General features: G+C 43.8%; 1 protein-coding gene across 2 annotated transcripts; it reads right to left on the reverse strand.

Moving 5' to 3' along the window:
• Positions 1 to 4,266: 4,266 nt before the first annotated feature.
• Positions 4,267 to 81,345, reverse strand: SPAST (spastin). Of its 2 annotated transcripts, XM_077486130.1 has the most exons (17): positions 80,871 to 81,345; positions 69,721 to 69,804; positions 62,574 to 62,657; positions 45,497 to 45,592; positions 41,064 to 41,236; positions 40,818 to 40,951; positions 40,568 to 40,661; positions 26,330 to 26,404; positions 26,175 to 26,246; positions 23,525 to 23,600; positions 18,947 to 19,038; positions 17,145 to 17,224; positions 15,647 to 15,689; positions 13,932 to 14,011; positions 13,722 to 13,792; positions 13,050 to 13,090; positions 4,267 to 6,188 (listed from the first exon to the last, which is right to left on the reverse strand). In XM_077486130.1, the coding sequence occupies exons 1-17, from the start codon at positions 81,256 to 81,258 to the stop codon at positions 6,066 to 6,068; spliced, it is 1,806 nt and encodes a 601-aa protein (XP_077342256.1). In that variant the 5' UTR covers positions 81,259 to 81,345; the 3' UTR covers positions 4,267 to 6,065. The 2 variants fall into 2 exon arrangements, with proteins under 2 accessions (XP_077342256.1, XP_077342257.1); XM_077486131.1 differs by lacking the exon at positions 45,497 to 45,592.
• Between the last annotated feature and the right edge of the window lie 62,834 nt (positions 81,346 to 144,179).

A 144,179-nucleotide genomic window follows, 5' to 3' on the forward strand; every position in this document is an offset into this window, starting at 1 on the left:
TATTGTGCGGCTCTCTGGCTTCCTTCCACTTTAAAGATTAGGGATCCCTCGTTCCTCCGTGAGTAGCAATAAGCCCCGTTTATATGGAGTAGAGAAGAGGCACAACCATAGTGTGATACCGTTTTTAAAGAATTTTATTGCAGAAAATAGTTAAAAAATTACTCACAAACAACTGGTTTAAAAGTGCGGTGTGTACAGCTTTTAAAATTCCCGCTGTTGCAATCTCCGTCTGAGCTCGAGGTGTACGCTGCCTGGCCACGCCCTACGCGTTTCGTCACACGGACGTCATCTGGAGCGTAGGGCGTGGCCAGGCAGCGTACACCTCGAGCTCAGACGGAGATTGCAACAGCGGGAATTTTAAAAGCTGTACACACCGCACTTTTAAACCAGTTGTTTGTGAGTAATTTTTTAACTATTTTCTGCAATAAAATTCTTTAAAAACGGTATCACACTATGGTTGTGCCTCTTCTCTACTCCATATAAACGGGGCTTATTGCTACTCACGGAGGAACGAGGGATCCCTAATCTTTAAAGTGGAAGGAAGCCAGAGAGCCGCACAATAGCTAATATTGTGAATGTTGATCCACCCCGGATGGGGTCCTCCTTCTGGTGAGAGCATAATAATTTTAACACCCTTTTAAGCCACCGAATGTGAAGAACACAGTTGGAAAACATCACCCCCCTCCTTTTCTGCACCTGCGGTTTTTTCCGCCACCCAATAGAGACTTGCTCCATCACGTCCAATGTTTAAAATTTGCCTGCATTGTTTGCACATTTCCTTGCACTAATTTTGCACGTTTTTTTTTTTTTTTTTTTTTGGATTTTTTAATTTTATTTAATTTTTCTGTGTTTTATCATTTTAGCACATTTATGCTTCATGTAGATGGTATTTTAATTTTTAATTTTTAATTTTCATTAATTTTATACTAATTTATGTAAAGCATCACTATCAGACCAGTTTATGCTACCACCGTGATATTTCATATATGTTTATTTATTATAGTTTGGCACCACAGTATACGTAATATACTTTAATATTCTTTTTTCACGACTAATCCACCAGCTATCACAATTAGTCTTCACCTATAGGTCTGTAAGAATTTATTTGCACGCGCACTTTAATAACTGCATATTGCCATTTAGATTAATACTTTAATAACTGCATATTGCTATTTAGATTAATAAGTTATATGGTTTGCTACATTGTAACCTGTTGCCATTGGCGTGCACTTTGAGTTTATTGTATTTTTATTTAATTTTCATTTAATTTTAAAATTTTGGGTTTTGAACCAGCACGCTGGAAAATATATATTATATACACTTTGGCCCAAAATTAGTCAGCACTTTAAGAATTATATATTGCCACACATGTGAAAATTGACCTATACAATACAATACATTTTTATACACCAACACACTACTAGTCCCCACATATAGGTATAAGCGCCATATCTATTACCCCCCTTTGTCTTTGCATCGTTCCACCCGTGGGTGGAAATCAATAGAGGCTGCTCTTACCTTTTAACTTTTCTTTTCTTTTCCTTTCTACATTCACTCTTAAGGATCCATAGCGCAACCCACCCCCCAGTTATACATGTAAAAATATTAATTGGTGTATAAGGCGCTGTGACAAAGACTTTGATCAAACTGCCGACACAGCTTCTAGACAAAAGCTTGAAAACAAAAAGGGAAAATTTTATGTGTAGCGCTATATCAAAGTGTCAAATAGAATATACGTGTCAACATATATATATATATATATATATATATCTGAGAACATCTAAATAAATAGGTATCCAATGGTGCTACATAAACAGAAAAAAGTGAAATCAAACATTTGAGTGAACAAAAATAAATGTACATGAAAAATGAATATGCAAGGAAATTAAATGTAATCATTCGCAACTTCTTAATCAAAAAGTGCAAGTACTAAATAAGTCCCAAAATATAAAATCCAGTGCCAAATTGCAAGAAGAACTTCCAAGTTGTATTCTTCATGCATATATCACCACCACCACCGTAAAACTGGGGGAGGCTTACTGGAAGACTTGGACTTAGCTAGGCATATGCCCCCCAAGTCATGTAGGCTTATAGCTGGAATTCAACCCAATAGGCATAAATAATCCACAAATTCAGCTCACACCACAGCATCAATTTGGCAAGAATTCGTTGTTATCCAATAGGAGATGGGGTCACGGTATCATGTATAAAACCATAAAGATAGGAATCCAACATAGTGTAATATTGTCCAAAAATGTATTTTAATAAATAAATTTGCAGATTATTTATGCCTATTGGGTTGAATTCCAGCTATAAGCCTACATGACTTGGGGGGCATATGCCTAGCTAAGTTCAAGTCTTCCGGTAAGCCTCCCCCAGTTTCACGGTGGTGGTGGTGGTGGTGATGATATATGGATGAAGAATACACCTTGAAAGTTTTTCTTGCAATTTGGCACTGGATTTTATATTTTGGGACTTATTTAGTCCTGTGCAGTATTTGCCAACATAAATACAAAATGTACAATAATGAGATATATTCATATAATTCTTATTATAATAGTCCAAAATATATATCCGGTGCTCGAGTGTAATCAAGTAATTGGTTAATAGTGTCAGGATAAAGATTAAACTTATTTAATCTTCACAGAGCCTCAAAAAACATGCTTTATGCAAGTTCACCTCTGTGCTCTCCCATTAGAAATGCGCTCACCTCACGAGAGGACTTACGTTTGGTCAAAATAGGCTTTTTAGTCACCCTGGACAAACAGATCTTTAGCCTGACACTATTAATCAATCACTTGATTACACTCAAGCACAGGATATATATTTGGACTATTATAAGAAGAATTATATGAATACGACATTTGCTGCTTGCTTATAGATTACATAATTTTCACCCTAGTTGCTCGCAAGACATTCTATAATTTATTAATCACTTACTTACCTGCAGTATAGTAAGGGCTGAATTGGTGAAATACAGGACATTCTGTCTAATCATATTTACTTGGTTATTAATTCTACAGGGAAGTTTTATCATTTCTGTGTCATTTAAAAAGTACAACACTGCCATTAGCGGGTGTTTCAATTAGTTTTCTTGATTTTATGTAACAATTGTTTGTGTCTACCAATATATATAACCATTTTGTATGAATACAAATCTGGTGAATACATCTCTTATTTTTAGTCTGTGTTCATATTGATTGATCCTGCATCTTAAAAATATAAAATCGATTAAAAATGACTAATTTATAAATACCGTGCAGGAAAATTATCCTCATATGAGGATGCAATTTGAGAGCCATTTCAAAGTCCTCCCAGGCCTATTTTAACTGGCTATCCAGTACCTCACTTCTCTGATGAAGGGTCATGATAATATAGTGGAGGCACATTAACTACCCAGATTACAACTTCAGTTCCCTCTTTGTACCAGTTTTTGGACAACCTTAGACTACTGCAGTGACCACCTCAGAGAATCCATTACTGCTTGCATCTCTTTTTGCTGGCTACCTTGGGTTTTGTTGGTGATATATTAAAAGTTACTTGATTTAGATTATAAGTATATTTTAATTATTTTTTTGCATAAGTGTTTTACATGCACTATCCAGTACACTCAACTTAGCAATTGCCTGAGAGGAGCCAACAGAGAAGGCTGTTCAATGTTCCACAGGACCAGATTGTTGATGGTTTGCCTCAATTTCCATTTTGTCACCAACATCTCACACTCCTTACCCAAAGGGTTTGAGGCGTCTGCTCCCTCTGGACCTCTGTTGGGGCGACTGGGGCTCTCTGGTGGGGACACACCACCGATCCTCTTCTGGCATTGGCAGATTTAGGTTCTTTTAATTGATGTACGGTTACATGTTTTTTCAATCACCTCATATGAAATCTAAAACACAAATATCTCCCCCAGTATACCCCTGAAGAAAGATTGACCTAAAATGTGTCGGGTTGGAGTGGAGACAATGATTTCATGTGTATAACTTGAACCGTGCAAGTTTTTTAGAATATGCATTTATATCCACAGAACAGAATTTTAATATATACAAATAAATGTTTTTTTACAACAAATTTAATTTATGGTCAAGTTGCCTTTAAAGTCACACCCACATATGAGTGTATTTGTTTGTTCTATGCAGTACACTCCGTTTTCTGTTCCAATATCATAGATGTAAACGAACTTTGTTAACACTCCTTTCAATCCACAGTTTCTCTACAAAGCTAAAAACACATCAACACAAAAAAATCCAAAAATTTAAACAAGCTGGATTTCTGTATAAAACACAAAACTTTAATTTCATTTTAGAACAATGTTCAGTGTATCAATTTCAAGAAGCAAAGAAACATAACAGGCTCTTCCACACTGCTCTATTCAAATTTCCAAACCCTTGAGATAATGCTACTATATTTCACACATTAATGTAAACCATAAAGAAAATTGTATCCTTCCAAAGGAAAATAAAAAAGTAATTGTATTTACTCTAGTCAGGATTTAAAGATGAAAGATATCTTAAAAACGTGTTCCCAAAAAATGTTTTTTTTTGGTTTTTTTAAACTACAAAAAGGGCAATATCAGGAAATCTGAGCCAACAGACCTCCATGACCAGAACATCAAGGTCATGGCCAAGTAATTTTTTTCTATACATTTGTTTTTCATTGCATCTCTGCAGTGATTGGGAACAAAGTAGTGTTTTTCCGTTCAGCCTTATAAAACTTATAACAGAGAAAGCAGTCAGCTTCATGGCCAACAGAAATCCCCATTTATAGCACCTAAATAAGCTTTCACATGAGTTAGAATTTCTGGGTGCCCTTATAGGAATCAAATGCATAGAAAAAAAAATGTTTTTTTTACACTTTTATAATGCAAAAGTTGCTTCTATTCCACTTGGAATCCAGACCACCTGTTTAGTAAACAAAAAAAAAAAAAAGTACAAAATCATTTTTGCCTTGTTAAATAAGGGGAAAGGCACTATGTAACCATACTATATTCCTGAACCACAAATAAAAGGATATTAAAACACAGAAGGGAAAGGGTGTAGACAAGCGTTTTGTTTCCCCAGTTCTTGTATTGCCACCTGGAAGCGTGTTCTGCATTTCCATAATCCCATATCTCCCAAGTAAGGGCAAATATTTATCCTTCATTATGATGTAACACAACAAAGCAGCAGAATATCAAGTATGATTTCTAAAACTTTTTTTCAACCATTTATATTTCAAAAATGGTAGAACAATTTCAACAATCTTACACAGTCGTGTTTTTTTTTTTTTTTAAGTTATTTTGAAAAAAAACTCAATTAGCAAAATTGTCAAAATATTGGAGAATAAATCATGCATTTTTCAAGATGCTAGAATTAAACAGAGACATAATCTGACAAACCGCATCCTGCTAGACAGTCACATGTGAGGAGAGCTACAGGGCTGAAGAACATAGAACAAAACAAGTTAGCTGCTTCACACTGTATTCATGTGCTTTTGTTCACTTTCGTTTTCTGTGCCACCAGAAGGATTTCTTTGGCACATTACATAAAATGACCACCACTCTGGCAAAGCAAATATTTTCTTTAGCCTTCTTATTGCAGAATGAATACACACATTTACAAACAGTCACAGTTGGTAAATACCAAGGAAGTATTAGGTTATTAAAAAGATGGGCAGGCACAAAAAAAAAAAAAAAAAAAAACCTGGAACGTGTACTCAAGGCACAGATCTTCCTACACCCAGTATTCCTTTTGAGCTCACGATCTTATGAACACAGCATAAAAGGAAAGTTGCCACTACCCCATCTAGTAAAGTCAGTGCTGATCTGGTAAGGACAATCTTTCAGCAGATTTGGATGACAGAGCCCCATATAAGTAAAACCGAAACATCCTGTTAATACGCCTTTTAAAAGAATTATCGTTTTCACCTCCCTATTAGGTTTCTAAAGATTTAGTGCACACAGGTGAGCGTCATTTTTTAGATTTCTTTTAAGTTCCAGTTTTTTAAAATGAAATCTCTCCAAAGGCTTCCAGGATCACATTTGCCATTTAGCAACTGGTTTGAGGACCCTTTGACAAGAGTTTTGTCTTTCAAACTGTGGTATCGCCAAATTCTGTATTCCATCGAATGTATGATTCCAGGGTATTAGAACTAACACTGCACTTAATTTTCTTTAATGAGTTCAGGAAGTCCGAATATTTGATATTACGCATCTGAAATAGAAAATAAAATACACTGTAATTCCCTTTCACAATATATTTACAGGACAATCACTTGAAGACATGTACATGTACAGTCAGCCAATTTTCATTTGCGATTTAGGCGAATCTCAAAACGGATGACAATCAGGGAGCAGAACATTTGTGTTCATGTGCAAAAATGGGAATTCTGACTTACCTGTAAAGTTCCTTATTTTGACACAAGACTAGTTATCATAGACTCTGTTATATGCTGCTACCTTCAGGAGACTGGACACTACAACCCCTGAAGCAAACCCAAATAACCCCACCCACTCTGTGTAGCTAGTTTTTTTTTTTTTTTTGCAAGCAAGCAATAGGAGTTGATCAGGTAGAAGAAGGAAGGGACTTCTGATCTGTACTGTATAACAAAATAAGCAGTTTTAAATAGAAATGAAAGGCAAGAAAAAAAAAAATGAAAAAACTGTAAATACTTTTTTTTTTTTATATATACAAGAGATTTGAAATAGGAAAGCAGGGGGACTGGCAGGATCACCAGGGAGTTCACACAAAATAAGCAGTGCAAAGAGAACAGAGTACTTTTAGTACAGGTATATGCTACAACAGGCACATATCAGGAATATTAAATATTGGATGCGGTTTTTGGCTTTCCTCAGGTTTCCTTTTCGCCTGGTGAGAACATTTCCCCCATTGAGGGTAAAGGACTAGGCCACCTTGGATGAAAAGGATGCTTTTGGTCTCAGCTACCTTCTCCAAAACATGAGATGGCACTTTACAAGAGAGCTGCTAACCCTGAAAACACAACTAACAGATGTGACTGTAATCAAGAAGGCAACATTAGCAGTGAGGTCTTTCAAAAGATGTTGAATTGATGGATTAGGTAGAAACCTTGAAACCTTTTCCTTTAGAATACACAGGGCCAGACACTGGTCAACTCCTGATGGAGGAAATGTTAAAATACAAGTGTTACAGTATTTCCTGGGGTTAAGCCGTTTGCCCTTTCACCATGCAAAGAACGCCTTCCATGTGCAAGGTAAATCTTGTTGAAGCTGGATTCAGAGGCAGAATAACTAAATCAGATACCTCCATCTTTTACGACTTGGGTTTTAACAGTCATACCATTAAAGAATGAGACGCAACTGTCTTAGCCCTTGTACACATGGTCGGAGAATCCGTCGGAATGTGTCCTATCGGACCGTGTTGTCGGATAATCCGACTGTGTGTGGTATGCATCGGACTGATTCCGTCAGGAATATCCGTCGGACCCAATTTTCCAACATGTTGGAAATATTTCCCGACCAACTGGGCCGATCAGACATACTCCGATCATGTCTAGAGACTTTTGATCGGACCAAGTGCCACGCATGCTCAGATCAAATTCCTACATCAAAGCTATTGGCTACTAGCCTGAATGTAGTCCCATCCTAACGAAATTACGTCATCACGTTCTGAAAGATCGGATTTTTCGCCAACTTTGTCCGACCGTGTGTATGCAACAGTTTCGGACAAGATCCGACGAACAAAATCCGATGGGCAAAATCCGACGGATTTGGTTGTGGAAATCTCCAACCGTGTGTACAGGGGCTTAGAGACAATTGCTCATTTTGGACACTTCTCTGGTTTTAGAGTTAACTGGAGCAAGTCAGTTATATTTCCTTTTGACCCCCAATATACCAGAGCTGCCTCCATCAATTACTCTACAGGTGGTTGCTAAATTTAGATACTTGGGGGTGGAGGTGCAGCAACCTGTAATATCTACCTGCTGATACAAAGACTTAGGCCGCGTACACACGGGCGGACTGTTCGTCCAACTTTGTCCGCTGAACAGTGTTTCAGCGGACAGTCCGCTCGTGTGTGGGCTTCAGCGGACAGTTTCAGCGGACAGTCTGACGAACAAAGTTTTTCGGAATTTCCGTAAGACTGTCCACTGAAACTTGGTTTGAGCGAACAGTCCGCTCGTGTGTAGGCTTGTTCGGCAAACTAAGTCTCGCGCATGCTCAGAAAGGATTTACACGGCGAAGGTTGCATTGCAGTGTATCGGACGCCGAATTTCTCGTTCCGTCGTACGTGGCGTTCATGTCATCGCGCAAGTTTTCAGCGGACTGTTCGTTCGTCGTGTGTGGTCAAGTCCGCTCATGCTAATTTTGAGCGGACTGTTTGTCAAACTGTTTGACGAACAAAGTTGGGCGAACAGTCCGCCCGTGTGTACGCGGCCTTAAGCATACTCTAGTTGCCAGGACCAAATTTCCCCTGAATCTACTGGGGAGAATTAAAATACTCAAGATCATATACCTTCCTCGATTTTAATATCTATTCTGGCAGGCCCCAGTTTATCTCTCCAAGAAACTTTTTTCGGATGTTGATGCCCTTCTCTCATCCTTTTTGTGGAGTTCGGGCCCCCCCGATAGAATTTCTTTGAATACAAAGTTACCATTTGGCAGCCCAACTAACACATATACATGTGTGGTATTTCCTGGATTTACTAAATGCTGTGGTTACAACCCAAGCTGCATTAATGGGATCTTATGAGGCTCTAATTAATTTATTATATAGGAATGGCCCATACTGTGTGGGCAGCAATCCTGAAATTCTCAAAATATTTCATATCTGTAACAAAAGCCTGAATGGAACAGCCCTAAGTAAATCCCCTACTGCCCCTTTGTGGTATAACCAGAGTTTGGGAGAACTGTATAAACTATCTGCAGTACAATGCGGGATGAAGTTTGACCTTAAATATGCTCATCAATTATTCTTCAAAAGAGTTTAAACCTTTTTCCGTTTTTTTCAGGCTGAATAGGGGGTCCCGTCTAAGTATTTGTTCCCTTATATGCAACTTAGACATGAGGTGGCAGTGCAGTTTGGCTTAAGGGCAGTTCATCTATGTCCCTCAAGATTGGAGAAGGAGCTAATAAATGGAGATCATGCAAAACTAATCTCTAGATACTATTCTCTCCTTTTGTTTGATTCTTCCCCATGGATGGATAAAATTAGGTTGCAATGGAGGTCTGACGTACAGAATCTGGAGGATGAGGTCTGAGAAGAGGTGGTGGGGTTCCAATTTACTGGGGTTATTGTTGCAGGCGATAAAATAATCCAATTAAAATACTTACATAGGATCTATTACACGCCTCAAACAATTTAAGATAGGGAAAACTCAATCTCCTGACTGTCAGAGATGTCATGCTGCCATCTGAGATTTTTCACATGGTCTGTGATGGCCTAAAAGGTGCGTAACTTTTGGAGTGAATTATGTACATTTATTGAGGGGAAAGCTGGCTCTTCAACATCTGTACTCCTGCCCGCTTTTTACTGGGTAATCTAGAGGAGAAGCTTAGAATATCCCAAAAAAGTCTACTCCGACTCCTTTTTATATGCTTAAAAATCTATTGTATTGCAGTGAAAGAACCCAGGCCCTCTTCATTTGGGGGCCTGGATTGAGTTGGTCAATAAAGCCCTGCCAATGTACAAATTGACTTGCCTTGTAAGTAGTTGACCTAAGAAATTTGATAAGCTGTGGTCAAGTTGGTTGAATACTGTAACCGATATGTGAATACTGTAACCAACAATGGCATTATTTTTACACAAGCCTTGGGACTGATTAACCGCTTGCCGACCAGGCCATGCAGTTGTACTGCGGAAACATGGCTTGGCTGCACGAATCGCCGTTATGTCGCTTCTCTTTGTGGCTGCTAGGGGCACTTTCCCTGAACCGTTGCGAGTGCCCGGCGGTCGCTATGACCTCCGGGCTCCCGCGATCGCTTGTGACATGGCAAGAACCAGGATCTCTGTGTGTAAACAGAGATCCCGGTTCTCTGAGGGGAGAAGAGACAGATCGTGTGTTCATACAAAGTATGAACACCGATCTATCTCTTCCCCTAGCAAGGCCCCTAGCAACAGCAATGCTTATTGCAAACCGCAGAGATTATCAAATACCACCAAAAGAAAGCTCTATTTGTGGGGGGAAAAAAAAAGGACGTCAATTTTGTTTGGGTAAAGCGTCGCACGACCGCGCAATTGTCAGTTAAAGCAACGTAGTGCCGAAGCGCAAAAAATAGCCCGGTCATTCAGCAGCCAAATTTTCCGGGGCCGAAGCAGTTAAGGAACTCTAATAAGTGGTAATTTTAATGGGCTTTGTTAATTCTTTGTATATACTCCACTCCTTTTGGAGGCTCCCTCACTTGTGTAAACTGATCATTTATGTATCTGAGTAATAAAGTCAAGTCATCAATTGGTTAATGTTTGCTTTCTGGTCTTATTCAATCTATGTGCACTACTGAGGATCCCTGGGTGAACTTTAGGAGTGTACCAATGTATCATATCATTCTATATGTACATTAATACGACATGTTGTGCACAGTTTTCCTTTTCAAAACATTAACACTGACAGATTACATTACATTTTAAGGGCCTCTTGCAGTATAGGATAACCAGGACATTGAATCACTCCTCCAAAGTTATACTAAAATAAAGGCGCCAACACTATACTTATATTGTCCCTTTCCCGCTGCTTGTACACATTCATGCTGCATCACTAAAGTGGCTCTTCTTACGTGAGGCTGCATATATGTGTACCAGTATATGGCCTAATCTGGGTTACAGAAGTGCAGAACTAAGTGCACTCCTGTGACCTGTTATTTCATAATAGATTCATTCTTTTGATTATTTATGGTTATGGTTTATGATATGTTTGCACTGCACACTTGATGTTGCAGTCTTCTTTGATGTACCTCATGTACATTCATGCAATATTATAAAATTGAAGTTTATGCTTCAAATTGTTTTTTGGAAACAATACACTTTCTTGAATTTTAATGCACAAAAACAAAATACCCAATTTTTGATGAAATATAAGAGAAGATGTTACATTGAGTAAATACCTAACCGGTCATGTTTTAAAATTGCGTACGGCCGCGGAGTGCCAACAAACTACAGTTACCATTTTAGGATGACACAAGAGGTCTGGCGCTAGAATTATTGCTCTTATGCCCTGTACACACGATAGGATTTTCTGATGGAAAATGTGTGATAGGACCTAGTTGTCCGAAATTCCGACCGTGTGTAGGCTCCATTACACATTTTCCATAGGAATTTCCATCACACAAAATTTGAGATCCGGTTCTCAAATTTTCCGACAACAAATCTGTTGTTGGAAATTCCAATCGTGTGTACACAATTCCGACGCACAAAGTGCCACGCATGCTCGTAATCAAGTAGAAGAGCAGCACTGGCTATTGAACTTAATTTTTTTCAGCTCGTCATATGTTCTCGACGTTCGGAATTTCCAACCAACTTTGCGTGAAGTGTGTATGCAAGACAAGCTTGAGCCAACATCCGTCAGAAAAAAATCCCATGGATTTTGTTGTCGGAAAATCCTATTGTGTGTACAGGGCATTACAGTGACGTTTGCTGTGATAACTCACATGTGTAGTGTGATCGCAGTTTACACATGCATGCAGGACTTGTGTGTTTGCATTTGCGCATGAGCACAGAGATGCTTTGAAAATATATTTTTTTAATAACTTTTTCAGTTAACCACTTAAGTCAAGTACATGTACTTTATTGTGTTTAAGTGGTTATATCGGGGCCACGGCTGCAGCTGTCAGCCATAACCCCAGTATTAAAAATTCCAGTTGCCGATTCCCTTTCTGCTAAAAGTGTTTCAAGCAGCCGATTAGCCGTTGGATTCATTTTAGAGACATCGGGAGGGGTCCGCGTCCGCCTCCCCCTCCTATGCGTCTCACTGGGGAGCCCAGGATCTGATCTGGTGGTTGCGGCCCATTGCCGTAGAGGTGATTGAGGAAAGTCCTCAATCATTTTTATGCTATGAGACTGGAAGCGACATGCATTTGTGGAGAATGTAAACAAGGCTATTTTTTTTTTCCAATGAACACATACATAGGACACACATGGTCGCAACAGGTGTTCGTCCCACACATGAGGTAGCTTTGCAAACGTTATAGTGAGAGCAATAATTCTAGACCTCCTTTGCAACTCTAAACTGGTAACCAAAAAATGTTAATAGCGTCGCCTATGGAGATTTTTAAGTATCAGTTTGTCGCCATTCCATAATTTTAAAGAGCGACATGTTCGGTAACTATTTACTTGTAACATCATCTTTTAGAATTTTTCCAAAAAATTGGATTCTATATATTGTGACATAAACATTTGTGATGACCCCCATTGTACTCCCTAGGGCCTCTGCTAAAAAAATAAAAAAAATAAAATAAAGCTAATATTAAAAAACAAAAACAAATATATATATATATATATATATATATATATATATATATATACACATACACACACACACACGTATATAATTAATTATTTTTGGGGGTTCTAAGCTGTTTTCTAGCAAAAAGTACTGATTTATAAATGTAAACAAAAAAATAAAAAAAAGTGTAAGAATAGGCCTAGTCTTCAAGGGATTACATTTATTTTTTTCTTTACACTAATTCTAAATTCTTTTTTGGATCAACTTTATTGCTATCACAAGGGGTGAACAACATTCCTTGCAATAGCATGGGACAGGTCCTCCTTATGGAGAGATCTGGGGTGTATTAGACCCCACATATCTCCTTGGGCCTCCAAAGCATCTGATCAAACCAAGATTTAACATTTAACCAGCGTTAAAGTGGTGTGTCCCATCCCTCGAATAACAAGAGAACTTGCTCCATTGAAAAACAGACTTACTAGCTCCATCACCAGATGAATATAGAAGAAAGCAAGCCTAAAAAAGAAAATTAATTCAGCCATCACATCTAAGCTGCAAATAATAAATAATCCTTCCTCAATGTCAAGCTTTTTGGCTTAGTTTTGCCCTTAACCATCACACAAAAATAAACATTTTACTAGTTATTTAACAAAAGCACTCACCTCACTGGCTGACATATTTTTCACTTGTTCTGGTTTCAGTTCTGTAACAGAATACAAAAAAAACAAAACACATTTACACGCAGTTTGACTATACGTCATCACATTCCATACCCAAGACATTGCACCTCCATTAATGCACGCTATTAAAGTGACGTTCCAACCAAAAGTGGAACTTCCACTAATCTGCTCCCCCCGTACCCCCCCCGATGCCACATTTGGCACCTTTCAGGGGAGGGGGATTTTGAAAGGTGCCCTTCCCTACTTTTGGGAGACGGCATCGTCCCTTGGAAGTTCGGACCCCCTTTTTCTCCCGCTGCTGCGCCAGTTAGAAAGCGCAGCTCGCTTCGCGCATGCATCAGCAGTGAAAGGCTTCGCTGCCGGTTTCCCCTATGATGAATGGCAGCAGCAGCACCTGACAGACAATCCGAAAATCGGCTAAAGTGCGGACATCTCTTGTGCCACCAAAAAGTCTTTAGAAAAACTAAGTGGGACTCATCCCCATGTCACACAATGCTAGAACAATGTATGTATATCAACATTTCCAGAATATTCATATACCAATTTTACTTTTAATAAAAAAAAAAAAGCAGAATTACAGCCAAAAACCAAACACATATGTACAATATCCTATCATGTTAGCCTTGTAAGAGCCAGAACTGCTTAAGTACATACCTCTTATAGGCCCAAGTGCAGCATCTTTAGCCAGTGCAGTTATATCACTGCCAGAGTATCCTTCAGTCTGCCTAATAACAGAATTACACATTAAATAAAATAAAGACACCCATATATATTTCATTTTTTTTGTCTTTGCACTTTATTCAATACATTGGCATTTAATCAAAGATCTATCTGTACAGATATAATACATGTCACTGCACCTACCTGGCCAACTGAGCCAATTCTTTTTGTGTCAGTGGGTTCCCTTGCTTGCTTAAAAGGTTTTTTAAAAGCAGAAGCCTTGTCTGTTTAAGAAAGACATTTCAGATAAATTTAAATATTCATATTTTTCACACATTACTTTGTAAAGCAAAAACAGACACTGAAAGCGGATTACCAGACATGCCATACCAAACACAGTGCATGGGTAATATTTTCCTTTCAGCTTGTATACACAATATTTAAAATGCATCTCTCTCTCTCTCTCTCTCTCTCTCTCTCTCTCTCTCTCTCTGCATTTCTAATGTCAATATTCCTGGTACACACACATTTTTACAAGGCAAGTAGCTCAGTACAGAGGGGCACTCAAGCAAACACACTTCACACATGCCGGTACAGTGTGAAACTGCAGCCCAAAAATGTAATCAGTTCTCTGCACAAACTACCTAAAAGGGATTTATCTTTTTCACAGTCATTGGCTACAATGGTCAGACCGCGATTGCCTTTAAAAAAGAGGAAGAAGAAAAAAAAAGCTTAAATGTGGAATTCCACCCAAAAATATTACTTCTACTGGCGGAATTTTTTTTTTGGGGGGGGGGGGGGGAGGGTGAGCGGGAGCCCAGTTTTGACAAGCAACCCGTTCCCATTTCCTCCCCTGCCGTCAGAAGGAAGTTCACCTCTCCCACCTCCCTTCCTCTTCTGGAACATGTTACAGGTCCCAGAAGATTGCCCTGGCCAGTCTAAGAGTTGAGCACCCACAGTTAGAATGCCGGCGCGTAGGTGGAGAGGAGCGAGGCTTTGTGCGCCCGTATCGCTGGACTGTGGGGCAGGCGATTGTCTGTTTATTAAAAGTCAGCAGCTACACTTTTTGTAGCTGCTGACTTTTAAATGGGTGGACCTCCGCTTTAAGAGAGGAGCTCCAGACTCCCGCCAAAAAATTAAGTCAGCAGCTACAAATACAGTAGCTACTGACTTAATATAAGGACACTTACCAGTCCAGGGATCCAGCAATGTACTCACCCGAGTTGAATGCAAACAAGCAAAACTTCTCCTTTTGGGCGAAGTTCCACTTTAACACAACATTGCAGGCAGTGGAGCTGGAAGCATTTTGATACAATGGTGCAACTTTCAAAGCATACATTGCATACTACTGTTCTCTATCGCGTAGCAACTAAAACGTTTTCCAAACCTTTTCAGATGTTCAGTTTACCTGGATCTAAAATCAGTATGGTATAGGAATGACCCAAGAAGCCAAAATAATTTCTGTGCAAGATGTTACACAATACAACTTGAAGTACAAATAAGGCAACATTTTTGAATGGCCTTTGATACAATTCAAATATGAATAACTGCTTTTACGGTTATAACCAGTGCTTTTTTCCTGTTTGGGACACATTTCTTAAAACAAAAATTACCGATTGTATTACTGCCCCATGCCTGCTGACATTATAGGAGAATACATTTATATCTTTACACATAGACCCTCAAGTGTTAAAGGGTGTAGGGTGCATTGAATACGTTTAACATATATGTAGATCTACCTGATGAGTGTGTAAATGCATTCAGCCATTATGATGATTTTTTTTTTTCTTTTTTTACACTGAACCATCAGCTACTTCCTAATCATATCATGTCAACCTCTACATTTTATTATCGCTTTTAAAAAAATAAAAATAAAATTGACATTTTTAACTTTTCACAAAAAAAGAAAAAAAACATACCTCATCATTTGGCAATGAGACATAAACCCTTTTTGTGAATCGTCTGTGAAAAAAAAAAAAATGTAGACATTAGGAAAAGGAAAACAGACGGTAAGACATCAGGGTGAGCTTGATCAAGTCTTGCAATCAAATGGTAACAGTGTTTCAGCAGACAGCGTTTAAAAACAGCTCTACTGGTCAAGATTTGGACCATTAACATCTGAGATTTCTGCTTCCTGCTCTTTATGATCCAAATCATAGCAATGCAAAAAAAAAAAATTACAAAAAAATACTACTTGAGGCAATTTGTATCTTTTTCCTAGAAAAGAGCATTCCTAGGATACCTTCCACTGTTCAAATGGATATGCTGAGAGCACAGGTGTGAAAAGATTCAACAGAAATTATTTTAGGGAACACACAACTGCATTATCACAAACGCAATGCATTTCTGCATTTACAATAGGGGGCAATTGAGTTGACTTAAAGCGACCTGAAATCCTTTGTATAAAACAACTTTGCCAAATGTTTAGGTTTCTCTAATAAAAATCTAATTTCTTTGTCAATTTAGGCAAATATGTATCCCAATAAGCATATATTGATTGGTTTGCACAAAAGTTAGTGTGTCTACAAACTATTGGATATTTTTATTTATTTGATTTTTTTTTTTTACTAGTAATGGCGGCAATCAGCGACTTATAGCGGAACTGCGATATTGTGGCGGACAAATCTGAGACCTGACACTTTTATGGGGACCAGTGACATTACAATATCAGTGCTAAAAATATGCACCGTCGCTGTACTAATGTCAATGGCAGCGATGAGGTCATCAGGGTGATTAAAGGGTTAAATGTGTGCCTAGGGAGTGTTTACTAACTGCGGGGAAGGTGCTTTTACTACTTGAACACATGGATCAGTGTTCCTGCTTCACAGGAACACAGGATCCATGTCTTCTGTACTCACGGAATGATCAGTGGGACCTGTCGGACATTGGGTCAGCGGGAACCGCTGATCAGCTCCCGCTGTGAATAATCCCATACCCATGATTCTACACAGATCGGCTGCCCTGTAGCAGTAAATCTGCTATGGCACGGAGTTTAAGAGGTTAAAGTCCTGTTATCTTTGCACTGCTTCCTTTGTGTGAAATACCTGGTGATCCTGCTGCCACCCCCTGCTTTCCTATTTCAAACTACCACACCAGGCATGACAAAACATCCATCTCAGTGTGGTTAGTTTTCTGACTGTGCTGTCCTCAAAATGGTTAGATGTCTGCTGAAACGCCACCCTGCACAGTCAGTCATTCACTGGGAAGATCAGTGTACTACTGTCTCTTCACCCCCACCTTTCTAAGCCCCCTATGCAGCTGAGAACAGCGATTATGTGATCAATAAATAAAAAAAATATGTTTTATATATCTATACACAAACATTTTGCGTTTCATTTCCATTTTAAACTGAGTGGGTTATTTTAACAGATAAGGGTTCACATATACTTTCAGGGAAAACATTTAATGTTCACTTACCTGAGAACTGCTTCATCCAGCTCTTGAGGTCTATTAGTAGCCCCCATGACAAGGACTCGATCATCCCCTCCAGACTGTACCTAAAGTTTTAAATGAATAAAAAAAGGGATACAAGTGAAGAACTGTATACTGATTTGTCCAGGCAGCAGTAGCCCCTTTAGGCTGAGATTCCTGTACAAGACTGCTACAATCAGTGCTGCAGTGTTAGGCTCCATACACACTGGACAACTAAAAGAAATGGCAATTCACTTGGCAGAAAAAAAAGAAAAAGCTAAATTTATGTACACAGTTTAGGTGATTTTAAGAGAGATTAGTGTTTTTTCTGCCAAAAAAGCTTCAATCAGAAATGCCTCTAAATGCGGAGCTCAAAATGTGCCTCGTAATGTGTATGGACACATAGGATAACATTGATCTGCTTCTACAGGTAAAACACAAAACTCCTGTAGAAGCAGCGATTTTTGGACCAGTAGTGAATGGAAACAGTTGTAATGGAGTGGCGAGAGAGCAGTCTGAGCTGGAGCAAGACAGAGGCAAATCTGCCATAAATGTACAAATACACCAATAAGCCATTTTAGGACCACTGACAGGTTAAGTGAATAACATTAACATTAATTATCTTGCTAAAACGGCATCTGAAAAAGTCTGTGGGATGTATTGGGCTGTAAATGAACATGTCCCTGAAGTTGATGTGTTGAAAACAGAAGAAAATGGGCATACATATGATGTTACTTATTGGGCTGCATAGCCACAGACCCGTTAGGGCAGTGTTTCTCAACTCCAGTCCTCAAGGCGCCCCAACAGGCCATGTTTTCCAGATTTCCCTTAGATTAAATCTCTGTAGTAATTACTAAGGTAGTGAAACTGATCAAATCACCTGTGCAAAATAATGGAAAGCCTGAAAACATGACCCGTTGGGGTGCCTTGAGGACTGGAGTTGAGAAACACTGGGTTAGGGTGCCCATGTTGTTCCGGGTCCACAGCCAAAAGCGCCTACAGTAGATATGTAAGCACCAGAACTGGACCACAAAGTAAGAAATGGTCTGATGAACCAGGTTTTGTTTTACATCATGTGGATGGCCAGGTGCATGTGCATTGCTTACTTGGGAAACAGATGGCAGAGTGCAGTAAGGGAAGAAGGCAAGCTGGCAGAAACAGTGTGATGCTTTGGGTAATGTTTTGCTGGAAACCTTGGGTTCTGCCATTCATGTGGATGTTACTTGACATGTATCACCTACCTTAACATTGTTGCTGCCCAAGTACACCCCTTTATGGAAACAGCATTCCCTCATGGCAGTGGCCTCTTTCTACAGGATAGTGTGCCACACTGCAAAAATGGTTCAAGAATGGTTTGAAGAAAACAAACTTGAGGTGTTGGATTGTCCTCCAGATCTCATTCCAATCAAGCATCTGTGGAATGTGCTGGAAAAACAAGTCCGATCCATGGAGGGCCAACCTTACAACCTACAGAACTTAAAAGGAGCTGCTACTGAAAGTTTGGTGCCAGATACCACAGCATACCTTCAGTGGTCTAGTGGTGCCCATGCCTTAATGGGTCAGGGCTGTTTTTTCTGGAAAAATGGGGACCTACTCAATATTAGGTGGGTAGTCAAGCGTATGGCTGATCAGTGCATGCTATGCATACTCGTACATTATAGCAAGTAATGCTGCCTTTCCCTGCACTATAGTTGTACTACAACTTGGCCCTGATATTTATACCATTATCCTTTTTTTAAGAGCATAAATAGGCTTTTAAAGTTAATAATCGATCTTCTACCATTTAGGGATAAGGAAATAATATTTACCCCATCAAACTCAATCAAAAATTCAGTTTTTAATCGTCTGCTAGCATCATGTTCTCCTTCTCTTCTTTCACATAAAAGGCTATCAACCTCATCTGCATGGGGAAACAGAATTCAAGAAATAGAATTAGAAGAACAGGACTTACTAGATGTTAAAGTTTGAGTATTTTGCAAAAGTGATTTTCTTTTTCAATTGAAAGCACATCCTCCAGTACACTACCAAGAGGAGGCCAAAGTAACATCTTTCAGTAAAGTTTCACTCTCCCACCAGAGCCTATAGACATTCCCAGGAAATTATGCTCCAGAATTTTAGGGAGTACTGGCAGCATAGTAAGAGAAACATTACTAATAAAATTTAACAAATGAATCAGTATATAACCAAAATACAAAATGTACTTTCTTCTGTTAATCATATATTCCACACTGCTCCGCTGTACATACTGGGCTGTACAGTGGTCAACACCAGGAGTAAACAGCCAGCAAAAAAAATTGGCTCTATGACCTTTTTGCAGTAGTGTGCAAGAATAGACAGCATAAGTACAGATCTTTTTCAGGGACATGGCTGTCACAGTGCTGGCAATGCCGCAAAGAACACTTATGGATGCCCACGGAGGGTCCCAAGACGTGCACAAGTATGCGCCGTGCATCAGCACACATTGGCGAATGCCGGTTCGCATCAGCACGCATTGGCGCATACCGGTGCACTTCAGCGCGAATACTGGTGTGCATCGGCACACACGCAAAACTGTGCGTGCGCAAGGGCGCACAACTGGCATGACTATTTAAGCCGGCCTGTAACCACAGGACATTGCTGGATTATCTCCTCAGCTCCCTTGTGTACCTTGACCTTCCTTCCTGATCTGAGATACCCATTGTGACCCGGCTTGCCTTGGCCTTGCTTCCTGATCTCCCATCTTGACCTTTGGCTTGTACCTGGACCCTGCCTGTGTTTGACCTTAGCTCGCCCCTGTGTATTCTCTGGACTGATCTATCTGTGTATTACCCTTGGCCTGGCTCCTGGTTTCTCCCTTCATCTGAACACAGCAAGTTCTGCTCCACCTGCTCCGGCCATCCCTCAGTGGCCGAGCTCATCGAACTGCAAGCAAGCACCCGGCCAACCGTGCTTCTTTGGGCACTGCGCTTCCTGTTCCCAACTTCAGGAACGCGCTGCACTTAGCCGCAAGGGGAGCCCTCTTAGCACCTGACAATCTTGGCATACTTACCTGGCAAAACAATCCCTTCCAGCACAGCGTTTCAACACAGGTGCTTCCATCTTTACTCGGTCTACGTCCGGGTTCAGGGTCTTCAGCCACCTGGTTTGGCTGGCCAAGCTGAAATTACCTAACTCTTATGAATGGGAATTACTGTATTCCAGCACAGATTTGTGCCAGGACAGTATAATGAGCTGTGCTGCTCCGTGTACACGCAGAAAAAAAAAAAAAAAAAAACCCATTGAAAGGCATGGGAAAGCCTTTATGAAAGAAAATACATTACACACTCTTCTATCTAAAAAAAAAAAAAAAATCAGCCCATCTGTCAGCATCCCTTTTAAGACTTACTTCTACTTTAAAGAACAGATTCACGTCAGTTGGTTACAGATCCAGTACACAAACCACAGAATTCACTTTTTTTTTTTTTTTTAAGGCGTTCTCTGTGTTTTGACAAAGGAGAAAGAATCCTCGTAAACCCGTTACCACCCCCTTTCCAGCACCACCCACTACCCTTCATGAGGCAGGCATCTCAGTGCAGAATGGCGAACACCGGCGTGATCTTTGACAGCTGTTAAACTTAGGCTGTGTGAGCTGGTGGGGAAAGGCCTACATCATGCTGATACACAATGACAGATTCACGATACACAAGCCCAGACACTGTTGATACATGCTGAAAGCCCTGCAGTGCCTATCCAGGTCCTATGCTGAATGCCATGTATTTAAGATGCAAGTGTGCTTTTTTTTGTTATGTTGAATAAATTGTTACAGTTTTACTGATGACGATCCCACGCTGCTATTTGTGTTTCGTTTACAAACATTCTGGTGTACAAGGAGTTGAAACAAGCTTACGGCTGCTACTGCCGCAAGCTTGGCATTGATTTTTTCTTTTTAGAGTTGACCCTTGACTAAGGGAAAAATAATCTGGGCAGCTTTAGAGTCACCCAATCCTTCTATGGGGCTCCAAAAGGTGCTGCCCCCCTCCATCGGCACCCATGGCGGTTCCTGGGCTCTTCTGTTTATTAGAGGGGCAGGGACTGTGGTAAACTGAGCAGATTTTGAGGTTCACTCGTGCTCTCAAAATCTGCTCAGCAGGTTATTGCATCACTTTCGGGTTCACAGTGGTCATTCCCTAGCTACTGTAGCCGAAGATGCAGCCAATCATGCACAATCTGTTTCCTAATTATCAACAATGGAAGGCAGCCATCTGTCCCTGCTACACACCAATGCAAAACACACAGCATAAGGTGTGCAGGTGTATGGAAGCATAAATTGTGCTACATGTGGGGTATTGCCACAACGTCAGAGTAAGAGCAATAATTCCAGGACCATAATTCATGGTCAGCTCTAAACTGATAATTTGTAAATGCTTTTAAAGCATCACTTAGGGAGAATTTGAAGTATAACTTTTTGCAATTTCACAGGTGCACAATCTTAAAGCGGAGGGTTCCAGTTTCCACTTCTTCCTGCGGCACCGTGGTGCTGGGAGGAAGTTCCTCTTCCCCCTCCCTCTCTGCAATCATCTGGAACACGTCACAGGTCCCAGATGTTTGCCTGGCCAGTCACAGCATGCCTCACGCATGCGCAGTGCATGCATGACTGTGAAGCCACAGCCGGGCACCCACAGTGACAATGCCAGCACCGCAAAGAGGAAGGGGAGACGAGTGGGGCTTCGGTCCCCCCGCATCACTGGGCCCTGGGACAGGCAAGTGTCTGATTATTAAAAGTCAGCAGCTGCAGTATTTGTAGCTGCAGACTTTTTTTTTTTCGGTGGAACTCCGCTTTATTTCTTGGCATGTTTTGACTCAATGTTGCGCCTTATTTTATATTTGATCAAAAAACTGTGCATAATATGGTGTTTGTTCGCACTGAAAATTTAGTTTTAGTGTATTATCCTAAAAATATGCATTTGATAAACAGTTTCTGAAAATATATAATTGTTTGAGGGTTTAAAGGTAATTTCCAGCAAAAATTAATTTAGGTAACTCAGGTAAGTATTTTTTTTTGGGGGGGGGGGGGGGGGGCGGACTGCTGCACATAGAATGCATGAAGGTAAAAAACCTTGTGCCTTTACAACCACTTTAAGCCTAGTACACACGGGCCAATTGTCAGCCAGTACTGGGCGGTTCGATAGCAACCGGCCGACATTAGACTCATGTGGCTCATGACCATGGCTAGAGGGCGCTGAAAGAAAATTATAAGAGCAGAACTCTGACCCTTAATGGTGCCAAAGACAAGTCGCTGCTCCATGCCCTGGAATTCAAAGCCAAAATTCTAAATCCAGAGAAGGAATGCGGGTGCAAACCCACAGCCTTACGCCAGAAAACGTAGGCCTTCAATGTATGATGAAAAATCCTCCTAGAGGTGGATTTATATGTTTTCAAGCTAGAGATGGTGAAGCAGAGTAGAAGATCTGTTCTTGAGACAGGAGCTCTTCCCACAGTGGTAACCTACAACCAGCCTTACCTCATCTGAGGCCAATCCGGACCAGAATTACTGGGATCCCTTCAGCCTCTATCCAGCATATTAGGGAGAGGGAGCAACTTGAGAGAAGCAAAGGGGTAAATGAGCCAGTAATGGATTCCACGGCGTCACCAGCGCATCCGCTAGAGGGCCCCTCGTTCTTGCCACGAACATCTTCCAGCTGAGACAGAAGGCCAGAAGATCCACATCTGATGTGCCCACCACAGACAAGTCCAACTGTCCAAATGCAGAGTCCAATTTCTGTCCAGAGTCTGACAACTGAGGCAGTCTGCCTGCCAGTTGTCTATGTCCTGAATGTAAATGGCAGAGATCCAAGCTCCTTGTTCCGCCCTGGTGATTCACATAGGGTACATGGTGGCATAGTCCGAATTGATCCAGACCAGGTGCCATTGAAGCGTCCTCCGAACACACAGAAAAAAAAAAAAGGAAAAAAAAAAAAACTGGGCCTGCCATGGATGCACCGAACTCTAGCTTGGAAGCCACCCGAGAGACAAATGACTCTAGGACCACCAAAGTCCAAGGGAATAGAGGACCCTGCCACCTCACTGAGGGGAGTCTAAGGAAGGAATGTGTTCCTGACTGAGTCTCCATAGGAAAAGCCAACCCCAGACTAGTCGCCGCTGGGAAAAAAAATTTAAAAATTAAAAAAAATCGCATGCAAGGTGTGGCCACTTGGCTTCCATCCAAAGTGGCTTGGCTGAAGAGAAGTTCTTTGACTTTATATTTCTGTGGGTTTCCATTTCCCTTTTAATCCTAATTAAAACATTGATGCTGCATTTAGCCGGTGCCCCCTTGTGTTCCTTTTTGTCATTAATTCACTTTGTGGTTAAAACCCATATGCTGAAATTACAAAGCAGTTGACGTTAAATCAAAAACTTTAATTACTTACCAATAAAAATAATAGATGGCTGGAGTTCCCTTGCCACCGAAAAAAGTGCCCGCACTAATTTTTCCCCTTCTCCTACCTGGAAAAAAATAAATATATAAATAATAATAATAATATAAAAAAATAAAAATAAATAAAAGGCCAACTAGCTGGCACGAATAAGTATTAATTTAACGAAAACCACACTTAACAGGAAGTTGCATCCTTGGCAACTGCAGTATTTACATGCATTTTTAAAATTTGTACAGGATTTTTAAAACCTTTATTTGTATTAATTGTAATAAAAATAAATAAATAAAATAAAAAGTAGGTCATACAGGCTATCAGATTTTTTTTTTCAAATTATTAAATATTACACATACTACACACATTTGATTACAATATGTAAAAAGCACAAAAAATGTTTTCTTGGTGTTGACCTTAAAGCAGAGCTCCATCCAAAAGTGGAACTTCTGCTAATTGGAAACCTCCTCCCTCCGGTGCCACAATTGTCACCTTTCGGGGGGGGGGGGGGGCAGGCATTCGTGCAGATACCTGTATAAACAGGTATTTGCACCCACTTTTGGGCATAGATAGCCGCAGAATCTGCGGGTATTTATCCCACTTCCTGTCCCTTCCCCGCTGTCTGCTGAGAAATACACAGGTCCCAAAGATGGCAGGGACCGTCCGTATTGTGCAGCGCGACTCACGCGTGCGCAGTAGGGAACCGGGAAGTGAAGCCGCATACCGAAAATGGCAACGGCAGCACCCGAGAGCCGAGCGACAGATCGGCTTCGGGTGCCAACATCACGGGCGCACTGGACATATTTCAACTCACCTCACCCTTTCCTGAGACTGATAAGCCATGGCCAACAGCTCATTTCCATAAAAATGAATAGCTTACGAGTCGCACCAAATCCTCTGACCGTTATCTTCGGGCTACAGCTCTCTTATCTAACCTTGGGTTCGTGTAAATCAAGGGTGCCCAACCAGTGGCCCGGGGGCCACATGTGGCCCGCGGAGCCCTCTGATGTGGCCCGCGACCTTCTGCTCTGGGATAGAATAGTATTTAAAGAATACTGTTAGTAAAGGTCAGTTTATTACTAAAATCACAGTGTATAAATGGGCATATCTGTTCTGCAGTGGTTACTGGGCTGCTTTCAAACTGATTCGCAGGTGCAGAGCAGTTTACCTGCAGGTTACCTGCACTGAGCCATAGGCTTCTATTATTACCAAAGGTACACTGCATTGCACACATGGTGGGGGTAAACCCCAGCCAATCAGTGTGAAAACAGCCTTGGACCCTTTTCACGTGGTCAGTCCGACAGTCCGACCAATTGGACCATCTAAGTAGTGGCAGACATAAACTGACTTGTGTTCTACCTTCAATACGATCCGCTAAAAAGTATTGTGGGTTGCGTCCGTGTCCGCTCTGCAAATGCAGAGCAGACACGGACATGCCATCCACCCGCCCCACTCATCGTGGCCCGCGACCGATTACCAAGTCGCTTAACTGGCCCTCGCTCTTCAAAATGTTGGGCAACCCTGGTGTAAACGGAGGAGTAGCTATGGTTAACATTAGTGAATTACACCAAATCATCATTATAGGCCAGAAGGTTCGAGTCTCTTTGGATGTCATACAGCAAATGCAGTGAGGTTCTGAACTCTTCAATATCCCCTTCCATGACTAGGTTAGAGCCCACACTCTCCATCTCCCTGTCACCTTATCCCCTTTCCCCATTTTCACAATTTGTAACTAAAATGTATGTGTATCCATTTGTCTATTCAAATGTATTCATTCAAATATACCCAACCCTTATTTTAAGAACTAGCGGTCATTCATAGAATCAAGACACCCCATTTGCATCCACTGCATATGTACGGCCGGGTGGGCGCTCTCTCCTGTGTGGACGTTCAGGAACGTCCCTCAGAAGGAGGCGGATTGCTCATATGCGTTCCCGCGCAGCAGCGTGATCCTGATGCGCTTGTGTCACCCGGACACTGCACATCTCTGATCGATAGGAGGGCTTTGTGATTGGCCCCCCTGATCACATGAGGGCTGTGTCCAATCACAGCTGTCATGTGATGTAAACAGAGAGCTAGTTGCTAGGCGATCGGCTCTCCTCTCCTCACATAGACGTTGTCGGTGAGGAGAGGAGAGCGGATCGCTGCAGCCGGCTGGTGATCAGTGAGTATGAGCTGTTTTTTACAGCTTTTTACATACTGATCCCCAGTGTAAAACACACATATAAAACATGTACACAATGTAAAAACACACATGTCCCCACATAGTAAAAAAATCTATCCCCCACAGATTTAACAGTAAAATCACATGTCCCAATGTTTATCTGGACACATATGCCCGTGATCACCTGCACACATCTGTACATGATCATCTACGTACATATGATCACACAAATTATATACTTAATGGGATTTTTTTTTTCTTTACAAAGACATGTAGCAGAATACATTTTGGCTTAAATTTATGACAAAATTTGATTTTATTGGATTTTTTAAAATAAAAAGAAAATATTGTATTTTTTTTCCAAAATTTCTGCTATTTCTTCACTTACATCGCAAAAAATAAAAAAGCGGAGTCATGAATAAATACCACCAAAAGAAAGCTCTATTTGTTTGACCAAAATTAGACAAATTTCATTTGGATACTTGCATATTTTGAAGTGAGACTTGCTGCACTTATATTAAAAAATGTTGCATTTGATTCAGCGGCCACTGCTTTTGCCTGAAATTAAAATATAGAAGAAACATTAAAGGAAATGTGAGTTTTTCTCCTGGATTAACTTTACAGTAGAAATAATTTCTCACCAGCATAGTCTTTCCATTTCCAGGAGGGCCGAATAGCAATAACCCTCGAGCGGGAGTTCTGAGGCCAGTGAAAAGCTAGAAGCAAAAATAGGACAAACATTTTTTTCAAAAAGAAAGTTACTTTTAATTAAAACATTACCCAACAGTAATAAACAATTGTTTAACATTGAAACCCTTCTTTGCACAAGAAGATAACCTTTTATGAAAAAAATCTAAAGTGTCCAGTCACGTGTTTAAATTAGCAATTTTCTCACGTTTTAAATGGTCTCATCACACGGTTAAAAAACAGTTCCTCATTTAACAAAAAAAGTTATACAAAACAAACATGACAGGAGAGAAATAGCCAAAGCTGACCCAATTGTGAAATGGCTAATTGATTGTTATGCTGGTATTGTACTAATAGTTTCAGTCACTTACCTAGAAAAAAAAAATAGGACAACCATGACAGACGCATATTGGTGCAGAGTAAAAAGAATCCCGGGTTTTAAATATATTAATAGTAAAAAATCTAAGTCAGATGACATGGGCCTCTTAAAAGATGATCAAGTAATGTTCAAGCTGGGGTCATGGCCTGACTACATGCGGTGAGACCTGTCTGAGCTGAGCTCCGCCGGAGGTATCCTTTCTGATTGATCCTGATCCCGTTTACTTGATATACCTGCCCGGTAAACTGTGGAGACATGTCCCCACCACGCAGAACAGCTGACACTGCAGCTAAACAAGAGAAATTCAATCATCAGGACCGACAGTCTCAGGCCAAAGATGGCGTCTCCCTGTTGTCCTCCCCTGCCTTCTGTCCTGCTGACAAGACCAAGTAGTATACAAGCTCTTGGGAGGGGATGATACGTGACTATGTATAAGATTTTAGTAATGAAAACCGTATCATTAAGAGTAATCAGCATGGATTCATGAAGACTCGTTCTTGCCAAACCAATCTATTAACCTTCTATGAGGTGAGCTGCAATCTAGACAAAGGAAGGCCCGTAGATGTGGTGCATCTGGATTTTGTTAAAGCATTTGACATAGTTCCCCCATAAACATTTGCTGTACAAAGTAAGGTACGTTGGAATGGACCATAGGGTGAGTACATGGATTGAAAACTGGCTACAAGGTTGCCTTTAGAGGGTGGTGATAAATCGGGAATACTCGGAATGGTCAGGGGTGGGTAGCGGGGTCCCCCAGGGTTCTTAGCTGGGACCAATCCTGTTTAATTTGATCATAAACAACCTGGAGAATGGGGTAAACAGTTCAATCTCGGTATTTGCGGACGACACTAAGCTAAGCAGGGCAATAACTTCTCCGTAGGATGTGGAAACCTTGCAAGAAGATCTGAACAAATTAATGGGGTGGGCAACTACATGGCAAATGAGGTTTAACCACTTAAGGACCGCCTCACGCCAATATACGTCGGCAGAATGGCACGGCTGGGCACAAGCACGTACAGGTTTAAGTGGCCAACCATGGGTCGCTCCGTGGCCGCGGGGCCCACGGACCCGATCGCCGCTGGTGTCCCACTATCGGGTCACAGAGCTGAAGAACGGGGAGAGGCAAGTGTAAACAAACCTCTCCCCGTGCTTCCTAGCGAGCCTGTCACTGATCGTCTGTTGCCTGTCATAGGGAAAGACGAACAGTGACGTCACACGCCTCATCAAATCCGACCTACAGCATCATAGCCTTACATGATGAAAGGGGGGGGGGAGGCGAAAAGATTGGTGAGGAGATAGAAAGGGATAGAGATATATATTTTACACACACACACACACACACACACACACACACGTATGTACATACGTACACACACCTCTGTGAATCTTTTAAGTTTGCCTAGAAACCGTAATGAACACATGCTTGAGCTTATCACATGTACATTGTTGCATATGGTTCAATAAAATTGTATCTGAATAGACGAGACTGAAGATGACAAAGTCCCCTACATTAATAGAGTGTCCACAATTCCTCTCCAGCACAACAGGTTGACATCCATTATGGTGATCTTCCAGAACATGGGAAAAAAGGAACTGCCTAATTGCAGAGCCTGGCCCTCTATCCAGGGACCCAACTGGATTTTTAATTAGCAATAAGGGTCTGCACACCACTATTATCTACACCATTCAGCAACCAAAAATAGGTTCTATAAATCTCTCCACAGTGTATCAATCTGTACAACAAATTTTAAAATATATAGAGTAAGGCTCGGTTCACACAGAGGCAACACGACTTTTGGAGGCAACTTGGACGCGACTTGGACGTGACTTACAACACTACTTTAAGTCGCCCCAGGCCAGGCGACTTACCGTGGCCAATCAGAGAATGAGCTCTCGGGGGGGGGGGACTCCTTTTGAGAGCTGATAATTCTCTGAGAGTCGCCTCCGTATAGACGGAGATCCGACTTGGAGGCGACCTCCATTGAAATCAATGGGTACCAGTCGCCTACAAGTCAGATTGAAGTAGTACAGGAACCTTTTCTGAAGTCGGAGCGACTTCAGTAGCGTGCATTAAGACAGCTCTCATTCACTTACATTGATTTCTACATGTTGTGCGACCTGAGGTGACTTGAAGTCGGATCTGAGTCGCCCCTGTGTGAACCGGCACTAAGCACTCCACAAAAATTCTTTAGCAATAAAAGTTGTTTTAGACATATAGATACAATTGGTACAAATGTTCAAGTATGTCATATTACATCAACCATAATACAGTATAGGTATTCACACTACGGTTGAATCTCACCAACAAAAATACATGCATGTATATATTAACAGTGAGCAATACTTAGCACATATAGCAGCTGATGTTCATATATACATACACACATACATACAGGAGTTCAGTACCCAGAATAGAGTAATGCAAAAGATAGCAGAGTCAGACCCTAGTAAAGAAAGAAGACGAGGTTAAAAAAAAAAAAAGAAAAAAAAAAAAAAAAAAAAAACGAAAAGGAAAATGTAACCTCCTACCTAATATAGTAGTGAAGCAAATGTCCCTTTTATATAATGACTGCTACTAACAGCTACTTCCCCAGACAGCCATATACGACATCACTTCTGGTTCCTCCCTGCTCCCCAGATTTGCCAATCACAGCATGGCTGGATCATGTGCCAACACGCTTCTGACAGTGCAAGACTACATGTAATATGGTACAAATAATGCTTAGCAAGAACTCTGATGGGGAAGTTTAGGGCCAAAACTAAACCCAGGACTGGTGCAAAGATTTTTGACACCCCAGGCAAAACCTAATTTTTCCGCCCCTGAATCCGTCCCCTTTGCCCGAGCATCATAGTGACAGGAGTCGGCGCTAGAGGAAGAATGTGGCTGCAGTAGAGAGCACTGATCATGGAGGTGCTCAGGGGATGTTTGCTTTCGTTCCATCAGGACATGTCCTCCAGTGCTGCACCTCTATAATGACACTACATGGCGGCTGCCTGCATAGCATGCAGCAAAGGCACCCCCTGCATCCCCCTAGATGTGCACGCTTTATCCTAACATCGCCCACTAGAGGTTATAACATTTATTACAGAGGTATTTATAATACAGCAATGAAAACTTACATAGCATGGAGAGTAGAGAAACCAGCGGCCGGGCGCCCTAGGCAGCAGTGCACCCTAGGCGGTCGCCTAGTTTGCCTAGTGGTGGCACCGGCCCTGACTAAACCACTGCTACCTAGATGTAATACAATAAGGGGGAAAAAAAAAAAAGAGAGAGAAGAGGTCTGTAACAGAGCAACAGGATGGGCAATGAAATCTTCCTAAGGGTGGATCTGCAGGGGAACAACTGCACATGAGAATTCACAACAGCAGTTGTATGTTACTAGGAGAGACTAACATTTTTCACATTTCGGTTTTAAATCCAAACTGTGTTTACACAGGCATTTCATGGATTGCTTTGCCTAATAAAGTCAACGTCCTTGGCATCATACTAATTCTGCCATATACTGCCACGTAGCGCCTAGAGGCGATTCAGTTCGCATTGTGCGCTATACAAGTATTTCGTTCGTTCGTTCGTACATTCCTAAGACCTTGAGAAGGAAACCAGCCTACCCAAGTACTGCTTACAAGAATTGTAATGCGATACCATCAAAAAAGCTTAAAAGCGCCAAATGAACAGAACAGCAATTTGGAAAAATGCTGGGTGTATCTATTTGTGTATTGTACTTCAGTAGTTATCAAGTTGGAACTATTGATCATTATTGGGCATTAATTTGGAACCACTGATCAATAATAGGATAGGAGCTGCCTATAGATAAAATTTTAAAGACAATAATACAATATCTGACCAATAGCAGTTGCCTGTCATACACCTACTAAATCACTAGATTACAGCAATGGTACCAATTTGCATTATTGTGTAAACCAGATAACTCTTTGCCCCAAGCCATAGATTGTAAAAATAAAAGCTCCCCTATGTGCCCGACTCGAAAAATTAAAAAAGTATTAGCAAGCATAGGTTACCACAGACACACTGAGGCCTTTATACATGTATATGTATCTGGAGAAACTAGGAATATTAGTGACACCAATGGAAAAATGTACAAATGCCACAAGTTTCCCAACAAGAAAAAAAGAAAAGAAAGAAGAAAGAGTTCCTGGAACACAGCATACGAAAGAAAACATTTACTTTTATACAGTGCTGTTTCAGTTCATTTAGCCACACCTCTATGCCCTGCACATGGGAATACTGCTGCATTCGGCAGCAAATCTATGGGCTTCATCTTCAGCCCTTTGTTGGGTCTACCTTGTGGGAAAAGTTTTTTTGATAACTCTGAGCCGATCAAGGCTACCAGATATTTGAAGCAAGGTTTGTCATCACACGACAACAGAGACCGCTACATATTGGTAGCAACTTCCTCTCCCTCTATAGACCGGAATAGGAAGGGTGGACCCTGGGGAAGCGGCAGTGACCAGACGTTTGCTTGGAACAAAGTTGTGTATACCAGCAACAGTCTTCCCATGCAATTTTTCTACTATTGAGGAATCATCTTAGAAATATTAATCTGCCATCTAATTATCGCTCTTCACCCCTGATGAAAGTTCTGTGACATCAGCAACTAGAAACGCGTCGGGTTTGGGTTTATATGTAAAGAGGATGTTTAACACACATTGGTTGGCTTATTTTTTATATAACCATGTATATACACTTTTGTAGATACACCATAGGGACATTGTTAGCGTAATGTTCCCTTTTGTTTAAGTTTGTTTTTGTCCTATATTTGTTAAATAAAGTAATTTTCATGTTTTGAATTTCTGTGTGGTGTTGGTGGTCATTTATAGTCCCATTTATAGAGGGGATATTTTTGTCTAACATTTAGGCACAGTCAGTATGCTACAGCTACTCGTAAAAGTTGAGTCTCCAGAGAAGAGGTCAGGTAAAAACTTCCTCAGCTTTGGACCGATAAATCCATAAGGAATCCTTAAGCCCCGTACACACGAGCGGACTTTTCAACATCCAAAGTCCGTCAGACCGAGTCCGTCAGACTATCCGATCGTGTGTGGGCTGCAACGGACTTTAGCTTCGCAAAAGTCTGACGGACTTTAGAAATGAAGCATGCTTCAAATTTTCCCGACGGAACTCCGCCGGACCCGGTCCCCTTCGAAAAATTCGCTCGTGTGTGTGCTACTCCGACGGACTAAAACCGACGCTAGGGCAGCTATTGGCTACTGTCTATGAACTTCCTACGTCGAATCCAGTCGTACGTCATCACGTTCGACTCCGTCGGAGTTTGGTGTGATGGTGTGTGGTCAAGTCCGTTCGGTCGAAAAGTCCGCCAGAACTCCGTCGGAACTCCGTCGGAACTCCTTTGGAGGTCTGTCAGACTTAATCCCTCTCGTGTGTACGGGGCATTAGACATACTGGCTTGATGTTAATAAAGGAGTCCTGGTGTGAACTGTAATATAAACAGCAGTCATTGCCACCTGTCGGCCTAATGCAGAGAGAACACCAGTATAAACTGGGAACCTGTGCTCCTTATTTAACTGACCTGAATTAGCTGTAGAGGACTGTAGAAATTCCAAAAATTCTGGGCTGTTGCAGAGAAAATGCCAGTAAGAAAGTGGGAAAAAAACTACACTTGCTTGACTGTAGAAACTTCCAGGATTTTATGTATCTGGCATGAATCTACCACTAACTATTGACAGCAGAAAGATCTTTCAGAAAAAAATCCCCAAATTAACAGAAAGTTATTTCAAGGGTTCCTCTGTGTGGAGGTTGAGAAAGGCTGCTCTATAGCATTCCCCTTCCTTTCCTCAGCATCTAAAGACAAGGTTAGGTAGGGAGGGTGGAGAAACTGGGTACACATGGACCAAAAAGTTGGTTCAGCAGAACTGGCTTTCAGCCCTTGTGTGCAGAGACTGTTCTACAGAGGTCAGTCTCTCGCTGTCTAATAAGCATGCTGGAAAACCGGCATCCAATCAGCCATTGGCCAATCAGTGTGTTCTGGTGGGGCGACAGTCCCCATCAGAACACAAATGCACAGGTGGGGAGATTGCTGCACTAACATCGCTTGTGTTAGTATGGTAATCTTTTTTTTTGTTTAGCCCACTGGATTGAAGGAAAAACCCTTAGTGTATACCCAGCTTAATACTAAGAGCAATTGGATCATCCCAGAAAACGATAAGACTATGATGAGCAAAGAGGGATTTGCCCTTTCTGGAGTAGTCAAGTTTTCTAGCAAGTTCAAAGGCACATTGCAAGTGAATAAATAAAATTGTGTGAAAAAGGAAAAAATAAATTAAGTAAGCACTAAAAGGGAAACTGCAGGCAAAAAAAAGAGTTACACCGGACAGCCCATGAGACCCAAGGCGCCTCCTACCAGGACAGGAAACACGTTAACCCCCACCAGATAAAAGGGCGGCCCTCAAGGCCCCATGTCAGTATTCTCAAGAATTGTCACTTTTTTATTATCAATTTTATTATTGTTAATGATATTTGTGTTTTTCTTTGATTCATTGGGGGTTCTTCACGGATTTCTTTATTTTTATATATTTTTTTATGCGCAGCCTGTTTCTCTTCATTATATATGGTTGTTTGTGAATATCTCACAATTTTGAGCTGCAGCTATTTATGTATCTTATTGTATTCACATATAGTCACTAGGGAGCGCTGTATTTCTTTTCTGTTATAATACACATAACTTCAAGAAAAAAAAAAAAAAAAAAAGTTTGGGAATCCAGCTGTCCTGAAAGACTCAAAAAAAAGGAGTTACTGGTAATGCCGCGTACACGCGTAGCGGACTATCCGACGGACTTAGTCTGGCGGACTTCCCGCCAGACTGTCCGTCGGACTTTCCGAACGGGCTACTTGCCCACACACGGCACTTTTTCAGCGGACTAATACGGCGTACTAAGTCCGCCGCACTATCCGCCGTACTTTTGAAATGAACGGACTCGCCCACACACGGAGGAAAGTCCGCTCATTTCGGGCGCGTCTCCAGGTAGACGGGGCCCGCGAAGGAGACGTCGCTGGCCCCGCCACCTGGTATGGACTTCAAGGGGAACCCCAATGCCGAAAAAAATCGGCGTGGGGGTCCCCCCAGGTCCACATCAGACCCTTGTCCGAGCACGCTACCCGGCCGGCCAGGAAAGGGGGGGACGAGCGAGCCCCCCCCCAGACCGCGTGCCCTCAACATGGGGGGTGCCTTGGGGAAGGGGGGGCCGCGCGGCCCCCCACCCCAAAGCACCTTGTCCCCATGTTGATGAGGACAAGGGCATCTTCCCGACAACCCTGTCGCCGCCGCCACCTTCTGTTCTTCTCTTCAGATGTTGCCTCGTCAGATCTTCCGCTCACAATGGCTCTGACTGGGCACGAGGCAACTTATATAGGGACATCACCGGATGATGTCCCCGCCTATTATGATGTCACAGTCTCAGCAGCCGTGCGTCGTGTCGGAGCCATTGTGAGCGGAGGATCCGACGAGGCAACATCTGAAGATAAGAACAGAAGAAGAACAGAAGGCGGCGGCGACGACAGAAGACTGGGTCACCGCCTGTAAAAGAGCTAGAAGAAGGCGCGGTGGCCCGGCAGAAGAACCGAAGAGGGGGGACAAGAACTCCGAAGTCGGAAGAAGAGGCCGCGGCGAGGAAGAAAGCCGGGCTCCTCCGCTAGCAAAAGAGCTAGAAGAAGATAGCGGAGGAGTCTGGCGAGAAGACCCCCCGAAGACGGAAGACCCCCGGAGCTGTGCAATAAAATATTTTATCTTGTGTGTTGTGTTTTTTTTTGTACTTTATTTTACAGGTGAATGGGTAGGGGTACATTGTACCCCATACTCATTCACATAGGGTGGGGGGCCGGTATCCGGGGGTCCCCTTATTAAAGGGGGCTCCCGGATTCCGATAAGCCCCCCGCCCGCAGACCCCAACAACCAACGGCCAGGGTTGTCGGGAAGAGGCCCTTGTCCTCATCAACATGGGGACAAGGTGCTTTGGGGTGGGGGGGCCCCCTTCCCCAAGGCACCCCCCATGTTGAGGGCACCCCTTTAAGTCCATACCAGGTGGCGGGGCCAGCGACGTCATCCTTCGCGGGCCCCGTCTACCTGGAGACCCGTTAGAAATGAGCGGACTTTTCTCTGGGCGGGAAAAGTACGGCGGACTGGCATACACACGGCCGGATTGTCTGTCGAAAATGCAAGTCCGGCGGGAAGATTGGAGTGCAAAACTACTTTCTAAGTCCGCCGTACTTTCGGGTCAAAAAAGTATGCCGGAGGCTACACACGGGGGGATTGTCCGGCAGACTTCAGTTTGCCGGACTTTTCCACCCGATTGTTTGATCGTGTGTACGCGGCATAAGTCTAACTCAGCTTTTCTCTAAGCGTCTTCCAGGACAGCCCATGAGACGATGAGCCAGAATTTACCAGTCTAGGGAGGGACAACTGCCTGAAGGACCTTATGACCAAATACCTGCTCCTGAGCAGATAGGAGATCCAAGCGATAATGTTTAATAAAGGTCGAAAAACTGGACCATGTGGCAGCCCTGCAAATTTGTTCCGGTGAGGCTCCAGCCCTCTCAACCCAAGATGCAGACAAGGCTCTTGTTGAGTGTGCAGTGACAAAAGGCGGAAGAACTTCCCTAATTTTGTACGTTTCAGAAATGGCTTGCTTTATGCATCTAGCCAAGGTGGCTTTAGATGCACTCTTTCCCTTGAGTGCTCCTGAAAAGAGGACAAAAAGTATCTGTTAAGGTCTTGAGAATTCTTCTCACGTCTAAAAAAAAAAAAAAAAAAAAATTTATTTTTTGGTCACCCATTGGCAAACTACAAAAGGTTGGCAGTACAATGTCCTGGGATCTGTGGAATGTATTAGCCACTTTAGGCAGAAATCCTGGATCAGTTTTCAAAACAACCCGATCCTCAAAAATTGTTAGGAAAGGCTCCCTCACCGATAGGGCCTGTAACTCACGTACCCTACGAGCTAAGGTAATTGCCACAAGAAAAATATAATTTTTTAAAAAGGTAAGTAACTTAAAGTGGGATTCCACTGTCTTGATCCTTTTTTTTTTTTTTTTAGCATACCGGCAATCCTTATTAAAATGAAATCTAACACTTACTTTTTCCTTTTGCACATCCAGCAGCATGTTGTTTTGTTATTCAAAACGATTTTATAAAACCGTCTGACGGTTGTCATTTTGCCTGTGGGCATGTGAAGCCCACAGGCATCCTCTTCCGGGAGAGTGCGCTGATAAAAGACCAGCATGCACCGCCCGTTCGATTAAATCTCGCGCATGCGCAGTAAGCGCTATATCGAGCGCCGTCTTCTGCTCTGGTTGCCATGACAACGGTTGTTGTCGACGGAAGTCCCGCGCCAAATTACACATGCAATCGCGTCACTTCCGGTCTCGAAATAACGCGATTGTAGCCCTCGGTGATGCCCAAGGCATCCTGGGAAATGGTGTCATACTTCTCCCAGGAGCCTCAGCGAGCCGGGCTGCCGAGGGAAGTGACGTTCTTAGCCCGGGCAATGGAAGAGGCAGATTTCGTGGGACCACCTAGCAACCGCAAGAAATAGGTAAGTAAAATTTTTTTTATTATCCAATTAATTTTAAGAAGACCATTTGATGCACATACGAGTTAGGTTATATTTTTGGTGGCAACACCACTTTAACTGAAATATCCTCTAGGGGCTCAAAAAGGAATTCTACCAGAGTTTGAAGTACCAGGGACAGGTCCCAGGCTGGACAACTTCTAACGACTACTAGTCTGGACCTGGAAATTTGAAGAATCTAGCTATAGTGGGATTTTCCAAGAGAGAATATTGAAGAAAAAAAACAAAAAACAATTGCTGCCGCCTGTACCTATAAAAAGGTACTAACTGAGACCTTTGTGGACCCCCTCTTAAAAAAATCCAAAATTGAAGGAACATCATGAGTTAATCTTTGATTTTCAGATAACCATAAGTTAAACGTCTTCCAAAACCTTGGAATATATGGATCTAGTGACTGGGGTCTTGACTACTTTGTCAGAGAACTCCTGGGCGCTTAGTATCTTTTCTTCAGATACCAGGCCATCAAGCTTATGGAAACCACCTTTGGGTGCGACACTGGACCCGGAAGACTCAGTGGAGGCTCTGAGACCAGTCTGTAACAGGGAAAACCATGGCCTCTTGGGCCAGAAAGGGGCTATTAGGATAAGATCTGTTTCTTCTAGAAGAAACTTCCGGAGGACTTCTGGAATTAGCCTGATGGGCGGGAAGGCATAACAGAGGCCAGAGCATCGAGCCCCAATGATCGGTCCGCTGGGTTAAGAGAAAAGAACTTCTGTCTTGCGATTGTTCTGATCTGCGAACAGGTCCGCTTTGGGGCATCGCCATCTGTCGGTGAGGCCCGCAAAGATTTTGGGATGAAGGGACCATACCCAGTAGCGGCTGAGATAATCTGCCGGACAGTTTTGTGCCCCCTTCAGGTGCACTGCTGTAATTGCAGCTAGATTCCCTTATGCCCATGATAAAATCTCCTGGGCGATAGATTGAAGTATCTGACGCCTCTTATCTCCCAGTTTGTTGAGGTATGCAACCGTAGCTATATTGTTGGATAGAATCTGGAGATTGTGACCCCTGATTTCCATCTTAAATGCCTGCAAGGTTCTCTGAACTGCTAGAAGCTCTCTCTGATTTGATGAAGCTCTTGCTTCCAGTGCTTCCTGCAGACCTGGGCCAAAAAGATGATCAGCTGTTAAAGCAAGACCACATAGGCGCAACTATGAAGCAGCTTCGCCTGACCAGGTTTTAAGCCATAGGCTTCTTCTGGCCGGATTCACCAAGGCCAAGGTCCTAGCTGTCATTCTTACTGACTCTGCGGAAGAATCAGCCAAAAACCCCACTGCACGAAAGAAGAGGGAAAGATTTCTGAAAATGCTCTCTAGAGGTACCTGTCAACATATGTGTTTGTATTTGTGTCAACAATACTTCTAAATTTCTGGCTACACAAGTGGAGGCCAGAGCTGGTTTAACATTCCCAATGGCTGAGTCCCAGGCTCTGTGAAGGATATCTCCTCTTTTATCCATTGGATCACTAAGTGTGCCCATATGTCAAAACGCTAGGTCTGAGTTTTTTTAAACTTTTGGAAGAGGTGCGCTAACTTAGGATTTTTGTTCCATGGCTGCACTATGTCCTCTTCAAATGGAAACCTTTTTAGGTTACCGGAAAAGAAAGGTTTTCTCTCTGGACTTTCCCCACTCCAGCTTGATAGTATCAAGAAGGGAACTATGTATGAGAAATACTCTAGCCTTTTTCTTATGCAAACCTTTGTACATAAGGTCATGTTTAGACAATTGTACCTTTTCCTCTTCTACATCAAGTGTCGTATAGATAGCCTTTAATAAGTCATCTACATCTTCCAATGATAACTTATACCTTGAGCCCCTTGCAGATTCTCTATCCCTGGGCGCTGTATCTGACCCCTATTCTTCTGGATAAGAATGGGCAGATCCAACTTCAGCCTCAGAGTCTTCACTCTCCGCACACTGCTGTGGAGCGCTAGGACCGGCTGAGGTCCTAACTGGAGATGGACCCTCTGAGGGGACTTGAATCTTGCCAGTTTTAAATGAACTAAACGTAGACGCAAGATCAACTCTAAGGCCGCGTACACACGGGCGGACTGTTCGCCCAACTTAGTCCGCTGAACAGTGTTTCAGCGGACAGTCCGCTCGTGTGTGGGCTTCAGCGGACAGTTTCAGAGGACAGTCTGACGAACAAAGTTTTTCGGAATTTCCGTAAGACAGTCCGCTGAAACTTGGTTTCAGCGGACAGTCCGCTCGTGTGTAGGCTTGTTCGACAAACTAAGTTTCGCGCATGCTCAGAAAGGATTTACACGGCGAAGGTTGCATTGCAGTGTATTGGACGTCGTATTTCTCGTCCCGTCGTACGTGCCGTTCACGTCATCGCGCACGCTTTCAGCGGACTGTTCGTTCATCGTGTGTGGTCAAGTCCGTTCATGCAAATTTTGAGCGGACTGTTTGTCGGATTGTTTGACAAACTTAGTTGGGCGAACAGTCCGCCCGTGTGTACGCGGCCTAACAGAAGTCAGCATTTTTTGACAGGAAATAACTGGGTCATCCTTAACTAGGCTGTCCATACAGGTACAGCAAACTGCTTTGCTCCATGAGGAGCTCAATTTGTTTTCCGCAAACTGCACATTTCCTTTTTGGTGGCTGCGCTTGGGCCTTGTCCTGAGTCTTGGCCTGCAAGAGAACAAAATTACCCCAATAAATTTTACATACACACCATAATACCCCGTGCAGGAGAAAAGTAAAATGTGCCCCCTTCACCTAGTTTCTACTGGTTACAAGGGGGGAGAACACTCACAGGATGTGCAAGCAAGTAAAATACACTTCAGGCTTACCTGTGAGGTGCTGGGGTTAGGGCCTGCTTCCGCTGCTTGTGCGGATATCGCAGGAGTTTATCCAGCCCCTTTAGTGGTCCGCAGCCTCTGCTGGGTTTCACCGTTTTTAAAATCACCAGCCTCCCAGCGTCTCTGTTCGCACCGTTCAGAGATCGGAACTAGTGTCTCTGGCACCCGTTGATGACGTCCCACGCCCCGGAAGCGACTCCGTTGGGTACTTCCTGTGGGCCACCTTGGAAAGCAAACGGGCAGCTTCCTCTCTTCCACTGCACACTCCATGCGGCTTGCGGGCAGGATCTCAGACGCACACCGCAGTGCTGGCATTCCCCAATGCACTGAGAAGCAGGGACAGCAGCCACAAACCTACTCCCCAGTGGATGTGCTATTCTGGGACCTAAGAAGGTAGAAATACCACCCCATTGCCATAGGACTATGCTCATGAGACTTAGGGGAACCAGTTCCAGGAAACATGATAAACCCCCCCCCCCCCCCCCCCCGTAGGAAACACTAATATTGACATGGGGCCTGGAGGACCGGCCTTTTATCTGGCGTTTCCTGTCCTGGTAGGAGGAGCCTTAGGTCTCATGGGTTGTCCTGGAAGATGCTTAGAGAAAAGCGTTTCACTCTTGTTACAATCCTCATGCCCACAGTCCTCTACCAGTACATAGCAGGTACCGGTTGATCCTGCTAGCTCCCTGTTCGGCCAACAGTACTTTGTACAGGCACCGAAAAGCAGAATACATTCATGTTGTTGGCACCCAAAAGGCTTCCCCATCTCACTGACATTACATATTAAGGGGCATACTGGATGCTTTCTCAGCTGCGCATGCTTAGGATTTTTGCAGAAAGCTTTAACTGTGCCTATTTTAAAACAGCTTGTTCCCTACTCCCTGCCTTGCTTTCCTCATCAAAAATGTATGTTGACTGCTTCACTCTTGCCCTTACATCAACCCCTAGGAAGGTCTCTGCCCATCACAGGAAGGGGCATGTGACTGCAGCTAAAGCTAAAAAAAAAAAAAAAAAAAGGATTTTTGATTTACTAGTAAATTCCATTTCTTGGAGTATAGTACACCAAGGCTCCTTAGCCTTCTAACTGGGTTATATGCAGTTTACCCTCAGGTGATTATGCACTGGCCAAAAATCTGCTGGGACATCCCCCATATAATCCTTCCAACCCCTAGCGAGCCTCAGTTTTGTAGCAAGCAATAGGGAGGACCTAAGAACAGAGAGGAAAGGGTCCCGTGTCCTCTACTGTACTCAGGGAAACGGATTTTGAAAGTAACATAAATCAAATCAATGGAAGCAAATGGGAGTACCTCAATTTCAGGCAGGTACTATTTCATGAAAATACATGTTTAACATTAGAACACAAATACAACCAATGCAGATTTGTAGCATTGTTATTATAGAGAACGTACCTCTGGGCGAATAGAAGGGAGTATCACTATTTCTTGCAATGCTTGTTTTGCCAATTCTTGTCCAGCTACATCAGCAAACTTAACCGATGGGCCACTGTTAAAAGGAAAAAAAAAAAAAAAAAAAAAAAAAAAAAAACACACCACATACCAAAATGTTAGGATGCTGCGGTTTATTTTTTTAAAAAATATTTTAAAACCACCACCACCACCACACTGCAGACATGTAAAGCATGCAAGGCAGCAGACATACCTGTCTACAATTTCATTCAAAATAACATTTGCAAGATTGCTATCTACATTTTTTAAATTCTTCATATCTTTTTTCCTGAGTCCAGTAGTAGGTGTTGTTGGCTTATTTGGTCTAGTGTTTTTTACACCTGCTCCCTTTAAAAAAAAAAAAAAAAACACACAACATTAACGATTACAATTAGTATGCACACATAAGGCAGAAAAAAAAATGAAATGCATATCAAAATTGGAAAATGTAAGAGTATACCCTGCTAGCTGTATGAGAGACTGGCCTGTGCGAAGAGGACGAACTGGAAGCGTTGGGTATTCTAGGTGAATGGGAGACTACTGGAGATACAGCTTTGGGTGTGGCTTTTGCACGAGGAAGATAATTACTTGCAATGGAGACTGCATCTTTCTTTTTTGGAACTGCACCCCTTTCTAAAATGAAAAAAATAAAAATAAATGTAAGGAACGATGTTAAGTAGTGGAAATACACAACAGTACACAACAAAACACATCAAATTCAAAACCCATGTCTTATATCTCTGTACATTTGTGGTCCGGTTAATTTGTGTATTTTTTACAGTTTTAGGATTTACATGTTTCATCATTGCTGTAAGACTGAATCGTTATTTCTTGCTGTAATGTTATGTTAGCTTAGATGTTTAGCATTTGTGCATGGCTCATTACTCCAAATAAAGAAAAATTTAGGTTTTTAAATTCAAATGCAGCAATAAATGCTAAAATAAGATGAAGCACAAGTAATGTTGTCAAAAATAAGTTTTCAGTTAAAGGCCTCTTATGCTTACAACAGTGCAATATAAGCATAAGAATGTATTATTGATAATCTCACAAAAGCATTATCACCAAAATGTCTAGGTTCACTTAGGCAAAAGAATAATGGGTTCAACAGTCACATTTACACATTTGTTGGCATCCCTAACTGCTGGGACCATACTGGGAAATGTGAATAACCCTTTGCTAGGAATTTCCAGGTGATACTTGCCTGTGCAATAACATGACTTAGCAGGACCCGTGTATCAAAAGCCATAGGCAAATCCAACTGCTTGTAAAATACAATGGCTCACCTAAAGTGTACAGAATAGTTGCAATAATTCTTCCAAGCTAACAATCGAATCAGAAGTAGCTGCGGCTCACAAACTAGCATAATGACGTTATCTACTTGCAGAACATTATCTGCCATTACAACCAGAAATCAAGGTAACTGATCAAATCATTTTATGTTTTTTCCAGCCTGGAAAAGAAGTCCAAAAAAAGTACATACTTTGGAGGGTTAAAAAAAATTCAAATAAAAAAAAAAAAAACTAGCAATTTTTCCAATTTGTATACGGATTACCTCATTAGCTACAACCAATGTTACAAGTAGTAGAAGGCCAACCGGTGTTGCAAATAGAAGTCATAAGGCTATCAGTTTAATAAGATATGATTAAAATAGCATAACAAAACCATCTTTAAAGTGAAACACTTTCAGTGCAGAAATATACTAGCTATAATATACATTTAGAAAAGTGATGGAATACAAACACACGTCATATGCAAACAATGTTACTCTGCTTTAACAAACAGTCTACCCCTTACAGTTCTTTCCCAAAGTGGCTTGGGATGTCACATCGTATTTTTCTTTTTCATCTACTGAAAGCCACAGAAATTCAGGATATTCAAAAGCAGTAACTGAGGAGTGGGCGATAACCACAGCCAGGCTCAAGATAAGATTGGGAACGGTCCACCTGTGGAACCAACACCTAAATCCGAACCAGAAGAGGGGGAAGTCTCCCCATTAAGAGAGGGGAAACTGCCAACAACTAAGGAAATGGCATAGTGGATCAAGCAGATGCTCAAGAAGAGGCTGTAAAACCAAAAAAAAAAATTAAAATAAAGCAAAACAGGTGAAACTATTGAACTGCCTGATAAAGAACACACAGAACAATATGATGTCCAAAAGGGAACTCTGAGCAAAAAAAAATTGGCTCAGAAAAGAAGAGCAGCCAGTTTACATGTCAAGTATGTGTCACCAAAGTATAAAACCAAAAGTATAAACCATCCTCTAAAACAGCCTCTCTCAAACTTTTCAACACAGAGGAACCCTTGAAATAGTTCTCTGGTCTCGGGGGAACCCCTACTAAAAATTAGAAACCTACAATTCATGATACAATAGTTTGATGGTCAGTGGGAAAAATGGTCCTTACACTTCTGGTCATTGGGAATAATTACCTCCTTACAGATAGCTAAAAAGATCAATGGTGTCAGCGGGAACTTATCTGAGAGGCAGAAATTGCCCAACACTGAAGAAACCTCTAGCAACCTTTGGGGGAACCCTGGTTGAGAATCACTGCTCTAAAACTTGCAAAGAAAAATAGGTGCACAATTTATATATAATTCACAACCCCAAAATTAAAAATTATAACCGTGTTCCATCAAGCCAGGCATTCTCATCCATGTACGTCTTTGAGGCTGGTGACTTCAATGGTTGTTAAGGGCATCAGCAGTGCTTGCGCCGCTAAGTCATTAACAACCAGTGATGTCACCGGCCTTATTCACTTAGCATGGCTGTAAATCCCAGGGCATAGAAGTCAATTGGGCCAATGACTGAAATGGTAGTTTCTTTTAACCACTGAAGTCATTGGTGTCCTTAAAAAGTGGAGCTTTACCAAAAAAGAGGAAGTTCTGCTTTAAGGCCTCCTCCCCTGCTTCTGTTTATGAAATGGCACTTTTGGGGGGAGTGGGTACCTAATTTTACCAGGTACCCACTGGCAATTCTCTGGGAAGTGCCACGCCCCCCTCCCCGCAGTCTTCTGTGACACGTGCACAGTGAGCACCCACAGTTAAGATGCCACCACTGGGGACAGAAGACTGGAAGTGAGCACAGTGCTGGATCATGGGACAGGTGAGTGGCTGTTTATTAAAAGTTTGCAACTACAGCTTTTGTAGCTGCTGACTTAATTTTTACACAGGAGGCTGGAGCTCCTCTAAGTAAAGAGGCAGGATCCCAGTGATGTCACTGACCATATATGGTCAATTATATCACCAGAAGACCTCTGCTCCCTTGCTACAGCTTTCATCTGCCAGACTTTACATTTGACAGGACACAAGCGAAGGAAAAGGACGAGAATTATTAAATAGAGAAGAAACTGTTTTGGAGATATTTGGACATACATATAAAAGTGCAAGTAAAACCAAAAGGTCTCCTACAAGGTGGTTTTCTTCTTAGGTCACAACTTCTACCAAAAGAAAAAAAAAATAAAAAAATTACAGAGCCAATAAAAAGATTATTAACCTTTAGATTGACAACGACAGACAATTATTCTCAAATTTTCATGAATACAATAGGTTGCCTGTACGTACATTTTACTGTACAGTCGATTACTTCCATCATGGCCTCATGAGGCTTATTTTGTACAAGTTATTTTAATAAAAATGGACACAAACTTAAATAAAGGTTCAGAATGTTACAGAGAAGCCAAAATGCTTCATGTTAGATTGGGGATATTCTAAAGTAAACATACCAAATCTAAAATGATTTTAAAATCTGTGTCCACACAAAAAAAACAAAAAACAGGCTTTCATGTTATCCAACTTTTGGTCATAGTTGAACGAAGATAGTACGTGGCTCAAGCTATTAGAAGAAACATGTTCAAGTTTCTTTACAAAATATTGGATGAGCATTTTCCATCCAGTTATAGAACCCAACGTTCCAATGTCTAATAATATTAGACATAGGCCACCTAACTTGTTCTATTCTGATTATGTCACAAGTATCTACTTTAGGGTGGCCATTCCTGTTGTAGGGAATGCCCAGCTGAATAAGACCAAAAAAAAAAAACACACACAAGAAAGTGTAAATTTGTATCCATCTTTACATGCAGGTGAAGCTGTCCACCAAATGTGACAGTTACAGGGGCTGGGACATGCTGGTGGATGCTTAGAACAGTCAATCTTTTCATCATATGATTTCAACATTTACTCAATACTGAAAAGAAATTCTGCTGTGATATCTGTTTAAAGTTGAATTTTGTCAGACAAATGAGTCCTGCTAGATCATTTTGTGCATATCGCGCTGTGTGCCCTGAATGGTCGGTCAATCTTCTGGGACCTGTGACGTGTCCCAGAAGATTGCAGGGAGGGAGGGGAGCGGAAGTGGGAGCAGGGTACCTGTCAAAACCAGGTACTCATCATCCTCCCCCCCCCCAAAAAAAAAAAATTACATGTCAGGGGGTCAGCTTAAAACGGAACACCACTTTAATGTGGAATGTATGTTCATTGCTAAAGAACATTTTTTTTTATCAAGTTCAGCTTTACATATTAGCTGGGAGTCCAGCTTTTATTTGTTGCTTTTTTAAAGTTCTAAAAAAATATACACTATCCACATTGACAACACTGCAGTGATTTCACTGTAGAACAAAGAGCATTGTTAGGCTGTTGCAGGAAGTAGAAAGTCAACAGATCTACTGGCAGGATCAAGAGGTAATTGAAACATGTTACCTGTGGGCTCAGGAAAAAAAATTAAAAGTGATGCGTTAAGGCTACTGACAGATTGCAGCATATGACAGTTTTGCTTTTCACCATAGTTCTACACCAAATCTATATGAAAACTGATACCATTCTCTGATTTAAAAACAAGGAAGTGGTTGCTTAAAAACAAGTGCAAGCAAAATAATACATCAGTGAATCTAAACCCACCTGGCTTCAGAAGTCCATTGCGTAAAGGCAGGTTAGTATTTTCACTACATACTTCCATTTGCTTGTTCTGACCTTGTATATCTGCTTGCAGCTTTGCTACGCAAACAGAGGAAATGGAGGAAATAAAATGAACAAAAATAAAAATGATGGGAAAAAAAAAAAAAAAAAAAAGACAGACAATAAACGGCTGCAACACAGATTTCATCTTGAAAGAACACATGTTAACTGAAAGGAATAACTTCAGTTTTGTAAAAATAAAAAAAACAAAATAAAAACAAATCTGCAATTACCACACAAGCTACCTAATAAATTATTATTAATCATCCCTTTCCATTAACAATACTTTGTTTGTAGATAGGAGATCCTGCAATTATGTCTCTGCTCTTGCAACTAGCACACTGCTTTTCCCATAAGTCTGCACAGAGTTTGAGGCCATGTTACAGTAGTTCCTGCAATGCCCATTAGGGTACAGTATATCCAACAGCATGTTTAGGGAATTTAAAGGAAAAGTCCAGGAGATACAATTAAAAAAAGGACAGTGGGAGGTCCAAATCATCACTTTAACCCTTTAAGGTTATTCTTTTACCTCTGGTGTGAGGATACACAATATGTGTTACACAACAGGAGCTTACTTCTGTACATTCAGCCTAATATTGTGTATGCATGTGAATGTTGGGAACTTTAAAGGATAAGTGCACCTTTCTGAACATGTTCAGCATCTTCCTTTTCTTCCTCCGATACATGATAGCGGGTTGGGGGATCTTCTCCCTACACCCGCTGCGACAATTCAAAAACCACATGGCCAGGTCATTCATTCACATAGTTCTGTGAATCAATGAACTACAACTACCGTCAGTCTTTGCAGCTGACCGCTTGTAGCATTGAGCTTCCTGTCATTCTGTGACTACCTGACCATATCGGAGGTATGGGCAGACCGCTACACAAATAGTCTGCAGGGCCATTGCATTACATCCACCATCTGTTTATATTGGGTGCAATCAGGGCTCAAGTCCTGCAGGAACGCATGGGAATGGAGGTCCTGTACTTTTTCCACAACAGGAACTCAGTTCCCGTTAGCAGTCCTGCATATGCCTGAGTAACTGGTTGCTAGGCTGAGCAGTGCCTCCGAGAGAGAGCAGCCAGCCACAGACACCAAACCAGACAGAGCCACACTTACTGCTGTTAAGGATCCAGCCTGTGCCCACTGCCCAGTCAGTGCCAGACAGTTCCGGGGCTGCCGCTGACTACTCCTGCAGCCGCTGTAGCACATTGCCAGAAGTGCAGTCCAACTCTGAGCTGCCAGACTTCTCCAGTTCAACTTCTCCTCTCCTGAGCCTCCGAGTTCTCCCGCCCACGAGGTCCGCCGCCCACCAGAGTCATTGACAAACTTCCAGGTTAGTGTGTTACACACACTTTGTTAGTTACAGTGAGCATGCTCCCCCTCTGTTCTGCTGCTGTGCCCCCCACTCCCCCTCCATTCTGCTGCCGTCTTCCCCACTCCCCCTCAGTTCTGCTGCCGTCTTCCCCACTCCCCCTCAGTTCTGCTGCGCTGTCCCCCACTCCCCCTCCAGTTTTCCTTAGTGTCCCCCTCCGTTCTTATTTTGTTTTTGTAAACTGGCACTTTACAATAAATGTTGAACTGTATTTTCTGTGAAATTACGCATATATATCTGTGTGTGCGTATCTTTTTTTTTTGGTGGGGGAGTGGATCTTGGGTGGGAGTTCCCACACTTTTTCCCCCCAGAAAAAAGTGCAATTAGTTATTTTAAAGGTGAACTTATCCTTATCCTTCCAGCTTGCCATACATGGATCTAATTTGGCCGGCTCAGCAGGGACCAACTGAATTATAAAGCATGTATGGGCACTGTGGTTGTACAGAAGTCAATCTACCAAATGACTTCTGTACAACTGCCCTGTCAGATTTTCCCTGCTCGATCAGTGCTACAGGCTATGCTGATTAGTGTATTCTGATGGGGAGAAGTCTCTTTGCTGTCAGAACACAGTAGCTTAGTGGAAGGATTCCTGATTCCCCCTCGAATGTGTAGATGGGCGAATAAGGTCATAAGCGCTGCCCAAACTGTTGGCGAAAAAAAAAAAAAAGGGAGGAGGAAGAGGTCAGTTTTTTCATTCAACCCATGGTTGTACAAAAAAAGCTGACTAATGTATTGGCTGCCTAAAACCTCGTACACACGATCCGGTTGTTGGCAGGTAATTGTGTGATGAAATCCGACCTTTTGTACGCGCCTTCAGACAATTGTTGTCCAACTTTTGACCAACAAATGTTGGATGGCAGGCTAGTAAATTTTTGACGGACAAAGGTCTGTTGTCAGATTTTCGTATCGTCAGAACATAAGTCCGTCACACAAAAGTCCAAAGTACACGCATGCTCGGAAACAAAGCTCACCAAGCACGATGTTAGCAGAAGGTGCCCAACGGGTGGCGCTCAAGAGATGAAATTCCACATAGTACGTCACTATGTTCGTGTTTGTTGGCTGACATTTGTGTGCCGTTAGTATGCAAGACAAGATCCAGGCACATGCCCTTTGTGAAAAAAAAAAAAAAGTCTGACTGTAATGGAAATTTGTAAGTTCTGTATATAATTGTATTATATTTTATATGTATTACACAATGCCCTCACTGTACACACGGCACTAATGTTTTCAGTACATGTTTTGCATTCTTTTGAGTCCTGATTAGAATTAGCCTGCCTATGTAACGCCCCTTGTTACCATAAACGTACAATTGTAATACCTACATAATCATGTGTATAAAAACTTTCAAATGCGTCATAATAAAACAGAACAGTTATTTGGAAAGATGCTGAGCGTAACTTGTGTCTGTTCCCTACTGCAGTAGTTATTAATTTAGAACCACTAATCAATAGAAGGATAGGAGTTGCCTGTGTTGGCCAACAATCTGATCGTGTGTGCTAGGCTTTAGGTTGGCTCCATAGTAATGTGTGTGAAACCCCACTAATCCTCTTGTTACCAAATTCTGCACTGGAATTCTAAAGTTTATAACCAGGATGCACTCAGAGCTGAGCACTTCCAAAAATCTATATAGTGGAGAGCCATGAACAATTTCACTTGTTACCCACTGTCTTCCATTCTGAAACTCTGACAAAAGGAGCCAGGTAAACCTGTAGATTGTGAGTCCAAAAACCAGGCTTTTTTGCCAAGTGGCCAACAAAAACAGCCTGGTGTAGCACCTGGCAAAAACACGCTCAGTAAAATACTAAAAAAAGTGTTATGTGGTAATCACTAGGGGTGCACCGAATGTTTTTTTTGGTGCCAAAACCGATACCGAAAATGAAAAATACACTAGGCCGAAAACCGAAACATATTTAAAAAAAAATATTTTTATACAGGAGATGGTCAGAGACAGGGGACGTGGTACAGGAGATGGTCAGAGACAGAGGACGTGGTACAGAAGGTGTCCCCCATTGCAGGCCAGCGTCCCCCATTGCAGGCCAGCGTCCCCCATTGCAGGCCAGCGTCCCCCATTGCAGGCCAGCATGCCTGTGTCCCATTGCAGCCAGTGTGCCCGTGTCCCATTTTGCAGCCAGCCTGTGCAGGGAAGAGAGGAGAGCCGCCTCCGCTGCCTGTTTGATCACAGTGGCAGGAACATCACAGCTTTCATTTCAATAGCTGTGTGTTCCCGGCCGCGCCATCACACACAGCCCCTCCCCCTTGTCCGGGCACTTTGATAGACCGATCACCCGTCCAATCCTGCGGGTGATCTGTCTATCAAAGTGCCCGGACAAGGGGGGGGTGTCTGTGTGTGACGGCTGGGCCGGGAACACACAGCTATTGAAATGAAAGCTGTGATGTTCCCGGCGCTGTGATCAAACAGGCGGCGGAGGCGGCTCTCCTGCACTATACACCCCCCACCCAGGCCACGCCCCATTTTCGGCTCCATTATCGGCCGTTTTTCTCTTTCGGCAAATTGCCGAAAAGTGCATTTTCGGCCGATATGTTTTGGCGGACGAAATTTCGGTGCATCCCTAGAATCACCTCCATGCAGCGCTCCAGAAACTGTACCAGAAGCACAGCAGTACTATTAGCCCAAATGCTAGTCCATTGGCCCACTACCTCCTATGCCCATTTTTTTACTGAAATTAGCAGCTGAAATGGAATCCAATGGAGCTGCAATTTACAGCGACTAATTCTATTTATAAAAATCACAGAGACAGGAACAGGGACAGGCATCTCTCTCTCAAAAAAAAAAAAAAAAAAAAAAAAAAAAAGAAGAAGGAAAAAAGGAAGAAGGACACCACAGAAGTGCATGCAATTATGAAATTACACTTACTTTAAAAACGAGCTTTCGTTTTTTGGAGTTTTTTTTGTTTGTTTATCAGCGCAAGGGATGGTATTTATTTTTCATGTGAAAAAAATCCAGAGTGCCAAATATGACCACCCATGCATTCTTAAAAGGTGTACTATAGCTTCCAGTAATGAAAAGCAATCAACGAATGGAGGAGGCAAACCTTTCATTCACCCCATCCATCGTCCTATGAATAGAGGAGGGGGGAGGAAGGTTGGGGCACGGCCGGCATTCTTGACGGCTGCACGTGACAGGTCCAGTGCTCGTATTAATCCCCACATCACCAGAAGGTTACGGCTGCAGTGGTATAGGGATTCAGGGACTACATATTCCAACTAGGACAGCCAGCGCAAGTGACAATACTCATTAAATGTATGTGCAGTCCCTGTGTGGTAAAACACACAACACACACACACACACACACACACACACACACAGAACAATTTTTACCTTCACTTAAGCTTTAAAAAGGGAGAAATATGGAGAAAGCTCTTTAGGCCACACTGCTCATGTGGGTCATGGGGGTGCACTTATTATTATTATTATTATTATTAATGCACTCCTGTGACCCAGATTTAGTCTAGCTAAGCTGATATCACAGAACCAGTCCAGGCTAAACAGGAATCCTGACTTAAATGTTGGGATCTGCCCAGATGCCTGACCAACAGCCACGAGAGCCTGCGCCAGCCGCTCTCTCCCCCGGCGCAGCTCAACGCTACAGTGACTGCGCGAGGGGCAGAGCAGAGAGCCCATGACTGTCATTGCTCTCTGCTCACAGAAGACTGATCAGAGCGATCAGCAGCCTTTGATAGCTTATTACTTGGTGTACAGATTGGATTTGTACAGTTAGTATGTTTGTTTGTTTTTTGTTTTAATACCTGCACTTCTCTTTTAAAGGTGTCCTTTCAATATTATATTTCCTGGAGCTTCCTTTAAGGGACTATTAAAAAAAAACATGGCATTAATCATGATTTAAGTAAAAAGACAGACAAACTTAGCATGCAGTACTATTGTTTAAAAACCGCGATGGGAAAAGTAGAATGCACTGAATCTGCAATAAGGTTACCAAAGTCCTTGCAGTGTATTTTTGAGAGGTTTTGGCTTTTTCAAGCAACAAAACTGGAATTTCACTTAATGAATCAGCAGTAAACTATGCTTTTCCTTTACAGAGATGGACAAGAATAAAACATTTCTATTCTTCTATATCAAAAACTAAAATATGCAGATAAAGAAAAACTGCCCATTGTAGTTCATAGCTGTCAAATATAAAGCTGGCTATACACTAGATTTTCAAATGAAAGTTTATGCGAATATTCGTACGAACAAACAATCATACAAAAATTTGTACATTCAACGACTGGACATTTGAAAGTACTTCGACATTTTATTTGCTTTGAACATTCACATACACAGATAGAATTTTGTTAGAGAACAGTTTTCCATCTTGCACCTTCAAAATGTTCTCATCACTGTAGTAAAAAAAAAAAAAAATAATAAAAAAAAATAAAAACATTTATTTGACCCCATATGGATTAGAAAAGTCAAACAAATGCTCTTAAAATTAAAAATTTTCAAAACAAAAATATTCTACTACTGTATAGCCAACCTTAGAGTTAACAACCATTGTTTTTACAACAGCAGATTTGCTATTGATTCAACAAGAATGAGACAGTCATCAATGCAGAGACAATGTTTAAAACTTATGACGGGCATGATACCTTGTGAATTACAATAAAGGGTCTGAGGCAAAAACCTAATCAAATCTTGTGTTCATATTATGTCCGAGTGCACTAGGTGGCTTGTTGTAGTTCTTTCCTGGAAGTGTACATTCACAATGATGAACATCTTGGAGGAGGCCAGCGCCCCCCGCTGCTCGCCTGGGCTTTCCCATCCCACCGGGAGGCCTGAGCAACCAGCCATAAATAACCAGAATAAATCAGCACACAATATCGTCTTGAGAGGTGGCCAAAATATCGGTAAAAAATAAAATAAAAATGTATTTATATATATATATATATATATATATATATATATATATATATATATATATATATATATATATATATATATATATATATATATATATATATATATATATATATATAAAAAAAAAAAAAAAAAAATCGGTCGAGCTCTACTTTTTCTCAAACAAACAATTTTCCATCTAGCTCCTGTGGATGAAGAAAAGGTGGTTTGCCAATGAAAACTGGACTATGTGTTAAAAGAAACACTAAGTGCACAAGAGAATTCTGTGAGGTCACAGCCGACTTTTTTTGTTTGATTTCCAGTATATATTTATTTAGTGCAAGTGTTTGAGCGCTGCCCGAATTTATATTTATTTGTATGTGGGTGATACACATATTGGTGTCAGCTGCTTTTCACCTTATTAAAAGGTGGCCTACATTTATTATTATACATCCAGCTCCTTCGATTTTTTCAATCAAAATTTGTAGAGTTGGGTGGTGCCAACAAGGCCACCCACAGCTCAAATTTCAGTAAATTCTTGCTGAATCGGCCAAAATCCATGCACTGTGAGTAGGCACTGCTGTCTCGGAGGCTGAGAGGAAAAGTATTAGAAGGCAAAGTAAAGGAATCAATGATTGCGGGCAGCAAAGCACGATGCGACAATTAAACAAGCGAACAGCAGAGAAGTTGCAAAGCATGCAGGGAGGAGTCCAGCAAGTTGCAAAAAGAGATGGCCAGAAGACAGGAAGAACTACAGCATGAAAAGGAGATTTTGCAAATAAAGCTTTTATTGGATTGTCAAAAAGAACTATTGTTTGTGTTATTACAATGATGATATTTATGAAAATGTATGCTGGGACCATAGATTTAATTTAGGAAGAGACTGCAGGACCTGGATACACCTCATGAGAGTTCACTTCTTAACACAGCAAATTTAAAGAGGAAAAAAAAAAAAAAAAAAAAAAAAAAGCATGCATGCTTTTTCCAGGCCTGTGAATCACGAAGGTTGGAAAGCCAAAATCAGGATTTCCATAACGCTGTAGTGATGGGGGTGAAGAAAGAACCCATAGCACATGGTGGGGGAACACGGGCATCCAACACACCCAGAAGTATGTCAAAAGATTGTGCCAGTGGTTTTGCTCTGCAGATAAGTAGTCTTTTTTTGCAAGGTTAATTTTTTTTAAATAGGCAAGTAGCCTATTTTTTTTGCAAGTAAAAATACTGCCAGACATTATGAAAAATCTCCAAAGACAACAACTGCTGAAATTTTAGCGAAGCAAAAAACACACAAACACACACGGACAGTGTAGGCACTGCACTTGGATACTGGACGAATGTATAATAATATTTACATACATAATACAAGAAGTACATAAAAAAAAAAATCCTACATATGGTAGCTCAAGAACAGCATTGTTCAGCAACAGCAAAGTACCCAAAACACCAAGATGTTCCCTCAAACAAAGCAGTATTTCTATGTGGGTGACCTGTATAGCGAAAGATGGTTCATGCTATGTGATAGCAACAGGCTGATTTAACAATAACAACAAAAATAAATAAAAAATAGGTCCATCTACTTTCTAGTTTCAATTACTCAGCAATACAGATTACAAAAAACATAGTTTTGCCTCAATGTGGAAGTAATGCTATAAGTCGCTGATCGCCGCCATTACTGGTATAAATAAATAAAAAGAAATTGGTATATATCCCAGTTTGTAGATGCTATAACTTTTGCACAAGTCAATCAATATATGTTTATTGGGAATTTTATTTTACTAAATATATGTAGTAGAATACATATTGGCCTACATTTATGAATTTTTTTTAATTTGTTTGGGGGGAGAAATGTTTTATAGCAGAAAGTAAAATAATCATTTTTTGAAAAAAATAAAAAAAAAATAAAAACACTGACTGCCTCTTTGTTTATAGCGCAAAAAAAAGAAAGAACGACAAAAAAAACAAAAAAAAAAACAAAGGTAATCACATACCACTAAAAGAAAACTCCATTTGGTACAGTGTTGCATGATCGCATAATGGCAGTTAATACAACGAAATGCCATAATCGCAAAAAAATGGCCTGCTCATGAGGGGGGGGGGGGGGGGGGTTTAAGTCTTCCGGAGGTCAAGTGGTTAAAGTATAACTAAAACGTAAAACATTTTTAGATTTGTCTAGAGAGGGATAGGGCACATTTCTTTATTGATTTCTGTTCTACTATTAGGAAGAGATTCATCTTATTACTTCTGTTTATCGTTTGAGTGGAAGTGAAAGGAAATTCCAGATTTTGGGTTGTCACTTGAACAAGAGCAGAGGGGAAATCCTACAACAGCACACCAGTTATGGTGACAACTGTCACTTCCCATTTTGGCTTTGGGATGGAAAGTGAAGGAAAATCTCCCCAATGGGAGGATAGGGATTATAACCACCCTTACGCTATCAAAAATAAATAAATAAAATAAAAGCTTTTTATGTGAATATTTCCCCAAAAAAATACCAGTAGTCTTAGAGCTTCTTTCACCAGTAGCAAATAAATTAATCTCTGAAGTATTAGCAGCATGCTTTATGGTATAAGGTGTTACAAAGGCTACATGCAGCAAAAGAATGGAAATCTGTCATTGGAAATATATGTATGAAAACATCACACTGCCTAATTTAGTGCATGTCCTTAAAAAGGTAACAAATGCAAGAAACCAGTCAGTGACTGAAAGAGTAGATGCAAATTCCTCTCAAAATTGTGCTGCCTGTGTTGTACACATGAGCAATAGCAATTTATACCAAATAGAGTATATCCGTTAGCTCCCAGTTGCTTTACTGATGTCCTTGTGGTTAGTTTGGCTAGTGATTAACTGTGTTTTAGACTGCAGAGTGGTTTCATACATTTAGTTAATTCACAAAGTTTTACAAAAGCTTAAAAGGCAAAGTTAAATTTAGACTATTTATGGTGCAACAGGTTCTAGAAACCCCCCTCTTCCCCTAAAGAGGCCTCCTGATGACGAAACGCATAGAAGCGGGAACTTCTGGTTACGTCCTATTCGACTGTTGGAACGCACGCTGGCACTAGGGACCACAGAGCAGCGGGAGCCATCTTTTTGGTGTATCGGCAGACAATTCCCGATGCCAGGACCAAGCACCTTTTTTGTAGGTGTATACACATTTTAACTTGATTTTAATAATACTAATAAAGAGTTACTCTACGTTGTTCCTTCTGGGTTTCTCTCCTTCTCTGAGTTTCTCACCGAGATGTGTATCCCTCGCATTTGGCTGGAGACATAACAGTAATCTAAAACCTGACTGACCCACCTGAATATATACTCAGGGGGGTCCATAACAGCAGGTGAGTGCATACCCTGGTGGGGGCCCCAGGTGGATGCACGGAGTACTCTTCTTGAAGATATTTTTATAAGCATAGTCACCAAAAGCACAGTCACTATTGTGTCCCTGAATATTGTTGGCCTTTTATTATATCATATGGACTTAACTATTTAAGGCACTTTATATTGTATCTTTTAATGTACTTTTTTTGCACATATTTTGCACACAGAAAGGGCAAGCACAGTAGAAAATTATAGAAGGCTCACACTTCCAAATGTTGAATATCAGGAAGGAAAGGTACCAGATGAATAGTGAGGTTGCCTGGCCAGACAACCCATTTCACATGCGATATTAAAGAAAGGGAATAACTTCACAGAGTATTAGCTTAAGGAACAGACAAAAGTCTCTGACACTGGTAACAACTCAAGTACCAATCCTGAAATCAACCTTACTGAAAAGGTCTCATGCACAGGTGATTTTTCAGGTCATTTTTTCTGCATTCCTCTGAACACAGCTTTATTTTAATCTGAATATGTGCATTGTGGTGTTTAGAGTTATATTTTAGAATGGCGATCTGGGGGATTAAAAATGTCCCAAACCTGCATTTGGAGAATCAAATTACTAGCATAATTTACACTTAACACATGCATAAAATGCACAAGTGCAAGTAAATTCATTCTAAATGCTAGAATAAATGAATATTCTAGCCAACAGAATAGGTTTCTACCCATACACTTCTAAAAACACCTTAAACATGCATAATCCTCTGCCAAAACAGCCTTTTTGTTAATGCTGGACCTTTCTGCCCACTTAAGGCTGAAGGACCCAGCATATATAGGAGTGATTAATGCAACCATTTTCATGCAGCCCAAGGGAGGTGCGTGAAAGTACATCCTCCGCAAGGGTAGGCAGCCCAATGCATGTGAATACCATCAAGCAAGAGAATGGGCAAAATACATCCTCAATAGATGTCTCTTCGCCTCGGATGGAGGAATTCTGCATGACCTGTCTAACTTTGAAAACATAACATGGTTCTAAGCATCACCGTGGTCTAGAGAAGAATCCAAAGCAGCGAAGAAGGGACAGGTACCTCAGCAACAGCATTGACCGAGGAAGGGATCTGCAGAAACTCACTCAAAAAGTTGTTGATGTGTGTACTTCAACCCCACAGGATACCCGCAACACAATTTAATTGAAGGCAGACTGCTGACAATCCAGAGGATCACAGGATCCTCCAGCGATGGTTTCTCCCTGCAGAAAATGAAGAAACTCTGTAAATGAGATGCAGGGTGTGTAAAACTCTCTACAGAAGGGACAACTGGTTGAAGAGAGCTAGATGGGAATGACATCTCTGAGGGAGACTATGGTCAACAGCAGAACTCACAACATTGTCTGACATGGGAACCAGATCACTTGGCCCATCACAGAGAGAACTCCCAAAACTTACCAGAGATGCAGGTCCTGAAACATCTAAGTGATGTCGAAAGAGTCCAAATCCAAGGGCCTGAATCATTGTGAGATTCCTCAAAGAGACAGGAGCCAACTGTTCTGGGGAACCAGAATGAAGCTTCAGCTAGTTATGGGGACACCCCTGCATCTGCAACAGGAGGAGTCCCCTCTGAAAGGGGAGAGACCACTCCACAGTGTGTAGATTTCTTTAGCCAGGACTTGAGATTGGCAACCTAGCCATTAGCAACTAATAGCTACCAACAGTAGACATTACTATGCCCTACTGGGTTAAAAATTGTGGCTGTCAGGAACTTCAGAAGAGTTCTGAATAAGAAGGTCTAGAAGGTTTACCCTCTTCAAAGGAAGGTCATCGAAGTGTTCCACAATGGGAATGCCAGGAAAAGGCACTAGGGTAACATACAGCCCACAGTTTTGAGTAGCAGATGCCCATGAAGGACACACTAGGGGCTCAGGTCCTTGTTATGAAAGCAAGCAGTAGGAACAAGGCACTCTTTAAATAAAGCTTTGTGAAATGAGCCTATGACATGCTGCTTTGGGTTTGTGTCAATGGCATGTGACTGAACAATTCACAGATCATTCAGAATTCAATGACAGGTAGATCTGACCTGCAGATGACCTCCTGACTTGCTCTTCAAGCTAGTTTTCTATTCCCAGAGAAGTGAACAAAAGCACGCTGGCACCCTAAAGGAGCTTTTCATTTTAAACCAAATGTGAGCTCTGGAATCAAATACTTATGTGGGGTAACTCACTCCTATCTCAAGCAGTATAGTATAAAGTATGAATGTGCTTTGTTGAAAATAGAGGGAAGGAGAACCCCAAGGGCTGGACTTTAGAGGCAAATTGGACCACATTGTTTATAAATAAAATTTGAACTTTATTCAAACACAGAAATATATAAGATAGCACTTAGAAACATACCATTAAAATACAAGTATGCACATATATACAAGATATAGCTAACAAAAGCTTAATATTTCAGATGGTTTACGTGATATCAAGTGAGCGAGTCCATATGCATCAACACGTTTCACTGATTCTGGCGTGGGTCTTGGCAAACTGACTGAAGCCCATCTTGCCAACCGTAGTACATCCTGACCAAACGGGGTTCATAGTAGGGAGGGAGGCCAAAGGACAACTCCAACAGGGCAATTCTGCTGCTTCATTGTTAAACTCCCAACATGCCAGTCCACCATGCCTTTTTCCATCTACTGATGACGAAAAGGGGTTTGATAGGGTGGACTGGGCATACCTAGAAGCTGTACTGGCTAGGCTGGGTCTCAGCTACAAAATTCTTAAATGGATAAGGGCCTTATATAGCCACCTGGGAGTTCGAGTCAAGGTGAGTGGACTTGCAGCTGTAATTGCTGTGAAAGGGGGTTCTACAAAGTATTGACTCAAGGGGGTGCCATACAAATGTACCCCACACTTTTCACATATTTGTGAAAACATTTGAAAACCATTTATCATTTTCCTTCCACTTCACAATTATATGCCACTGTGTTCGTCAATCACATAAAATCCCAATAAAATACAGTTAAGTTTTTGGTTGTACGATGATAAAATGTGGAAAATTTACAGGGGTATGAATACTTTTTAAAGGCACTGTATACACGCTGTGATTTTAGTAATAAACTTATCTTTAATAACAGTCTTCCATTCAGGAATCACTGGCTGTTGCTGTCCCACGCATTGTGCATTTGGTATCACTTCGCTTGTGACAGCGGCCGACGCTATACAGGAAACATTGGCTTCTGCAGCTCTGCAACCGCTTGCTTTCTCTACCTGCTGGCTTCATTCACAACACTGATGCTCTGGGATGGCAGGTCGGCAACCCGTAATCTGAGATTGCCAACTCCTCATCCCAAAGCAGGAGGTCACGGGCCACATCAGAGGGCTCTGCGGGCCACATGTGGCCCCTGGGCCACTGGTTGGGCACCCCTGATGTACACACTAAATTATGGGTCCCCTTAGAGAAATTCCTGGCTGAACGCAATCTCACTCCCCTTGGCTCTCCAGAGAACATCGGGGTCTTTCAGATTCTGTGTCCCTTGTCACCACCCATGCTCTGAAAATATGGGACGTGCTCCATGCACAGGGGCTATTGTCTCCTCCTGGTTCAATTCCTGGGGAACATCTCTCCTAGTTTTGTACATGGGCAAGGGTTGGAGAGGTGCGTTGTGGTAGATTCATACAAGAACAGGGTCTGGTATCCCTGGACTGGCTCCATGACCAATTTGGTTTCTTCCTGCTGGATGATTAACGCTACAGGCAATTGTGTCATTTTGTCCTCAGGTTATCGGACCCCCATCCTCCCTCACTTCATTTGAGAAGCTATGCATGCCAGCTGCCTGCATTCCACACTCAGTCTTGTATGAGATGCTGCAATTGGCAGTCTAGGGGTAAGCCAATCTGCATACAGGAGTGGGAGAGGGACTTGCAGCACACGTTCACAGACACTCAGTTGGACCACCTGTATCGCCTTATCCATGCGAGTTTTATAGACACAAAGATGCAAGAAAATTGCTTCAAACTATTGACCCGTTGGTATAGAGCAGTGACGGCGAACCTTGGCACCCCAGATGTTTTGGAACTACATTTCCCATGATGCTCTGGCACTCTGCAGTGTAGTTGAGCATCATGGGAAATGTAGTTCCAAAACATCTGGGGTGCCAAGGTTCGCCATCACTGGTATAGAGTAACTGCTGACCAGGCCAGGATTTTTCCAACAGTCTCTGATGCCTGCTGGAGGGGCTGTGGACCGAAGGGCACTTACCTACATATTTGGTGAGAGTGCCCAAAGCTCTGGCCGTATTAGCAGGATATCCGGGCTCAGATCAAAGTGATCTTGGATATTGAGATGCCCGACTCTCCCTTGGAGTTCCTGCTCCACATGCCATCTATTCCTCTCAGCCATTAGCGCAAGTCGGTCCTACCTCATCGCCTGAATGCAGCCAGGCGTTTGATCCCTGTTCACTGGAAAACAGCCCATGTTCCTGGGCGAGCTGATTGGATCCTCTTGGTAAATAACATAATGGCTGCAGAGGAGTGGATGGCAACATGTAGGGACCGATATGAAAAGTTCTATGGGATTTGGGCCACCTGGAAACATTACACTGCCAGTGTATTACAGTCCCCACAGCCATCTATCTCAAGTCCCCATACACCCTTATAGTGGATCTAGCTTAGTTTTGTTAAAGTTCGAGGCAGACCTGCCTGGTTCTGTGAAATATATTTTTAAATTGTCATTCATCTTTTTAGGGATAGTGCTGGCTGTTGTGTGTTTTTGTTTTGTTCTGTTATTTAAATTTGTTTTTCTACCACTTTTATGCTTGATCCCTTCTCATGCACCCCCCCCCCCCCCCCACACACTGATTTACTTACCCCGGCCCATCCCGGTCCTCAAACATGCTTTAAAACTGGGATCATAGCTGCTGACTGGTTTAATGCAGGTATAAGATTGTATTTCAACATGTATGGTTTTAGATGGCTATGCCAATAAGCTTTGCTTGCCAAATTCAAGTCTGTATACCTTTGCCTTCCTGCTAGTTTGGGCTCTCTGCTCTTTTTAAGCTCAATGTTTGTGATAATCATGGACAGTCTCGAGGCACCCAATTCTAAAAAAAAAAAACTATTCTAATAATTTTACATAATGCAGCAACAGCCAAACATGTAGGACCCCCAACGTTAAAGGTCATGTTTTCCTCAAAAGCAAATACACTTTTGTACACTGGTACAGTACTGATTAGTATTCCAATGTTTCTCTTCTCCCTCAATTTCTCTCTCATCAGTCAGATAATGTGACCCCAGTGCCGAGGGAGAGAGGCAGAGGAGGATCAAACAAGGATGCTGTGGAGGCAACAGACATCCTCCTTATCAACTGATGACGTCATTGGTTGTTAGGATGCCAGTGTCTAGAAAGTCAAAATGGTGCATAACGAAAACCTGTGCATTTATGTAATAAAAGACAGAATCTGAAATATTAGGCCTTTGTTGGCTATAATATATATATATATATATATATATATATATATATATATATATATATATATATATATATATATACTTGTTTTTAAAAGGCATGTTTCTACGTGCCAGCTTTTATATTTGTGTTTAAAATGTATTCATTCAATCAGTGTGGTCCAATTTGCCTCTAAAGTCCGGCCCTTGGGTTTCTCCCTCCTATTTTCAACGATTATTTACAGATGTGGCATTAGGAGTGTTTTCAGAAATTATATGAATGTGCTACATAGCGTAACAAAAGGGAGTATAAAAGTGGGACTACTTCTTACCAGTGCACAAAGGGCTCTAGATCATGGAGCGCTTTAGGTTTAGAGTGGAAGACAGCCAGTATTTAATTTAATTTTCATATTGTAGAAACATCACAAAGCAATTGGTTTTAGACTATATATATTTTTTTTTCAATGATCATGAAAACTTAAACAGACCATTAATGCGAATTTAAAATCTTCCAAGACAGATTCCCTGTGTGTGGTATTAGTTTAAGCAATGCATTTCCAAAATTTGCAAAGGCCATGCACACTGTTCAGCAAATCCAGCCAGCCTGACATTTTCTAAAATTTGATTTACGCAAAAATCCAGTTCTCTGGTATTTGAGCAGTTGGCCACAAAATATTTCATCATCATACATTTGATAGTAAACAGCATATTCTTTAAGGCATACTACAAGTCGAATCAACATGTCAATTTACCATGTGTGGTACCCCTTTAGGCAAATATAGTGGACCAAAACAATCAATGGAGGAGATGTATATAGGCCATCTTGTATTCGTATTTATAGGACAAGAATAGGAAATTAAACATACCGTAAATCAGACTTAATATAGTAATGGGAAAAAAAAAAAAAAAAAAAAAAAAACCTCACGGTTGTATAAAGTGGCAACTGTAACTACTTCTACAATTCCAAAGTAATTTCAGACAAAAGCTAACATGTATTGGTTTTCGTGGCAATATATAAGCAAGAGGAAATGAATCATGGGACAGACACAAATACAGAGCAGGTCCTATGATCTTTGAACAAAAAAAATAAATTAAAAAAAAAGGGAAACTAATGAAAGAAAAAAACAGAGGTTTGGCATTGCAGTCCTTTAATGAAAAGGCTAGTTGCCTGACAGGCATGCAGATCATCTGCCTTCAACCCTTTCTGAATCACTGAACTCAAACAGGTATTCAGACAAGGTGCTCCAACTTCAACTTTTTCAAAGGATCAGCATTACAGTTAGGCAACTATGATCTTCAGAAGAGGGTCACCAACGTCAACCAAATATTTCTCTCAGGAATAGTTTCCTAGGGCATTTATTGCCTGGCTGAGGGTAGCTTTAACTTTCATACCAAAGCCATCTTGTATTTAGAGACATACATAAGTTGTGATTAGGGGTTCAGGAGTTTTGGACAAAAGCTTAAAATCAAACAAAATCTATGAACAAAAGAAAAATCATAAATATATATTACAGCGCTCGCAATAAACAAACAAATGACAATGAAACAATTCATTTTGGGTACTAATTTCTATGGATGATTATCGTGAGCATGTGAGAGCTGCTTGGTTTAAATGATGTTAAGCTGCCATCCCTGGCCACCAATATAAGCCTGAAAAGCTAAGGATCCATTCCATCCGGTGAGTGGGGACACAGGAGGAGGTGGTGCGCCCCTCGAATTTTTGGAGCACTTGGATTGGATTGGAGCACATCATTCACTTTTATATGGACATTCACTCACTGATGAATTGGATTATATGATTATTTAAGTCATTGTTTATTACTGCGAGCTCCGTAATATATATTTGTTTCTGTTTTTCAAGTGAATAGCACTTTGTGTACAGCAGCTGCAAGACATACATATTCTTGTAAAAAAAAAAAAAAATAAAAAAAAAAAAAATTCACAATTGTTTCACTTCAGCACGAGTATATATATATATATATATATATATATATATATATATATATATATATATATATTTAGAATAGATTTTGTTCAAAAGCAAAATCATACCCAATAACTGTAACCGATCCCTTGCCATTAGAAGATTTGTTGTCATTTTAGTTTGTAGACGTCGTGCTCTGTCATATTGTTCACCTGCATGCAGAAAAAGAACATAAATCACACCATCAGGTTACCAGCAGTTGCTAAAGGGTTGAGTTCATACTTCAGGTAAAATAGAACACTTGATAGGCTTTTTAACCATTTTTTTTTATTTTTTTTTTTTTTATTTTTTTTACAATACTGCAGTAAGATCTCATTTTCATGACAATATGCATTTAGACCATCTTTTGCTTGGGTGATTTTTTTTTTTGTAACAGAAAAGTTATTAGCGAATAAACAAAATGATTCATTGAACATTGGAGGTATGTGATCCATTGAAATAACAAATGGAGATATATTTGCTTGGGTGATTTTAATATGATTCTGCATAGCCACTATGCCCACTATGTTTCCCAGACTGTAAAAATTTGGGAAAATTTACTATGGTGGGCGCTTGCTGATTTAAGTAGCAAGATACTCCATTTCTGTTTTTCAGCCAATTAGAAAACCATGTTTAAAACGGATTTGATTGTCAGTGCATCCCAACTTCCTAATATCAAGGACATGGACTATCTTCCACACCTCCTGCCAGATCAGTCCACCTGCTGGATGAACCATTCAACAGTCACGGAAACCTGTCTCTCTTGATTGGATACAATCCAACAATCCATTTGCTGTTATTACTGCCTGACAAACCGGATATACTGCAAGAATAGACCATTTTCATCATAGATAACATTAATATGTCTTAAGCACCTCAGCTTGCAAAACCTTTTAAATTCATGTACAAGCTAAACTGTCCACCCATATTAAATTCTTTCATGAGGTTCTCCTTGGAGGAGATAGCAGCAGCTTTTATGACTCATTCTTCACTGGCATATGCTACAGGCAAGAATAGAACAGATCCATTATGTCAAAACTAAGAGAAAACACACACACACACACACACAAACACACACACACACAAAAAAACTTGACTATTATGTTAAGATGCCTGGCACACTACAATTCGAACCAGCCATGGTTTTACTGGCCTTTCCAGATGGTCAGATTATTGATAACAGGGGCGTCGGCAGGGGGTGGCTAGGGGGGGCTGGAGCCCCGAATGGGTCCCCGAAAAGCCCAGAGTCTCGGGAAGGCTCCATCCAATTGCTAGCCCTGAGCACCGCCGGCCGCTGCCGAGTGGGGACCGATCTGATCTGCCACGTAAACTAGCAGCCAGGTCCCGCCTTCTGGAGCTATGATGGACGTCCCACTGGTCCAACAGCGGGACGTGCGACGTCCATCATAAGCGCTGCACGATCCAGAAGGCGGGAATGACAAGGCCGCCGCTGCGTCGCACCACTTCACCGAGATCCCCGCTCGGCAAGATCCTCATGGCAGCAGAGGAGCGGTCGGGTGATCTGTCAGTGACTGCGCTGGGGGCGGATGGCAGAATGAAGAAGATCTCGGTGGCAAGGTCAGTGTATGTTAGGTAGGTGTAATTGTATGCATGTCAGGTAGGTCAGTGTATGTTTGGTAGGTAGGTGTATGTATGTAGGTGAGGTCAGTGTATGTATGTAGACATGCATGTAGGTGAGGTCAGTGTATGTATGTAGGTGAGGTCAGTGTATGTATGTTAGTTGTATTTTTTTGCCACCTAGCAACGCCCCTGATTGATAACCTCAAACTAGTGACAGATAGCTTTCAAAAGTTCTTTCAGGAATTGTAAATAAACAAACAATATAATATACAACAGCCAAACTGGGGGATTATTTGCACCAATCGGATCTCCCTCAGCTTACAGTCACACGGGTTCAAATGCTGGATGCACATTTTTATCTATGCAATTTTGTTTTTGTTCCGGTTTTTGCTCTGTTTACATGCAGGTGTATGACAATGTTGTACATTTTGGCTTACTACATGTTCACTTTACTTTTTTTTCCCCCTTTGTCTCAAACTTGGTTTTCTTGTACCCTGAAAATCTATAAATAAAATGGAGAAAAAAATAAAAATAAAAAAAAAAATAAAAAAAAAGAAGGGGGGGGGGGAATGGGGAGGAGAACCCTTGTTACAATCCTGGTATCCAACTACAACAGGGAAATAGGCCTGTGTGACTCCGGGACCAAAGGTAGGTTAATTACGGGACTTATTCACCCTTGTCAAACGGGTTTCATTCCAGGTAAAAACACCACTATTAAACAATAGGAAAATGTTTCTACAACTTCAAATGAAACACAGTTCTGAAGGTTTAAGGGTCCTGGGTAGGGATGAGATCAAGGTTCGGTTCAGTCACAAGTCCGAACCAAACTTTGGCTGTTTGGGCATTCGTACGAGCGTGAAAACATTTACACAACCATCAGAAGCTGAAAATCATATGATAGCTGCCCACTGTACCTCCCCACAGAATGGGAGTATGGGTATAACAGGAAGGAGATAGAAAAAAATAAAAATAAAAAAAAATAAAAAAAACACAAAACAACCTACCTTGGAGCCATCTGCCAAATTCGTGGCAGCTATCATGGTGGAATCAGAATGAATGGTTTAACATAGCTGACAGGATGAAATCTGCTGTAACACTCCAGGTTCGAATACTGCTCCATCTCCACCCGCTTGCACTCCCACCCTGGTGTCTGGATGCCGACACAGGGGTATACCCACACACCAGGCATATTGCTGTCCATTCAGGGAGACACGTTCCACCTGAGGCAACACGGGGAGGGTTTGGAGCCTGACCAAAAGTTATCAAGGGAGGAATCCACTAGAGCAGTGATGGCGAACCTTGGCACCCCAGATGTTTTGGAACTACATTTCCCATGATGCTCATGCACACTTCAGTGTTGTTGCGCATCATGGGAAATGTAGTTCCAAAACATCTGGGGTGCCAAGGTTCGCCATCACTGCACTAGAGCCTATGAACTCATTCTCCTCTGGCAGAGAAGGAACCTTGAGAAATACCAAGAAGGTGATGGGGAGGGAAGGTCCCACAACTAGAATACTTAAAGGGGTAGCAGCTATCAATGTCTTTTCCTGGCAGTTTAAAAAAAAAAAAAAAAAAAATTAAATTTTGTGAATTTAAGTACTGCCTCAAAAATGTCTATATGTCACAGAGGTACACCTCTTCATGGGCAGAATTTGGGTACCCCAGCACCCCATAGGCATTTTATTTCAGCACTTGCCTACCAGGGCAATTTTGACTTTTATCTTTATTTTTTTAATATACACATACACAAGGGGGGCTCTGCTATCAGCTGTGAATGCAGCCTAAATCTTGTGCCAAGATATATTTGTTCATGGGTGGACCATTGTTGGTCTGTATATTATGCAGTTTACAGTGTTCATCATGTTAAAATTCTCTTTGTACTTATATTATATATGTTTGCACAACTGCAACAAAAGGGTTTTTTCTATTTAACTGTAAAATCCATTTCTTGGAGTACAGTACAAGACAGGCAGATTGTAGAGGACTGGGTATATGCTTCCACCTTCAGGCAATTGAACACTGGTAAAGCAGACTACCCCTATATAACCCCTCCCACTAATAGCAATCCTGATATTTTTTTTTTTTTTTTTTTTTACCAAGTAATAAGCAGATACACACAGGGAAGGTTGTGGTTTCCTGTATTGTACTCTAAGAAATACATTTTACACACAACTCAAAAATCCTGTTTCTTGAGTGTACAGTACAGGGAACTGGCATATTCAAAGAAAACTGGGTTATATGTTGCTACCTTCAGGTGACTAGACACTGGCAAACTTAACTGTAAGGCTCCATGCACACTGGAGCTCATAAACTTCAGTTTATTGGAGTTTGGGCGTTTTTTTTTTTTTGTTTTTTTTTAAAAGCCCATAAACGCCACTCTATGTTAGCCGATGTGTCCATGCACACATGGACGTTTTTTAAGCTTTAATGAGCAGTGGAGTTTATGGGCTTTTTTCTGAACGCCAGAAATTTGCGGTCAAAGTGCTGTTTTCACTGCCAAAAAACTACACAGGCGATAAACGCTCATAAACACGCGTTAATTAGCGTTCGGCGTTCTATTTTTTCAATGCACTGTGGGATTTTTGGAGTGTCCTCTGTGCATTTTTATTAAAAACACCCATAAACGCCAACGCTATAAAACACTCAAACGCTAGTACAAAACGCTGTTAAAAGCACGTTTTTCAACCAGCGTTTTCTGCCAGCAATCTGGCATCCAGAAAAAGCTTTTTTGAGCTTCAGTGTGCATGGAGCCTAAAGACCTCCTGAATTAGGGCACTGCTCCTTGGCATGTTGTGCAAGTTAGCTGCGTGGTTCTATACAAGTCCATGGCAGCGGCAATCCATTCAGGTGTGACCCAGTGTGTGAAGACCCCAGCTGTGTCCTTTCACAGGTTGAGAAGTAAAATTAAAAAAATAAAATAAATAAGTTCTTTAAAAATTCACCACCTTTCTGGCCCATTGCCAATCCCCCCTGCCTATATGAGGGATTCAAAAGGATCTTCCCAAGAATAGGCTATTTCAGCCTCTCTGTCTCCAAAACTCAGATACCATTTATGTTTTCCTGTTTGATCAAGATGCGCTCCCGTTAAAAACTGGAGCCTCAAGATTCCATCTGACTAAAAGTTACCAGTATGGGCTCCAGGTTCACAATTCACTGAGAAAATAAAAGAAGAAGTGAGAAAAGAGAAGTGCTGATGCTCGAGCACATTGCTGGTTCGAGCTCGGGTATTTAAGGAGACTGGGGGAGCTGAACATGAGATTCTTTTACCTTAAAGTGGTAGTAAATCGCAGTTGAAGAAAAAATAAATAAATCCCCTGCAAGGCAATGTCTATCCATGCCTTTGAGAAAGGGCAACACGATTCGCGAGCCGCAAGGCTTCACTGCTGGTTTCCTTTACCCAAGATGAAGCCATCAGCACCTGAAAGTCAATTCAAGAATTGGCTTGGGTGAGAACACTGTGGTATTCCTGGACAGGCAAGTGCCCTAATAGTAGAAGTCAGCAGCTACAGTATTTGTGGCTGCTGACTTTTTGGGGGGGGCTCAGCTTTAGCCTTGCATTACCTGGTGAAGGCCTTTGTGCGCAGAGTTGATCATTTAGCTCCTCTTAGATGCTTTCCAGTGATGTTGTGGGATCGTAAAATACTTTTGGCTATTCAAATGTTTACCTTCGAACCTATCTGGATTATTCCCTTAGCTCAGCTCACTTGCAAAGTGTTTTTTCTTGTTGCCATTACTTCTGAAGTGCATCAGAGTTGGTGGCATTGTCTTGTAAGGAACCTTCCCTGGTGTCTTTCAAGGTTTGTTCTATGATGGAAGGCTTACTTTCTACCAAAAATGGTCTCCTTCTTTCATATTAACCAGGATGTCATCTTTCGGTCTGGCACCTAAGCACCCTAGACATATCTCTGTTCACTCACTGGATGTTGATTGTGTTGTATGAGGACATGTATGGCTATGGCAGTCCTTAGACTTCCGCATTCTTTTTATTCTCCCTGAAGGCTCTCACAGGAGACATCCTACTTCTCGTTCCCCTATCACTTAGTGGATTCATCAGGTCATTGTTCAAGAAACCTTTCCTCTACATGATACGGTTCCTCCCTTTTCTGTTAAGGCCCATTCCACTAGGTCTGTGGGAGTTTCTTGGGCCTTTTCAGAATCGAACATCTGTTTCACAAAATTTGTTAGGCTGCCACATGGTCTACTGTTCACGTTTGTTAGGTTTTACTACGTGGATGATCAAGCCTCCGCTGATGCCGCCTTTGCTTGTAAGAGGCTACAAAATCAGCTGTTTAGTTAGGGTCTCATGGAAAAGAGCCAGGATGAAAATGGTCAGAAAGGCTACCAAGAGACCTAGAGCAACTCTGAAGCAGTTGCAAAAATTTATGACAAAGAGTGGTCATTGTGTGTATGTGACAACCAGATCACAAATTCTCCACAAATGTGGCTTGTATGGGAGGGTTGCAAGAAAAAAAGCCACCACTCAAAGGGTCACATGCAGTAACGACTGAGCTTTGACAAAAACGAACCTTAAAAGATTCTGAGACCACATGGAAAAAGGTTTTATGGTCAGATGAGACTAAAATTAAATTTGGCCTCAACACCAAATGTCTAGCAGAAATCCAATACAGCTCACCATCCAAATGACACCATCCATACAGTAAAGCATGGGGTGCTTCTCTGCAGCAGGGACTGGATCACTTGTCAGGATAGAGGAAAAAAAATGGATGGGGCAAAAATACCATAAAATTCTTGAGGAAAATCTGCTTCCCTCTGCCAGAAAGCAGTCAATGGGAGGAAGGTTTACCTTCCAACATGACAATGACCAAAAGCACACAGCAAAAATGACCACAGTGGCTGAAGGCTAAAAAGGTGAATGTTCTTGCATCGCTCCGGTCAGAGCCCAGACTTAATCCTCATTAAAAATCTGTGGAATGACTAAGATTGCAGTCCACAAACGGTCACCAAATTTAACTGAACTTGAGCAGTTCTGCAAAGAAGGGTGGGCAAATATTGCAAAATCTAGATGTGCAAAGCTAGTAGAGATATAGCCCAACAGGCTAAAGGCTGAAATAGAAACAAAACGTGGTTCAGCAAAATACTGAAAAGAGGGGGGGGGGGCGGTCGGGGGAATCATTTTTACAACTCAGTAATTGTTTTTTTTTTTTTTTTCTGCCATGTTTGTGTTAGAGATATATATATATATATATATATATATATAATATCTCTCTCTCTCTCTCTCTTTCACTGGACGTTATAAGTTGTACTGAGTAAATACGGCTAGATAAAAACAGTGTCAGTCTTCATTTCAGGCTGCAAAGCAAAAAAACATTTTGATCATTTCAAAGGGGGTGATTCTTTTCTATACCTACTGTATGTGCATTATAAGAACAAGCAGCAACGCACAATCGCTGTAAAGCGTGAAGCAAAGTCTGAATATACAGTACAGTATATTGCATCTTTGAGTTCCTAAAACATGCATCGATAAGGACATTTACACCGATTTGATCTCTTCCATACATGTACCTAAGAAATATTGAAAGGTCTTTACATTTCCTTCAACATGACCAAGAGTAATGACTCCTACAGAAAATCATAACTAAAGAAAATTAAAAGTTCAACATTTAAATATATGGACAACAACATGTATTTAATTACCTTGCCCTGTTACTGGTACTGCAATTCCCTTTTCCAGCTCCTGAATTCCTTTCTTGTACCATTCTACAGCTTGATCCTTTTGATCTTAAAACAAAAAATATTAAACAATCAAAACTGAAATATACAGTATTACTAACAACTTAGTGACTGAGGTTAAAACAAATGTTAATATCTGTACACAATTTTGCAACTTTGACCCATGTTTGTAGAACTACTATATTAAATCGCAACTACTTTGTGTAACCTGATGGATTATACTGGTTTTTTTTTTCAGGACAAAGTGGGCTTTCCTTTGGTGGTAAATGGTAACGGATATCTCCAGTTTTTTTTCAAATATAAAAACTGCCCCAAAATTGTAAAAAATAAAAATAAATAAATAATAATTTTCACATTTTTAAATCTAGCTGTACATTACTTGCCATTACCATAATATATCACCAAAAAACACAAAATAAATTTGTCTGCTCCTGGTAATCGCAGTGATACCGCATATGTGTATGTTAGTTGTCGTTTGTACCAGTAGTAGGGCCCAGAAACAATGGTTCTCATTTTGTTTTGTTCTAAAACCCTCCGACACCAACAGTAACCGACACTAATTTTTAAAAAGTTTTTTTTTTTTTTTTTTTTTTTTTAAATCCTACCCAAAATATACCTACCCTTTCACCGCAACACTGACCTAGATCAAACCTTGAGCCAGCCATTTTTTCTTTATTTTGTATTTTTTATTATTATTATTATTATTATAATTGTATTTTTTTTTTAATTAAATTAAATTAAACACACTTGAGTTTATTTATATCTTCAGGTCTTGCAAGGAGAGAAAGATGAAGAGGAAGATGCAATGCATCTTTCTCTCCATTCAGAAGAGAAAGAGAAAACACGGAGTGGGCTGCACAATGACCAATCACTGCGATATTCTCTGATTGGTCAGTTGACCCATAACCAGGAGTCTTGAGTCCCGATCGTAAGTATGAGACCTGTGGATCCCAGTGAGCCCAATCTCAGTGCTGGGAGCGAGTTCTCAGAACAAAGATACGCAGATATGTGGCCTCGCAGATAAAAGCCTACTTCAGTAAGAGTCACATGTCTGCGTACAGTAGGGGGTAAATTACTACACAGATTGACCCCTATTACTCATATTCCCAGATACAGAATTGCTGCATTTTGTTTTCCCTTTAGACTTATTTTTCTTTACTTTCATCTGGCGATTATGCCAGTAACACACTTCCTATCCAGGGTGTCCCTATGCAGAAGTAGTGTGGTCGCCTTTGGTTGCTGGCTCCTGGATTTGACCTACAGAACACTTCTCCCTTTTAGGAGATGAGTAGACTTGCCCGACTCCTGGTACCCCCTAGTGACCGATGTAGGCCACAGCCATGAGATTGTTTGCTTTCACCCCGATCAGATACCTCTGCAGAAGAGGGTCCAGTGATACAGATCCATTTTCATCACTCTGAGCTCCAGGGTGTTGATAAAGAGCTAGGTATCCTTGAGTGGCCATGTTCCTTCAACCATGAGAAAGTGGAACACTCCTCCCCAACCTAACCAGCTATTATCATTGCCTTCCATCGCTCTGCGAGAAATTACAAACTTTAAGACGATAAAATAAATACAATTCTAAGCTATAATATTACTCCAGATCAGTGTTTTTCAACCTCGTCAGTCAAGGAACCGTTAAGAATTGTTCACAAATGTAGGGCACACCTGTGGGCTCGATCCCATTCTTGCTCTTTAAAAACATGCAACAAAAAAAAAAAAAAAAAAAAAAAAAAAAAGGTGTCGGCATGCTTTTTGCTGCACCAAAGCGATTGGTACTGCAGTACTATGTGAATGCATGTGCAAATTAGCTAGCTACGTGGGAGTACCATTAAGTATCAATGGTACCTGTGTGTCTCTGCAAAAGGCATTGTATTCTTGTGCAGTGCGGTAAAATGTGAGCCTTTGCCCTGCACCCGGTGTGAACAAGCCCTAAAATGTAGTTTGAGAGGCAGAATTCAGTGGTCCATAGGTTGTAAATCCTCTCCCCCTCAAATCTCCCCTGCTAGCACAAATCCCCCCCCCCTCCAAAATCTCCCCTCCCACCCCAAGCACAAATGTGGGGTGGGGTGGGCTGCCCCCCCCATCCTCCTCCCCTCCCAAATCCCAGCGTCTCTCTCCCTCTCCAGTATGTATACTGGAAATAACAGAGAACACACTCAGATCTGAATTTGCAGGGACTCATTACTGCCCCTCCACCCACTATTTCTGCTGCCAGGACAGCGTGGGGAAGAGGCAGGGGCAGTAATCAAACCCTCTACAGTCCGATCTGACTGTGTTCTCTCAACTTCCTAAAGTGTTAATAAACCAAAGACCCTGCATTCACTATATCTGGTCTCTCACAGTACACAGAACATATAAATATAATCTGCTAAATACCCTCCTTAGTAGTATATAGCAGTTTTATAACTATCAGTGTCTGGTTAAAACCTGTAGGAGGAATTTTAATACTACTCTGGGTGTCCTATGAGGCTGCAGGACCCCTGACCCTCTGTCTAGACAGTGCTGACTGGCCCTGTGCTGATCACAAGAGCATGTGCAGCTTGTCCCAAATGCTCTGTTCTATCAGGAGATGGATTGGGAACAGTGGAAGAAGGGAAGGATCAGAGAAGACAGGATCAAACAGACCTTTTACACAATGCAGAGGCTCAACCCCTTAGGTTCCACAGTGAGTATAACAAGCATGCCTTACCGCGTATACACACTGATTTTACTGTTGTGGCTTTAGTAACACTAACACAGAGGAGGGAGATAGCACAGCCTGCATCTCTTCCCAGCTCTCTCCTCCTCTATGCAGTTATCTGTTCTGTTGTTGGCAAAAACAGAAAGATGTGCCGGCTACCTGACCTTTCCTTTGCAACTGAAGACATCGGTTGGCAAGACGCTGAAGGGGGGCCAGCACAGCTGTTTTGCCGGCAACAGTACAGAGAACAGCATAGAGCAGCAGGGAGCCGGATGTAGGTGCGGGCTGTGCTCTCCCCTCCTTTCTGTGTGTACAGGAGTTAGAGAATGCAATCAAATTAGACTGTACAGGCAGATTTTAGTATTTTTGCCACGGCACTCCTTAAGGCTCCCTGTGCACCCCAGGGTGCCACAGCCCACCAGACCTTGCTCCAGAGTATTTTGTAACTTACAACATATATTTGTAAAATAAAGTTAGGCGCTGTTACTTATCAGAATATAAGCCCTGCTATGTGCCCAATAATTTACCTCTCTTCCAATCAATACTCCAAATAAACGCAATACTGATAATAGAATGTGAGAAAACCATTAAATGAAACAAGGTGAAAATACAAACACATACTACTACATTCATAAATTCATGTGCCACAACCAGGACTGGAATTGTGCAAAAAAAAATATTTCTAAATAAAATGTGTATACTTGGTGTGAATAAAATGACATAAAACTGCAACAAATAATACATTTTTTTCTTTATTAAAGTCCACTATAATGTATTGTCAAGTCTTTATGACCATCCACTGTGCTGTATTAAAAAAGGAATCCTACGGACTTGAATTGTGCTCTAGATTGTGCAACAATCTAAATGCACGCACCAGAGCCCCAAGATCACTAAGACCAATCATGTCTTATCAATAGAAGATGTAATATTCAAACTCTCTTCAACAATGATCAAACACCTCTCCAATGGTGGTGTTCTCCCATCAGGCAATTGGCCCCATTTATTAGGAAATGGGCAGATAACAAGGTGATCATGCAACACAGTTTAACCTCTTGCTTACGGGCACTTAAACCCCCCTCCTGCCCAGACCAATTTTTAGCTTTCAGCGTTGTCACACTTTGAATAACAATTGCGCGGTCATGCTACACTGTAATCAAAATAAAAATTTTATCCCACACAAATGGAGATTTCTTTTGGTGGTATTTAAACACTGCTTGGGTTTTTTGGGGGGGGGGGGGGGTTAGCAAGAAAAAGACAGAAATTTGTGAAAATAAATAAATAAAGTTTGATATTTTGTTATAAAATTTATAAAAACAAAAACGGGTCATTTTTCTCCTTGATGGATATATTCGCTGATGAGGCTGCACTGATAGGCACAGATAAGGTGGCACTGATGGGCACTGGCAATGAGGCACTTTGGTGGTGACTTTTATAAGTGGCACTGTGGGCACTGATCAGTGACACTGGTGGGCACTGGTAGGTGGCACAGAAGCCTCTGCAGAGGCTCTCCACGATCGGGACTGATGTCCCTGGTGATCGGCTTTTTTAGCGGTTCTGTTTACATCACATGATCAGCTGTCATTGGCTGACAGCTGATCACGTGGTAAGGGGTCAGGAATGACCCCTTACGCCGATCTGTGATCAGCCGAGTCTCATAGACTCGTTGATCAGAGCGCGCCCTGCAGGGGGCGCTCAGGCCACATTAGCAAGGGAGGACTTCCATGGACGCCCTCCCGGTAAATTTGGTCTGCACTGCAGCCGTCTTTTGGCTATAACGCAGAAGGAAAGTGGTTAATAAAAGAAAAAAAAAAAAAAAAAAAAGAAGACCTTAAAAACAAGAGACATAAAATCTGCTTACACTAAAATGTGCCCCGACCGCTCGCGTAATACGGCACAGCGATTGTCACAATTGTACATTGCAATGAGGGTGCACCTTACGCCGGCCAGACTGTACAAGATGGGGATTGGGGAAAATGATCAATGCACCAGGTGCGCCAGGGACCATGGAGATCTCATTCATTCATTGTGGCGCTGCCCCAAGCTACATCTCTATTGGAGGAGAGTCATTGAAACTCTCAATGAGGTCTTCATGGTGAAGGTTCCACAAGACCCAAAAGTGTGTATCCTAGGCATTGTGGATGACCTCCCAATTGAGGAGAACCCCAAGAAGGCCATTGGCAGAGCTATTTCCCAGGCCCGTAAACGTATCCTTCAACACTGGAGAGCGAGTGACCCTCCAAGGTTGAGGGAATAGATAGCTCAGATGGGAGCTACATTACGCTTGGAAAAGTACTTTTATCAACACCGGTGCCGCCCAGGAAAATTTGAGTAATTGTGGGCTCCTTGCCTCAATACCCCAGGGTTATCCCCCCTGGAACAGATTGCTTATCTAAGAAATGAACAGAAGAGTCATAACTGAGGATATAAATGTATAACAAGGGAGTGCGGTATAGACAGGCTCGGGTGCTGAGGCCCGATAGGCCAAATAATCTACTTAAGATAGAATGCTGTATGTAAGGGAGACAATATCATTTATACCGTAGTGGTACGTTGCATTGACAAGTGAGCTGTACTTTTCTTTTTATGCTGTAAGTTTTGGTTCTTGTATGAACATGTATGTTACCTTGATTTTTTGTACCAGCCCCGACCGGCGCCAGCTAAATCAGCCGCACAATGCCACTGGCAATCAGAAACTTGCTCCAGAGAAACGTTCGCCCCTCCGTTACCTTGTGGGATCCGGTGTGCATTCTGCCGAAAACCAGATGTGATATAAAACGGTCATCCACTACTTAAAGTGGTTGTAAACCATTACAACCAACTTTGACCTAGATTAAAGCCCCGTACACACTATCAGATTGTCTGCTGAGTTTTTCCTTCAGATTTACCAAAACCATATAATATGAGGTCAAACCTTAGGAGTTTCAATGTGTATGCAATCAGGCAGGCCCTTCTACTACATGGTTTTGGTAAATCTGAAGGAAAAACTCAGCAGACAATCTGATAGTGTGTACGGGGCTTAAGGCTTACCTGTAGGTCCAAGAAATATCTCCTAAACCTACACGGTTTAGGAGATATTTGCCTAAAGACAGGCACCGCTGTCTATGGCGCATGCGCCGTAGACAGTGGTGCGCTGGCGCACTGAGCGCGCCGCAGTCAACGGCGATATGCCGCGAGTGGCGGCTCCCGTGGACATGCGCGGGAGTGACTTCATCGTGGCTTTGCTGAATGACAGCAGCGGAGCGGTGAGACCCACCGAGAAGATGGATGCGCCGTACTACAGGGGACAGTGGTGACTTCGCTGGCTTCTGCGTCAGGTAAGTGACACATAATGGACTACTATGCGATGCATAGTAGTCCATCGTGCTTTACCTTTGCAGGGAATGAAAGAGGAAGTAAACCCATCAGGGTTTGCTTCCTCTTTAACAGCTCCCTATATTTACCAAGTTAGTCAACTTTGTTCAAATAATAGAAATTCTATTGTTTCCTGATGATGCCTCTATAGGCAAAATGCATAGAGGTTGGGTTGCTGCCTATTGACATGGATAACCATTTACATGACATCCGGTTTTCAGTGGAACGCACGCGGGGTCCCTCAGTTATCATCCGCCAGTCATCCGAATCAGCACAAACACTATGCCTGGATGGGACTGATAAGCAAACATCACGCTAGAAGAGCAAATGGCCATCTGCAGGCCTACTCTACAAAAATGACACAGCTGTGCTTCTACATATCTGTCAACCCGCACACTGCAATGTGCACCTGTCTACTCAGCACATAGTGGGACATATACCAATAATATTTTGGAATACTTTCAAGCACAGAAAATAAGCTACATAAAGCATCTCAGAAAACCACTTCTCCCACCCCAAGGTGCTTTCCTACAAGTGAAAAAAGCATCCCCTCGTTTGTACGGGACATAACCACACAAACCCAAAGCCCTTGAAAACTTTTAGCATTTTTTTTTAATCAGCTGCAGCATTGCCACCAGCTGATTCTACCACTCTAGAAAAAAGGGGGGATCTTATTCATCTCTTTTTTTTATTTATTTTTTTAGGTCAAGTTGTAACATAACCTTAAAAGAAGGGAGAGAAAAAAAAAAAAAAAAGCACACCGGTAAAGCACGGCAAAAAACTTTTTTTCGTTTATTTCCCCTGGTAATCCTAACAGTAACACAATTCCTGTTTCAGACCTTATTTACACTAACAGTTGGAGAAGGGCCCCCCCCCCCCCCCCAAATCCCTCCCCCCATAGCAGAGACCTCAAGTCTCTGCTATGGAGCGGCGGATGTCAGTGGACACATTTATTTCAGGTACTTATATAGCGCCGCCAATTTACACAGTGCTTTACATATACATTCACATCAGTCCCTACCCTTAAGGAGCTTACAATCTAATGCTCACTGACCCTTGCAGCCATCCGATCCTGTCCGGCAAAAACATTGGATCAGGTGACAGTCAGCAGTCCATTTTCATCCAATTGCCCCATAGAGGAGAGCAAGGCTGTGTCCATTCTGCATGGTGGAGTGGACACAGACTTGTCATCCGCCTGCTCAACGGTGAGATCTCTGCTGTGCAGGCGGATGCAGGTTACAGACATGCCTATGTAAAACCAGCCTTATGCTGGTCATACACTATACAAAAAAAAAAAAAAAATCTTCCGAAATTTGGTCATTTAGACAGTTTGTTCATTATTTGGCCAGTTACTGGGCACAAGAAAAAATAAATAATGCTAATCGGAGCGTTTTTGAGCTGAAAAAAAAAAAAACGAAGGACAGGTTTGGAAACTTGCTGGCAATCGAACGATAAATTGGAAAGTTAATGCATTTTCCATCTGAACTGTTTTTTGCACTATGTGTAAAAAAAATAAAAAATAAAAAAAAAAGTCGATTCGTTTTTCGACAATGGGGCCGGCCAATTTTTCATAAAGTGTATGGCCAGCATTAGGGTGAATTCAGAAAGAAGTACTAAAGCAAACAATTTTTGCCGGCAGCATTGTCATTCTGGGGAAAGGGTAGTGTTAGGCTAGCAGATTTAGATGGACTTGACTAACAAATTAAAGCTGGACTAACACTAACCAGCTAATACTTTACAAGCAGTTACAACAAGCTTTTTTTCCCCAATCATTGTAAACACCCCTGTCAGTGTTAAAGTGGTTGTAAAGGCACAAGGTTATTTTCCTTATGCATGAAGATAAAAAAGCTTCTGTGCAGCAGCATTTCCCGAACCCCCCCTCCATGCAGCGATGTCCACGAGAGTCTTGCCTCTCGAGGGAACTCGAACTTCCTATTGGCTTCTGGCAGCAGCGGGAGCCGTCAATCATAGCCAGTGAGTCAATCAGGAGAATGAGGGGGTGGCTCTGTGTGTGAATGGACACACAGTGCCACAGGTCAGGAGCGTGCCTGCTTGGGTTCCCTCAGAGCAAGCTGCTTGCTTTGGGGGCTCCCGGCAGAAGGGAGGAGGCAGGAGCACCGGCGTGGGACCTGAGAACAGGAGGATTGGGGCTGCTCTGTGCAAAACCATTGCACAGAGCAGGTAAGTATAACATGTTTGTTATTTTTAAAGAAAAAAAACAAAAAAAAAAAAACAAAGACTTTATTATCCCTTTTCTCCACCCTCCAACTGCTACTTTGTCGGGACAGTGTGGTCTGTTAGAGTGCTCCCTGGATTGCAATGGTCTGTCTGTCTGATGGTGAAGGCTTGACCACATGCAGCTGATGAGGACTCTACCTTAAAAGCAGTAGTAAAATCATATTTACAGACCATAGACATCTCATAGGCGGTAAAGTGATTGAGCCATGCATGCGCAGCTCAGACCACATTTATGACTCTATGTGATGTGGCAATGTGACTCCCATAAGCATGCACGGGAGTGACTTCACCGAGACCCAGCCATTCAAGCAGCCGCAGATCAGGAACCCAGAAGAAAAATGGGCGAAAATTGAAGCAACAGAGACAAGGGGGAGCCTTGAAAGCGCAGAACTGGAGGGCTCCGTTTGCAGGCAAGTCTGTCATAATGTGCTAGTATTCAGTGCACACTTGTATATTATGACTTAAACCTGCAAAGGGGCCCCATTAGTTCCTACAATACATCATTCACATGCAATCCCACTGCTCACTGATTGGCTCATTTGTCAAAAGCGTTGAGTTGCCATTGAGAATGAATGGTACATTTACTGTCAATGGCACCACAACGCACCGTACAGTTAAAGAGACAACATGTGACAATGCACATAACATGCGTTGTGCTGCACTGTTACTAAAAAATAGGTTGTAAGCATTTTCTGTCTATTGGGGTGTGTTAGCGGCCCATTTATAACAAACAAGCTTCCTTAAAGTGGTATTTAACTCTTCTTTTAAACGTCAATTTACAGTAAAGCTTAGAACTAGTCTTACCGGTAAGTACCTTGGAAAGCACCTAAATCTGAGCCATTTAGTAAATATGGTCAATGTCGCAGACCAATGACATCAGTGACACATGTGCAGTACAAAAATGAGGAAAGGGACGGTCGGCAGTCAGAATGACATCCAAAAAGACATATACATCAGACCAACTGTTAAAGCCCTGTGTACACCCGATCAGGCATGGCATGGTCAGCCCAATTGTTCATCTGGAGGCCATATGTGCACCTGGTCAACAGGCAGAAGGCCTGCTGGTGAAAGCCCTGCACATGTTTCCACCAGATCAGGCACGGCATGGTCAGCGCAATTGTAAATTTGGAGGCCCTGTCTACACCTGGTCAGCCCAATTGTTTATCTGGAGGCCCTATGTGCAACATGGTCAGGCATAGCACGGTCAGTAGGGGTTCTGGTGAAAGCCCCACACCTGTCTATACCTGGTCAGTAAGGACGAGCTCAGGTGTGTTCGCAACCCGCACATGCAGAGCTGGCCAGGAAGTCGGCACTGCACAGCGCTAATCGCAGGCAGTGAGACATTTTCCCGATCCGTGGCTGCAGAGATCGAAAAATGTCTCACTGCCTGCGATTAGCGCTGTGCAGTGCCGACTTCCTGGTGGGCTCTGCACGTGCGGTTTGCGAACATGCATGAGCTCATCCTTACTGGTCAGGCATGGCTTGGTCAGCCCAATTGTTCATCTGGAGGCCCTATATACACCTGGTCAGGCATGACATGGTCAGCCCAATTGTTCAGTTGGAGGCTCTATGTGCACCAGGTCAGGCATAGCATAGTCAGCCCAATTGGTCATTTGGAAGCCCTGTACACCTGATCAGGCATGGTCAGCTCAATTGTTCATCTGGAGGCCCTATGTGCACCTGGTCAGGCATAGCACAGTCAGCAGGCATAATGCCTACTGGTGAAAGCCCCACACCTGTCTCCACCTGATCAGGCATGGCATGGCATGGTCAGCCCAATTGTTTATTTGGACGCCCTGTCTACACGTGGTCAGTCACAGTTTGCCCAATTGTTCATTTGAAGGCCCTGTCTACACCTGATCAGGCACGGCGTGGCCAGCCCAATGGTAAATTTGAAGGCCCCCCACACCTGATCAGGCATGGTGTGATCAGCCCAATTGTTCGTTTGAAGGCCCCCACACCTGATCAGGCATGGTGTGGTCAGCCCAATTGTTCGTTTGAAGGCCCCCCACACCTGATCAGGCATGGTGTGGTCAGCCCAATTGTTCGTTTGAAGGCCCCCCACACCTGATCAGGCATGGTGTGGTCAGCCCTATTGTTCGTTTGAAGGCCCCCCACACCTGATCAGGCATGGTGTGGTCAGCCCTATTGTTCATTTGAAGGCCCCCACACCTGATCAGGCATGGTGTGGTCAGCCCTATTGTTCATTTGAAGGCCCCCACACCTGATCAGGCATGGTGTAATCAGCCCTATTGTTCATTTGAAGGCCCCCACACCTGATCAGGCATGGTGTGGTCAGCCCTATTGTTCATTTGAAGGTCCCCACACCTGATCAGGCATGGTGTGGTCAGCCCAATTGTTCATTTGAAGGTCCCGTACACCTGACCAGGGATAGCACGGCCAGCCCAATTGTTCATTTGAAGTCCCCCACACCTGATCAGGCATGGTGTGGTCAGCCCAATTGTTCATTTGAAGGTCTCGTACACCTGACCAGGGATAGCACGGCCAGCCCAATTGTTCATTTGAAGTCCCTGTCTACACCTGATCAGGCACAGCGTGGTCAGCCCAATTGTTAATTTGAAGGCCCCTACACCTGATCAGGCATAGCACGGTCAGCCCAATTGTTCATTTGAAGGCCCCATACACCTGATCAGGCACAGCACGGTCAGCCCAATTGTTCATTTGAAGGCTCCATACACCTGATCAGGCATGGTGTGGTCAGCCCAATTGTTCATTTGAAGGCCCTGTACACCTAATCAGGCACAGCACGGTCAGCCCAATTGTTCTTGTACACAGACACACACCCATTGTCCCCGTACTGTACACACAGCGGACTGCTCACCTTTCTCCTGCTCGTCGATGCGCAGCGCCATGGAGATGTAGTGGAAGGCCTGCTGGTGGAAGGCCCGCACCACCTCAGGCTCATTGCCCGGCTTGTCCTGAGCAGAGGCCGTCCTGACAGAGGGGGCGCCCTGCTCACCGAGGGCCAAGGCGTTCTTCTTGTCCGCCATGACTCTACGGGAGAGCCGCTCGCAGCACCAGGCGAACAGCAAGCCGAGCTGGAAGGCGAGGAAACGAAGCAGAGAGAAGACGGCGAGCAGGGGGTACGAGAACACGTACACGTTCCGCTTATGCAGCGAAGTGTCCGAGCCGGCTGGGGGACCGGGACCGGAATCTGCCGCTGGGGTCGCCGGCTTCTTCTTTTTCCCTTTTCCGCCCGGAGAATTCATTCACAGAACCCACAGCCGCCGCCATAACACCGGGCACCGTGCCCGACTACCCCGCCCACTGCATCTGACAGCCCTCAGGCCCCGCCTACTCCGCCACAGCTTGACAGATACTCCCGCCCACCCCGCGAGAGTTGCAGTGTTTTCACGTCACGTGGAATGGTCCTCCAGTCAGGATTGGACACGCCCTCTGTACGCGCAATGTTATTGTCTGCTGCCAAGCCCGTACCAGGCCCGGAGGATGCATCGTAATGGTCGCAGAGCTGTCATTCCTCCGCCCATTAAAGGAGAACTACAGCTAAAGCTCTTTTGATCCCACTTCTCCTGGAGTGCACTTAGTTCTGCACTCCTGTGACCCATATTATGCCAACAGTGGGCTAAAGTCTGTTGTCAGCTCTCGTCACTCAGCTTGTCCAAGCTCTGGAGAGATCCCGACTTTAATGTTGGGATCCAACAAGATGCCTGGACCAGCAGTTGGCACAGCCTCTCAGAGCGCCGCCCCCTCCACACACTGGCACACCAGCTGGAAGGACAAAGCACAGAGCTAGTGACTGACAGCCACTTCTCTCTGCTTACTGAAGACCGAGAACTGAGCGATCAGCAGTCTTTGATTGTGCGCTTCTCAGTCTTATGCTGTGTACACACGACCGGACTTTTTCGACAGCAAAGGTTTGACGGAACAAATCCGTCGGACAATTCGATCGTGTGTGGGCACCATTGGACCTTTGCTGTCCAAAAATCTGACAGACTTTAGAAATAGAACATGTTTCAAATTTCTTTACTGGAACTCCGCCGGACCCAGTTCCTGTCGAGAAATCCGTTCGTCTGTATGCTATTTCGACTGACAAAAACCAACGCTAGAGCAGCTACTGGCTATGAACTTTCTTATTTTAGTCCAGTGGTACGTCATCACGGTTGAATCCATCGGACTTTGGTGTGATTGTGTCTGGCCAAGCCCGTTCATTCAGAAAGTCCGTCAGAACTCCGCCAAAAGTCCTGTGAGAAGACCTTCGAACCTAGTCCATCAAAGTCCAGACGTGTGTACGCGGTATTAGAGGCGGCGGGGGACCAATGCTGCATCCACCTAGGTGTGTATGTAGGTTTGGTGTGTGTGTGTGTGTTTTTTTTTTTTTTTTTACACTATGTTTGGCTGTACTTCTCTGATATGGTTGGGATCTGCCCACATGCCTGGACTGGCACCCATCTCAGCGAACCACTGAGAGCCTGAGCCGGCTGCTCCTGCCCCCTCCACAGCCCAGCGTGCCAGTGAGGGGGGGGGGGAGAGTAGAGAGCTGGTGATTGACAGACTTCAGCTCTCTGCTCAGGGAGCTCTGAGAGTGGAGTAATCAGTGTGTTTGATTACTCGGTGAGGGGGACAGCTGCAGCATCGGTTCGATGCTGCATCCATCTAGGTAAGTAAAATTCTTTGAAAATTCCCTTTTTTTTTTTTTAACTAGTAAAAGGGAAGAAATGGAACCGCCGGATAATAAAATATGGCCGCTGCATGATTTTGGAGCTACTATGTAGGTGCAGGAAGTGATGATGTGAGGATGTCATCACTCCGAACACTGTACACAGATAACTGACCCTGATCACAGAAAACTCCTCCATAGGAGTCACGTGAAGCGCTGACACTAGTTAAATGGTGAAATGCAGGTAAACCACACTGCAAGAAGCATGTTCAGGAGTAGATCCTCAGGATAGTGAAAAGAAAGGGGAAACCGCAGAACCACCTGGAGCACTGAACCAGTGAGTTCATACATAAAGTGCAACTATAACGCACACAAAAAATAAATTGGCAAACAGGCAGGACTTTTAATGTAGGAAAGACATACTGTAGGGTTGATTTACTAAAACTGGAGAGTGCAAAATCTGGTGCAGTTGTGCATAGCAGCCAAAAAGCTTCTAACTTCAGCTTGTTCAATTAAGCTTTTGCAAAAAAAAAAAAAAAAAAAGCCTTGAATCTGATTGGTTTCTATGCAGAGCTGCACCAGATGTTTCATGTTCCAGCTTTAGTAAATTAACCTTTATGTGTCTACTGCAGTAAATTTGCTTAACTGCCTGTCCACACTGTAGACTGAGGCCGCGTACACACGGGCGGACTGTCCGCCCAACTAGGTTCGTCAAACAGTTTGACAGACAGTCCGTTCAAAATTTGCATGAGCGGACTTGACCACACACGACGAACGAACAGTCCGCTGAAAACTTGCGCGATGACGTGAACGGCACGTACGACGGGACGAGAAATTCGGCGTCCGATACACTGCAATGCAACCTTCGCCGTGTAAATTCTTTCTGAGCATGCGCGAGACTTAGGCCGCGTACACACGCGCGGACTGTTCGCCCAACCTTGTTCGTCAAACAGTTTCGGCAAACAGTCCGCTCAAAATTAGCATGGACGGACATGGCCACACACGACGAACGAACAGTTTGCTGAAACCGTGCGCGATGACGTGAACGGCACGTATGACGGGACGAAAAATACGACGTCCTATACACTGCATTATAACTTTCGGCGTGTAAATCCTTTCTGAGCATGCGCGGAACTTAGTTTGACGAACAAGCCTACACACGAGGGGACTGTTCGCTGAAACAAGGTTTCAGCGGACAGTTTTTCGGAAATTCCGTAAAACCTTGTTCGTCAAACTGTCCGCTGAAACTGTCCGCTGAAAGCCCACACACGAGCGGACTGTCCGCCCAAACACTGTTCAGCGGACAAAGTTGGGCGAACAGTCCGCCCGTGTGTACGCGGCCTCAGTTTGCCGAACAAGCCTACACACGAGCGGACTGTTCGCTCAAACCAAGTTTCAGCGGACAGTCTTACGGAAATTCCAAAAAACTTTGTTCGTCAGACTGTCCGCTGAAACTGTCCGCTGAAGCCCACACACGAGCGGACTGTCCGCTGAAACACTGTTCAGCAGACAAAGTTGGACGAACAGTCCGCCCGTGTGTACGCGGCCTGAGTTGTGCACAATTTTGCCAATATCGAGATGACTGAACTCCATGCATGCTTAAAGAGGAAGTAAACCCTGATGAGTTTACTTCCTCTTTCATTCCCTGCAAAGGCAAAGCAAAATGGATTACTATGCATCGCATAGTAATCCATTATGTGTCACTTACCTGACACAGGAGCCAGCGATGTCACCGCTGTTCCCTGTAGTCCGAAGCATCCATTTTCTTGGTGGGTCTCGCTGCTCCGCCGCTGTCATTTGGCGAAGCCGGGATGACGTCACTCCCGCGCATGCGCATGGGAGCCGCCACGCGCGGCATCTTCGTCGTTCACAGTGCCGTGCTCAGTTCGCCTGCGTGCCGCTGTCTACGTCGCATGCGCCGTAGACAGCGGTGCCTGTCTTTCAGCGAATATCTCCTAAACCGTGTAGGTTTAGGAGATATTTCTTGGACCTACAGGTAAGCCTTAATCTAGGCTTACCTGTAGGTCAAAGTGTGTTGTAAGGGTTTATAACCACTTTAAGGGTGATGTCATCTCAGTCCGGCCAATGAAAGCAGTGTGGATCGATACCCTGAAGATGTCAGCGGGGAGCTCTGGGACATTGAAGCACTGGAGAGATGGTGAGTTAAGTTCCACTTTCAGCCCAAAAAAGATCCACAGAAAAAGGGGCTCCCATACTCGTGGCACATTTAGCAGCCCAAGTAATAGAACCCCACTTAAGAAGAGCATTAACCTTAATGGCAGCTCCAAATAGGTGAAGACCAAATAGTCCTGCAGGTTTGAGGACAGAAAAAAGACTGAAGTAGGGGGGTAGTTCTTTCTTTTATTGAGTTAGAGTACTGTGGATGGCGCAACCAGCCATGTGTATGCTGCCATAGAGGCATCAGGAAAGAAGAGACTCTTATTGATGACTGTGGTCACATGGCTTCACTAACCAATGACTGCTCAGCATTATGAGTTAACATGACCTGCATGGCTGTGCATTAATGTTTTCAAGTGTCTGTATTGAAAAAAAGTGTACTATGAAAAAGTAAACATACCTTTTTTAAATTGCCCCCGGTCTCAATTTTTTTTGTAAATATTGAAAGAGATGTGCTGCAGTTTACAGTGTTCTTTACCTATGTAGCATTAACCCCTGAAGGAGCTGCTGGTTATTTTTGGTCTTACCGTTACCTTCCGTTCTCCTTGTTGCACGTCTAGGGTCCCATGGTAAATGGCCCAGTAACTTGAGACTGACAATAGATCCACTTGAATGGATTTTATTTGCAAAACTCAGACAATTGAACAGTCTTTCAACTTGGGATCAGAGGGTTGGAAAGAAAGTTCAGGTACTCTTAGTGTTAAAGTCAGAAACATTGAAGAACTTGCCTACTTTGACTGCATCCAGAGAATAGGCATTTGCAGCTGGATAATCACTCATTTTGGACAGTCCCTCTCTCACAAGGCATAGCAGCCAACTTGGTGCTTACTCAGGAACAAGTCTTTGCTACAGACATTGTTGTAGAAATGTACAAGATAATTTCTCTGCCACAGACATTGTTGTAAAACCCGTAGGAAAACTAAGCTTTAGAACACTTGTAGGATACCTGGATCTTTCAGCCTGCTTGGCGATATCCACAAGACCGGATTCTCTGTTACTTCAGCCCTTCCAGGCTCTTGCTAAGAAAACCAACCCATACGTGGTGTTCTTCTCAAGAGTCCTCCCCTGGAATGCTTGAAGTACATTGGGTCTCTCCCGAACCGGAGACGTCACCCAACCACCTCAGAATCCTCCTTTAGTTTCCTTGTCTCAGGCTAGCCAGCGCCGAGACATTAAAGTCGGGTGGCTCTGCACCCCAGGTCATAGCCTTCCTGGGGGCTGGGCAGGAGGACCAGGACCATGTAGTCAGCACATCATACTGGACAGGAACCCCAAACCACGTGACGTCCACATCTTAAGTACCCTCTCCCAGAAAACACAGCGAGAGCGCCCCTCCCACTGGGCGGGCTCCAAGAGAGAGTAACTTAAGGGCCTGACCAGACCATAGTTCCATGCCTGCCAGAAGAGACAGTGCCCCCTGTGGCCAGGCTGAACATCTCACAGTCCAGTCAGACTGATACCGAGGCCCAATTTAGATAATTACACCCAAACTAAACTGAAGTTTAGGCAACTCTAACTTTATAAAAACCCCATAGCGCCTACTCTTCAGGAGCCGCCGCTACACCTAGAATAAAGATAGGCACATGGAGTCATTTGACTATCAAAATTGGCACAGTTGTTTCACAGAATTTAAAACAGATACAAGAACGTGTCTTTTATGCAAAACATTTTGTCACTACTTCTCTGGAGACATTTTATTTGTTACTATGAAGAAGCTACTAGGTGTACAAGGGAGGGAATACAAGAAAGTTAATCTGTTTGCCCACAGGAAATTGTTCAGTGACTGGAGAGATGTGGGTTAGGGGCAATGTTGCCAACTGTCAGTATTTTTTACTGGCAGCCAGTAAAAAAACGGGCTCTTTTCTCCTGCCAGTAAATGCCAATGACAGGAAAAGGTGATAGGAAAAAATATGGCTGTGATGCTCACCATGTGCAGTTCTAGCATGTCTTTGGAGCGTGGGAGGAAACCAAAGTACCCGGAGGAAACACATGCAGGCACAGGGAGAACATGCAAACTCCAGGCAGGTAGTGTTGTGGTTGGGAGTCGAACCAGTGACCCTTTTTACTGCTAGGCGAGAGTGCTAACCTCTACACCACTATGCCACCCAAACAACACTGACAGTCCCACTCTCAGCTTGCCTTGCTCCCACCCTGCAGATAAGTGAACAAGGCCCTGTCCGCTCCCTTACACCATGACATCACACAACACGCTCAGGCACTGCCTCCCCCAAACCTGCCCCCTTCCGGTGACACCCAAACACACTGTAGCAGGCACTTGGATGGTCTTGTCTGACTCCAAACCAGAACTTTTTTTTTTTTTTTTTTTTTTGAAAAAGCCCATGGCGTGCAAACACACCCAAGATCGTGTTGCGTCAAATAAATAGAAATCAAACATGTTAAGACTCAAAACTGAGCAGAGAGACCTGGCACAAAAGAAGCCTTTTCTTATACAGTACATCCCTGAAGTATTGGGTGAACGTTAGTCTAGTGTTCGGCATTACCTACACCAAGAGGATTTTTTTAAGAAAAGCCTTTAGCCCTGGTTCAGTGTGCTGCTCTACCCCACCTGTCATGGACATGTCCAGAAATCTGTACTCCAGGTAAACCAAGTGCACTGTGGTATATGATACCCAACATGCACAGAACAGTCACACAGCACACACTGCACTCACACCGTGTACACTGAACATAACCCCCCCCCCCCCATATTAGCACCAATTTCCCCACTCTCCACACTGATCCCCAATGTCCCCTCTCCACACTAATCCCCAATGTCCCCCCTCTCCACACTGATCCCCAATATCCCCCCTCTCCACACTGATCCCCAATGTCCCCCCTCTCCACACTGATCCCCAATGTCCCCCCTCTCCACACTGATCCCCAATGTTCCCCTTCTCCACACTGATCCCCAATGTTCCCCTTCTCCACACTGATCCCCAATGCCCCTGCGCTCTACACTGATCCCCAATGCCCCCCTCTCTCCACACTGATCCCCAATGCCCCCTCTCTCTACACTGATCCCCAATGCCCCCTCTCTCTACACTGATCCCCAATGCCCCCTCTCTCTACACTGATCCCCAATGCCCCCTCTCTCCACACTGATCCCCAATTTCCCCTCTCTCCACACTGATCCCCAATTTCCCCTCTCTCCACACTGATCCCCAATGTCCCCTCTCTCCACAATGGTCCCTAATGTCCCCTCTCTCCATTCTGATCCCCAATGTTCCCTCTCCCCACATTGATCCCTGATGTCCCCTCTCTCCACACTGATCCCTAATGTCCCCTGCTGAACCCTGCGCTCTGTACGTAGTGCACTCCTAAACCCTGAACTCTACTCGTGCATGCCTGAGCTCTATTTCATCTGCACTGGTATAGCTGCATTTAATTGGGGGAGGGGTTGTCGGTGCGGCGGGAATCGTCACCTCCCTGAAATAAGTTTGCCACCTCCCTGAAATTAGTTTTTGTTTTTTTGCAGGTTGGGATGTCTGCTTGTCATGCAATTAGACCTGTCAAATCGCATTACAAATTGCTCCAATGTGAACGAGGGCTTAGAGTCCATTGTGTATCTGTCCCCCTGCCAGCTTTAAAGGATAAGTTCCACTTTGGTAATATGTTACATGTTCCACCTGTTTTTAGGATGGAACATGTAACATGTTCCCACTGCTGCAGCCGATATCTCTATCACTGGAGTTCCAGGCTGTGGAGAGGGTGGGAATGGCTGGCTCAGACTCTCAGCAGCGTGCTGAGCGCTCAGCGGCATATGGGTGGATACCAACATTATTGACAGGATACAGAGACTGGAGCTGCTCAGTGATGTCGGCTGACATATGTTGGTGATTATTGGTCACAGTAGTGCAAAAATGACTGTTCTACTGTACCCAGAAGAGAAGCATGGCCAAAAAGCAGACACTTCCTATGAAGAAAGATTGTGCTATCCCCCAATCCATGGTTCTCAGTCTAGTGCTTTGCAGGTGAGAGTAATAAACAGTGCTTACTATGCTAGAAAAGATGTTTGTTTTCATCATGTTGCACTGAGACATTTGTGACGCAAAACATATAAATGGCAAGCACTGTTTGACCCAGAAGAAGAAGCTGCCTGTCACTTTAGTGAATAGGGACAAATTAGGTGAATTATTGCATGGCCATAGGGGAATAGATTAGCCATGACACTACAAACTGCACTCACAACCTGTGAGCCCATCATTACAGGCTAAGACAAACAACACAAGATTTTTAACTACACTAAGGCTCCTTTCACACTGAGGTGCTTCTAAACTGCCAGGAAAAACACTGAGTGCTTTTGAAGAGCTTTCCATTCATTTCAATGGAGAGGGGAGTTTTTTCACTGGCCTGCCAGCGCACTGCCCCAGTGTGAAAGCATTCATCGATTTTAAAGTGGTTGTAAACCCTTACAAACCACTTTGACCTACAGGTAAGCCTAGATTAAGGCTTACCTGTAGGTCCAAGCAATATCTCCTAAACCTATATGGTTTAGGAGATATTTGCCCCGAAAACGGGCACCGCTGTCTACGGCGCATGCGCGCAGGCGCACCGAACGCGGCAGTTCCAAGAATGGAGCTGCCGCATTTGTCGACTCCCGTGCGCATGCGCGGGAGTGACGTCATCGCGGCTTCGCCAAATGACAGCGGCGGAGCTGCGAGACGCTACCAGCAAGATGGATGCGGCGGACTACAGGGGACAGCGCGACTTCGCTGGCTCCTGTGTCAGGTAAGTGACACATAATGGGCTACTATGCGATGCATAGTAGTCCATTATGCTTTTCCTTTGCAGGGAAAAAAAGAGGAAGTAAACTCATCAGGGTTTACTTCCTCTTTAATCTAAATACGTTTTGGTGAGCTTTTCAGGTGCTTTTTTTTAGCGTGAAAGGGGTCTGATACCTAATTAGAGCAACAAAAAACATTTGAAAGTGTACAATTTCTTTAAAATACTAATAAAGGAGAGCCATAAAAAAAAAGAGAGAGAGAAAAAAAAGGGAAGCCTTGCAAATAGGTTATTTGCTGATTTAGCTCTACTTGGCAATGTGCATGTTAATCCAATTTTGACCTATCAAGAAAATGCAAACACTCCTGTCCAGCAAGTTAAAACCTCACAGCTCCGGTCAGAGCTGGTGTACTAACAATCAATGTTAGTACAATGATCTCCCCTGCTGTTCTATTGTGTTCTGACAGGGGGACGGCTCCTGTCAGAATACTCCAGTCAGCACTCTCAGCCATTGTCCGGTCGGCTGCTGGTTTTCCAGCATGCTCGTCTGACAGAATCCAGCTGAATGGCTGGCTTCTGCTGGACCGGCTGCTATACACACGGGTGCCGAATGTCGACTGGTTTTTATTGAGCCGGCCAACATTTGGCCCATGTGTACTAGACTTTGGAGCAGCCGAAGTCAAATAGAAAAATCTGTACAAGAGACAACTTACAGTCAGTAGTGAAAATCTAAACCAGATATCTTAAAGTTGAACAAGTAAAGGAGAAGTGTGAGTATAGTGAAACAGTAAACCTCTATACTCACCTCCCTGCTGCAGCATTGTTGTGATATACTGCAGCTGTCATTGCTAGCTCTAAAAATTAAAAAGGAGACTCTTGCGCTTGGTTGATGGAATATTACAGACTGCTGCAAATATTATGTCTTGAATACTAGACCCAAATAAATATTGGGCCTATAAAAGTGGGCTGTACCTTTTAAATCTTATGCAATTCATCAATAATCAAACATGATAAAAAAAAGTTTTGTGGTAAATGTAACATACCAGTAATCAAAATGAAGATACAATTAATGACCGCAATAATCACCATACATATTGTTGAATCTCATATAAATGAATAGTGCATAATAATTCATATGTGAATAAAGTTCTTCGTGCTCATAAACAACTGTAGAAAAAGGTGCTCCAGTGCTGTATCCACCCAGTTAGCGCCTGATGTCATGGCGTGGTGGTTCGTCGGCTGGTCTCACAGCCACATTGATCTGTCCAATACCTGCTTTGAATAATTAATGTAAGTGCAATACTTTTTTCAATAAAAGCCTGCTGAAACATACTGTACTATGAAGCCGATCCGTACTTATGTCCTATGCATGTGCGTATTGGTCATCGGGAGTGGAAACGGAGGATGTGACAGGTTCTTCCTAAATGAGAAGTCTATTATCCCCATTCATCCCAATCATCCAAAGGCTTTTTGGCAGTGAGAATGCCAATCATGTCTTTGAGATACCAAAAGCGCATTTGATCTCTGTAACTCCAGATCATTATGATCTGGTAAGAGGCCCTTTTTATATGAGGAATACTTTTCAGCACTGGAGCACCTTTTCTTTACAGTTGTTTACGGAGTACAGTAAAACCTTGGATTGAAAGTAACTTGGTTTGAGTGTTTTGCAAGATGAGCAAACTTTTTTTTTTTTTTTAATATATTTTGACTTGATAAGCAAGTGATGTCTTGATATACAACTAGCGTCACATCACAAATAATTATAAAAGAGAACAGAGGTGCCTTTAAGTGTAGCAATATGGTTACATTTAATGTAACCACGTATTGTATTGCTATGATCTTTTTATATTTTTCTTTAAACTTAAGCATTTATATTTTCATAGTTAGTAAGGTTGAATAAAGACACTAATCCATCCAGTTCAACCTGAGTGAGTGTCTACCCCTATCCCTGTACATTGCACACTCACATTGGTCCCTACCCTCAAGGAGCCCACAGTCCAAGGTCCCCATTCATATACTAGGGCCAATTTTAGACAGAAGTCAATTAACCTACCTGTGGAACGAATCATCTGAGTTTTCATTATTTCACATGGGGTAACTCGCTTTGATTTACAAGTGCTTTGGATTAAAAGTATGTTTTCAGAACTAATTATGCTCGTAATCCAAGGTTTTACTGTACTTTATTCACATATTATGGACTATTCGTTTATATGAGATTCAACAATATGTATGGTGATTATTGTGGTCATTAATTGTATCTTCATTTTGATTATGTTGCATTTATCACAAAACTTTTTTATTATGTTAGATTGATTATTGAGAAATCACATAAGATTTAAAGGGACAGCACACTTTTTTGCACAATATTGCCAGCTCTAAGCCTGAGAACTGAGCGTGACATGCCAGTAGCTTGTGGTCCACTTTGAGAAGACAATGGTGATTGTCAGTAGTGTTGGGTGAACAGTTTGGGCCAAGCATATGTTCAGCACTACTATTGGCTGTTTGCCCCGTTGGCAAACACTGAATTGTCGGGGCGTTCAACTGTTCATTTGGCCCACCTAGCACCCCACAATGCACTGCGTGCCACGCAGTGCATTGGAAGCTCTGATTGACTCAAGCAATGAAGACTTTGCCCAATCAGGGCACAGAACACAGACAGAGCCATGATTGGAGAAAGTAATGATGACTGTACCCAATCATGGCTCATTGTGCATAGACCCACCCCCCACTATAATTGGTTCCTTCCCAGAGAAGCAGTGTGATATTGGAGTGGAGAGAGATAGAACAGGCCCCAGTGATTCATCTTTCCCTCTCTTTTTCTCAAACATGTTTCCCTAATGCCACGTACACACGATCGAATTGTCCGGCAGACTTGGTTCGGCAAACAATCAGCCGGACTTTATAACGAACGGACTTGGCCACACACGTACACTCCGAAAGTCCGGCGATTTCTAATGCGGCAACGTATAGCACGTATGACGGGAATAGAAAAAGGAAGTTCAATAGCCAGTAGCCAATAGCTTCCTTCTCGTACTTGCTTCAGAGCATGCGTCATTCTTAGTCCGCTGGACTAGCACACTGACAAACAGATTGTCCGCTGAAAGCCAAGTCCGGCAGACAAATTTTGAGTCAAAACTACTTTCTAAGTCCGCCGGACTTTTACGATGAAAAAGTCCGCTGGAGCCCACACACAATCAAATTGTCCGGTGTACTGTGGTCCGCCAGACAATTCGATCATGTGTACACGACATTAGGGTTGGTTCACACTGGAACACAGTGCAGGAAACGTGCATTCTGTGAAGTCTCTGTGTTACCTGTCTGCCTGACCTCAGTGACAAACTTATACCTTTCTTCTTTACATATATGTAAGTAAACAAATCACTATAGGAATATTGGCTTAAAGTCATGTCATTTTTTTGGATGTTTGTTGTGTCTTCAAAGTACAGTAAAACCATGGGTTAAGAGTAACTTGGTTTGAGAGCATTTTGCAAGACAAGCAAAATGTTTTAATACATTTTGACTTGATATACAAGCAATATCTTGATATACAAGTAGTGTCATGTCACAACTGAGTATAAAAGAGAAGAAAGCCCTTGTACACACGATTGGACATTCTGACAACCAAATCAGATGGATTTTGTCCGAAACTGTTGCATACACATGGTCGGACAAAGTTGTCGGAAAATCCGATCGTTCAGAACATGATGACGTAATTTCGTTACGATGGGACTACGTTCAGGCTAGTAGCCAATAGCTTTGGTCTAGGAATTTGATCTGAACATGCGTGCCACTTTGTCTGATCGGAATTCTCTACACACAATCGGACAAAGTCCGATCGGATCATGTTGACAGAAAATTTTTATAGCCCAGCTGGAAAACTTGGTCCATCGGATACTCAGACGGAAACAGTCTGGTGGAGCCCACACATGGTCGGACTATCTGACAACACGGTCCTATCGGATATCGTCCATTGGAATATCCGACCGTGTGTACAAGGGCTAAGTGTAGTAATATGGTTGCATTTAATAAAGGTACAACATTTGTCAACTCACATGGATGATGATCAAAATAGGCACATTGAAGTATGCAGGCATCCGGGTTAAAGCTGTACACATAGACAATCCTCCTCACCACCATCAATGTCACCCCTTCCACGCTGTGCTTCACAAGTGGTTCACTCGCTCTACAGGGTAGTCTTCTAGGTTACGATTGCAGACTGACATCTGTGAGAGCCGGCGTTGTGGAGTATGGTCTATGTGGACAGCTTTTCCCCCGGATGCCTGCATACTTAGATGTGCCTCTTTTAATCATCAACCATGTGAGTTTCTAAATGTTGTACCTTCATTAAATGTAACCATTTGCCACACTTAGAGGAGCCTCTCTTCTCTTTCATACCCTGTAGCTCCTGCTTCTAATCCTCTTGTGGAGGCTGCCATTTGTGGATGAACATTTTGTGGTTACACAATCTATATGGACTATAAACTGAAGGACTTCTGAATAAATGGTTGTGGAACAAATTATTTCAGTTTCCATTATTTCTTATGGGGAAATTTGCTTTGATATACAGTACAAGTACTGGATTACAAGCATGTTTCTGGAACAAATTATGCTCGCAATTCAAGGTTTTACTGTATATGCCTTTTTGTCTTTAAAGAGGAAGTAAACCCTGATGGGTTTATTTCCTCTTTTTTTCCCTGCAAAGGTAAAGCATAATGGACTACTATGCATCGCATAGTAGCTCATTATGTGTCACTTACCTGACACAGGAGCCAGCGAAGTCGCCGCTGTCCCCTGTAGTCCGCCGCATCCATCTTGCTGGTGGCGTCTCGCAGCTCCGACGAATGACAGCGGCGAAGCCGCGATGACGTCACTCCCGCGCATGCGCACGGGAGTCGCGTCTCGCAGCTCCGCCGCTGCCATTCGGCGAAGCCGCGATGACGCCACTCCCGCGCATGCGCACGGGAGTCGACAAATTAGGCAGATCCATTCTTGGACTTGCCGCATTTAGTGCGCCTGCGCGCCGCTGTCTATGGCGCATGCGGTGCCCATTTTCGGGCAAATATCTCCTAAACCATATAGGTTTAGGAGATATTGCTTGGACCTACAGGTAAGCCTTAATCTAGGCTTACCTGTAGGTCAAAGTAGTTTGAAAGGGTTTACTTCCTCTTTAAGCAATATGTTTAAGTTTATATAGTTATTCTGCCTTTTTTTTTGCACTCTATAGATTCATATAGCTCCAGAAGAAGCGTGCCCAGAGTGCAAAACTAGTTGAGCAACTCTTGATTGTACCTTTTGAACATTGAAGCAGAATTGATCTATTCTGGTTTGGCTTCATTAACTCCTCTATATACAAATCACTGTATAATAAATGATTAGGGCATTTTGCATGTGTATATATGTGTTATATTTTTCGGGTTTATTTGATAAGCCATAAGAACCTTTTGTCAAGCTACCAACTCAGTTTATGCAAGGTCATTTTGAACTCTGGACTGTTTGGTTGGTCACTGAGACACATTTTTAAATCACAATCACCATGTAGATGTTTTTTTATTCTTGTCCTAGTCTTTTTCATGTATGATTTGTAATAAATAAACATTGTTAACTTTTTAAACAAATAGTACAATGTGCCTGAAAAGTCAATTTCCTATATTTACATATACCATAGTGATCCTTCCTTCCTGCTTTCCATTTACCATAGTGATCCTTCCTGCCTTCCATGTACCACAATGATCCTTCCCGCCTTTCATATAACATAGTGATCCTTCCTACCTTACATGTACCATAGTGATTCTTCCTTCCTGCCTTCCATGTACCAGAGTGATCCCTCCTTCCTTTCTTGCATTTACCATAGTGAGCCTTCCTTCCATATAACAGTGATTCTTCCTTCCCTCTCTTTCTCAAACATCTTTCCCTAAGGGTTGGTTTACACCGGAACACAGTGCAGAAAAGGTGCATTCTATGCGCATTTCCCACACCGCATGCAAATATGCTGCCTATCGAGACGCACGTGGGTGCCATTGGTAATGGCAGCGTGTTTGCAGTACTGCAGTACTATGTGGTTTGGTGTGGCACAATTCATAAAAGTAGTGCATTGCAGGGGGAGGGGGCAGTAGTGCATGCCAACGCGTCAGGGGATATAACTCCTGCCGCAGCCACAAAGCAAAGCATTGTGGCAGCAGTATATATACACCCCTCTACAGCTAAAAGGGGAAGTGATAAATCCCTGTGGTCGAGCACTGGTTTTACCGCCTCTACAACCACTAGTGTGAATGAGCTCTAAGTGTTACAGTGTCTCACAAAAGTGAGTACACCCCTCACATTTTTGTAAATATTTTATTCTATCTTTTCAAATCTGAAGAAATTACACTTTGCTACAATGTAAAGCTGTGAGTGTACAGCTTGTATAAAAGTGAAAATTTGCTGTCCCCTGAAAATAATTCAACACACAGCCATTAATGTCTAAACCGCTGGCAACAAAAGTGAGTACACTCCTAAGTGAAAATGTCCAAATTGCGCCTAATTAGTCATTTCCCTCCCTGATGTCATGTGACTCATTAGTGTTACAAGGTCTCAGGTGTGAATGGGGAGCAGGTGTGTTAAATTTGGTGTTATCCCTCTCACTCTCTCATACTGGTCACTGGAAGTTCAACATGGAACCTCATGGAAAAGAACTCCCTGAGGATCAGATAAAAAAGAATTGTTGCTCTACATAAAGATGGCCTAGGCCAGTGATGGCGAACCTTGGCACCCCAGATGTTTTGGAACTATATTTCCCATGATGCTCAAATACACTGCAGAGTGCATGAGAATCATGGGAAATGTAGTTCCAAAACATCTGGGGTGCCGAGGTTCGCCATCACTGGCCTAGGCTATAAGAAGATTACCAAGACCCTGAAACTGAGCAGCATGGTGGCCAAGACCATACAGCTCTTTAACAGGACAGGTTCCACTCAGAACAGGCCAACTCATGTCGACCAAAGAAGTTGAGGGCACGTGCTCAGCACCATATCCAGAGGTTGTCCTTGGGAAATAGACATATGTGTGCTACCAGAATTGTTTCCCACTATTGGTGTCTTAAGAAATATTATGATCACAGTAATTTTATAGAAGTCTGATAAGAATGTTGCCTTATATCTTGGTGTATCCCAATATCCCGGGGAGTGCTGTTTGTTCTCTTCTTTTCCTCTAGACACCAACCAATTACAGTAATCCAAAGCTTCCATTAGATTAAATGGGAAGAAAGAGGAGAAAAAGGAAGAAAAAAGTCCAATCCTTACGCTTTGTTCAACAGATTCCCTTTGCCCTTTTCAGATATAGCACTGCCTCTCCATGCTCCTTCTTAGTATATATTAGATATGCAGACAGAGAGAAAGCCAAACCTGCTTTTCCGGATCTCATCAGGGCTGTGTCTGTTGCTGGAACACTAGCGACCATCAGAACCCCCACAGGGTTCAAGGCAGCACTGTCAGCTCGACCTTCAGATGTCCCCCGCTCTCAGCGGCTTTCGGTCTACCTCCGGTGTGTTTCGTCACTACTTTTGACTCCGTTCTCTAGCTCTAGGGGCCTCCGGCACCAGTCGGTATCGTTCGGCACCACACACGGGATCCCCGGATAGGGATCGGCTCTATGTCTGCAGATCTCGGCCGGGCTCAGGAGTTTCCGGCAGCTCTCTGGGAGGGACTCGAGCGTGTTTCAAGCGCTCTAAACAGCGCTTGGCTGCAGTTCCAAATCTCTGCTGTGCCTGCCCTCCGTAGTTTGTCCCGACTCTCTAACCATGCCCAGGTATCCGGGAGATCCAGCAGGGCTTGAAGATGAGGGAGAACCCATTGGATCAGTTGGGAATTACTGCATCTAAACACCTGGGCCGGGAGGAGCGAACTCACTGCCCGTCCATGATGGTCATTTCCTCCCCCATGTTTTTGATGTTTTTTTTATTTTGACCATGTCCTTATTGTGGAGATGTCGCATCACTTCCTGTCAATATAAGACCAATGTTGTGGGGATTCTAAAAAAAAAATGGCACTTTTTGCATAATAATCAGACCCAAATTATTCCAGAATGTGTTTTATTAGGAATTCTAAACCACAGAGATAACAAGGGAACAATGGACAACATGGATTTATTGCACCAATGAAGTGATAAGATTTACAAAAACAACCTACGTTCGTCCCCTTGATACAGCAAAGGAGGACACACTATTTAAATTTATTTTTTTTGTATTAAGGTTGAACACTAGAGCAGGGGTTTTCAAACTACAGCCCACCTGGCCTGCAACACTTTTAAGAATTAAGGTTAGAAATGGCTGCCTCTGCCTCACCCTCCCCCCAGCCTGCACCCTGACTCTGTAAGGAGGGACTCTGCTGAGGACCCTAATGTAAAGTTGGGACTCCAATCAGGGCCTTAATGTAAGGGGGGGAACCCTGATGTAAGGGGGGATTCTGATGTAAGGGGAACTATGTTGGGGACCTTGATGTAAGGAGGGGACCCCTATATAAGGGAGGTTTCTGAGATAAGGGTGAATTTTAATGGCCACTTCGATATAAGGGGTGACTCTAATGGGGACATTGATGTAAAGTGGGCAGGGACTGTATTGACAACTCTAAAGTAAGGAAGGGACTCTGCGGTGGATTCTGATGTAAAGGGGAAGCTTATCGGGACCCTGGTCTAGAAGGCAATCTAATGGGGACCCTGATGTAAAAGAAGGCAGCTGACTTCCATGTTCAGACCTGAACCCAGTTTATTTTTGATATTATTTTTTATTTTATATTATTTCTTAATATATGTTATATTTAGTAAGATAGATATATATCTATCTATATCTACACACACACACACACGGTGGTACCTTGGATTACAAGCATAATTCATTCCTGAAGAATGCTTGTAATCTGAAGCACTCATATATCAAAGCGAGTTTCCCCATATTCAATGGAAACTCAGATAATATGTTCCACAATGACTATTGTATGCAGTACTGAATGTGTCCAGAGGTTGGGGGGCGCCGGAGATATTCGGAAACCACCTGGAGATGCTTGGATGCATCTGAGTGGCTCCGAGTGTCACCGGCACCTCGCACCTCCGGCCAAATGCGTTACTGCACACCGCAGAGGATTGAATCCTGCTCGTTTTTTGAGACAAGGCAGACAAACTGAGTCAGGATTTTTTAAAAATAACAGCTCGTATTGCAAAATGATCCTTAACAAGGTATTACTGTATATATATATATATATATATATATATATATATATATATATATATATATATATATATATATATATACACATATACACACACACACAGTACATGTATATATATATATATTTTTTTTTGCCCTTGGCTGAGTGCTTACATGATGGCCTTAAAGCCTAGGTCGACCTGAATTTTCAAACAGAAAAATCAGCACGAGGGACTTAAACTTTCAGTTTGGTATGATGTATTCCTTGTGCTGATTCTTCTCCTTTCAGTAGAAATCTTGCTCTGCCCTACCCAGTCACCTTCTGGGTTCAATACCGAACCTGGTTCAGGACAAAGGTAAGCTCATCCCTGCTCAGTACAGTAGTGATACGTGTCATTCTATAAATGATTAGCATACAAAAATTTACCATAGAGGTTAAAATATTAGTTCAGCAGGGGAGTATACCTCTATGGTAAATTTTTGTACGTTAATACATTAATATAATACAATACTCTCCTTTGAATTTTTTGTTACCTATTCTACCTTGCGGGGGGGGGGGACCTTTCCATATTATATCATTTGGGGTCAGGCCCCGCCTTCAATATTGATTGGACCCTGGGCAAAAAATGTATTGCCCCCCTCCCCTAGGAATTTCACTCTCCACCTGCTCTGAGACATACAATAAATAGCAGCTAGACTTAAAATCAGATCAGGCAGCAATTGTGATTGGTTGCCAGCGGTTGCGGTTACGGCATATAATTACTGCTTACTGACTGGTTGCTAGAGGTTACAGCACACATTATGGCTCACTGATTAGTTGCTAGAGGTTACAGCACATCATCTCCTCACTGCAGGGAGGCATGATATACATATGAATGCTGCCTTTATTTACATAGCAATGCCGCCCGCCGCAGCTATTTACTTATGAATGCCACCGCTATTTACATATGAATGCCGGTTATTTACAAGGTCTGCAGGTGAGTCATCTGTACACAACAATAGGGCAGAGCTGGGCAGCATTAGTACCAGCACTTCACACTGATATATTGGGACAAAGCACAGAACTAAAATTTCAAAGGACAAGGGAATTTAAACTGGGATAGTTGGCAAGTATGAGTCTGCTGCTTTGGGGCCCACAACCATGGCAGAGCCCAGGGCAGCTGCCCCTTTTGACCTGCCTTAAAGATGGCCCTGTTCCGGGTGAGCAGCTATTACATCTTTCTATATACATACATACAACTTTTCTTTTCGGTAAATGATTTATATTTTATTTCTGCCCACAAAATGGCCTAAACCAATTGACACCTAGGCCAGTTCTGACACCTTTCACATTTACAGTATGTAAAAATGTACACTTTTTTGATAGAAAATTACTTAGAACCCCAAATATTATGATTATTATTTTTTTTGCAGAGGCCCTAGAGAATAAAATGGTGGGCAGTGCAATTTTTTTATGTCATGCGATACTTGCGCAGTGGTTCTTCAAATGCGTTACATATGAAATGGAAACATATTGTAGAGTAGAAGTAGTGAGACAGTCAGCAGTAAATGGCTTCAACCATGCTTGGGAAGAACATTGATCTCTAGTCAGACAACAAGATTAACCGCTTGCTGACCACCCACTGTTTGACGGCGGCAGAATGGCTCCCTGCACGAATCTTCGTAGCTATACGCGGCTGTTTTAAGGGGTATAGGGGGTGCACGCTCCCGACGCGGTACTGAGGAGCTGATGCGCATGCCCCTAGTGTCTCCCCCTAGTGTTAATCCCTTCCCTGCCATAAAGAGAGTAACAAGGATGGAGATATGGGATTTTAAAGGTACTTATTATAACCACACAAATCAGGTTTTAATATAAAAATACAAATTATTTTATTAGAAAAGACAGATAAAAGGTGGTGAGTACAGTTACATTCAAAGTCATAACTATATACATATAATTCCTATTTCAGACAATGATGATTCTGTATTCACACACATACGTCCAACAACTTCTACATGTTTCGCCGGAATGGCTTCATCAGGAAAGTGGGCAAATTTTATTGAATTAAAAAGAAAGCATATACAATGTATCCAACCCTAGGTGTATAGAAAAGAGAAATACAAATGAATATGACATGCATCAAAAAAATAAATAAATACAACGTTTAGTGCATCAAACATAACCACACTGAATCAAAGGAGGTTCTCTTTAAAAAAATTATATTTATAGCATATTAACCCCCCCCCCAAAGAAAACCCAAAGCAACCCTCAACCCCCAGTGGGGCTAACCCCCCCACCACACCCAGCCCCACAAAAGACCCACTGAGAGAAAATCCCCATATAATGCAACACTCCCTACCTCAAAGATGGGTTCTGGAGTGAGCACAATCAGAGAACCCTCAGGGGGTATACCTTTGTGTGAATGTGCACCCAGGAATCGATCCCAACCAAATCAGGTCACCCTTAGGGAGGGATATGATATTCGTGAGTTCTAATTATTATTAGCAGATGTGTAGACCAATACCTATAATATATATAACAAATTATTAAAGTATTAAACTTCATTTACTTTCTTAAAGAAAAAGGGGGCAGGGAGGGTGGATCTATAGCAATAATGAAAGACCCAGACTCACCATAATTACACTCATCTGTTGAATATTTGCTGCCTAAAATGGGAACTCCTGCACACAGTAGCCACATATAAAATATAAAGCGTATATGTGAATTTACAAGAAATAAAAAAATAATAAAAAAATAAAAATATATATCACCATAAACTATTATGGGTATTATATCACAAATTTAAGGATCAAAGCAGGTCCATCCTCACCTATGAATGTGCTTATAGTATATGGCAGCTCTATCCAAAACGTCTAAAGTCACAAATACAAATATCGGTAATAGTTTATGGTGATTGATATATATATATATATATTATTTTTTTTTGTATAATCTTTATTTTCCAAAGACATATAACAAGTAATGCTCAAAATAAAAGCTTGGGCCCATGTGGGCTCGTTGTACATAGATCAGTGCATGAACATAAAGAACAAAAACATAAATACATGAACATGAAAAAGGAGGAGGAGAGACTGGCTCTTTGGGAATACCTTACTAGGTAGACAAGGCTATCCTCTGGGTGCTGGATGGTTGTCATGGGGGTAACCTCCATACATTCCCACAGTAACCCTACCAGACGACTGATGCACGTATGCCTCTGCTTGGCAGCCCTACCGCGGGCAAAAAGCCGTCAAGGACCACCATTAATTCTTAGTGAAGGTTTGGGTCCCCGGCCTGCGACCCCGGTGGGGAGAGGGGGGCCGACTTAGCCTCCAACATACCTCTCCCCTCCGGGGAACGCACCCAGGGCACCCGGAAGAGTATCTAAAACACCCTTCAGGGATATACAGTGCCCCCCAAAAAAGAAAAAACGGGGGGCCCTCCCCGTAGGCATGGAGGCATCCAGCATCATGTTTATTGGTCTGGTAAATAAATTGGGGCCAGCATTGAGGCTGTAGAGAATACATGTAGTTCTCAAGGAGTGTATGAAAGGGAACCAGTTAGATAAAGGGGTAAAGGAGAATAAAAATTAAAGAGGGAGAAGGGGAAGGGAGGGGGGGGGGGGCAATCAGGTCAGATCATACCTGAGACCTTGTAGGGAGCTGCAGTCTCCTCCACATTGAGCACGTCACACCTGGTCGAGGTAGATATTCCATCCAGAGGCCATCAGTTGTCACATGACTGGGAATATACAGTTCCCCCCTCTCTAATCTCTAGGGTTTGTGAGTTCTGCGAGTCCTAAGGGATGGTTCTGCTAGTTCTAAAAAAAGCCACATCCAAACTGGAGAGCACATGGTTTGGATCTGAAACAGTTTGACCAGGGTGTCCAGATATCTGTAAAACGGTCTCTAGATCCCTTACAGGTCGCTATCCAGTTTTCCGCTTTGCGAATTTCATTCACTTTGCTGACCCATTCTTCATGGGTAGGGATTCTGGGTTGTTGCCAAAAGATCGGGAGCAAACATCTCGCTGCATTTAGTAAGTGGGGCAGTGTGCTTTTCTTATATTGGGCAACTGGGATCGGGCAAACGTGCAGTAGAAAGTGTTTAGGGGACAGAGGGACATCCAGCTCCAATACCACCTTTATTTGGTCTTTAATGTCCTCCCAAAAGGGCTTAATAGCGGGGCATTCCCACCATATGTGGATTAGTGTGCCTCTGTATCCGCATCCCCTCCAGCAGAGCTCACATCTGTACCAGCGGGACAGTATTTTGTAATTCATTTCTTGAGTTTTAGAATCAATAGAGGATGAATGGGTTAGTCGATATAGGTGAGTTAATTGTGTATCCGTAAGTTCATGTCCCAGGTCTTTTTCCCATCGTCTGATATAGGCGTGTTTGGGTTTACATACGGCGGAGCCTAGTAGCCAATATAGTTCAGACACCATATGGGCTATTGGTCCGTCATCTATAAATAGCTGTTAGAATGAGGTGAGGGAGGAGGGATCTCTGATGGAGTGGCTGTGTGTTTCAAAGAAATGCTGTAGTTGCCTATATCGCCAGAAGTTCATGCGGGAGCCCTGGTGTCTAGTCTGCAGGGTGTCGAAACGTAGAAGTTTACCGTCCTTCATAAGTTTACCACAATTGCCATCTTCCACCCATGGCCCAAAAAAGGCCATTTGCTCACCCGGGGGGAAGCACAGGAACCCGCCCAACGGGGCCAATGGGGACACAGGAGGGGCTAGTTTAAAAAGTGGGTTAACTCTGTCCTACACTGAGAGCACATGCTTAGTCAGTGGGGAGGTTATAACTGATAGCCCCCTGTATTCCTGGCCCAACCATGGAGCATAACTTAGGTTTTGTCAGGGCTGGCTTAGCCCTTCCTCCTCTGGGCTGGCCGCTCAGCTGTTGGCTAATTGCCAGCTCTCTTCTCTCTCCACATTTACCAGCTGTTCCCGATGATGCTCGTCTGGCCTGCCTATATAAAGTCTTCCATCTCATTTCTCCTTTGCCTTCACGTTTGGTCACATCACTAGGAACCATTTCCTGCTGTTGTTTCAAGACTGGCTTGCTACATCCCTCCTGGCTTCCATCCTGCTTGCAGTTGCTCTCCCTAGATCCCTGACTTCTGGACTGGCTGATTACCCGATCTGGTTTATGAACTTTGGACTGGCTGACTACCCGATCTGGCTATTGGACTCTGGCTCGCTTGACTACGCTTTTTCCTATTTACCTTTTTATTTTTATTAATAAACAAGTGTGATTAGATTGTACTTCTGTCTCTGTCTGTTTCATGGTTCCTGACAGGTTTCTGCCCGCCAGGCTCTTTTCCAAAGAGACCCATAGTTTGGAGTGAGTATGGAAGCGCCAGTTGAGTATCCTCTGCAGAGCCATGGCTCGGTAATAGCTTTGCATGTCCGGGATACCCAAACCCCCCTCACGTTTAGTGTGCTTCAACACCCTTAGGGCTATTCTAGGTTTTCGCGCATTCCAGACAAACTCAGACAACATGCTGGAGAGCCGGTCGAAAAAAGGGTCTTGTTAAGGGTATTGGCAACATTTTGAGAAAGAAGAGTATACGTGGCAAAATATTCATTTTTATTATATTGACTCGTCCCAACCACGTGAAGGCAGTCTGCGTCCATTGCACCAGGTCTCGTTTGATTGCAATAAGTAACTGGGGGTAATTTGCGGCATATAAGGTATCAAAACGGTCAGTAATTTGTATGCCTAGGTATTTTAGGGATGCCTTAGCCCATGTAAATGGGAAGGCAGACTTAAGGCTGATGGCTAAGGGGGGACTCAGTTGTATGGGTAGGATCTCTGATTTTATATAGTTTAAAGTTTAAAGTTAGAAAGGGTACCAAAGTGTTTAAGCTCTTTCATCAGGTTGGGTAGGGATATCAGGGGGTCCGAGAGATTGAATAAAATGTCGTCGGCATAGGCCGATAACTTGTGTTCCGTGGTACCAACCTGCAGACCCTTTATGTTCCCATTAGCCCCTACCGTACGGAACAACGGTTCCAGCACTAGGGCAAACAGGAGGGGTGAAAGGGGGCACCCCTGTCTCGTGCTGTTCTTAATCGGGAAACTCTGTCAGAAGGTGCTTTTTACCTTAACCTGTGCGCAGGGTAACGATTAGAGGGCCATTATAGATGTCAACATTCGTGGACCTAATCCCAGGGATTCTAATACTGCTTTCAGGTAGGACCAGTCTACACGATCAAAAGCTTTTTCCGCATCCCTAGATAGTATTATATAGGGGATGGGGTCCTGTCTGGTATGAGCCCAATGGATGAGCTGGATTGCTCTAAGAGAGTTGTCCCTGGCCTCTCTGCCCGTAATAAAGCCTGTCAGGTCCGGGTGAATTATTCCTGGCATAAGGTGTTTAAGTCTATTGGCTAGAATCTTCTCTAGGATTTTTATATCTACATTTAAAAGGGAGATGGGGCGGTAGCTCTGGTGGACAGTGGGGTCCTTGCCCTCTTTCGGGATCACCGTAATGTGAGCCAGAAGCACCTCTGATGGGATGGCCTTGCCTCCTGCTATAGAGTTAAAATATTTGCAAACATGTGGCGCTAGAAGGGGTAGAAAGATCTTATAGTAGGTCTTGGTAAACCCGTCTGGGCCAGAGCTCTTTCCATTGGGCAAGGACTCCACCGTTTCCCCAAGCTCAGTAGGTGTGATTGGTAGTTCTAAGGCGGAGCACTGTTCTTCTGTTAAGGGGGGAATGCCGGCTGTGGGCAGGTAGTCGTGAACTGCCTGCCATTTGTTCACTTGCTCGTCGAAGGGTAGTCCAGGGTCTAAATTATAAAGTTTAGCATAGTAGTTCGGAACCCTGAGGCAATTTTAGAGCATTGCACCGTTGTCTCCCCAGAGGGGGAACAAAGCTTTTGTATTTATGCCTGGGCACATTTCTTTTGAAGTGCTCTTGCGAGCATACGACCGCACTTGTTTCCCTGCTCATAAAATTTATGGGACAAATATCTGAATTGTTTATGGGTTTGGCGGTCTAGCAAGCGTAGAAACAACTCCCTTAATTCTGCTAGTTTCTATAATGCCTCAGGGCTCCCGGTAGTTTTGTGCTGAAGTTCTGCCTGTTGGAGGGCTAAGAGAACTCTCTGAAAATCTGCCCGGTGAATCTTTTTAAATCTGGATCCTATAGAGATCAGCGCTCCTCAGACCACAGCCTTGTGGGATTCCCACACAATACCCTCGCTGAGGTCATCTGTGGCATTTTCTCTAAAGTAATGGGTTATAATGTCAGTAACCTCAGACACTACAGTAGTGCCATCCAGTAAATTTTCATTCAGTCTCCATGTCCAGGCCTTATGAGTGCCTGTTGGCAGGGTAAAAGTAGTCGTGATTGGGGCGTGGTTCGAGATTGTTATTTTACCAATGGCCTCGGATTGCATTAGTTCAAGAGTGGGACGGTCTACGTAGATGTGGTCAATGTGGGTGTAAACGTCATGTACCTTAGAGTAGTAGCTAAAATCTCTGCCTGTGGGATGTAGAGCCCTCCAGCTATCCATCTAAAAATGGGATTGGAGGGTCTTGAGGAAGTGTTTAAGGAATGAGTAGGAGTGCGAGGGTTTGGCATGAGCAGTATCAAGCATGGGGTCCGGGTTGATATTGAAGTCTCCCCAAAGAATCAGGGAGCCTTCCTTGAAGTCAGCCAATTGCTCTAGGACGGTGTCAATAAATGTAAGCTGGGTAGTGTTAGGGGCGTAGACCATGGCGAGCGTATACATTCGCCCTGCAATGTTGCTGTTCAGAAAAACATATCTACCCAGGGGGTCTACTTTGTTTCCGGTAGACTGGAAAGGGCAGGATTTGTGGATTGCGATGGCTGTCCCTGTAGATTTAGCTATCGAATAGGTGCTAAGATACCATTGATTATAAAGATGGGTAGGCAGCTTGGGTATGGACTGGGGGATAAAATTGGTTTCCTGAAGGAAAATCACCTGCGTACCCAACCTTTTTAACTCCCACCATATCTTACTCCGCTTATTCGGGGAGCAAAGACCTCGAACATTATATGAGCTTACCTTTAATGTAGCCATGGATGGCCAAAGTGATGGTAATAGTGCCTAGGACTTCGACATGCCCGGCATGGACGGATGCGCAGTAGAGCACTCCTAGGGAAGGTAAAGAAGGAAAGGGAGAGAGAAAAAAAGGAGTAAGGGGAACAAAAGAGCATCAGAAACAGAGGAGGGAGGGAGGGGAGGTTGGGGTGGAACAGTCAAAGTGCAACATGTGTTTCCAAATCCTGGGGCCATTAAACCTGTCCATGGGGCTGAAAAACAGTCCATGCCTTAAAGTCCAGTGGCTGAAACTGCTGCAGTAATGTAGGTCTCAGCAAGGAGTCTGGGATCTGTCAGCAAAACAGATTTCACTTAGGAGTCGAGAGTGGATCCCAGTCGAAGCATAAGCAGATCTGCTCCTTTATTCCCTTGAAGCGGCAGGGCCCGGAGAAGGATCAGAAGGGTTGTTCCCACGGTCTCTCCTGCGATTCCTGCGCCTCGCAGGCAGCCACGGCTGGGGTTGAGGTAGGCAGGTAAATGGGAAAGCTGATGATCCTCTCCAGTCTGGAAAATCCACAGGATCTAGGTTGAGGGAGTCGAGGAAATGTGGTAGGTCATCTTTGGTGCGCAGGGTCACAGGTTTGCCATCTTTGGTCACTTGAAAAAGGAAGGGAAATCCCCATCTGTACAGCAAGCCTGCAGCTTGGATGGCTTCCAAAAGGGGGCGAATTGCCCTACTCTGCATTAGGGTTCGCCTGGATATGTCCTGGTAGAAGGCTAGGTGTGCACCGTCAAAGTAGGGCTTTCCATGCATTTTCTGCATAATGCGATCTTTAAGCATATATTTATGAAGTTTACAGATGATGTCCCTCGGGTTAGCCACATCCTGAGAGGGGGGTCTGAGCACCCTGTGGGCCAGTCAATTTCAATCGTAGCAGTGGCAGGTAGTTCCAATATTTCTTTAAATACGTCTACCAGCATGGGGATGATATCTTTAGAGGCTGTTGCCTCCGGGAGGCTTCTAATTCTAATATTGGCCCGTCGGCTACGGTTTTCCAGGTCGTCCAACTGGTTAAGCAGAGACTCAATCTGCTGGTCCTGGGAGGTACATTTCTCTTGCAGCTGTGCAATAACAGGGAGGGTGTCCTCAAACTTTTGCTCCAGATTTTCCACCCTGCCCCCCAGATGTGAGGTGTCTGCCTTAAGCTGGGCTTGTTCAACCCTGTCAGCAAAGCGTTCTAAGTCCTCCCTGGTAGGGAGCGACCAAATATGCCATCTGAGGTCCGCCTCTCCCAGGGGCTCTAGGGCCTCAGAACCCCTATCTGTTGAGGATGGAGGGCTGGGGGAGGTAGGGGGGGCTGACCCACTCACCGACCCTGGAGATGGGATGGGGGAGACTGCGGTCTGCTGATGCTGGCTTCCTGGATCCTGGGAGGCTTTAAGCGATGTCTGGTCCTTTGCAGCCGACGTGGCCGCCGCCATCTTTGCGGCCTCGAGTCCCAGGCAAGAAGGATTCCAGCTGTCCCTGCCTAGATTGGGCTGTCCTCGAGAGCTGTGAGGACACCCGGCTTCTCTGGGACATGTTTGCCGGTGGATGGGGTAGGATTCTCCCTCATAGCGGCAGTAGCTTGCGGCGGTGGGACGGAGCTGCGGAGACACATGTCCTCACTCCTCCATTGTCAGGACACGCCCCCTATTTAATTTTTATTTTTTTATTTCTTGTAAATTCACAGATACGCTTTATATTTTATATGTGGCTACCATGTGCAGGAGTTCCCATTTTAGGCAGCAAATATTCAACAGATGAGTGTAATTGTGGTGAGTCTGGGTCTTTCATTATTGCTATAGATCCACATTCCCTGCCCCCTTTTTCTTTAAGAAAGTAAATGAAGTTTAATACATTTGTTATATATATTATAGGTATTGGTCTACACATCTTCTGATAATAATTAGAACTAACAAATATCATATCCCTCCCTACGGATGACCTGATTTGGTTGGGATCGATTCCTGGGTGCACATTCACACAAAGGGATACCCCCTGAAGGTTCTCTGATTGTGCTCACTCCAGGACCCATCTTTGAGGTAGGGAGTGTTGCTTTATACAGGGCTTTTCTCTCAGTGGGTCTTTTGTGGGGTTGGGTGTGGTGTTTTTTTTTTTTTAGTTTTTTTTTTAGTTTTTTCCACAAAGGGGGGGCCAAACAACACACACATTTTTTGGGGGGGTTTATTGGCTATAAATATAATTTTTTAAAGAGAACCTTCTTTGATTCAGCGAGGTTATGTTTGATGCACTAAACTTTGTATTATTTTTTTTTTTTTTTATGCATGTCATATTAATTCATATTTCTCTTTTCTATACACCTAAGGTTGGATACATTGTATATTCTTTCTTTTTAATTCAATAAAATGTGTCCACTTTCCTGATGAAGCCGTTCCAGCGAAACATGTAAAAGTTGTTGGACGTATGTGTGCGAATACAGCATCATCATTGTCTGAAATAGGAATTATGTGTATATAGCTATGACTTGTATGAATGTAACTGTACTCACCACCTTTTATCTGTCTTTTCTAATAAAATAATTTGTATTTTTATATTAAAATCTGATTTGTGTGGTTATAATAAGTACCTTTAAAATCCCATATTTCCATCCTTGTTACTCTCTTTATAATAGAAAAAGAGATGTTGGTACCTTACATAACTCATTTTGGAATTTAATCTCTAACCACATTCTTGATTACAATACCCAGGGTGGTTAATACACCCATGATAACCTTTTACAGTTGGAGATTGATTACCAAAATATGTTCTGTAATAATGAAATATATACTTTTTTTAAAAAAGTTTTCTCAATTGTATTTACAGTTAGAAATTGACACATTCACAACGGTCACAAAGCTATACAACGCCCAGCACTTTGGTGAAGGGCAATGTATTTAATCATTCACTAATGACCTTAGCCACTCCTGTTGCAAAGACATGCACCAATTGCTGCACCTACCCCCATTAGAGCAACCAGTCAGCTTTTAAAATAATATGCCCCGGTTTCACTGAATGTGCAGACCGGGGAAAAATTTGACATTATTATCTTGTCTTCTCATGCTTTGACAGAGCATGAATCCAAAGTGTTAGAGCTTGGCCTCACATTTTGTCCTAATGAAAATGCGGATTGTTTTGAATTAATCAAGAACTTGCATTTATTTGCTAGAAGGCTTATGTACAAGGTACTATATGATAAGGATTCAAGTACAGGGGCAACAAAATCCAATCATGGACAGTGTGACTTTTGAGGACTTACGAGCTCTACAGGACTTAATGGATTTGTGGGACGAGAGCAATCCTGAGGAGGAGGGTTGGGTGTTTCACCCTTCAGGAATGGGTACTGCCACAACACCGGTAGATGCATCCGCTCCTACCGCCTCCTCTCTGTTGACTCTCCCCCCTGATGCCAGCTTTGATCAGCCTAAATATTACAAACCCAAATCTAAATCTTTTCCGGTTCTACAAGGGAACTCAAATATATGGGCATTTGTGATCCAGGTGGCAAAAGAAATTGAAAGTCCTAACTGGTCCACTGGACCTCAATCAAATCTTCCCAATGATTTGAAAAATGTCTTGCGTAAATTAAAATTAAATAAATAAATTATTCTGATACCATCAGACAAAGGTGGAAACCTAGTTATAATGGACAGAGAACAATATGAAAAAATGTGCCTGGATATTATCCAAAATGGTAATTGATATAGAGCAGTTCCACAATCCCATGTGAGCTACTATATGAAATTATATTAGGCCATCATAGCTAAAGCTTACTATAGAGGTGGCATCAATCAAATATATGGATATTACCAAATCCAACATTTTACGCACTGCTGAAAGTGCATAAGAGCCTGTCAAATCCTCCCGGCCGACCAATCATCTCAGGCTGTGGCTCTCTGATGGAGAAAGCAAGTCAAATGGTTGATAAATACCTATATACACACATGAAAGGACTTTTTTCCTATGTTAAAGACACTATAGAATTATTGAAAACCTTGGACGGACTAGAATTGCCCCAAAATTGTTGGCTGGTCGCTATCGACATAGAGGCCTTATTCCATACCCCATACTAGAGGTGTGGAGGTGGCGCGTGATTTCTTGAATGAACGAGATCTAAAATCAAGAAAATATAATGAGTTTATATTGACCCATAATATCTTTGTCTTTAAAGGTTCCCACTACCTCCAGGTGCATGGAGTTGCTATGGGGGCCAAATGTGCACCCTCATATGCAAACCTGTACCTGGGGGGGTGAGAACGGGAATTATTTTCAGATGAAATTAGATCATCAGACATCAGTCAGATTGTATCATGGCATCAATACATAAATTATGTCTTTATGATTTGGGCAGGATCAAGAGAAAATTTGATAGACTTTTTGGAGGGTCTACAGGAGAATACCTACATCTAAAATTTACATATACCTTTGATCAGGCAAGGATAACCTTTTTGGATGTAGAAATCTTTGTTAATGAAATGGGAATGCTCAGCTCTACCCTCCACAGAAAGCCCTCAGCGGGTATTAGTTTACTACATGCTAACAGCTCACATCCACAAATATTGATTAGGAGTATTCCCTATAGTCAATTTTTAAGATTAAGACGCAACTGTACTGAAGATGTAGACTTTCAGAAAGGCTAACCTGCTAGGGCAGTGGTCATCAACCCTGTCCTCAGTGCCAGGTTTGCAAGATAACTGAAATACTTCACATGTGATATCATTTGCTGCTCAGTGATTGCAGTATTCTAGTCTGCATTTCCCCAAGGTGATACATAAAACCTGGACTGTTAGTGGGCCATGAGGACAGGGTTGATGATCACTGTGCTAGGGGACCGCTTAGCAGTTAGAGGCTACAGTAGAACTTGCCTTAAAAAGGCCTTTAACAGAGTGAAGAATCAAGATAGATCAATGCTGTTGTATAAACCCAGGCAGGACAAATTACCAACATCAACAAGGATTATTAAAAATATAATTGACAACATGCGAAAGTAAAGAATATTTATAAAAAATGTTGGTATCTCGATGGCCAATCAAAGGATTTTGAAGTTCATCAAACCATATGCAGAAGTCACATATAAGTGCTCTCGATCAATAAGGGATACACTAGTGAGCAGCCACCACAAAAAACTGGAAACAGTGAAACAGAGGACACCTGGCACATACCCTTGTGGTAAGTGTAACTTTTGCCCTTATATTATAGAGGGGAAAATATTCTACTTCCGAATAAAAATATTTGGACACCAAAACACAGAACGAATTGTCAATTGATTGGCTCTGTGTATTTAATGAAATGCTGCTGTGGAGCGTTTTACGCAGGGAAAATAAAGCGCCCACTGTTCTGCAGAATTAGGGATCATGTATCCTTGATTTCAAAGCGCAAGATGGAGACACCGATAAGCCAACATGTGAGGCTATATCATAATTTCAACCTTAAGTCTATTGGCTTTTTTAGCCTTGAACATCTACCCCAACATGAACGTGGGGGTGACATAGACAACAAACTCTTACAGCTTGAGACTCGATGGATATATCTATGGAAAGCGACTCAGTACCCAGGCCTTAACGAAGGTATAAGCTACAAACCTTTTTTGTAGCTTATATTATATCTGTTTCTCCTCTAGTGACTATTTGTTTCTTTCCCTTTCCTTTCCTTTTTTTTCCTTGGGATGTCGCTCAATCTGTGGAACGTTTCCTGCTGTGCACCTGACGTATGGGTTTCCCGCGCCCCCAATGTGTCTGTGGGTCATAAAATTTCTCTTATAATATGTCCACATAATCATCATTGTGGTGCACTGATTCGGATTGAATAGGTCGCCAGGACCTATTTTGCTGGCTACAGAGGGGAGAGGAAACCTTTTTGATAATTAGTTGATCAGTTTTACTGATTAGATGACTATTATTTGTAAAGATTTGTAAGTGCTTAACCTCTTGGCGCCCAAGCTACGTCATACGACGTTGTGGGCTTTGTGGTGGTATATCTGAATGATGCCTGAGGCTACAGATATCATTCAGATATCAGAATTTTCAGCTGGCGATTCCCTGCACCATAAGAATGATCATAGCGGCTGTTCCACTGCTTGATCATTCTTACAGGCGGCGGGAGGGGACCACCCCCCTCCCGCCACCCTCCAGTGCTCAATGGAAGCAGTGAGTCGGTCACAGGATCCGCCGGCCCCCGGATGATATCATAGAGATTTCCGGTGGACCAGATCGTCCCCGGAGTCTCTATGATCTTTCGGAGGCTGGGCGCGATGTTATGACGTCACCCCCGGCCTCTGCATTCAAATTAACGGCGCCGCCTTGGCTGGGAAGCCAGGATCATTTTGTTTTTTGTTTTTTTATTTTAGGCTTCCCAGCCTAGAGGTGAGATGTGGGGTCTTACTGACTCCATATCTCACTGTAAATAGGTCCGATCATGCCATAAGGGATGTTTACATTCCTTGTAATAGGAATAAAAGTAATGAAAATTTAAAAAAAAATTTTAAAGTGTCAAACTAAAAAAATAAATGTAAAATTAACAATAAAAAAACATTTTTTTTAAAGCGCTCCTGTCCCGGTGAGCTATTTACTCGGCGTATCTTCCTCTTTCACATTATGCAAAAAAAATGGGCTAACTTTGCTGTTTGTTTTTTTTTTAAAGCATGAAACTTTTTTTTTTTTTTTTAAATGTGTTTGACAAAATTGCTGCGCAAATACCTTGCGAGATAAAAAGTTGTAACGACCGCCATTGTATTCTCTAGGGTCTTTGCTAAAAAAAAACATATATAATGTTTGGGGGTTCTATGTAATTTTCTAGCAAAAAAATTATGAATTTTACATGTAGGAAAGAAATGTCAGAATTGGCCTGGATGCGAAGTGGTTAAATAAGCTAAACTAATGTATGTAAATATTGTACAGATGTGGCCACCCTCGAGTCTATTAGGTTCGGTATTAGGTTTACGTTATTTAATTAACTAATCCCTCTTTTTTTGTGTGTGTTTGTACATTGGGTCTGATCAGCAACCATTCATGGGTCCCCGTATGGACACTCAAGGGTGCATGATGGAAGGATTTTTGATCTATCCATCATAAGATGGATGGCTTTCGCCGTGCACCCGTCCTGGGGTTCACTTTGGTCACGGCATTCCGCTGAGCAGTGAGCGTTGCCAGGAACACACACATGCTCCCAGTTGGCCAATTACATGATGGCCTGGGAGCTGTCCGCACAGTATGTCTGTGCGGCAGCTACGCACGTACCAGAAGTGATGTAACTTCTGGTTTCCGGCTATCAGTCCATGACATGCGAGCCTCTCCTAGATGTCCGCGTGGCGCTAATAGTGGCATGATGTCATGCGGAATTTGGCACCAATGGGGAGGGATACTTAAACTGCACAGTGAGTTGGTGCAGTTGGGGAACTCTTGGAACACACGTTTAGCGCTCTAAGGTAAAAGTTATATCCTGTTCTTATTTCACAATATGCAGTAAAACTCTATTCATCTATGGGACTAGATGTCTTTATGGACCATTTTGGATTTTTTATGTGTCTTCTCTTCTTTCATTTTTATTTTGACCAGATTGTTGCTAAGCACCTTCAGCATATATATGGTGGCCCATGCGTTTGGTTACATACTGACTCCATTTTGGCTCTTTCCTCTCCCTTATGCCCTTTTGTGCTTCATGACTGGAGTACTGCAGACTTACCGGCTGCCGTGGCCTATCACTCAAAACCCCACAACCTCCCAAAAATAAATCAAACACCAAACTTTATGGGTTTTAAATGGCCATAGCAGCCTTTTATTAAACGAATTGAAAAACATAACCAACATTGTATATTCCAGAAACTAACTGGCTCTTAAAGCAGGTGTTTTGGGGGCGAGCATGGTCTACCACATTTTGCTGTATCAGGCTACCATTCCATACTATAACCTGGCTCGAGGACAATTTTGCCAAACCTTACCAGCCTGATACAGCCCCAATGCCAAAATCGTCATAATGACGTCACTTAATTATAGGAGGGTCCCATACCACAGATGATGCCCGCCCACCTTCAAAACCCTGAAACCCCTGCCACCGACACCACAAGTGAGAAACCTCACACTTGTGCGGCCCGCCACACACTCAAGGCCCTCTGAATCCCATCCTGCAGGCCCAGGCACCACATATCTATTCCAACGGCGTTCAAATGAACACCGTCTCCCCGCAGGTAGAGCCAGTTATTCCCCTCCAATTCCGCATGGTGCACAGCAAGGCCACCATTCCTGACAAAAATCTCGCCACCTCCTTTTTCAACTTGATCCTAGCCTTATTTAGCCTCTCCACCGATCTAGCAAGACACCAGGAGGCCCTGCCCACAATATCTGACCAAACCAGGAGAATCTTGGGAAAAGAAGAGCGTAAATGCAAAAAATAAAACTTGATATCCCTGATTAACTCCCTAGCAGGACGGAGTCCTAGATCGTTCCCCCCAGCATGCACTACTAAAATATCAGGTCGGTCCAATCTGGCATATCTGTGAACCTCTGGCAACACCCGCGACTACACCATCTACATGGGTCCCCGATCCATCTCACTCTTGCCAACCTCCTCGGGAAGCCGAGTTGTCAGCCGTCCGGGCGAGCAGCAGCCCGCTTTGCACCCCAAAACACATAGGAGTGACCGATAATCCACACCAAACATTCGCTCTCTGAAAAACAAAATACAGTAAAAGCAAACAACATTTAACAAGAAACCCCACCAAAACGTGGAAACACAAGACACTCCACAACACGGTCACCGTAACTCATACCGGGTCAGACACAATACAGTACACATCACAGGAGATGTGGACGAACATACAATCGAAAACGCCGGGATTCCCAACGACCAATCTGCTGTAACATTCGGTCGTCCAAACCCCACCTGGCTGCCTCGGTGGTCGCCCCAATGCGAAATGAATATAAATAACACAAAATACTAGCGCTTGAAAGCCTCTGGTATATATTTATCAGATCAGTCTGTATAGTTCATTAGAAGTAATTCAAAAAAGTTTTTATCAAAGAAAGATTATTTGGAAACAGTACTTGGGCTTTGCCAGGGATCCAATAGGAGATGCTTGCTGTCTTTGGTAGGTAGGGGATGTGTGTGCACAATCACCGGCGGCAGACGTCACGCACCACCCACTCTAAAAAGGAGCTAAAAGTCTCAAAAAAGGAACAGGAAATGGCGCAGCCCATGGGTAAACAGCGATTCATGAAATACCGTCCCTCCCAAACGCAACCCAGGAACCAAAAGCTCTCCGGGTGAACAGGCAGTAAGCGAAAAGCCAATTCGATGTCAGTTTTTGCCAACAAGACTCCCCACCCAAAGGCTCGCACCCATTTGATAGCATCGTCAAACGAGGCGTAAGACACCGCACACAACTGGGGATCAATGGCATCATTGACCGAACCACCCCGTGGGTACGACAAGTGGTGTATAAGATGAAATTTGTTGTGCTCTTTCTTGGGAACCACCCCAAGCGGTGACACAACCAAATCCGCCAATGGGGGGGAAGAAAATGGCCCAACATCCGTCCCAGGGCCACCTATTTAGCCAATTTAGTGGAAACCACCGCCGAATGAACTCTCGCCAATCTCAAATTATCGCACTGGGAAGGCACCGTAGACAACATACACGGAATCGCAAAACCCTCTAAAAAAACTTGGAATGGAAACTGCGCTGCGTCCCTATCAGGGTACCACCGGGGTTCTCCCTTTTTCCAAGTTCGGTTGCCTTTCCCTTTCCTTGATTAAAACATTTGGACAAAGGGTGGGCACGCCACATCCGGAACACTCGTGCCGAAAACGGCACGAAACCCCCGAACTTACAAGTACTGTCATTGAACCGCCAGCAGTACCCCTTGCAATTTGCAGCCGATGGCGTGGAGGCACTAGCACCCCCGGCCCCCCCTGGAAAGGGATGTGTTGCCAGTCTTGCCTGTGTCATCAACTTCTTCCACAACCCTATATCCCTGTCGTCCCAATGCAGCGAAGGCTGAACTACGCCCCCAAAAGGGGGGAACAGCACTCCAGCGTCTTTTTGCTGATCACGCTGGCGAAAATGGTGAAAGCCTGTAGCCAGTTGCTGAAAGTCCTAGGGATCAGGCGATATTGGCTTTTTTCCTCTTCCTCTTTCTTACTTTCGTCCGGTTTAACGTTGTCCAGGTTAAACTTTTCCAACGGCAACAATGCAAAGATCTCGACGTACTCCCCTTTTCAAATGCGTTCCTTCACCTCTGGCTTCAAATGCGCCTCTAACGGTCCCTCGAAGCACACATAAACCTCCCCTTTGGCTGTGTCCGCCATCCTTATCCCGTCCGCCGTCCCATCCGTAGGCTTGGGATCCACCGTAGTCTGCACTGGCCCCGCACGTGGTACCGCTACTGCATCCACCGCCGTCACAACCTGGCTGCTTGATCCTTCCTGAGAGCTTCCCGCCGACGTCCAAGCACTCACCGGCGACACCCCCGAAAGCTGGAGCACAGCCAACCCCACTGGCCAGCAACCTGCCAACCAGTTTTGCAGGATGTGCTCCATCATTGGCATAGCATCTGACCCCCCCAGCCCTCACCCCCCACCGCTGCACTATGCACCCCTGAACCCCCCACCTGTCCAAGCTGGGTATCAGCAATGCAAGGAATCACAGTGGGGAGGGGAGGGGCAACAACGGGGGGTTACTGACACGGACACAGCAGGGGGGCACAGCAGACACATTAGCCACATGAGCAGGAGACAGGGACAACACAGGGACAGAGACAGCACCTGCCCCGGCCCCTGCAGCATTCCTGCAGCATTCCTGCCAGCTGCCTTTCAAGCCACTGGGGCCCATTCACTAATGCAGCTGCCCTCAGCTGGCCTAACATACCCTCCACGTCTGCCATACTAAAATCTCCCTCCACTGACCTGTCCAAAATAAACGACACTGCACCGGTCTGCTAAATTCTCCTTCCCTGACTGTTAGCAACTGACCCTGTCAAGCCCCCCTACAGCCTACACCCTCTTAGACTCTGCCCTATCTTGACCTACTCCCCCTACCACGCCTTCCCCTGAACCAATGCCCGTGCACCTCACATTTATCCTAACCCCCTTTAAAATCTGCCCAGCTACAGCCTACCCTGCCTGCCCAGTCATGCAGGCCCTCCACTATAATGCTACGCATTACATTCCAGGCCTTCTCCTGGACTTTAGACATTTTGGATAGAGCTGCCATATACCATAAGCACATTCATAGGTGAGGATGGACCTGCTTTGATCCTTAAATTTGTGATATAATACCCGTAATTGTTTATGGTGATATATATCTTTCTTTTTTTATTATTTTTTCATTTCTTGTAAATTCACAGATACGCTTTATATTTTATATGTGGCTACCGCGTTCCCATTTTAGGCAGCAAATATTCAACAGATGAGTGTAATTGTGGTGAGTCTGGGTCTTTCATTATTGCTATAGATCCACCCTCCCTGCCCCCTTTTTCTTTAAGAAAGTAAATTAAGTTTAATACATTTGTTATATATATTATAGGTATTGGTCTACTCATCTGCTGCTAATAATTAGAACTAACGAATATCATATACCTCCCTAAGGGTGACCTGATTTGGTTGGGATCGATTCCTGGGTGCACATTCACACAAAGGGATACCCCCTGAGGGTTCTCTGATTGTGCTCACTCCAGGACCCATCTTTGAGGTAGGGAGTGTTGCATTATACGGGGCTTTTCTCTCAGTGGGTCTTTTGTGGGGTTGGGTGTGGTGAGGGGGTTACCCCCCCCCCCCCGGGGGGCTTGGGGGTTGGGTGTTGTGTTTGGGGTTTATGTTTTTTTTTGTTTTTGTTTTTTCCACACAGGGGGGCCAAGCAACACACACAATTTTTTTTTGGGGGGGCGGGGGTTAATTGGCTATAAATATAATTTGTTTAAAGAGAACCTCCTTTGATTCAGTGTGGTTATGTTTGATGCACTAAACTTTGTATTATTTTTTTTTTTTTTGATGCATGTCATATTAATTTTTATTTCTATTTTCTATACACCTAAGGTTGAATACATTGTATATTCTTTCTTTTTAATTCAATACAATTTGTCCACTTTCCTGATGAAGCCGTTCCGGCGAAACATGTAGAAGTTGTTGGACGTATGTGTGTGAATACAGCATCATCATTGTCTGAAATAGGAATTATGGGTATATATACCTATGACTTTGAATGTAACTGTACTCACCACCTTTTATCTGTCTTTTCTAATAAAATAATTAGTATTTTTATATTAAAATCTGATTTGTGTGGTTATAATAAGTACCTTTAAAATCCCATATCTCCATCCTTGTTACTCACTTTATAATAGAAAAAGGGATGTTGGTACCGTCATTCACATAACTCATTTGGAAATAAACAACAGCCATTGGTTACAGCACACTGACAGAAGTGATTGGCAGTTTGGAAGTCACTCCCTCCCACAAAGGTAACAGAAGGAGAAGAAACGATGGAGGGCACATACATAGTCAGATACCAGACAGCAACTAATGGTCACATATGTACTCACCTGAGTGAAGGTCCGGCATCCCCCCTGACACCAACCATAGCATAGAGGAGTCCCACCCGTCACACAATATATACTCACCCCCCTGGCATGTGACATCACCAGGTCAGTTCCCCTGCAATGGATCCTGTACATGTCTACTGTCAGAGACACAGCCAGGTTGCAATAAGGGGAGAAGGCGTGATCAGGGGCAACCAGCCCCAACCCGAGGGGGGGACACACACCTGCCAAGGGAAATCAGGTCAGCACACCAAATCCAGCCAATCGAGGAAAATTGAGAGTGGCCAGATAAATTCCCAGGTAAACAAAACAAAACTAGTCAAGCAAACAAAATAAATAGCATTATGGATAAAGTAGAATACATCATCGGGAACGCAATCAGGTTTTACCATTTAGCGACTACCTACTGCATAAGTGTTTAGGGGCGGGGGAGCTATAACAGGCGAGGTGCGTTTGCATATACTGTGGCAGAGCTACCGCTCTGCACCAGATCACGTACCTACTACATTATCTGACAGTTCCAGGTCTGGCATGAGCACCAGGGTGACCACATTTCCAAACTGCCATTCAGGGACACCTCCCCTTCCCAAAAAATTATGATTTCGAAACCCTCCCTGACGATGGAATCTGTCACTCATTTCCCTCCTGTGTGGCTATATCTAACATAGAACACTAGGATGAAGTGATGTCACATTAGAACAGCAGTCCCCAACCTTTTTTGCATGGGGGACCGGTTTCGTGGAAGGGGGAGAGGAATGTAGTCTCTGGGTTGAATTTGTCGGCGGGTGATTTGTCGGGTGAAAGGCTGATGTTAGCACTTAAATCATCCCAACACCATGCTTGATATGGTGTCAGGATGATCAAATCATATTGTTTCTATTACTACATTGTAATATATAATGAAATAGTTCAATTCACCATAATGCAGAATCAGTGGGAACCCTAAGCTTGTTACTTGCCACCAGATACAGCATGCCAACCTCGCCTGCCCCCAGATGCAGCTTGTCACTTGCCACAGTCGTCTGCTGCCAGATGCAGTGTGTCACTTGGCATCCGATGCAGTTTGTCGCTTGCGACCCAAAGCCTGCCAACGGATGTGTATGCCACTTGCCATCTATACCTATAGCCTGCCACCAGATGCAGTGTGCCACTTGCCACATATAGACTGCCACCAGATGGAGCTTGCCACCCATACCCTTCAATCAGATGCTGTGTGCCATTTGCCACCCGCAGCCTGCCACTAGATGCAGTGTCACTTGCCAGCCAATAGTGAGGGTGTACTATGGGTTGGGGGCATGGCGTATAGTGAGGGGTGCAGGGTTCTGTACTGTGGGTTCTAGTGTATCCTGCTCAGCGGGGACGGGCCTTAGAGAATAGAGATCACATTTTTTTACATTGCACAGACAAACATTACAGAAGAAGAGTTCCCTTCATCTTCACAGACACAGACACTCAGGACGGACATAAGGTGGACGATGTCACCTAACCCATCCATGTGACAATCTAGAGCTGAAGGCACCATCTCTAAGCTCTATTGGACATAACTGATGTACCCTGCTCAGCGGGGGCAGGTCTTAGAGAACAAAGGCCACATATGGGCAGCCCAGAAGCTTAGTGGTTAGCCTTGCAGCACTGGGATTCTTGGTTCAAATCCTGACCAGGACACCACACCTGCATGGAGTTTGCATGTTCTCCCTGTGCTTTTATGGGTTTCCTCCGGGTACTCTGGTTTCCTCCCACACTCCAAAGACATGCTACATAGCGTTGGTGGAGCAGTGGTGAGCATAGCTGCTTTCCCAGCAGCTGACCTGGGTTTGATTCCCGGCCAAGGCAATTGCCAAGATGGCTGCCTCACCCGCTAAGTGCTTTGAGTCCCCAGGGAGAAGAGAGCTATACAAATTAAACTCTGAGTATTTATTAGAGATGGAATACAATTTTAACCAAAACTAATGAAGTAACCAATTTTGATAATTGTGTGGCCTCACAACGGAAATACAAAGTGAAAAATAATACCTATTGTACCATCATCCAGATTAAATGGAATAGAAGTTTGAGAGTCTGGTCCCCAACCTGACCCAACAAAAAGGAGGGGAGCATGTGGACTGTCTCAGTACAGGTAAAGTATGTAAACAGACAAATATATATACAACAAATATATAAAAAAAAATAACAAAGTTTATTGATACAAAAACAACAACATTGATATCTAAAATTGCAGATAGTATAGTATTTTAATTAGTTTCGCTGTAGACAGCTTCTTCAGGAAATGCAGTATATAAATCTGTATTTTTTCATTTTCTGCCAACTGAGCATACTTTATTTATTCCATCTAGACATCAGCCTCCTTGTCTTTGTGTTTGCGTCTTCTCCAGTCGCCGCGGGAGGCTTTGCCGGTTGGCCTTTGGGCCCTGATGATTCCAGACTGGGGGGAAGCGGCCCTCTGCGGTAAAAATGCTTTGTTATTTTGTTCCCCACCTATGCTGTTATCTAAATATATAAAGTTGTTTTGTCTTATCATGTAATATTTATATCTTTCCAGATGTACAGTATATACTGTATTTCCTGATGAAGCTGTCTACAGCGAAACTAGTTGAAATACTATACTATCTGCAATTTTAGATATCAATGTTGTTGTTTTTGTATCAATAAACTTTTTTCTTTATTTTTTTTATATATTTGTTGTATATATATTTGTCTGTTTACATACTTTACCTGTACCGAGACAGTCCACATGCTCCCCTCCTTTTTGTTGGGTCTGGTTGGGGACAAGACTCTCAAACCCTAAACAATTTTGAATAATATATATATATATATATATATATATATATATATATATATATATATATATATATATATATATATATATATATATATATGTGTGTGTGTGTGTGTGTGGCACTGACCCCCGAAGGAGCTGCTGGTTTTATTGGGCTTACCGTTACCTTCTTGACCTCGCCTCCGTCTAGTGTTTCCCATGGTAGATGGCCCAAAGAAATGCAGAAACTGACACTAGATCTTCTTTTGGGTAATTTATTTATAAGATAAAACAGTCTCTTAATGAAGAGTAGAGGGTTCAGAAGAAAGTTCAGGTACTTTTGGACTGCACCACGGATATCAAGTGCCAGGATAGGAGGAGCTGTGTGGTACTGGACCTCTCTCCCTTCTCTACCCCCCTCCCTCCCCAGGAGTCAGTGTTTATGCTGTTTGACCTTACAGCTGTAAGGTAATTTTTTAGCACACTCACCAGTTGGTGGACACTTGGATGTTATGCACTGGACACCTATCGGCACATATGAATACGTCTTTCTAGCATTATTTGGAGGACTTTCAATCCACTATTTTTGGTATGTTTCTTCACCTTAGTGACACCAGTGCACTGTATATTGGGACATACACAAAGATATTTATTTTTTAAGTATAATTGATTAACTTAATTTATTTTATTACTTCACTCTATGTGATTAATGTTCACTATTCATATTTTATCTTTTATCACTGTGATATTTATATTTATATTTGTCGTTATCACCAGCCTAATATTTTTAGTTTTTTTATTTGATGATTAATTATTTCGTTTTTTGGGGATTTTTTGATTTTTATCACATGAATTTTGAGTATTTATTTAATATTTGAGTATATTCACGCTGGGAGCGCAACACCATTTTAGTTATCCTGTTCACTATTCCATGAGATTTGTTTGACTCATATGCGTGCAGCACTTTTTAGACATGATTTATCTGTTTTCCTTAATAGCGCAGGAGCCATACACTTTTCATATATCTATACAACCCCCCAATCTCTATAATAAACTATAGAACTCCTCCCTCACCTCTGTAATAAACTTTACAACCTCCAATCTCTATAATAAACTATAGAACTCCTTCCCCACCTCTATAATAAACTATAGAACTCCTCCTCAAACTCCAAAATAAATTATACAACCCACAATCTCTATAATAAACCATAGAACTCCTCCCTCACCTCTATAATGAACTATAGAACTCCTCCCCCACCTCTATAATAAACTATAGAACTATTGAGTTGGCATTAAGTTGAGTTAATGCCAAAGAGCTCAGTTTTGGTCTCATCTGACCACAGCACTTTCTCCCAATCCTTTTCTGAATCATTTAGATGTTCATTGGCAAACTTCAGAAGGACCTGTACATGTGTCTTCTTGAGGAGCGGGACTTGTGTTTGGAGGAAGAAAAATGCTGACAATGATCCTAAGAACACCATCCTTACAGTCAAGCACAGAGGTGGAAACATGATGCTTTGGGGCTGTTTCTCTGCTAAAGGTACAGACTGACTTTGCCACATTGAGGGGTCAATGGACTGGGCCATGTATTGTATAACCCCTTACCGCCGAGCGTACACAGATGTGCGTACTTGGCTTCCGGGGATTACACCGGGATGATGCCCGCACCTGCAGGCATCATCCCGGTACTGATTTTTAGAGCTGCCGATCGGCTTTGCAGCCATAACAGCTCGGCTGTTATACTGAAGGAGTGGAAGGGGACGTCCCCCCCTCCCGCCGCTCTTACCGGGGCTCCCGTTCAATCGGGAGCACCGATGAACACTCCGGCGCTTCCAGTGGCTGGGGAGGGACTGGAATGAAGCCGTAAGTGGCTTCATTCCAGTCTCCTAATTGTAAACACGGAAGCAACTTCATGACGTCACTTCCTGTTTGCTGCCAATGACGCTGGATTTAAAAATATATACAGTATTCAGAATTGCCAAAAACAGCGATCTGAATACTGAATAGTGTAAAGGAGGGATTGGGGGTCTCCATAAAGATTACCTGTCACCACCTATTACTGTCACAATTTATTAATTTTAAAATAAATAAAATAAATAAGAAAACATTTTTTTTAAAGTGTCCCCCCCCCCCGTCGTCGCGAGCTCGCGCAGCAAAGAAAACGCATACGGAAGTGGCGCTCGTATATGTAAACGGTGTTCAAATCACACATGTGAGGTAACGCTGCGATCGTCAGAGTGAGTGCAATCATTCTAGCACTAGACCTCCTCTGTAACTCTAACCTGGTAACCGAAAGAAAAAAATGTAAAGTGTCGCCTATTGAGATTTTTAGGTACCATAGTTTGTCATCATTCCACAAGTGCAAGCAATTATAAAGCATGACATGTTTGGTATCTATTTACTCGGTGTAACATTATCTTTCACATTATGCAAACAAATTGGGCTAATTTTACTGTTTCGTTTTTTTTAAAATTCATGAAAGTGTCCCTTTTCCCAAAAAGTTGCGTTTAAAACACTGCTGCACAAATACCGTGTGACATAAAATATTGCAACAATCCCAGTTTTATTCTCTAGCATCTCTGCTAAAAAAATATATATAATGTTTGAGGGTTCCAAGTAATTTTCTAGCAAAAAATATGGATTTTAACTTGTAAACACCAAATGTCAAAAATATGTTTAGTCATGAAAGGGATAATCTTGGATGAGAACCTTCTTCCCTCAGCCAGAACACTGAAGATGGTTTGTGGATGTGTCTTCCAGCATGACAATGACCAAAAACATACCGCCAAGGCAACAAAGGAGTGGCTCAAGAAGAAGCACATTAAGGTCATGGAGTTGCCTAGCCAGTCTCCAGACCTTAATCCTATAGAAAATTTATGGAGGGAGCTGAAACTTCGAGTTGCCAAGAGACAGTCAAGAAACCTTAAAGATTTAGAGAAGATCTGTACAGAAAAGTGGACCAAAATCCCTCCTGAGATGTGTGCAAACCTGGTCACCAACTACAATAAACGTCTGACCTCTGTGCTTGCCAACAAGGGTTTCTCCACCAACCAGTCATGTTTTGCTTGGGGATCAAATACTTATTTCCTGTCGCATCATGGCAGCATACACTCTGGGTTGTGACTCCAACCCCACAACCTGATAGGACCACATAGCTATAAGATGAAGATACGCCCCCCACCCCGGTATTCTTTTACTTTTCCTCACCTGTTGGGACCGCACGGATCATCACCCTCTCACAGCTTTGCCCCAGCCAGGTTCTAGCCTCTCCTGGGTGGAAGTCCTTACCGGTACAGCCTCTAAAGGAAGCTAAATGGAAGGAACCCCACTCTGGTGATCTCATGGGGTATGAATAATTTTTCTCTGCAAACAGAGTACTGCCTCTATAGCCGTTGGAAGTAAGCCTTAAACAGGCTGAAGGCATATAACAAAAAGATTGGTCTTTAAGCCTTAAACAGGCTTAGTACCTGCGGTGGTCTCTGGTTTTCCTCTTTCTCCCTGGTGTCACTCTGTCTGCAGCTTGACAGCATACTCTCTGCCTTCAGTATCTCTTGTCACCTTAGGTTGTCTGGTGCCTTTACCCCAGTGTTGCCCCTCTGCCATATTTTACTTTTTCCTGAGCTCTGTAGTCCCACAGCAGCATCAGCACTCCTGGTCACTCTGCCGCTTTGCACATGCTCACTGTGCACTTTGGGCAACCTGTGTATGTCTATCTGTGTCTTTCCCCTTTTCCAAGATAGCGCCGGCGGCCGTACGGCACTTCTGAGCATGTGCGGGTGAGTCGTGACCCCGGCTCCAATTTTAAAAGGGGATGATGCCTTTTTTTTGTAATGCAGATGCCTTTTTTTTGCCTGTTTTTGTGCTCAGCTGAATTTCCTGACTGCTGCATTTTTGTTTTTTCTGCCCCAGTGTTGCCTCTATGTTTGGTAAGTATCTCCCCTGTATGTTTTTCTACTCTTTATTCCCCTCTTGTTTCTGTTGTGGCTTTCTCTTCCTTACCCTTTTTGTGTTACCTGTGTCTTCAGGCTTCCTCTGTTCCCTATCCATGGAGACCACTGCTCCAGCATATCACCACCAGCATACTAGGTAAGAGGGGAGGAGTTTGGTATGTAGAGAAGATCGAAAAAGAGAGCAGGACGCACTAACGCTACCTAAATAGTTAGCCCCATCAGGTCCGCAAGATCATCTCGCAGAGATTCCTCGCATAGAAGAAGCCGCTCTGGCCATAGGTGGAGCCATTCGGGCGGAGGAAATCGCTCGGGGAAAGGGAGTCGCAGGAGGAGTCGCTCCAGGTCTCGTTCAAGGCGCAGCAATTCCCGCCAAAGAAAATCCCCTGACCGGAGGCGCCATTCACCAGCACACCACTCCCATCCTTCTGAAAATACCTGCTGGGTATGCGGGGCCATAGCCCTTCCAGACAGGTTGGCATGTCGCAGGTGCTTTGAAGAAGCCACCAGAGAAAAAGGGCAAGAACACAGAGAGCTCACGGAGTCTTCTGCCCCACGTGTCGCTCCGGACATGGAGTTATCTCCACGGGGTGCTTCGCTGGCTCCCCCAAGTACTTCCAGAGAACATGATTCTCCTTCAGATGAGGAAGAACTAGAGGCTTCAGCGGGCTTTGACTTCTCCCTAATAGAGCCTTTTGTGAGGTCAGTGAAGGAGGCCATTAGCTGGGAGGAACCCCAGGAGGCCCAACCCAAAAAGAGAAAATATTTCCCGAACCTGAAGAGAGAACCCAAAGCCTTCCCCTTCATTGATGAGTTGGAGGAACTTATCAGAGACGATTGGCAGAGACCAGAGAAGAAAGCAAGTCTTAACAATCGGCTTGCCAAACTATATCCTCTAAAGGAGGCTAAGATTAAATCTCTTGTGTCCCCGCCAGTGGTGGATGCATCCCTCATGCGCCTGGCCAGGCACGTTATGCTCCCTATCGAGGACGCCGTGTCATTCAAGGACGTCCTGGATAGGAAGATCGATGCTGATCTCAAAAGAGCTTACCTAGCAGCAGGAGACGTATGCAGGCCAGCAGTGGTTCTTGCAGCTGTGGGTAAGGCTATTGCCTGTTGGTCAACGTGCATAGAAAAGCTTGTATCCAAGGGCGCTGATCAGGACCAGATAGGGCCCTGCAAGAACTAAGCCTTGCAGGGGATTTTGTGGCAGAGGCATCTGTGGATGCTATGAAGTCTGCATCCAGGGCTATGTTGTCCTCCTTAATGGCCAGACGGGCTCTCTGGCTCAAACCCTGAGCGGCAGATCCTGCTTCCAAGCCCAATTGGTGCCGCATCCCGTATGATGGCAAGAACCTTTTCGGCGCCAAATTGGACTCTGCTATTTCTAAGGTTACTGGCGGAAAATCAGGGCTCATCCCCTCGGATAGAAAGCCAAAGCTTCAGAGGCCTCCTCCCTTTAAGCGTAACCTCCCGGACAGGTACAGGGATGCCAAGTCCTACAGGCCTGGTAGGGAGTACAGAAGGAACTGGAAGGCCCCTCAAGCGTCCTTCCTGAAGTTCCAGAAGCCCAGGACCCCGGCATCTACTGACCAGAAGTCCTTTTGAAGGTGCGTCCGCCCAGCCAGCAGTGGTGGGGGCCAGACTCCCAAAGTTCTCGCTGGTCTGGGCGGAAACAATAAGCGACTCCTGGACGTTAACCACCATTCACGTCGGGCACAGATGGTCATTCAGGGGACTTCCCCCGGGGACCATTTTTGCCCAACAAACCTCCCATCATACCAGCAAAAGAGGTTAGCCTTGACTCGATACGTTCAGGATCTGCTCCAAAAGGAAGCAATTACGGAGGTGCCCCTATCCCAAAGAGGTCAGGGGTTCTATTCCCCTCTATTTCTAGTAAAAAAAAAATCAGGGGACCTACGTCCGGTCCTGGATCTAAAGAAATTAAACCGCTCTATCCGGGTAGAAGCTTTCAAAATGGAGAGCCTCCAGTCTATCCTCCAGGCCATAAATCTGGGGGACTGGATGCTCTCCATAGATCTGCAGGACGCCTACCTCCATATCCCTATCCATTCAGAACTCCAAAAGTTCCTCCGTTTTTCGCTAAACCACAGACACTTTCAGTTCCGAAGTCTTCTGTTTGGAATTTCTACGGCTCCCAGGACCTTTACAAAGGTCCTTCTTCCCGTTATCGCGCATCTGAGGCAGAGGGGGCTGCAAGTCCACCATTATCTGGACGATATTCTCCTCTTCTCAGACAGCTGGGAGTCGCTGTTACAACATCGGAGGATCCTTGTCTCCACTCTGCAGAATCTGGGATGGCTGATAAACTGGGGGAAGAGCCAGACTCGGCCCACCCAGAGAATGATCTTCTTAGAAGCCCAGCTAGATACCCAGTTGAATACAGTGCAGCTGCCTCCGGAGAAGTCTTCCCTGTTGGTCCGGAAGGTGAAGAAGGCCATTTTAGCAAGATCCGTGTCGGCCAGAGTATGCCTCAGCCTTCTAGGCTCACTATCAGCGACCATTCCTATGGTCCGTTGGGCACAGTGGCACACCAGACCTCTGCAGAACTCCTTCCTACATCAGTAGGATAGTTCATCCATGACCCAGATGATCAGGATCTCGGAGACAGTCAGGCGCTCATTGTGTTGGTGGACTCGTCCCCACAACTTAAACAATTGCAAACACATAGTCATCCCACCTCAGGAGGTAGTGACCACGGATGCCAGTAGAATTTGGAAATTCCATTATTCAAGCCAACTCTTCTATTCCTTGCTAATAAACGTTTACCTTTGCATCTCCCACCCAATCTGCGAGTTAATCCCCAGATTGTATGCTACCATGATGCGACAGGAAACCGGAAAATTGTATACTTACCTTTCCGTAATTTTCCTTTCCTGTCGCATCTTCATGGCAGCATACAATATCCCACCCACAAAGGTGATTCATATATACAGAGAATACCGGGGCGGGGGGCGTATCTTCATCTTATAGCTATGTGGTCCTATCAGGTTGTGGGGGCGGAGTCACAACCCAGAGTGTATGCTGCCATGAAGATGCGACAGGAAAGGAAAATTACGGAAAGGTAAGTATACAATTTTCCGGTTTTACTCACTGAACTCCATTTATAACATTTGTATCATGTGATTTTTTCTGGATTTTTGGTTGAAATTCGGTCTCTATCATATAAAATCCACCTATGATAACAATGATATACCCTTCATTTCTATGTTTTACACAATCTGCAGGGGATCAAATCATTATTCTCCCCAATGTATATGTACGTAATTCAGGGTGAAGCTGTTATCCTGGGGCCATGGTGGCAGCTGCAGTCATGACCCCAGTATCATTCGTTTTGTTTTTTAACCACTTTCAGACCGGACCATTTTGCTGGTAAATGACCAGAGGTCTTTTTACACTTTGGCACTGCGCTGCTTTAACTGGTAATTGCGCGGTCATGCAATGTTGTACCCAAACAAAATTTGCGTGCTTTTCTTCCCACAAATAGAGCTTTCTTTTGATGGTATTTGATTGCCTCTGCGATTTTTATTTTTTGCGATATAAACGTAAAAAGACCGCAAATTTTGAAAAAAAATGATATTTTCTACTTTTTGTTATTAGAAAAATCCAATAAACTCAATTTTAGTCATACATTTAGGCCAAAATGTATTCAGCCACATGTCTTTGGTAAAAAAAAAGTCAATAATTGTATATTTATTGGTTTGCGCAAAAGTTGTCACATCTACAAACTAAGGTACGTTTTCTGGAATTTACGCAGCTTTTAGTTTACGACTGCCTATCTCATTTCTTGAGGTGCTAAAATGGTAGGGCAGTACAAAACCCCCCCAAATGACCCCATTTTGGAAAGTAGACCCCCTAAGGAAATTGATAAGAGGCATGTTGAGCCCATTGAATATTTTATTTTTTTGCCTCAAGCGATTGAAAAATGACAAAAAAATTTTTTTTTTTTACACAAAGTTGTCACTAAATGATATATTGCTCACACATGCTATGGGCGTATGTGAAATGACACCCCAAAATAAATTCTGCTGCTTCTTCTGAGTACGGGGATACCACATATGTGGGACTTTTTGGGAGCCTAGCCGCGTACGGGGCCCCGAAAACCAAGCACCGCCTTCAGGCTTTCTAAGGGCGTAAATTTTTGAGTTCACTTCTCACTACCTATTACAGTTTTGAAGGCTATAAAATGCCAAGATGGCACAAAACCCCCACAAATGACCCCATTTTAGAAAGTAGACACCCCAAGCTATTTGCTGAGAGGCATGTTGGGGAAAGGGAGTCGCAGGAGGAGTCGCTCCAGGTCTCGTTCAAGGCGCAGCAATTCCCGCCAAAGAAAATCCCCTGACCGGAGGCGCCATTCACCAGCACACCACTCCCATCCTTCTGAAAATACCTGCTGGGTATGCGGGGCCATAGCCCTTCCAGACAGGTTGGCATGTCGCAGGTGCTTTGAAGAAGCCACCAGAGAAAAAGGGCAAGAACACAGAGAGCTCACGGAGTCTTCTGCCCCACGTGTCGCTCCGGACATGGAGTTATCTCCACGGGGTGCTTCGCTGGCTCCCCCAAGTACTTCCAGAGAACATGATTCTCCTTCAGATGAGGAAGAACTAGAGGCTTCAGCGGGCTTTGACTTCTCCCTAATAGAGCCTTTTGTGAGGTCAGTGAAGGAGGCCATTAGCTGGGAGGAACCCCAGGAGGCCCAACCCAAAAAGAGAAAATATTTCCCGAACCTGAAGAGAGAACCCAAAGCCTTCCCCTTCATTGATGAGTTGGAGGAACTTATCAGAGACGATTGGCAGAGACCAGAGAAGAAAGCAAGTCTTAACAATCGGCTTGCCAAACTATATCCTCTAAAGGAGGCTAAGATTAAATCTCTTGTGTCCCCGCCAGTGGTGGATGCATCCCTCATGCGCCTGGCCAGGCACGTTATGCTCCCTATCGAGGACGCCGTGTCATTCAAGGACGTCCTGGATAGGAAGATCGATGCTGATCTCAAAAGAGCTTACCTAGCAGCAGGAGACGTATGCAGGCCAGCAGTGGTTCTTGCAGCTGTGGGTAAGGCTATTGCCTGTTGGTCAACGTGCATAGAAAAGCTTGTATCCAAGGGCGCTGATCAGGACCAGATAGGGCCCTGCAAGAACTAAGCCTTGCAGGGGATTTTGTGGCAGAGGCATCTGTGGATGCTATGAAGTCTGCATCCAGGGCTATGTTGTCCTCCTTAATGGCCAGACGGGCTCTCTGGCTCAAACCCTGAGCGGCAGATCCTGCTTCCAAGCCCAATTGGTGCCGCATCCCGTATGATGGCAAGAACCTTTTCGGCGCCAAATTGGACTCTGCTATTTCTAAGGTTACTGGCGGAAAATCAGGGCTCATCCCCTCGGATAGAAAGCCAAAGCTTCAGAGGCCTCCTCCCTTTAAGCGTAACCTCCCGGACAGGTACAGGGATGCCAAGTCCTACAGGCCTGGTAGGGAGTACAGAAGGAACTGGAAGGCCCCTCAAGCGTCCTTCCTGAAGTTCCAGAAGCCCAGGACCCCGGCATCTACTGACCAGAAGTCCTTTTGAAGGTGCGTCCGCCCAGCCAGCAGTGGTGGGGGCCAGACTCCCAAAGTTCTCGCTGGTCTGGGCGGAAACAATAAGCGACTCCTGGACGTTAACCACCATTCACGTCGGGCACAGATGGTCATTCAGGGGACTTCCCCCGGGGACCATTTTTGCCCAACAAACCTCCCATCATACCAGCAAAAGAGGTTAGCCTTGACTCGATACGTTCAGGATCTGCTCCAAAAGGAAGCAATTACGGAGGTGCCCCTATCCCAAAGAGGTCAGGGGTTCTATTCCCCTCTATTTCTAGTAAAAAAAAAATCAGGGGACCTACGTCCGGTCCTGGATCTAAAGAAATTAAACCGCTCTATCCGGGTAGAAGCTTTCAAAATGGAGAGCCTCCAGTCTATCCTCCAGGCCATAAATCTGGGGGACTGGATGCTCTCCATAGATCTGCAGGACGCCTACCTCCATATCCCTATCCATTCAGAACTCCAAAAGTTCCTCCGTTTTTCGCTAAACCACAGACACTTTCAGTTCCGAAGTCTTCTGTTTGGAATTTCTACGGCTCCCAGGACCTTTACAAAGGTCCTTCTTCCCGTTATCGCGCATCTGAGGCAGAGGGGGCTGCAAGTCCACCATTATCTGGACGATATTCTCCTCTTCTCAGACAGCTGGGAGTCGCTGTTACAACATCGGAGGATCCTTGTCTCCACTCTGCAGAATCTGGGATGGCTGATAAACTGGGGGAAGAGCCAGACTCGGCCCACCCAGAGAATGATCTTCTTAGAAGCCCAGCTAGATACCCAGTTAAATACAGTGCAGCTGCCTCCGGAGAAGTCTTCCCTGTTGGTCCGGAAGGTGAAGAAGGCCATTTTAGCAAGATCCGTGTCGGCCAGAGTATGCCTCAGCCTTCTAGGCTCACTATCAGCGACCATTCCTATGGTCCGTTGGGCACAGTGGCACACCAGACCTCTGCAGAACTCCTTCCTACATCAGTAGGATAGTTCATCCATGACCCAGATGATCAGGATCTCGGAGACAGTCAGGCGCTCATTGTGTTGGTGGACTCGTCCCCACAACTTAAACAATTGCAAACACATAGTCATCCCACCTCAGGAGGTAGTGACCACGGATGCCAGTCTAGAAGGTTGGGGAGCCCACTACCAGTCCCATGCAGCGCAGGGCCGTTGGCCTTTTGAAGTACGGGACTCGGTATCGAACGTGCTGGAGATGAGGGTGGCCCTCCAGGCTCTCCTGGCCTTCAGCTCCCTTTTAAGGGGGAAGCAGGTCCTCTTAAGGATGGACAACAAGGTTGCTGTCACCTACATAAACAGACAGCGGGGGACTAGGAGTCTCTCCATGATGCAGGAAGTTCTCCCGGTGATTGAATGGGCACAGTTGAACCTGTCAGACCTGAGCACGACTTACATCCCGGGGGTCGAGAACATCTTAGCCGACACGCTCAGTAGGGAGTTCGCCTCCAACAGCGAGTGGTCCCTGAGCCCTCAGGCCTTCTCCCTCATCTACCAGACCTGGGGTCAACCAGACATAGACCTTGCTGCGACTCCGGCAAACTCCAAGTGCCGAAGGTTCCTGTTGAGGTTTCCCTTTCACTCAGCGGAGGGGACAGATTGCCTCCAGCATCCCTGGAATTTCCATCTCGGGTATATCTTCCCTCCGACTCACCTGATAGCGAGATTTCTCTTAAGGCTCAAGAGATCAACAGCATTGGTGATAGCGGTGATTCCTTTTTGGCCCAGGAGGCCATGGTTCACCACCCTCCTTCAACGGCAGACCCTCTTGCTCTTCCCCTGTCAGCCGACTTGCTCTCCCAGGGCCAGCTACTACATCCAGATCTGGGGAGGCTGTACTTGATGGCTTGGAGGCTGAGAGGGCTAGGTATCTAGGTCAGGGCTGCTCCCAGAAGGTAGTTGATACCCTGCTCCAGGCCAGAAAACCTACCACCAACTGCACCTACCGCAGAGTCTGGGAGAAATTTGTTACCTTCTCTCAGGACCTTGGCCGGGATCTGTCCTCCCTTTCGGCTCCTCTGATCATAGAGTTCCTGCAATCAGGCTTAGACAAAGGTCTTAGCTCTAGTACTCTGAAAGTTCAGGTGTCAGCTCTATCTGCCCCAACAGGTGTAAAATGGGCTCACGATCCCCTTGTTATGCAATTTCAGAAGGCCTGTCTTAAACTAAGACCACCTAGGAAGCCCTCCTTTCCAACATGGGACCTATCAGTTGTCTTAGAGGTACTATCCAAAGAACCCCTTTTTCCGCTGGAAAACATCTCCCTCTGGCACCTGACACTAAAAGTTGCCTTCCTGGTCGCAATCACATCAGCGAAGAGAGTTTCAGAGATGCAAGCATTACTGATTAAGGAGCCGTATCTGATCATCCATCCGGACAGAGTAGTTCTAAGACCCTCGGATCGCTTTATCCCAAAGGTGGCATCCTCTTTTCACTTCAACCAGGAAATCAACTTGCCAGCTCTTAACACAGACCGACCCTCATCCTCTGGATGTAAGGGGCAACATCATAAAATATCTTTCCATGTCCGAATCCTTTAGAAGATTGGAGAACCTCTTCATTATTCCCTACGGCCTTAGGAGAGGTCAAGCAGCATCGGCCCAAACCATTGCCTCCTGGTTGGTGAAGACCATTAAAAAGGCCTACTTGCTGAGTGAGCTGCAAATTCCTGAAGACCTGAGGGCTCATTCCACCAGAGCAGTGTCCACCTCCTGGGCAGCGTATTGTAGGGTCTCAGCAGAAACCATCTGCAGAGCGGCCACTTGGTCCTCCAGGAACACCTTTATCTCTCACTACAAGGTGGTCTCAGCTCGGCTATCAACAGTAGAATTTGGAAATTCCATTATTCAAGCCAACTCTTCTATTCCTTGCTAATAAACGTTTACCTTTGCATCTCCCACCCAATCTGCGAGTTAATCCCCAGATTGTATGCTACCATGATGCGACAGGAAACCGGAAAATTGTATACTTACCTTTCCGTAATTTTCCTTTCCTGTCGCATCTTCATGGCAGCATACAATATCCCACCCACAAAGGTGATTCATATATACAGAGAATACCGGGGCGGGGGGCGTATCTTCATCTTATAGCTATGTGGTCCTATCAGGTTGTGGGGGCGGAGTCACAACCCAGAGTGTATGCTGCCATGAAGATGCGACAGGAAAGGAAAATTACGGAAAGGTAAGTATACAATTTTCCGGTTTTACTCACTGAACTCCATTTATAACATTTGTATCATGTGATTTTTTCTGGATTTTTGGTTGAAATTCGGTCTCTATCATATAAAATCCACCTATGATAACAATGATATACCCTTCATTTCTATGTTTTACACAATCTGCAGGGGATCAAATCATTATTCTCCCCAATGTATATGTACGTAATTCAGGGTGAAGCTGTTATCCTGGGGCCATGGTGGCAGCTGCAGTCATGACCCCAGTATCATTCGTTTTGTTTTTTAACCACTTTCAGACCGGACCATTTTGCTGGTAAATGACCAGAGGTCTTTTTACACTTTGGCACTGCGCTGCTTTAACTGGTAATTGCGCGGTCATGCAATGTTGTACCCAAACAAAATTTGCGTCCTTTTCTTCCCACAAATAGAGCTTTCTTTTGATGGTATTTGATTGCCTCTGCGATTTTTATTTTTTGCGATATAAACGTAAAAAGACCGCAAATTTTGAAAAAAAATGATATTTTCTACTTTTTGTTATTAGAAAAATCCAATAAACTCAATTTTAGTCATACATTTAGGCCAAAATGTATTCAGCCACATGTCTTTGGTAAAAAAAAAGTCAATAATTGTATATTTATTGGTTTGCGCAAAAGTTGTCACATCTACAAACTAAGGTACGTTTTCTGGAATTTACGCAGCTTTTAGTTTACGACTGCCTATCTCATTTCTTGAGGTGCTAAAATGGCAGGGCAGTACAAAACCCCCCCAAATGACCCCATTTTGGAAAGTAGACCCCCTAAGGAAATTGATAAGAGGCATGTTGAGCCCATTGAATATTTTATTTTTTTGCCTCAAGCGATTGAAAAATGACAAAAAATTTTTTTTTTTTTACACAAAGTTGTCACTAAATGATATATTGCTCACACATGCTATGGGCGTATGTGAAATGACACCCCAAAATAAATTCTGCTGCTTCTTCTGAGTACGGGGATACCACATATGTGGGACTTTTTGGGAGCCTAGCCGCGTACGGGGCCCCGAAAACCAAGCACCGCCTTCAGGCTTTCTAAGGGCGTAAATTTTTGAGTTCACTTCTCACTACCTATTACAGTTTTGAAGGCCATAAAATGCCAAGATGGCCCAAAACCCCCACAAATGACCCCATTTTAGAAAGTAGACACCCCAAGCTATTTGCTGAGAGGCATGTTGAGTTCATGGAATATTTTATATTTTGCCACAAGTTGCGGGAAATTTACAAACTTTTTTTTTTTTTTTTTTTTTTTCACAAAGTTGTCACTAAATGATATATTGCTCACACATGCCATGGGCATATGTGAAATGACACCCCAAAATAAATTCTGCTGCTTCTCCTGAGTACGGGGATACCACATATGTGGGACTTTTTGGGAGCCTAGCCGCGTACGGGGCCCCGAAAACCAAGCACCGCCTTCAGGCTTTCTAAGGGCGTAAATTTTTGAGTTCACTTCTCACTACCTATTACAGTTTTGAAGGCTATAAAATGCCAAGATGGCACAAAACCCCCACAAATGACCCCATTTTAGAAAGTAGACACCCCAAGCTATTTGCTGAGAGGCATGTTGAGTCCATGGAATATTTTATATTTTGCCACAAGTTGCGGGAAAATTACAAACTTTTTTTTTTTTTTTTTTTTTTCACAAAGTTGTCACTAAATGATATATTGCTCACGCATGCCATGGGCATATGTGAAATGACACCCCAAAATAAATTCTGCTGCTTCTCCTGAGTACGGGGATACCACATATGTGGGACTTTTTGGGAGCCTAGCCGCGTACGGGGCCCCGAAAACCAAGCACCGCCTTCAGGCTTTCTAAGGGCGTTACAGTTTTGAAGGCCATAAAATGCCAAGATGGCACAAACCCCCCCCAAATGACCCCATTTTGGAAAGTAGACACCCCTAAATTTAGGGGTACACTAGTGAGACTAGGTAATAAATGGCGGGTGCCCTGAAACTATAAAAAAATAACTAACCAACCAGCGTCACCTGTAACAGTTATATGGTGATCACTGGTGAAAGGGTTAACTAGGGGGCAATCAGGGGGCTTTATGCGGTAGTATATGGGGGTCCCTGGCGCTATAAAAAGCTGCGGCGAACCTAAATACCTACCTGCCTAACTAGCGTCACCTGTGACACTAATACAGCGATCAGAAAAACGATCGCTTATTAGGCTGGGTTCACACTGGAGCGATGCGGGAACGCCACGAATGCGCGGCGGGTTCCCGCATCGCATGCCTCCCGGCGGCAGTTCACACTGCCCTATGCGAACTGCTGGGAGTGTCAGTGAAATGTTACTGACACCCCCAGATCAGTTCGCATATCGCAGTGCGATCTGCAAACTCGGATCGCATGGTGTGAACACCCATGCGATCCGATTCTGCTGCGGGCCAAAAAAAGGGTCCCGTGCGAATTTGCGGCGGGTGCGGCGGGTGTGGCGGGTGCGGCGGGTGCGGCGAATGGCTGAACTCGAATCGCACAGAGATCGGATGTGATTTGCACTGCAGTGCGGTGCGAATCACATCCGTTCTCAAACCGCTGCAATGTGAACCCAGCCTTAGTGACACTGGCGACGGGGGGTGATCACGGGGTTAAACCTTTATTGGGGGGGTTAGGGGGGTACCTTAGAACTAAAGGGGGCTAACCCTAACTGCCCTAACAGTTATTAGTCACAAATGACACCCGCCGGGTGATCAGGGGGTTAAACCTTTATTAGGTAATAAATGGCGGGTGCCCTGAAACTATAAAAAAATAACTAACCAACCAGCGTCACCTGTAACAGTTATATGGTGATCACAGGTGAAAGGGTTAACTAGGGGGCAATCAGGGGGCTTTATGCGGTAGTATATGGGGGTCCCTGGCGCTATAAAAAGCTGCGGCGAACCTAAATACCTACCTGCCTAACTAGCGTCACCTGTGACACTAATACGGCGATCAGAAAAATGATCGCTTATTAGGCTGGGTTCACACTGGAGCGATGCGGAAACGCCGCGAATCCGCGGCGGGTTCCCGCATCGCATGCCTCCCGGCGGCAGTTCACACTGCCCTATGCGAACTGCTGGGAGTGTCAGTGAAATGTTACTGACACCCCCAGATCAGTTCGCATATCGCAGTGCGATCTGCAAACTCGGATCGCATGGTGTGAACACCCATGCGATCCGATTCTGCTGCGGGCCAAAAAAAGGGTCCCGTGCGAATTTGCGGCGGGTGCGGCGGGTGTGGCGGGTGCGGCGGGTGCGGCGAATGGCTGAACTCGAATCGCACAGAGATCGGATGTGATTTGCACTGCAGTGCGGTGCGAATCACATCCGTTCTCAAACCGCTGCAATGTGAACCCAGCCTTAGTGACACTGGCGACGGGGGGTGATCACGGGGTTAAACCTTTATTGGGGGGGTTAGGGGGGTACCTTAGAACTAAAGGGGGCTAACCCTAACTGCCCTAACAGTTATTAGTCACAAATGACACCCGCCGGGTGATCAGGGGGTTAAACCTTTATTAGGTAATAAATGGCGGGTGCCCTGAAACTATAAAAAAATAACTAACCAACCAGCGTCACCTGTAACAGTTATATGGTGATCACAGGTGAAAGGGTTAACTAGGGGGCAATCAGGGGGCTTTATGCGGTAGTATATGGGGGTCCCTGGCGCTATAAAAAGCTGCGGCGAACCTAAATACCTACCTGCCTAACTAGCGTCACCTGTGACACTAATACGGCGATCAGAAAAATGATCGCTTATTAGGCTGGGTTCACACTGGAGCGATGCGGAAACGCCGCGAATCCGCGGCGGGTTCCCGCATCGCATGCCTCCCGGCGGCAGTTCACACTGCCCTATGCGAACTGCTGGGAGTGTCAGTGAAATGTTACTGACACCCCCAGATCAGTTCGCATATCGCAGTGCGATCTGCAAACTCGGATCGCATGGTGTGAACACCCATGCGATCCGATTCTGCTGCGGGCCAAAAAAAGGGTCCCGTGCGAATTTGCGGCGGGTGCGGCGAATGGCTGAACTCGAATCGCACAGAGATCGGATGTGATTTGCACTGCAGTGCGGTGCGAATCACATTCGTTCTCATAAACCGCTGCAATGTGAACCCAGCCTTAGTGACACTGGCGACGGGGGGTGATCACGGGGTTAAACCTTTATTGGGGGGGGTTAGGGGGGTACATTAGAACTAAAGGGGGCTACTCTAACTGCCCTAACAGTTATTACAGTCACAAATGACACCAATGCAAAAAAAAAAAAAAAAAAAAAAAAAAAATGACATTGGTGTCACTGTGACTGGGGGGCAGGGGTAATTGGGGGGGTGATCGGGGGGTAAAGGGGGGGTGTGAGTGTGCCTGGCATGTTCTACTGTGTGTGTAGAGTGTTGGTGCAACTCACCGATCCGCTCTCCTCCGTGTCGGAACGAAAAATACCGACACGGAGGAGAGAATACATCACTTCCTCTCCTGTGTTTACATTACAGGAGAGGAAGTGATGTCACGGGGGATTTCCATTCGTCGAGAGCGATCGCGAGGGGGTGGCCATGAATGAATGGCCGCCCCCTCATCCCGGATCGCTCTCGAAGGAATGCCGACCGCCGCAGGCACCGGGGGGGGGCCCGATCGGGCCCCCCACCCGCGGGCAGGCAGGGACTTATATATACGCCCATATGCCTGCCCGTGCCATTCTGCCGACGTATATCATCGTGCGGCGGTCGGCAAGTGGTTAACCAGCAATGAGGAATAAAGTAAAAGTGGTCCGAGCGGATAAAGAGTCCGGGACTGAAGCTGGTGGTTCCACTGACCATAGAGATGATGGAGGACCGAAACATCCCCAATCATCTCTATGGTCTGATCAAACCGATATTTGTAACATTTATAAGTATTTTATATAAAATGTTATCTCTGTTTTATCATCGTATTGTCAGACCGTGTCTGATTGAAGCTCCGGATGGAACTGCCCACACTGCATCAGTAGGGAGGGGGCGGAGTCAGTGCTCAGCCTCATTCAGATCTGAAGAGCCTAAGACAGTGATGGCGAACCTTGGCACCCCAGATGTTTTGGAACTACATTTCCCACGATGCTCAACTACATTGCAGAGTGACTTGAGCATCATGGTAAATGTAGTTCCAAAACATCTGGAGTGCCAAGGTTCGCCATCACTGGCCTAAGAGCTATTGAGCTATATAATAAACAGCCAACAATTTTATTCAGCCAAGTTGCTAAGGATAGCCTAGAAAATACATGAAAATAATCCAAGTGCTCCACCTGCTGGCTGAAAATGACAATACAATGTAATCAGATCCCCCTGCAAGAAATACAGTATATTATTCAAAAGTGTTTAAGAAAATACATGCAAACATACGACACATTCACTTCATTCGTTTTGGTTAAAATTTTATTCCATTTCTAATAAATATTCAGAGTTTAGTTTGTATAGCTTGCTTCTTCCTCGGGACTCAAAGCACTTAGCAGGTGAAGCAGACATCTTGGCAATTGCGTTGGCTGGGTCAGCTGCTGAGATAGGCAGCTATGCTTTCCACTGCACCACCAACGTGATGTAGCATGTCTTTGGAGTGTGGGAGGAAACCGGAGTACCCGGAGGAAACCCACGCAAGCACAGGGAGAACATGCAAACTCCATGCAGGTGTGGTGTCCTGGTCAGGATTTGAACCAAGGACCCCAGTGCTGCAAGGCTAACCACTAAGCCTCTGTGATGCCCATATGTGGCCTTTGTTCTCTAAGGCCCGCTCCCGCTGAGCAGGGTACATCAGTTATCTCCAATAGAGCTTAGAGATGGCACCTTCAGCTCTAGATTGTCACATGGACGGGTTAGGTGACATCGTCCATCTTATGTCCCTCCTGAGTGTCCTGTCTGTGAAGCCAGGCTGGGACTGTAGGGAAGAGGGGACTAAGTCTACGAGGGAGCGGGAGAGGAGACTGCAGGAGAGCTTAAGGAGTCTGTCCCCACACAGACCCCTCTCTGCTCCTCTGCACAATCCTCCCTGCTCCATCATAGGCTCAGTCCTGACTTCCTCACAGTCTCAGTCTGAGTCCCTTGTAGACTCTGTCTCGGCTCCCTTGTAGTCTCTGTCCTGGCTCCCTTGTAGACTCTGCCTCGGCTCTCTTGTAGTCTCTGTCCTGGTTCCCTTGTAGTCTTTGTCCTGGCTCCCTTGTAGACTCTGTCCCGGCTCCCATGTAGTCTCTGTCCCGGCTCCCCTGTAATCTCTGTCCCAACTCCCTTGTAGACTCTGTCCCGGCTCCCTTGTAGCCTCTGTCCCGGCTCCCTTGTAGCCTCTGTCCCGGCTCCCTTGTAGCCTCTGTCCCGGCTCCCTTGACTCTGTCCCTTGTCGACTCTGTCCCTTGTCGACTCTGTCCCTTGTCGACTCTGTCCCTTGTCGACTCTGTCAGGGCCAGATTAACAGCATCATGGGCCTGGTGCTGAGGATTTTGGTGGGCCTTTTTTACGGAAACAAAATGAAAATGCAAAAATGTTTTGCTAAAACAAATTAAATATACTTTCACCAGTAATATTGGCCGTGCAGCCTTTGAGCAGCAGGAACACCCCCAATACCACCTGCTATGCGGTCTCTCAACAGCAGCAACATAGGAGACCACATTTCCAAACTGCCATTCAGGGAGATCCCCCCCTTCCCAAAAAAAAAAAAGAGGGGGGATGTAGTCTCGGGTTGATGGGGAAATAGGTGGCGGGGGGTGATTTTTCAGGCAAATGGCACTTAGCACTTAAAATCATCCTGACGCTATGCTTGATATGGCATCGGGATGATCAAATTCCATTATTTCTATTACTACATTGTAATATATAGTGAAATAGTTCAACTCACCATGATGCATTATCAGTGGGAACCTGAGCTTGTCACTTCCCACCAGATGCAGTGTGTCGCTTGCCACCATTGCCTGCTGCCAGATGCCACCCGCAGCCTGCCACCAGATACAGTGTGCCACTTGCCACCAGATACAATGTGCCACTTGCCATCAGCATGCCACCAGATACAGTGTGCCACTTGCCACCAGCAGCCTGTCACCAGATACAGTGTGCCACTGGCAGCCTGCCACCAGATACAGTGTGCCACTTGCCACCAGATACAATGTGCCACTTGCCATCAGCATGCCACCAGGTACAGTGTGCCACTTGCCACCAGCAGCCTGTCACCAGATACAGTGTGCCACTGGCAGCCTGCCACCAGATACAGTGTGCCACTTGCCACCAGATACAGTGTGCCACCAGATACAGTGCCACTAGCAGCCTGCCACCAGATACAGTGTGCCACTTGCCACCAGATACAGTGTGCCACTTGCCACCAGCAACCTGACACCAGATACGGTGTGCCACTTGTCACAAGCAGCATGCCAGATAGTGTGCCACTTGCTACCAGCAGCATGCCACCAGATTAAAGCGGGATTCCACCCTAAAGTGGAACCTCCGCTGATCGGAACCCCCCCCCCCCATCCGGTGTCACAATTGACACCTTTCAGGGGGGAGGGGGGTATTTTCACCCACTTCCGGGCATAGACTCCCACGGGAATCTACGCCATTTCCTGCCCTGCCGCGCTGTCTGCTGGGACACACACGGGTCCCAGTGACAGCGCAGAGATTTCCTATTGCGCGGCGCAGCTCGCGCAGTAGGGAACCGGGAAGTGAAGCCGATTCGCTTTACTTCCTGATTCCCTCACCTAGAATGGTGGCGGCAGCAGCCGAGGCACGAGCGGTCGATCGGCCTCGGCATCGCTGGAACCCGGGACAGGTGAGTGTCCATTTATTAAAAGTCAGCAGCTGTAGTATTTATAGCTGCTGGCTTTTAATATTTTTTTTTGGGCGGAATCCCTCTTTAAGTGTGCCACTTGCCACCAGCAGTCTGCCACCAGATACAGTGTACCACTTGTCACAAGCAGCCTGCCACCAGATAGTGTGCCACTTGCCACCAGCAGCATGCCACTTGCCACCAGCAACCTGCCACCAGATACGGTGTGCCACTTGTCACAAGCAGCATGCCAGATAGTGTGCCACTTGCTACCAGCAGCATGCCACCAGATACAGTGTGCCACTTGCCAACAGCAGCCTGCCACCAGTTACAGTGTGCCACTTGCCACAAGCAGCCTGCCACCAGTTACAGTGTGCCACTTGTCACAAGCAGCATGCCAGATAGTGTGCCACTTGCTACCAGCAGCATGCCACCAGATACAGTGTGCCACTTGCCAACAGCAGCCTGCCACCAGCAGCAGTGTACCACCAGATACAGTGTGCCACTTGCCACAAGCAGCATGCCAGATACAGTGTACCACTTGACACAAGCAACATGCCACCAGATACAGTGTGCCATTTGCCACAAGCAGCCTGCCAGATACAATGTGCCACTTGCCACCAGCAGAATGTCACCAGATACAGTGTGCCACTTACCACCAGCAGCCTGTCACCAGATACAGTGTGCCACTTGCCACCAGCAGTGTGCCACCAGATACAGTGTGCCACTTGCCACCAGCAGTGTGCCATCAGCAGCCTTCCACCAGATAGTGTGCTACTTGTCACCAGCAGCAGTGTGCAACCAGCAGCCTTCCACAAGATAGTGTGCTACTTTCCATCAGCAGCCTGCCACCAGATACAGTGTGCCACTTGCCACCAGCATGCAACCAGATACAGTGTGCCACTCGCCACCCACAGCCTGTCACCAGATACAGTGTGCCACTTACCACCAGCAGCCTGCCACTGCCTCCAAGACTCTCCCCAATTGGATAGAAGAGACAGGGCCTGCATAGTCAATCAAATCCCTGGAGCCCCCACCCCTCCTGAGCTGGGATGGTATGGCTGTATGCCAGGAGTTTTGTTTAGACCAAGTTGTACAGGGTTGTGAGTGCAAGCTTTGGGGTCACACTGGTGTGCTGCAGTTGGCTGCACTGCTCATGTATCTGCAGTTTTAGCTGCAGTCCTATTGATTTATATCAGGTTGCAGGTTTTTGCTGCATTTTCTGACAGTGTGCCAAAGATGCAGCATGCAGGAATTTTGGTGCGCTTTCAGAAAATGCAGAAAAAACAAACAACCTAATAGAAATCTATAGGACTGGGGGTAAAACGCAGGAAAACTGTGGATACACCAGCAATGGGCCAAAACACAGCAAATCAGTGCGAACCCACCTAAAAGCACAAGGGACCACCAAGCACTGCCACAGGCTGATGACACAATTCTAAACACTTTGGCTGCAGTTATAACAGCTACTGCTGGTGAAAAAAGTTAAAAACGAGGGAAAGGGATATAAGAAACCAGTCACTGAGCTCACATGTGGACGGTCCCTGGAGGCTCATCACTCAGAGATATCCTGTTCACCTTCTATCTGCCAGTGTTTCCCACCCACACGGC

Source organism: Lithobates pipiens, unplaced genomic scaffold (genome assembly GCF_037356315.1).
Source record: "Lithobates pipiens isolate NorthernLeopardFrog02 unplaced genomic scaffold, aLitPip1_a1.2 Scaffold_18, whole genome shotgun sequence".
Taxonomy (NCBI): domain Eukaryota; kingdom Metazoa; phylum Chordata; class Amphibia; order Anura; family Ranidae; genus Lithobates; species Lithobates pipiens.

Excerpts from the sequence above, each read along its gene's own strand:
- SPAST (XM_077486130.1), bottom strand. The coding sequence starts at position 81,258 with ATGAATTCTCCGGGCGGAAAAGGGAAAAAGAAGAAGCCGGCGACCCCA. Across the intron at positions 69,805-80,870 it reads CATCGACGAGCAGGAGAAAG|ATCAAAAGGATCAAGCTGTA; the intron begins GTGAGCAGTCCG and ends TTTTGTTTTAAG. Across the intron at positions 13,793-13,931 it reads GAATTGGCTCAGTTGGCCAG|GCAGACTGAAGGATACTCTG; the intron begins GTAGGTGCAGTG and ends TTCTGTTATTAG.